This window comes from Kryptolebias marmoratus, linkage group LG1 (genome assembly GCF_001649575.2).
Source record: "Kryptolebias marmoratus isolate JLee-2015 linkage group LG1, ASM164957v2, whole genome shotgun sequence".
NCBI lineage: Eukaryota > Metazoa > Chordata > Actinopteri > Cyprinodontiformes > Rivulidae > Kryptolebias > Kryptolebias marmoratus.
In genome coordinates, this window is record NC_051430.1 from 19,235,772 (window position 1) to 19,373,550 (window position 137,779).

The 137,779-nt window shown below is 40.6% G+C and overlaps 14 protein-coding genes across 21 annotated transcripts in view; 6 read left to right on the plus strand and 8 right to left on the minus strand.

Annotated features, from left to right (window-relative positions):
• Window positions 1-10,468, minus strand: part of LOC108234533 (membrane-associated phosphatidylinositol transfer protein 2) — a 39,940-nt gene extending 29,472 nt beyond the window's left edge. For 2 of the 3 annotated variants that reach the window (XM_037974679.1, XM_037974678.1), the window contains exon 1: window positions 9,730-10,466. The gene's annotated coding sequence lies outside the window, so the exon portion shown is untranslated. Of the gene's footprint in view, window positions 1-9,729 lie in introns of all 3 variants that reach the window. The other variant, XM_017413755.3, reaches the window with a different exon arrangement.
• A 1,784-nt stretch (window positions 10,469-12,252) lies between these two features.
• Window positions 12,253-13,957, plus strand: lg1h12orf65 (linkage group 1 C12orf65 homolog). Its single transcript, XM_017413738.3, has 2 exons — window positions 12,253-12,676; window positions 13,515-13,957. The coding sequence occupies exons 1-2, from the start codon at window positions 12,398-12,400 to the stop codon at window positions 13,719-13,721; spliced, it is 486 nt and encodes a 161-aa protein (XP_017269227.1). The 5' UTR covers window positions 12,253-12,397; the 3' UTR covers window positions 13,722-13,957.
• A 612-nt stretch (window positions 13,958-14,569) lies between these two features.
• On the plus strand, window positions 14,570-19,202 carry kmt5ab (lysine methyltransferase 5Ab). The gene is made up of 8 exons (XM_017413700.3): window positions 14,570-14,724; window positions 14,938-15,041; window positions 16,901-17,048; window positions 17,305-17,515; window positions 17,608-17,695; window positions 17,794-17,853; window positions 17,997-18,187; window positions 18,665-19,202. The coding sequence occupies exons 1-8, from the start codon at window positions 14,715-14,717 to the stop codon at window positions 18,873-18,875; spliced, it is 1,023 nt and encodes a 340-aa protein (XP_017269189.1). The 5' UTR covers window positions 14,570-14,714; the 3' UTR covers window positions 18,876-19,202.
• Window positions 19,203-19,477: 275 nt separating this feature from the next.
• On the minus strand, window positions 19,478-22,779 carry rilpl2 (Rab interacting lysosomal protein-like 2). The gene is made up of 4 exons (XM_017413705.3): window positions 22,289-22,779; window positions 22,046-22,197; window positions 20,361-20,471; window positions 19,478-20,032 (listed from the first exon to the last, which is right to left on the minus strand). The coding sequence occupies exons 1-4, from the start codon at window positions 22,583-22,585 to the stop codon at window positions 20,011-20,013; spliced, it is 582 nt and encodes a 193-aa protein (XP_017269194.1). The 5' UTR covers window positions 22,586-22,779; the 3' UTR covers window positions 19,478-20,010.
• Window positions 22,780-23,189: 410 nt separating this feature from the next.
• Window positions 23,190-27,548, minus strand: LOC108234472 (RILP-like protein 1). The gene is made up of 8 exons (XM_017413683.3): window positions 27,062-27,548; window positions 26,398-26,551; window positions 25,361-25,482; window positions 24,960-25,235; window positions 24,700-24,885; window positions 24,146-24,309; window positions 23,975-24,067; window positions 23,190-23,807 (listed from the first exon to the last, which is right to left on the minus strand). The coding sequence occupies exons 1-8, from the start codon at window positions 27,338-27,340 to the stop codon at window positions 23,714-23,716; spliced, it is 1,368 nt and encodes a 455-aa protein (XP_017269172.1). The 5' UTR covers window positions 27,341-27,548; the 3' UTR covers window positions 23,190-23,713.
• Window positions 27,549-28,188: 640 nt separating this feature from the next.
• On the minus strand, window positions 28,189-50,795 carry hip1rb (huntingtin interacting protein 1 related b). The gene is made up of 32 exons (XM_017413965.3): window positions 50,539-50,795; window positions 42,567-42,630; window positions 41,624-41,766; window positions 40,763-40,819; window positions 40,595-40,675; window positions 40,432-40,508; window positions 40,207-40,268; window positions 39,466-39,606; window positions 39,301-39,358; window positions 38,838-38,913; window positions 38,493-38,660; window positions 38,355-38,410; window positions 38,199-38,271; window positions 37,245-37,428; window positions 37,078-37,166; window positions 36,878-36,994; window positions 36,696-36,797; window positions 36,337-36,531; window positions 34,243-34,390; window positions 33,982-34,068; window positions 33,777-33,884; window positions 33,462-33,598; window positions 32,685-32,795; window positions 32,512-32,570; window positions 32,321-32,351; window positions 32,123-32,185; window positions 31,924-32,024; window positions 31,639-31,744; window positions 30,889-31,012; window positions 30,735-30,796; window positions 29,664-29,903; window positions 28,189-29,335 (listed from the first exon to the last, which is right to left on the minus strand). The coding sequence occupies exons 1-32, from the start codon at window positions 50,620-50,622 to the stop codon at window positions 29,327-29,329; spliced, it is 3,213 nt and encodes a 1,070-aa protein (XP_017269454.1). The 5' UTR covers window positions 50,623-50,795; the 3' UTR covers window positions 28,189-29,326.
• Window positions 50,796-57,820: 7,025 nt separating this feature from the next.
• Window positions 57,821-59,592, plus strand: LOC108234525 (hydroxycarboxylic acid receptor 2-like). Its single transcript, XM_017413744.2, has one exon. The coding sequence runs from the start codon at window positions 57,891-57,893 to the stop codon at window positions 58,842-58,844; it is 954 nt and encodes a 317-aa protein (XP_017269233.1). The 5' UTR covers window positions 57,821-57,890; the 3' UTR covers window positions 58,845-59,592.
• An 813-nt stretch (window positions 59,593-60,405) lies between these two features.
• Window positions 60,406-79,503, minus strand: kntc1 (kinetochore associated 1). Its single transcript, XM_017413632.3, has 61 exons — window positions 79,079-79,503; window positions 78,815-78,935; window positions 77,931-78,046; window positions 77,634-77,712; window positions 77,409-77,486; window positions 77,280-77,314; window positions 77,075-77,185; window positions 76,850-76,943; window positions 76,633-76,685; window positions 76,420-76,532; window positions 76,285-76,339; window positions 76,094-76,192; window positions 75,933-75,976; window positions 75,785-75,847; window positions 75,614-75,689; window positions 75,280-75,405; window positions 74,995-75,161; window positions 74,775-74,886; window positions 74,467-74,610; window positions 74,333-74,389; window positions 74,065-74,139; window positions 73,848-73,967; window positions 73,458-73,601; window positions 73,174-73,269; window positions 72,918-73,021; window positions 72,730-72,832; window positions 72,512-72,646; window positions 72,293-72,412; window positions 72,075-72,147; window positions 71,280-71,347; window positions 70,897-71,198; window positions 70,622-70,794; window positions 70,139-70,239; window positions 69,820-69,964; window positions 69,673-69,729; window positions 69,431-69,594; window positions 69,222-69,326; window positions 69,013-69,141; window positions 68,579-68,695; window positions 68,306-68,415; window positions 68,003-68,219; window positions 67,356-67,445; window positions 67,102-67,267; window positions 66,875-66,933; window positions 66,577-66,790; window positions 66,420-66,493; window positions 66,101-66,311; window positions 64,954-65,066; window positions 64,802-64,857; window positions 64,512-64,590; window positions 64,293-64,417; window positions 64,066-64,201; window positions 63,871-63,966; window positions 63,660-63,716; window positions 63,306-63,360; window positions 63,042-63,105; window positions 62,589-62,718; window positions 62,412-62,501; window positions 61,262-61,416; window positions 60,690-60,789; window positions 60,406-60,577 (listed from the first exon to the last, which is right to left on the minus strand). The coding sequence occupies exons 1-61, from the start codon at window positions 79,214-79,216 to the stop codon at window positions 60,536-60,538; spliced, it is 6,651 nt and encodes a 2,216-aa protein (XP_017269121.1). The 5' UTR covers window positions 79,217-79,503; the 3' UTR covers window positions 60,406-60,535.
• Window positions 79,504-80,140: 637 nt separating this feature from the next.
• On the plus strand, window positions 80,141-85,274 carry rsrc2 (arginine/serine-rich coiled-coil 2). The gene is made up of 10 exons (XM_017414020.3): window positions 80,141-80,280; window positions 81,117-81,258; window positions 81,541-81,581; window positions 82,517-82,680; window positions 83,288-83,419; window positions 83,527-83,643; window positions 83,812-83,900; window positions 83,984-84,243; window positions 84,388-84,477; window positions 84,579-85,274. The coding sequence occupies exons 1-10, from the start codon at window positions 80,275-80,277 to the stop codon at window positions 84,765-84,767; spliced, it is 1,230 nt and encodes a 409-aa protein (XP_017269509.1). The 5' UTR covers window positions 80,141-80,274; the 3' UTR covers window positions 84,768-85,274.
• Window positions 85,035-88,559, minus strand: si:ch211-110p13.9 (uncharacterized protein LOC562347 homolog). The gene is made up of 4 exons (XM_017413741.3): window positions 88,304-88,559; window positions 87,460-87,589; window positions 87,239-87,372; window positions 85,035-87,154 (listed from the first exon to the last, which is right to left on the minus strand). Exons 1-4 carry the CDS (start codon window positions 88,418-88,420, stop codon window positions 86,417-86,419), a joined length of 1,119 nt encoding a protein of 372 aa, XP_017269230.1. The 5' UTR covers window positions 88,421-88,559; the 3' UTR covers window positions 85,035-86,416.
• Window positions 88,560-88,827: 268 nt separating this feature from the next.
• zcchc8 (zinc finger, CCHC domain containing 8) lies at window positions 88,828-93,620 on the plus strand. The gene is made up of 14 exons (XM_017413605.3): window positions 88,828-89,035; window positions 89,193-89,235; window positions 89,328-89,402; window positions 89,723-89,822; window positions 89,920-89,997; window positions 90,099-90,202; window positions 90,435-90,500; window positions 90,585-90,645; window positions 90,749-90,882; window positions 90,984-91,126; window positions 91,218-91,333; window positions 91,572-91,658; window positions 92,147-92,267; window positions 92,496-93,620. Exons 1-14 carry the CDS (start codon window positions 88,858-88,860, stop codon window positions 93,287-93,289), a joined length of 2,100 nt encoding a protein of 699 aa, XP_017269094.3. The 5' UTR covers window positions 88,828-88,857; the 3' UTR covers window positions 93,290-93,620.
• A 734-nt stretch (window positions 93,621-94,354) lies between these two features.
• clip1a (CAP-GLY domain containing linker protein 1a) lies at window positions 94,355-117,466 on the plus strand. 4 transcript variants are annotated; one of them, XM_017413801.3, is made up of 27 exons: window positions 94,355-94,491; window positions 98,074-98,367; window positions 98,860-99,407; window positions 99,980-100,104; window positions 100,200-100,416; window positions 100,520-100,717; window positions 100,809-100,900; window positions 101,130-101,190; window positions 103,414-103,518; window positions 105,454-106,347; window positions 106,493-106,609; window positions 106,723-106,780; window positions 106,871-106,954; window positions 107,068-107,224; window positions 107,420-107,585; window positions 107,995-108,210; window positions 109,080-111,530; window positions 112,233-112,370; window positions 112,536-112,642; window positions 112,793-112,913; window positions 113,007-113,059; window positions 113,552-113,669; window positions 114,833-114,983; window positions 115,097-115,149; window positions 115,676-115,681; window positions 116,185-116,312; window positions 116,405-117,466. In XM_017413801.3, exons 2-27 carry the CDS (start codon window positions 98,277-98,279, stop codon window positions 116,631-116,633), a joined length of 6,684 nt encoding a protein of 2,227 aa, XP_017269290.1. In that variant the 5' UTR covers window positions 94,355-94,491; window positions 98,074-98,276; the 3' UTR covers window positions 116,634-117,466. The 4 variants fall into 4 exon arrangements, with proteins under 4 accessions (XP_017269290.1, XP_037832871.1, XP_037832873.1 ...); XM_037976943.1 differs by lacking the exon at window positions 115,676-115,681; XM_037976945.1 differs by lacking the exon at window positions 103,414-103,518.
• A 3,612-nt stretch (window positions 117,467-121,078) lies between these two features.
• On the minus strand, window positions 121,079-124,847 carry LOC119617274 (leucine-rich repeat-containing protein 43-like). Its single transcript, XM_037976960.1, has 6 exons — window positions 124,697-124,847; window positions 124,360-124,575; window positions 123,069-123,179; window positions 122,635-122,774; window positions 121,408-121,646; window positions 121,079-121,278 (listed from the first exon to the last, which is right to left on the minus strand). Exons 1-6 carry the CDS (start codon window positions 124,781-124,783, stop codon window positions 121,106-121,108), a joined length of 966 nt encoding a protein of 321 aa, XP_037832888.1. The 5' UTR covers window positions 124,784-124,847; the 3' UTR covers window positions 121,079-121,105.
• Window positions 124,848-131,912: 7,065 nt separating this feature from the next.
• Window positions 131,913-137,779, minus strand: part of LOC108234572 (MLX interacting protein) — a 16,754-nt gene continuing 10,887 nt past the window's right edge. For all 3 annotated transcript variants that reach the window (XM_017413856.3, XM_017413857.3, XM_017413855.3), the window contains exons 16-17: window positions 136,214-136,343; window positions 131,913-134,148 (exon numbers count right to left, since the gene is read on the minus strand). In XM_017413856.3, coding sequence (XP_017269345.1) covers window positions 134,030-134,148; window positions 136,214-136,343 — 249 coding nt within the window. In that variant the 3' untranslated portion in view covers window positions 131,913-134,029. The remainder of the gene's footprint in view (window positions 134,149-136,213; window positions 136,344-137,779) is intronic.

Here is a 137,779-nt window from a genome sequence, read left to right on the forward strand (position 1 = left end):
AATGGAGTTAATGGAGATGTAGTCTTCGCTGTTTTGGTAAAACCTTCAATATAAAAATATGTGCAATCTCATGCAATATCACGAAATGTCACACTCAGAGTATGTTATCAGATTTATGATCATTCTCTGTAAAATTGACTTGGTTACTAGCCTGTGTGTGGGTTTTAGGGTGGAGGCCATTTTGATTGGGTTTGACTCCAACACACACACAGATACGGGCAGAAACATAATCGCCCGCCTTCGCCTTTTGGTGGCGGGAGATAAATATCCAGCAGCCACTTAGAGGTAAACACAGAAGAAAACTACATTCATTCAGTTAATTGAATTAAATTGAAACTTCACTCGGTCCTGAAAGTAAAAGTGAATCTGAAAACAAGGAGAACGCGCAGCAATCAGATAACGAGTACACGACAGGAACACCGACAAACAGGGGAGGCTTGAAGTTGGAATATCTCATCTGTGCATGTTAGATAAAACCAAATTTACCCGTCGCAAGTGAAGTGTACTAATATAAAATTAATCTCTTGTTCAACTGAGTGCAGAAGGCTTTGATCAAGTCAGACAAAGAAAAAAAAAATGCCTTTGAACTTAACACAAAAGCTGCAGCTGTCTCAGCTTTTGCTTTCCTATTGTGCTTCGTCACGCTTTACTTGTTTTTTTTTTTATTATTTAAAGAAACCTGAAGCACATATTCAGCAGTTCAATGAGCAGACCTGATGCTTTAGAGGACACCGTGAATCGAGGCTAATTGATGGTCAACGACAGGAAAGCTGTTCTTGAAAAGTGAGGCTGTCTGCTGCCCTTTGCTGAAATCCCTCCCAGGGACAGCTCCGATCTTTCCAATAGAGGTTCTGTGGGAAGGTTATGAAGAGGGAGCATCTTCCCTGTCGAGGATAGCTTTTTGAACAACCTCAGTTTGAAAACACACCAGTATCACAGTGGAGCGGTGTGTTCTTGCAGTAATCTCACTCAGCACCACTAAAACGTACAGGACGTGTCAAGATGAAGTGCAATGTATTATCACAAATCAACTTTAAAATACTAACTTAATATCTGGTACCTCTTAACCCCTGATACTTCATGACCTCAAAAATTAAACTTTCCTTACACATTTGCCTACACTTTTCTAAACATGAGATGAAGAGCTGTTAATAAGATCATAGAAGAGGAGCCCAGATGTCCAAGCGAGGATTAATTACACACATGTATTATTTTTTTTTAAAACGATAAAGCTTGAAAGTTGAACAGTATCTGGAAGTATCGCCAGATGTCTCTGCATCTGTTGACAGGCATCCTGGCGGCACTTCTGGCAGGAGTATCATAATATTCCTGGTTTGTAAAATAGTCTGAGCATAATCCACTATAAAACTGCTGAGTTTGAAGTTGGTTTTAAACAGCACCAATCCACTCTGGATTTGGTCCTGGTCGGATTAGCCTTTAACTCGTCAATCTGATCAGAATTAAACTGTATCTACAAACCGAGGCGGTTCAAAGAGCTGTAAGAGGTAAGGTATTACCTGTCCATAACCATTCCCAAAAAGACCCGACTTCATAAGAGCTGAACTATCCCTTGAATCCCTTACTGTAAGGCACAAATAACGCAGCCTTCCCCAAAAGTGAACTACCCAAAGAGTGAAGCCGTCTCTTGTGCTGACCATAAAAGGCCATTTTCAAATACGATCCTGGTCCTGTGACTTTAGCTAACATTTCAGTGGCTTCTGGGGTCAGGTTTCTCAGTCTTGTGGAAAAAAAATAAAAAAAATCATGCTTTGGGATTTTTTTTTTTTTCCTCGGTTCAACATTCTTTAGACACCAGAAACATTTAGAAATTAAGCTTCCTGACATTTCCCTGTGTCTCAAACACACACACGCACACACAGACCGAGCGGTCTGAATGGATACGTGGGGCTTTGTCTGGCACGGGGAGCAGAGAACTGGCAACGCAGATAAAAGACCTTTGGAGAGGGATAGAAAAATGGAAAGAAGTGAGGGGAAGCGAAGATGGAGGGGAGTGTTACGGTCTGTAGGACTCTATTTTTAGGTTTTGGAGAAATCAGGTATCTGTGGCCAGCAAAAACAGAAAGGACAGGAAGGCATAGGTAAAGTGACATGAACAGTGTTGTTGCTTTCATTTCCCATGATCTGTGTGACTCAGAGTGCGGCAGGAGCTGCTACAAAACACAAAGACAAGGAAAAAAATAACAACACAGCGTGTTCCACATCACTGTAAAGCTATGCAGATAAGAATGAAAAGACACAAAATAAAAGCATGAATCTGGTGGACAGGTGACTGGGCGGTGCAAACAGCATTACTCATGTGGGGGGGAAAAAAGCATCTCGCAGATTCAATTAGTTTCCAACACATCGACTTTGCTTCACAGAAACAGACCTGGTTTCTGCTTCGGAGCAAAGAAGTTTCCAAGTAGACTTCCTCCTTTCACTTCATCTATAGGTTCCGTAAATATCACAAATATAGTCAAATAAAAGCCCCCTTTTCCTTAAGAAGGTAAATCAACTTGACTGTTTTTTTTTAAGAAAAGGAAAAAAAAAATGCACCTCAATGAAAAAGGACAAAGTGAAGTGTGGACGACTGCTATAAAAAGACTCCGCTTCTTCTTGGAGTCTGCCCACGCTGCCAGAGAAGCCGGTGTCCAAAGAGACGAGGGCGTGGAGCAGCACCACACAAAGCGATTGTCTTATTTCCCAGACAACGCTGCTGTAGGAGCATTAGCGATGACGTGCCATTCATCAGCTGGCTCATCAGGGATGCGCGGGGACAGGTTGTACCCCTCTTGTCCCTGTCAACAGCTCAGTGCAGGCATTAGCATCACCTGTTCGAGGGGAGCCGAGGCGGGAGGGAGGAAGGCAGAGTCGGCGGAGCTAAAAAGCTGCAGCAGAAACACGATGTTCCACCGAGCGCTTGGCTGTCGCCCAGGTGCACGGCGGAGACTCGTCTCAGGTGCTGCTGCGATGCGCCGCTCTCCGCTCAGGATTAATTAAGTGAAAAAATCACAACTTCAGATAGCAAGCCATCTCATAACGTGCCCCAGCAGTGCAGAAAGATAACATCATAAACTGGGGGCCACATTTAAATGACTGAATGTCCCCAAAGAGCTGAGAAGACTTCAGAATGTAAGGCTATTAAACAACACGACGTTATGTTAGTCAGCTACATTTGAATGTCAGATCGATCTTAAAAAGGTTTTATTATTTTGCTAACAGACAAACAGGGGTTGACTCCAACAGGTAAAGCTAAAGTTTTTAAGCGAAAATCTCCCGTAATGAAGCTCCAACTACACCGAACGATAGCCCAACATCTGTAAAACTGACTGGATGAAGCACAATCTGCTGGTGCTCAGAAGATCAGGCTCAGCTACTACCACACCAAATCTTAGGTCAAGAGCCGTTGATTTGACTGAGCTATTTTAAGGCCAGTTGCCTGTGGCTGCCATCTCGAGTAATTGTGTTGATTCCAAAAGTTAATCAGCTGTAAATGATTACTTTCTGCAAGTTTTATTAAAAAAAAAAAAAAACAGTAGTCAATGAGACAATGAGATGTTTAAGTAACAGACAGAGTCCTGCGTGCAGACACACATACACACACAGCAGGTGATAACCACCACTAACACCGATATAGCAACTTCCTGCTTCAGTCATGCTTATTAAACAAGAAAACAGTGAAATCTCCTGACAGACAATAATAACAATAATGAGACATTTTGTGTGATGATGAATATAATGCATGTGCTTTTAAACTTCTCAACAGAATATTCTTTCAGGGAAATATGTGCCAAAAAAAAAAAAAAAACCTGTTTGTGCAAATAAAAACGACGGCGCCGTCTGTTCAAGAAAGACCCCTCGCTTGACGTGAGTGTTTTTATGCAGAGGTTATCAGCTGTGAAAAACATATTCAAGCCAGCGGCAGCCTAAGAGAGCATGAAGGGTTTGTTGTGAATCTCTCTGAATACCCTTAGCACCTTTTGTTAGAGCTTATTTTACAATTTCCCTCATGACAAGCCAAGCTGTAAAATGAAGGAACGTCTCTAAAATCCGAGCAAAGCAACCACAGAGGTGGTACGGAAAGCAAGTTTATCATATAATAGTTGGACCGACTCTTCTTCAGTGTAGGTATCTAAAAGGAAAAACTACTCCAGATATCTCTAATATAATTCTAAACATCTAAAATAATGATAAATACAAACTATTTTAACAAGCACAGATGTCGTTATTCACACAGTAATGGGAATGACTAGAATCAATGTCACGAGTATCTAAAAATATATATTTTTGAATGAAAATTATGACATTATTTTAGATATACATTAGATAATGTGGATTAGCTAAGGTGGCCATCTTGAGTTGGGTTGAATACAAAGGTTAATCAGTTGCAGGTGTACATCCAGTGAGTGTTTCCTGAAAGATTCATTCAAATCCATCCAGTTCCTGGTATGATTAGCTAACAAACAGAGTTGAATCCAAAGATGTTGCTCAATCTACTAGTGCTTAGAATATACACTGAGGATCAGGCTCAGCTACTACCACACCAAACGTTGGCTCAGTATCTGTAAAACTGGCTGAGTTATAGCCATTTTTGTGTTTTTTAAGGTCAGCTGGCTGTGGAGGCCATCTTGAATCGGATTGACCCGAAAAGTTAATCAGCTGTAGATGTACACCCAGTGGTAATTTCCTGAGGGTTTCATTAAAATGCGTCTGGTGGTTCACGAGATATTTTGCTAACAGACACACAAACATGAGGTAAAGGCAGACGATAAAAATCACAAAAAAACTAATAAAAGAGCGCTACACAGAAATGAAAGCTTTTTATTTGTTGACTAGACAAAACTAGGTAAGGAACGTGAAAGAAAACCTCTCCTGTTTCAGCTGCTTCATCTGTGTCTCCTCTTGTCTGTCAGATTTATGCCTTTGTCCTGGGTCGGGACGAACGCAACCGTGTTCCACGACGGGATGAAGCAGAACATCAGCATTTCACACGCTTACAAAAACAGTCCACAGCGTGGGCCACAGACGGACCCGGGACCTCCGTCGTGGAGAAACTACACACGGTTAGCAGCAACTCCATTACTCAGCGGCTACAAGAGTGGAGGGGGACCGAGCGCACCTGGTGCTCCGCCGCTCTTCCTGTGCAAGTGAGAAACAGCTCAGAAAGCACCCATATGGAACCAAAATATGTAGCTGCATACGTCATCCGGACTTCCACCAGCAGGAAGTGCGTCTCGCCTCGTTCCCTTTGCTGAAACGCCGTTACTCAGTGGCTCGTGCGCTCCCCTGTCATGTGTGTCAGTTGCAGCGTTACGTCTTCATGCCGGCTGAGGGAGAATGAGAAGTTAAACCTGGGGGGTGGGGAGGGGGGCTGTTCCTGCGGGAGAACAGATCCGTCACATGTGCGGCGCTATGAATACTCAAACGAGGGGCTGGGACGCGCGCGCGAACGCTGCAGGCTCCTCTGGCAGGAATTTTCCACTCCGCCGTCACTCCGTCACGCAGCGTGTATTTACAGTGTTCCCCTCCTGACCGTCACACGCCTGTCAGGGCCCCTCCTGCGACCGTGCAACATTTTGGGAGAGAGGTGGGTAACTTTAGCCCTCAGAAAGGAGACCTGTGTGACACTAATGAGCAAACATTAGCACAGGATGTGCACAGTTCGAAATTATTGCTCTCGTTCGTCAGAGGGCCGGTCGCGGCGTCTCTCCACTCGACTTTTTAAAACGCAGCATCACAACTGTGTAATTCAGCAGCAAAGAAACCAGACGGCACACAGAATGGACTGATTCATAATGAAGTGTAACCTTTCTCTTCCAGTGCAACACGTGCCGAATTCATATTTGATGCTTTCTCCAGGCAGGAATCACATCCTAATTAACTTCTAACGAATAAACAGCTTTTTATTATTATTATTATTATCATTTTTTATATTTAGTATACTCCAACTCGAAGACAGAAAATAAAACACGTTGCTGCAGGTATTGCTCCTAAAAGCATTTGAAGACCCAAACGTCCAAAAATAAATAAATAAATAAATAATATGACTCATCTTTTTGACTGAAAATTAAAAAAAGGAGCACAGGCGCACACACTTCCAATACACGTTTAGAAGTGTATCACTCTGACAGGAAGAACAATTCTGCAAAAAAAATGCAATTCAGGACTTTGTGCAGGTCTTTGCTTTATGAATTCAGATTGAAATTAAAGATCTAGCATCATTGAAGGAATGCATATCACCCGCCGCCTTTCCTCCCAGGCTTTTAAACTGAGATCGTATGTTTAGAAATAACAGTTCTAACCATTTTGGACAAACCTTGAATATAATATCACTTTGCACAATCTGTTAGAGCCTATAATACATGTTGCGAACGACTGTCAGCTACTACCACGCCGAAGCTCAGCTAAATATCTGTGAAACTCACCGAGGTAGGGCCATTGCTAAGCAGGCTGAGGTCGGTTCGCCATCTTGAACTGGGCTGAGTAAAAGTGAGTCAGCTGTCTGTGTCAACTCCATGATTACCTTCTGGGAGTTTAATTAAAATCCATTGAGTGATTTATGAGCAATTTGGCTAATGGTACAAACAAACACACGAACACACACACACAGACACAGACAGACAAAAATAGAACTGCGCTGGCTTTGCGGGCGAGAGATAATATTTTACTGAACAGCAAAAACAAAACAGAGATCTTCAGCTGAGCCATGTGATTGGACAAAAGGTTCGTCTTCTTGTATTATTGCACATTTTATTATTAAAGCATGAGCATGCAAACAGTAAAATATATTTCTTCATACTTATAATGTGGGCCTAGTCAAATAGCAAAAAAAAAAAAAAAAAAAGGATTTCCAAAGAGGCAAAGAGTATTTCCCTACAGTTTCGAAGCCGCCCACAGAAGTGTTGAAATTTGCATTGTCAATAAAGCCCATCCCGTGCAGCAGACACTGCGTGTTGTGTGATAACATCTGCTTGAGGCAGAGAAGGAGATCCAACCTAACAGAAAAAAAAACAGGTCCAACACACCGCTGCATGAAACAGGAGCTGTCATGCCCACGGCGGAGAAGCGTCAACATTATCTTAAAGGTCATAACGATACCGTGACTATTAGCCTTTTAATGGTATCAGAGGAGAACTCTGACGGCTCGGCAGCAGGCAGCATTATCAGCGCGCTCCTCAAACACAGGCCTGGCATGAAGAAATGTTTGTTTAGATTAAATTAAGGAGCTGAAACGACATGGTGAAGAATATGTTTTAAGAGAAGCAAACATCGCTGTTAATAAAAAAGGCTCAACAAACAAGTAATTAGTGTCTTCGTCAGGCACACCTGTGCTTCCAAACTGACTCATTCTTAGCGTGTTCTACAAATCCTACAAATATTATAGCTTCCAGCAGGGAGGCTTCAAGTTTCAACATGTCAAAAAAGAGAAAAAAAAAATGGAGTTCACATTTGTCCGGAACCTTTTTCCTTTCATTATACGCGCCCTGCGTTTGTGTCGGCAAAGCGTTTCAGGTTACATCATGTTCTAATGACGTGGAGCTCCGACTTTGGTTTAGACAGCCGAGCTTTATCTCTGAACTACAGCCGAACAGAACGGAGTGCGGCTCTAAGATGTGCAGCGATGCCGGACGGAGAAGAGGAGGGTCTCGGTGGAATCACCCGGACAACAGACGCCACAGCCCGCCAGTCAGCGCTGCCTCCATGACTCACCCGGGCCCCGCTGAGTCAGGCCAAGGGACTCGCTCGGCTGCAGGAACGCCACACTGAAACCCAACCTGCATTCAGATACGCGCGAAGGCGACGTCTGGAATGCAGGTTCTTCCAGGAAAGCCTCGGGGAAGTTTGTCACACTTTCTCCCCGCTTCCTTTTTCTAAGCAAACCGGCAGACGGGAATCAGGTTTTTGTTTTATTTTGTTGGCCGTCGTTCGCAGCAGGGTCTTACATAGAAGTCAAGTCCCACTTCTGTGCGTCTCTGGGAGCAGCGTGAGCCACGACAGGAAGACGGAGACGTGTAGCTTGAGAATTAGCTCGGTGCCTCGGGCTGTGACGTATCACTGCAATCTGTTTGAACAGATATATGAACAGGTTTGCTGAAGTCAGGCTCCAAAGTCCACGCAGTCAGGGATTACTGTGCCGTATATCCTCCAAAGAGAAAGCGGCACAGACGACCACAGAGGCAGGAAAACTCGAAACGGACAAAAATGATCCGAGTTAAAGGCCCAACATTCCCTGAAGGAATGCCTATCGCCCACCACCTCTCATGGCACCGTTTTAAACCGAGCTCATCTTACGTTTGAGACATCCCAAACTTACAGCCGTTCTGATCAAAGCTTGAAAATCACATTATGCACAATCTCATGCAACACTTCGATTGATCTGTTAGCGCTTGAAGCATGTGATCTGAATGACTCTCAGCTACTACCACACCAAATTTTAGCTCAACGTCTGTGAAGTTCCCTGAGCTATAAGCACTTCTGTGCAGGCTAAGAGCAACTGGATGTGGCGGCCATTTTGAATAAGAATGCCTCCGAAAGTGAACGAGTTGTGGACGTGCATCCAATGATTACCTCTTGGAGAGTTTTGTTGAACCCAGATCAGTGGCTTATGAGATATTTTGCTAACAGAGAAACAGGACTGACTCCAACAGTTTATGCTGTACTTTTTAGGGCAAAGATGTTGTTCTAAGTGCGTGTTGGAGAAAAACTTTAACTCAATATTTGCAAAATTAACTGAACTACAGCCGCTTTGTGCTTTCTGAGGCCTGTTGGCTGCGGCGGCCATCTTGAATGTGGCTAGCTCCAGAAGTTAATCACTCTTAGAGGGACATCCAATGATGGTTTCCTGGAAGATTCGTTCAAATCTGTCCAGTGGTGCCTGAGATATTTTGCTAACAGACAGGCAGAGTTGAATCCAAATAGTTAGTGGCAACATTTTAAATAAAGATCTTGCGCAATCTACTCAGAATAGATGTTGAAAATCAGGTCCGGCTACTCTACCACGCCCCATTTTGACTGTACATTTGTGAAATTAACTGCATTATGGCCATGTTTGTGTTTGTTAGGACCGCTTAGCTGTGGCGGCCATCTTGGATGGGGTTGGCTCCAAAAGTTAAGCAGTTGCAGGTGCGCATCTCGTGATCACTGACTGAAAGTTGCACGAAAATCGGTTCAGTGATTCTAGAGATAGATTTTTTAGAAAAAAAACAAACCACAAGTATGCACAGTTCGTGTCTTGTTCCTGTTTTGCGCGCGCGCGCGTGTGTGTATGTGTGTGTGTGTGTGTGTGTGGAGGGGGGCCTTGATGCTTCAACACATCTGGATGGTTTTGCTGTTTCACAATCCGACCGTGATCATATGTGTGATAAGGAAAACAGAGCCTGCAGTCAGCCGCGCCAGCCGGAACATTTCAGCAGCTATTACAGCCTGTAAGCAGCAACAGGGCCATCATCATCATCACCATCACCACAACCACCATCATCATCATCATCATCATCATTACGGATGGCATCAGTCAGAGCTGGAAAAATATGCAGCACAGCCTAAACGCAAAGTAAACACGGCTTGGCCGGGCGGGTATCGGACGCGGGGTTTGTTAAATAAGATCGATCTAACGTGGCGTTCCGTCTCCGGGAGAGATGAACTGGAGTAAACCCGCCGCCCGTTAGTTACCTAGCAACATGGCAGCACGGTAACGACAACCCGACGGCCGCCAAACGTTCAAGAACATACCTGAAGCCGATGCGCCTCCTTCCGCGCCGACGCCTCCCAGAGATCCAAAGTTCAGCCGGCAGCCTTCCTCTCCGCCCGATTTTTTAAAATTTTTATTTATTTTTTTATTTTATGTCGCTGCTCCTCCGGCTGACGCGGACTTCCTTCAGCGTGAGGCAGCCGCCGACTCGACGATGAGCAGGAGGATGTCTGGAGACGACATCGCCGGCAGCTGAACTGAGACGGAGCGCGTCGGAAGTCGGCGACCGGTCTGGTTTCCTTTACGTCGCCGTTTGCTCGTTTGGCCCCTCGGCAGAGGGAGGGGAGCGGCTGCGGCGTGTAAAGATGACACGCAGAACCACATTTCCAGCCCCGGGAGTGAGTTACGCGGAAATCAGCCCACCGTGTTTACAAAATCCGGCCACATCGCTGCGCCGGGGAGAGAGAGAGAGAGAGAGAGAGAGAGAGAGAGAGAGAGCGCAGCAACACGCTGGATTTCCTCAATCGTCAGAAAAGGCCAAAGTAGCTATGGAAACGTTAAAATGTCCTTGAATATCCAGGCTGCGCTCGTGCTGAGTTAGGCTCGTCTTGTGGCGGAAGCAGAATTCAACAACGGTGGGTTCAGTCCGGCCGCTGCTATCCGAATCCAGAGAAGCGGGAAGGACGATGAGAAGACAGATGAGGATCTCCGACCATCGTAACTTGTCAGTCCTCTCTCAAAGTCTGAAGCACTGCAAGACTTCAGTCCCCCCAAGCACGACAAAAACACACACCGCTGACAACCTATGAGCGCAAAACTTCCGGTACCAATTTCAAAATAAAAGCATAGCTCCTCTCTACGAAGTTCGCAAAGTGGTCGCCTCTTTCCCAAACTCTCATATTTTACTTTCACAACCAGACATGTTTAAGTCCTTGCTATAGTCACACGCAAACGTGTCGTATTGTGGTTAAAACAAAAAGAGTTCGCACCATTTTGTCTTTTTCTTTTGAAGGAATGCTCGCTCAATTTCCGGTGTTTCTTCTTCTGTGTGCAAACTTGACAACAAACATTCGTCCGGTCGTTTTTGTGCTTGACTGCCCCCTGCTGGCAAACCAGCAGAAACCGGTTGAACGAGTGGTTACGCATTTCTGCAGACACTAAGTTAAAAAAACAATTTACACAGGACTCAATGTCCTCACAGAGAAAGATAAAAAAAAACACTCATATTTAATATAACAAGATTTTAACAATTAACTGTTTTCATCTACCTGATAGATAGATTAAAAGAATTACAAGGTAAAATGAGAGTGGGTGTTAAAAAATTAGGTTCACATAATTAAAAATAAAAGTTACCCACAATATTGGGTTTGACACAGGACATCAGAGACAGATTATCTTCTCTCCGACTTACTAGTTATAGTTATTGTCGGTGTGGTGAATAGGAAGCATTACTCCACAGTTCTTATGCTTCATGAGTGGGAAAAGTGGTTAGAACCTTTGTTCTAATAACTGGGTTTGAAGTCTTGGACAGACATCAATGAGCTGAGTTTATTTAATCTTAAGTCTTTCAAAGACTACATTATGAATGTCTCATTAGGCATTTGGAGCTGCTTGACAATGTTAAAGAATGCTTTGCATACACCACAAATGACACAATGGAAACACAACCCAAATGAGTTAGTGACATTCATTTAACTTGAATTGTTGAGTCTTCAGCTACAAGGGGCCAATATTAGGCTAATATGTGTAAAATTGCATCATATATCTATATATCAAATCAACCAAAAAAAAAAAAAATTGGCATAAAAGCAATATTTCTCAACTTCAACTTAAACATGGCTGTGTAGTTGGGGTTAGTGGCGGGAGATGCGGTGATCAGCTTTGGTTTGTATTTAACTACAAGCAAACCAACCGCAAACTGTTTTATTCATGTTCAAATGCAAAAATCCATTTTTCCCATAGAAAAAACTGTATTAACTATCTTGAGTGTTTGTGCTTCACTGAATAAAATGTATTTTTTTAACACAAAATTTATCGAAGGGTTTTGAAAAAACCATAATTTGTCCACATGATTAAAGCTACCCAACAATTTATAAAACCACAGCTGCAACAATTACTTAAAGCTTAACCGAAATCAAATCTCAAAACAATAAAAAAAATCAATTAAATAAAGTAATAGGGTGGCAGAATATTTTTAGGAACTAATTTGCAAAATGTTTATTTATTTTTCTTTTTACATAATTGTTTTGTCATTGAGGTTCTTTAAACAGATTATTTGGCAAAATAAACATTTTTTATTAGGTAACTAACTTTTGAAGTGCATTCTTGCAGTGTATTTATAGATAATGTGATATTTGAGAAAGCATTTACAGCAATCATTAATACCCATAAATATATTAAATCTCTCAGAACAATATCACAATGTTATTTGCAACAAATACAAAACAAAAAAACGCTAGTTGTTTTTCTTTTACTTTGATGTATTGACAGATTTAAAACACGGGGTGACGCTGTAGAGTCTACATGGTTTCTATTGTAGCCACGAAGAAATAAATCAAGCCTGCTGATTGGACGACTGTTTCCGAAAGTCTGAGTACATAAATAAAAGCTATGTGACCGCGAGGCGGCGATACCGTGGAAGGAAATGTCAAACATCGAGTATTTTTTGTACACAAATGTACTTATTTGTTGGTATTAACTCGTAATGTAATGTCACCGCTCGTCCTGTTTGCCAGCCGTGTGCTGAGTGTGTCCAGGCGGCTCGTACGGACAGCTGCTTCCGGCCTCTCTCCGCTGCTAACACCGACCCCACCGGGACTCCCCTGGGTTCTGGCTGCTGGGAAAAAGAACCTGACGGATCTCCCGGTCCTGAACGAGGATGAGCTTGAAGAGCAGTTCGTGCGAGGATCTGGACCCGGAGGCCAGGCCACCAATAAAACCAGCAACTGTGTGGTCCTCAAACACATCCCCACAGGGATTGTAGTGAAGGTAAACAGACAGTTAATCAATCACCGGAAATTTATAGTATTTAGAAACAAACTCTCATAAAGTCACAATGTTTGTCTTGCTGTCCAAAATTTCATCTGAATAGTTTGAGGACTTTGTCTTGTCTTAAAAGTCGAGTCTCACAGTAAAAGCTGGACAACCTTGTGGTTAATTTTTCTCAGTTTCTTTTAATAAAAGTGACCTATTCAATTCTGTATAATTTTATCAAACGACTGATTAGTGGTTTTGAATAGATTTTTTATAATGGAGTTCTCTGTGCAGGAAAAATCTAATAATTTTAATTTTATTATTATATCAGTATTATAAAAGTAGCACCATACTGATGCAGGTATCAGACTGACGGCTGAAGGTTTTCATTATGCATTAATCTGCTGTTTGTTTTATTAATTATTAATTAGTTGTTATTGCTTTGTTAACACGACTAATCAAAGCGTTTTATCATGCCCCACACAAAAGTACAAAATGAGGAAAATTGTTACAATGAAAATCAACAAATTCACACTTTTTGATTATTGAAATTAGCACAGACTTAATCATGAAATCTTTTTGTTTTCTCCCCTAATTATGCCATACATCATTTCTTCTACTAAAGACAAAGTAATCTGTGACGAAGTATTAAACTATATGTAATAGTTCATTTTTGTTATAACACTATTTTGTGTAATTACTAGAAACTAGAAATAACTTCAATGTTTTTATATTTATATTTTACTGGTGTGACATTATTTTTGTTTCACCCCGTTTAAGTGTTCAGTTAATAGTACTGTGTGATTTATGACTCATGTTCCCACTTCTTTTTTTTCTCCTGTTTCCTCTCCAGTGCCATCAGACCAGATCTGTGGATATAAACCGGAAGCGAGCCCGAGAAATAATGCGGGAGAAGCTCGATGTTGAATATAAAGGAGAGCTCAGTGAAATTCTTGTAAGAAAGAAAGAATCCGTGTTAAGGAAGCAAGAAAAAAGAAGAAAGGTGAATGAACATCTGGAGAGAAAAAGACTGTTTAAAGAAACTCTGAGTGAAGAATAATGACCTGAAAATGATGCTATTGAAGGGTTTTGGGCAGTAAATAAAATGGGAAAGAAAGTACATGAAAGACCTTTTTATGCCCAGTAACCTAATAAAAACTTGTCAGTTCAATCACCCTTTTTATAGCATCATTCATACATAGTTGTGCAAACTGTGTATCTTTCTGTGCTTATGGAATATTTTCTGAAGTTGATTTATACAATTGCATATTTAAATAAAATTATTCTCAATCTCTTTTGTGCCTAATTTGTAAATATTTGTGTGTCTGTTTTCATTTTTTACCTGCATTTTAACCCAGAACATTGTGCCACATTTTGATTTGACCTGGGGTCGTTTTTTAGCAGAAGTTATACTCTTCGGTATCACTAGATGTCAGCAAAAGCCTTCAACATAGTCAGCTGTTCTTTACTCTCACTTATAGGATTAAAAATACTTTTGCTTCAGGCTATAGGTCTCAGAAGTGGCATAAAAGGGCAGTTTTACTCACCATATCTTGGTTAAAACTAATTAACTGCAATAATCTTATTATTTTTGGGTTCTAAAACAACCTCTTAAAATACTTACATTTTTTTCATTTGCTCTGTTTATCAGTTTAATTTCTGTGATAATGGCACCTTGTTGACTAAGAGTTATTTAATTATTTATTGGGTTTATGTAACTGAGAACTAGTTATCCTTTGCAGCATGAACTCAACTAGTATTCAAATGTTTTTGGTGAATCACGTGTCCCAAGGATTGCTGCGTGACAACCAGAGCCGCGGCCAATCAGAAAGCGGGTCTCACGCTCGCGCTCCGCCCCTGTAGAAAAACCAGCCAATGAGAAGCTTCGTACCGTTTTTAAATCCACCACGCTCTCGTAGTGGAAGTTGACGTCGTAGTAGTCTGATATTTATCGATGTAAAAATTAAATTAAACAGACTGAAAAACCCGTGAACTCTCCGGACAACATTTAAAGGACACAACTTCCTCTTCGAGCTGAATTCGACAAGCTGAAATGGCGAAAGGTTGACTTATTTTGAAGTTGTTGCTTTAGTTTTGTGTTAAACAGGCTGCAGAAAGTTTACTCACAGCTAATGCTACTTTGCTTAAATTTAATAAATTTTAGTCTTTTTTTTACCAGTAAAATAATAGTAATGATAAAAAGTCGACGATATATGCTTTAATGTATCATAACTTGTGGAGCAGAGCCTATATTTATTTATTTTCGTGTTTTAAAGGGAAGAAAACTGCGCTGAAAAACAACAAGAAGTCTGAGAACAGTGTTGGACAAATAGACCCCTCACAAACTGAGACAAAGGAAAACAAACCAGCAGCTAACAAGGTATGTCAGGTTTACACCTCTGTTTGCCAGCTTAGAAACAAAGATGGACATTTTAAACATTTATGTTTACATTATTGTTACTATCTTTTGGTTTAATGCACATTTTCATCTTAAATAAACTAAAAACTACATTTTATGCATACTAAAGACAGAAACCTAACCCCAGGTAATATTATCTCTTTGTGTCAGGGTTTTAAATAATAAATAAATGACAAATGAAATGAAAGTAAGGAGGTTTTGTTGTGTTTATGAGCAGGAAGTCAAGATTAGAAAATGTAATTTTACATTTATTTGGCTGTAGTCAAGGACATAAACATACTTTTTATTGATATATGGTACAGTGCACATCTTGAGAGTCACCTCATTTATTTTAAATACATAATAGCAATAATACCTTTTATTTAATCAGGTTAGTCAGTTGAGAACAAATTCTCTTTTTTAATAACCAAACAAAAAGTAAAAGATGAGACTGTTGACGTCTGATGAACGACCACAGGAAGTGCGTGCTTTGTGGTTACGTACAATGTAGCTGCTGGAAGAGGACAAACATTAAGTAATGAACAGAGGCAGGATGTTTTTTTTATAAATGAACATTAATCTGTGTGTTTGTCTGTGAGAGTGAAGAGAAGACCTCCAGGTAATACGGAGTGCTGAAGGGAACAACGGTGGCAAATCGAATGACGGCATGATGAAGGGAGTCCAGTTTGTGGAGGGGGGTTCTGGAAGCGGATCTGTAAATTACATCACTGTAGTTAACGATTGGGAGGACTGTCCTTTTAACCAAAAGATGTTTTAGCAGAGCGAGTTAGTGGAGATTTGTTTCGAAAGCGAAATCCTACTCTGGGTTCAACTTTAGAGTGCAAAGTGTTTATGAGTTTCAAAGCAAAGCGGTGAGTCGAGCCAAATCCCAAGATGTTTGCACCAGTTGACAAACGGAATCTCTGAACCATCCAAGGAGAGGATTTTCTGGGGGCGGTCAGTATGACGGAGATTTAAATTTCTCTTGAAATGATCCAGACCTCTTTGATTTCATCCGTCTGTCCATTATTCAGTCTGTCACTCACACATAGTGACAATTAAAATAACCTAACATGCATGTTCTTGGTCTGAGAGGGAGCCAGAGTACCTGGGGAGAACATACAAACTGCACACAGAAAAGGCCTCAGCCAGGTTTTGAACCTGCAACTTTCTTGCCACGATGTGACAATCTGTTTTTGTCCTGGGCCATAGTTCTTCAGGTTTTTTTTTTATCTCTTCCAATATTTTTCTTTGGACACTGGCTGCATTTTTAGTCAGTTTTAATTCAGTCATTTTCAGTCCAATACTTCACTATTTTCAGTTTACTGAAATCTAACCTTTTGAATCATTCAGACATAAGAAGCTCCTAAACTCAAGGGATGAACTTGTGTTCTGTCAGCTCATTGGCAAATTGGCAAAAAAAGAAGAATCTATTTTAAAACTTATCTTTAGGACTATGTTAGTAGCAGCTTGTCACAAAGTTTGACAGATAAATTATAACGTTTTGGCATCAACAATGTGATTCTTAAAGAGCTGAAAACCTGACACACAGTCAGTGATCAACTGAAGGACGAAGCATCTCTTAGGCTCTGTGTCAGGCCCTTGCTGCATTTTTTTAAAAAAAAGCATTTTGAAATACTTTAAGAAAGCCTTTGCTTGGAAAAAAAAAAGTATGAAGCAACTGGGAGTGCTTTAAAACTTTCACACGGTACTGTACTGTCCAATATTAGATTCCGTCTACCAGAGATGATGCAAACATTAACCAACAGTGTTTGCAGTCCTGTTAGGATTTTGTTTTCCTTTTTTTGTGACTATTTCTGTCACAATTCCCTTCCTTGCAGGACCGTGTAGGTAAAGTTCAGTCAACCCTCCAGAGTTTTCGGACTCCAAGAAAGTCTAGATCTCCATTAAGTGACAATTCAAGCATGCTGATCCAGGAGGGAAAGGATTTGGACGCATCCAATCCAGACTTGTCAAAGCTGAAGCCAGGTAAGCATTAAATATGCTGACTTGAACTGACTCAGGTTCAGCATTTCTGCTACATAGAATCTTGCCACTATTTTGTTGCTGACCTCTTTTTAACCATATAGTCAGCAGATCTACAGAAACATTCAAGCAGAATGGTAGCAGTGTTCACTGACCCATCTTATGACACAATTTAACAGCAATTTTGAAAGGGTCTCACTTTCCTAATTAGGGCTAAAGCTTCCAAACAGGCTAATTTTTTGCTTCTGTCTCATTTTAGACATGCCTGGCAAAATTAAATCTGACAGCTGTGAGTCGAAAGAACAGCCCACCGAAGTGTCCCGTCAGAGTAACGGGACGAGAAAGCAAGCCTCTGATCAGCCTAAGCAACAAGGATCCTCCACGCAGTCAAATGTGAAATCTGCTGCAAACGCTCAGCTTCCAGCGTCCAAACCTCAGAGTAAAACTGGTCAAAAGACCAGAGCAAAGAAGTGAGTTTACCGAGCCAGCATGTTAGAAATACTTGGCAATAAACTTGGATTTATCACAGCCAGTTGCACAATCACAATGTCTGCCTTTTCAGGAAGGAGAACAAAGCTCTTCAAAACAGAAAGGTCACCGACTATTTTCCCATCAGACGGAGCGGCAGAAAAACAAAAACTGAGCTAAAGGTTTGTATGAGTTTCTTAGGAGTCTAACGAACAGTTACAGTGTAAAAGCAGTCATATCCATCCTTATGTCTCTGAATAAAACCAATTACTGTCACCAGAGTGAAGAGGACAAACTCTTTGATGATCTGATAAAAAATGGGACTGAAAAGGGAATGCAGGTATCATTTCAAGGATTTCATTTGTTGTAACAATTAATGTGTGGAGGTCACTTAGAGGCGCTGCTGAGTTGTTTGTTGCAAAGTAGGTATTTATCCAGTGATCGTCTCTTTGCCAGATGAGTTAAACGTTTCAATGTCAACAGGTCAAACACATAGAGGGAAAAGGAAGAGGAGTGTTTGCTGTTACGGGTTTCAAAAAGGGAGATTTTGTCGTCGAGTACCACGGTGACCTGCTGGACCTGACAGAGGCTAAAAGAAGAGAGGCGGAGTATTCGAAGGATCCTGAAACGGGCTGTTACATGTACTACTTCCAGTATCAATCCAAAACTTACTGGTAAGTCCCTGAGTGTCATCAGTCTGCAGTACGGGGACAAGTGTATGAAAGTGTACTCAAACCGTACGATCCACACACAGACCAAGTTTTCTTAAATGTTCCTCAGAAGTGTTTAGCATCTAACAAAATGATATCAAAGACAGTCTCATACAGGTTTGAGATTATTAAAAAGAGCAAGAGGTTTTTATCTTTTTTCTTGTGGTTAACTCACAAGGTTTTGTCATTTTTCAATTAATATCTCTGGCTCTGTCAGTTTATTTTTTTATTTTTTTGGTTTATTTGTGTCAGCATTGATATAAAAACAGAGAAGCATCTTTAATGTTGCTACCATGACATCAATCAGTTTCTCTTATTTTTGCAAAGAAATAAAAGGCTTGGTGGCAAGGGAAACAAGTTTATAAATAACTGCTTAATAGCCCTGAATAAAAGTAGAACCTTTACCGTGAATAGTGACGGTGTTTTCTTTACGCCTCACAGCGTCGATGCTACGAAGGAAACGGGCCGACTCGGAAGGCTCCTAAACCACAGTAAAAGTGGAAACTGCCAGACGAGGCTCCATGCCATCGATGGGACGCCTCATCTCGTCCTGGTGGCCTCCAGAGACATCGATGCAGAGGAGGAGCTGCTGTACGACTACGGCGATCGGAGCAAAGACTCGATCTCTGCGCACCCGTGGCTCAAACACTGAAACCCCGATCACATTTAACATAGACGTCTGTGGGAGCGGTACATAAAACAAAGGAACCGCCTTAAAAAAAGCTGGTTATATGAAGCATGAACTCGTTTGTTTTAAGTGAAGGTTAAAACTTCATCTGGTTTAGAGTGTTTTAGCAAAACGTGTTTTTTATTGTGCTTTTATTTTTTTTCTAATTTAATTGTAGCAGATGTGTGAAAGCTTGATTAGGATTTTTTTTCTCTTCAGGTATTGCTTTACTTCTTGGTGTAATGAATTAATTCCTGGATGTTGTGAAACTACTTGAGCTGTATATTGAGGAATAAAACATGTTAATTTCTATCCCAGCTGTGATATGGTCAGCATGTAAGACCTAAACATTAGATGCTCTGGGAAAACACTTTACTTATTGATTAAGCTGGGATTGTTATGATGGCCAGTAAAAAAATATACGTACGTGGAGAAGTGGAGGGGTAAACGTCAAACATGCAACAGATATTAAAACTGATGTCATTTTGAATTATCTAACGGTGTGTGATCAATATCAAACCAATATTTGGTTTTATATTGTGACATAATAGAGCAATGTTAAATAAAATACAAAGTTTAAACAAAACAGCAGTTCATGGTATTTATTTTCATTTTACACATTACAGCATATGCAAACTTGATTGTAGGCATCTGTCGCTTGATTTTTCTTTTTTATGACACTTAAAAAAATAGTACCCTTGAAATATTTTTTCCTAGAAATAAGTAAAAACAAGTGTTATCCTGACATCCTGTGTAGATGGTGCTTTGTTTTTTTAAAATGTGACTGATAAAGGACCTCCTAATGTTGGTTTATGCCTTCATTTTGATTTCTAAAAAGAAAAGATATTTAAAAATAATCTCTTTTTGAGTGAGTGCCTTCATCATCACTGAGATAATACTTTTCCAGTTACCTTGAGCTAAATTATTTTCATACTGCAACTCCAATACTAAAAACAAACTTAGGTTAAAATTGCCCGTACAAAATATTGTTAGAATAGCCGAAAAAAAAAAAGGCATGTAAAAATAAAACATAATCAGTACAAAAGTGGTTAAATTGTGCGGACAAATCCAGTTTGCCTCCTGCGTGGTCCATTCTTGTGAAAAGTTTTTTTTTTCCTCCTCATTTTCGCCTGAACGAAAACCTGTGAACAGAAAAAGGTCCAGAGTTGAAGCCTGTTCGGAGAACTGAGTCACTGCATATTTAGAATCCCTGACAGCAGCAGTTTGGAGGATAAACACAGTTTTCAGCCTCTTTTTTTTTTTCCCCCTCCTTGACTCGCTCCTCACACAAACATCCTCGGCAGCAGCGTGACTTCATCGGGTCATCAGTCTGGCATTAGTGGACTGGAGCGGCGCTGTGAGAGCAGTCTGAACAGGCTTTCTACGTCACGTGGCAGCCGATTCAAAACGTAAAAGACATTAAACCTGCCTATTTTACCTGTGACGTTAACAACTGCAACTGTTACTTACAGTTTTCCTATGGTTGTCTTCTCGTTTATTGTGGCTGGACTGTCCTCTGTAGCTGCTGGTGGATTCAGATCCACTTCCACCAGGGCTGTCTCCGACTGAGGCAGAATCCCACTGCAGAATTAAAGTAGTCACTGAGAACATGTCATCGAACAGACTGGTTAGAGGAACATTCGAACATATTCAGTCTTCGGTTTTGACAATAACTGCTCAAACGGGTGCGTTGGATGTCAGAACTGCATTTGACGAAGCAGCGCCAGAACAAAAGTGGTAAAGTGGTAACTTATAACAAATTAAACAGATATAAGGAAAAACAACCTGTGCAGAACAGTGTGAGCACATAATACAGGTCTGTATATATTCTACAGTAGCAGTGGTTTTACACAATGACCTCTCAAATAGGTCTTATTTATAATTTCACTACAAGACAAGCTGTACAATTAATGATCAAGATTTTTAGATTCGTATTTCCATGAGTTTCTAGCTACTCATCACAATGCATTACCATACACCCATGTGCTAGTTTCATGGAAATCTTGTTCAAAACTAATATTTTTCACGTTTATTGACGGTGGTGTTTCAGGACAGTGTGTAAGTGTTTAAGCAGACCTAATGACCCCTACTCTTGCTGCTTAAAGGAAACATTGCTTATAAACCAATTAGTAGACTCAACAATTATTACTTTCACTTGTTTACAACTACAGTCTTCATATCAGATTAACAGTTAGGGTCAAAATATAATATCAGATTAATCATTTTTAATTTAAATTTTACATCTGGAGATCATCTGAAGAACCACCATCTTGGTGTTTGGGAGCCATTGCTATGAGTTACAGACAGGGGCTGTATTGCTTTTACTTCATAACAAGGCGCTCCTACTGTAAATAAGTAAGAGCTTATAAACACAATTGAACCAGCTTTGTTGAGGGTTTTCTTTGGGCTTCTTTACCTGCAGATTCAGGGGACTGCTGTCTTGGTGCTGTTAGACTTTAGTGCTGCTTTTAACACTTTAGATCAGCGTCATCTTATCTCTAGTGTTGGCTTCCTGTCCGTTACAGGACTGATTTAAAGATTTTACTGTTAGTTTTTAAAGCTCTCGTTGGTCTGGATCAATCTAATATCCAGGACCTTTTAAAACACCATTCGTCATCTACACACATTTACAATTACTTACCTTAAACATGTGGCGTGTTTTGGTGGGAAATCTGATATGTTCATTATGTTCCAGCGTGAATAAAATACGGGTTTATGAGATTTGCAAATCACTGCATTCTGTTTTGTATATATTTTACACGACGACCTATTTTGGAATCGAGGTTGTAGAACACTGAACTATTTTGGTGTGAGTGAGAGCGTGAATGAGTGTTTGTCTCTATGTGTCCCTGTGATGGACTTGCGACCTGTCCGGGGTGTCCCCCGCCTCCCACACAGTGACTGCTGGAGATAGGCACCAGCTCTCCATGAAATAGGAGGCGGGTACAGAAAATGGATGGATGTTTCAAGGTCTAAACCTACAAATAGAGGTGATTACGCTTTTGCAGTCGCTGCTCTTGATGCTCTCTCCATAAAAGATCTGCTCAGACTTTAGACAACTTTAAAGCGGTCTCAAACACTCACTGGACTCAAGCAGAGTTTGTTTAATTGGAGCAGCTTAGAGTGCAGATAATGCATTATTGCTGCCTGGTTACCTCTTATACAGCTGAAGCTCCTCCTGGGCCACCATGAGCTGGGCCTTCAGCTGGTTCCTCTCCTGCAGGACCTCCTTCAGCTCCTGCATGGTGAAGCGCGGTCTGTTGGGGTCCGTCAGGTCCACCACCAGCTGGTTGGGTCCTCCTGCTGGCTACAGGTGGCAGGCAAAGGTCTCAGACATGGCCACCTCCTCCTCCAACACACAGCTCCAACCTACAGGGAGGACGGGGCCAAAAACTCACCCTGCTCTGTCCCGAGGAGGACCCCTCCTTCACCACCCTGTCCAGCTCACTCTTCAGGTTGTCCCGCTCCATTTTCAGCTCCTCCAGGGACAAGTTGTATTTGTTGACCAGGGTTTCGAACATCTCCAGGACCCGGACTATCCTGAACTGCAAGTCCGACACTTCTTCCCCCGTGCTGCTGATCTTCAACAGATCCCGACCGATCACGTAGGAAATGTCATAAACATCTTCGACCGTGAGCTCGAAGGCGTCCTTCTCAAAAGCCAGAGCAGGCGACGAATCTTCACCAAACTCCATGGCGGAACCGTGTGGATCCTTAAAATAACTAAATAAAGTTGTTCCTTTTCCCTCCCGTGCTGATTTATTACGTTTTTAACAACGCTTTCTATCTTCTTTTGACTTCGGCTCTGGTATTTTTCTGGTCGAAGGTAACCAACTTCCAGCAGAGCGGCACTTCCTCCATCCCTCACCCTCCAATGGTGTGACTCGCAGGGCAGCAGAGGAGGGCAAAGTATCCTAGGCGACAGGTAAACGCAAAGATCGTCTGTGAGTGAAGATGCCTCATCGCACGGCTCAGACCGTTTTCACCATAGACATAAAGCAGTTTTTCCGAAAAAGGAAGCGAGCCATTTTAAACACGAGTGAAGCTCTTCTCATTCATCTGTTCCTCCCTCTGTCTATCTAGACGTCTCAAATAACTCTTGTCAAGGAGTCAGGTGAGGAAGCACGTGATTTCTTGTCTATGATTTTTATTGTAAATTTTTTTTATAATCAGAGTGAAATCATCTTAAAAACATTTTCAACACTAAATAACAGCCTTCTCACTGCTGTTAAAAAAGATAAAAACCTTAATTTTGTTCTGATAACTAAGACTTGTCATGTTAATATTATTGCAAGAAAACAATAGTAGTAAAAAACTTTATTTTATTCAGAACAAACATTTTACAGGTTCAAGAGCATATATATATATGACATATTTGTAACTGATTGAAAACGCACAGGTGACTTTGTCATAGTTTTGGCAAAATAATCCACCACCTCAACACTTTTTCAACTTTCAGAAGATAATTTCATTATCATCAGTCACCTGATTTGTCCGATTAACTTATCCTGAAGCACATTATGCCATTATCAATAGACTGCGAAGGAGCTTGAAAACGAAAAAAGGTGACTCAGATTATATTTTGAGAAGTTCTCAGTTGTCACATGTTTCACCTGTTAAAGTTTATTTAAAGCTCTTGCCAAGCTAGCCCCCCAAAAACCCTAAAATGCATCATAAAGTTGACATTGGTGATGATAACATGAGTCACTCGTTTTGGTTATTAACTGTATAAACAGCGGAAATAAGACTGCCCTTAAACCAGCTGCTGTAAACATGTGGTGGCAAAATGTCTCGAGATGACACCCTACAAAAACAATCTGAGATCATACAAACGACATAAGTCTTCTGATGGGCAATAATGTTGGATCGTCTGTGATCAAACCAGCTGCTACCATTGGCATTATGGCAGTGAAGATCCTGTCCAGAGGAAAATGGGCAAAATGAAAGGAAAGTGTATGTCATTGGAAATCATGACTGAATTTTATTTGTTACAAATAATCTTGTCAAATGATTTCTTGAATTTTACAAGTAAAAGAATGGAAGTGATCAAACAATTAAGTGTACGAGAGAAAGTCATTACTCACAATCGCCTTATTCCTGATTCTGGCTGATCAGAAGTCGGTTGTGATGAAGGAGGAGTGCAAACGGGGGGACTGATGTCATCCTCGAACTCCTCACTGAAGCAACAAGGTGAGATAAGCAGCGTTAAAGCCTTGTAAAACACTGACCCCTAGAGTTTGTGAGCCAAATTCTACCTTTTATAATATGCCAGCTCCTCCTGGAGTGTGAAAACCTGGGCTTTGAGTTCATTCCTCTCCTGCAGGACATCCCTCAGCTCCTGCAGGGTGAATCGAGGTTTATCGGACTCCTGCTCTGAGCTGTCCGACTCGTCCTCTTGGTCCGGATCAGCCGATTCCCTCTGCGGTGAAAACACACATTCAGCCTCCTTTTTTTCTGCACACCAAGGACAACCAAGAGCCAGCCAACTAAACAGAAGCAATAATCATCTGGTTGTGTTGATTAGGAGAAATGATGTGCTGTGACAACACTGCATAAAATCCTTTATGTATTGTAAACTGTGAGGCAGAGCACTGTTTTGAAAAGGTCTCCAACAACTGCAGAGCTGTGATGGTAAAGACAGGAATGGCAGTAAGAAAAAGATGCAAACGATGCATGAAAAGGTTCTGTGTACAAGGTGTTGTCATTCAGACACAGCAAATGACAAAGTGGTGATGTCTGATTACTGTAAATAGTCTTAGACAGTATTATATACAGTAATGCTAAATAGGAGACTATAAGCTGTTTTTACCTGCAAACGTGCCACCAAGTTCTCGTCACAGTTCCCCTCACTCTCTTTGTTTGCAGAGTTTGTCAGAAGAGAAAGACTTCTGTCGCACTCGAAGCACTTTGCCACGAAGCCAGGATCCCCTCTGCATTCCACCCACACCGACTTTGGTTTGACAGAGTCAGGAAGTGATGTTGCTGTGGACTGGGTCTGGAACAAAGAGAACCCAGTTAGGAACCGTAAAGACGTAGTTTTAACCTGAACGCAGCAGTCCAGTCTCTTACTGTGACCGGCGTGGATGTTGGCAATGACGTTCCAGATCTTGAAAGCGTAAAGTCCTCGATCACGGCAACTTTTCTTTCCAGTTCCTTCTCCCGGAGCTCCTTCCTTAGCCTCGTGGCCTCCATCTGCAGAGCTCCGTACTCCTGCTGCCGTGCTTGTGCTGCAGCCTCCAGCTCAGCTCTCTGCTGAATCAGTGTTTTACCTTGAGCCTCCATCACTCCGATCCTGTGAAGGAGGTCCTGGTTGATTCTCATGAGCCGATGCTGCTGCATCTGGAGCTGTTTTTTTTTTTTTTTTTTTAAAAGGATATGATTTACAATGAAACTAATTCGGGACAAAGGTGGCATTTTTGGAGACTGCACATCATCACAGGGGCTGTGACGCAGATGGGTTAAACTCTTACCGCTTCAACATCCTCGTTTCTTAGTGCCAACTCGTGGTCTTTAGCTCTGATTTCATCTCTCTGTTTATCCACTGTGTCTTTCAGCTTCTTTGTCACTTGGCAAATGTCTTTTTCCGACATTCCTGCAAATAATGAAACAATAAGCACGGGTAATATTTGCAATAATGGGATAAAGCACTATAAAAGAGATGCAAAATGAGAATAAATCTGTGCAAAAAGTTCTAGTATGCAAACTTGTTGCATTCCATGCTGCATCTATAACCAAATCATGCTGTGACCATTTATTGTGGCAAACAAGTGATTAAGTCAGGGAGCGTCTTTGCTGCAACCCTGACATTAAGTACAGCTGCAGTCACCAGGAGTTTCGCACAAGAGATGTATTTTGGTCCGCTTTAAAAATAGTCTCCCTTACACGCTCCCGACTCCGTCTCTTCTCGACCTACTTTCTGATCAGCTTACAAGCGTGCTTCTTTATTTGTACATACATTTACAGCACAGGTCCACCTACATGTGCTTGATATTTCTGCGTAACAAACAGCAGATGTGCCAAGTTAAAACAAACTTTGTGTCAAGCCAGAAACTGTACAACCTGACATGAAGGAGGATGAGTTTTCACAGATAACTAAACAATGAATTTTCAGTTCACCTGTTGATTTGGCTTTCATATTAGTCATGATAAAGGTTTTCTTCATTCGTCACAGGTGCATTTCAGTAACATCTCACCTAATACTCACGTTGAAACACTTATCTGTGTATCTGTACATACATGTGTTTTATTTGGCAAGATGAGATGATTACAAAGTTAAAACCCTCTATCCTAATACAAACTATTAAACTAAATTAGATTATTCCTAAAGAGGAGGCTGAGAGTGAGGAAAGGAAAGTGACTTTCTGTCTTTAAAACAACAAAATAGAGGATTTCTTCTTACAGCATAATTGGTTTCATTGTTTTTGATTTTTACAACGAACTGGTGAAAACAGGCAGCATCAAATCTGCTTTGACAGTCCGAGCAACGTCTCTGCAGCAGACTACCCACCCTCGTGTTTTTGCTGTGGGTCCTCCTCTGTGATGGGAGACTCTTTCAGCGAAAGACTCACTGACAGCCTCTTGTTCTCGGCCTGAAGCTGAGCGATTTGAGACAGCAGGTCCTGGACTTCTCCCCTCCAAACATCCTCCACCTGCTCCAACTCCTGAGCACAAACAGGGACAACGTCAACACAGGCAAGTGCTTTTTCAAAGATAATACAGCTTATTTGGATCAGATTGGGAAAAACCATGAGGGTGTGGTGTTTCTGTTGCCTTTGACAGATAAAATTAAACCGTCAAGCTAAGACTAGAACTGGACAACTTTGCATAATGATCCTATATTGTTGTTTTTATGGTTTAAATGAGCCAGAAACTAGAAATATAGTAACTGGTTAAAACAGAGGTTTCCCAGAAAATGCATCAGTGACAGTTAAGGTAAAAATGGGTGATTTTGAAGACAGTTTATCCCTGCAGTTTTCAAACCTTTGCTTGTTGCATTTAGTGAGAAAAGATACCATTATTTTTATTAATTACCTTGAAGTTGCAAAACACACTGAACAGCTGCACATACAAGCTTAAAGACAAGTTCACACTACAGATAAAGTGCCAGCAGGTGTTAAAGACACAGATAAAGCAAACAGGCTGTCGGGCCGATAAAGAGGTGATTTATTGACCTTCTCATGCTTCCTTTCCTGCTCGTATCTATCGCTCCTCTCCCGCCGCAGCCTGTCCACCTCCCGCCGCAGCTCCTCGGCCTCTTGCGCGGCGGGTGCACGGCTCACCAGCACCTCCAGCACCTCCAGCACCCGCACCACCCGGGGTACCACCCCGACCAGACACTCGCACCCAAACCGGTCGATGACCCGCTCAAACTCCTGCCCGAGCCCCGCCGCGACGTCGTACACGTCCATGACGGTGAGCTCCGCCGCGGGTCTGTCTAGAGCCGCCGACATAACGCAGATTTCTGTCCGTCCCGTGCTTTTTATTCACACGTTTAGCATCCAACATGTCTCCGCTGCCTCTCACTCCGGACAGGGTGACATTTGTCGAGGATTAAACGGTTTACGGAAGCTAACTCGGCTGTCTTTTTCGGGGGGTGAACAACTTGTTTAAGTTTGTTGACGGTTTAAACTTCACCAACGTTTGCGGTTGGACGTAACGTTACCTCAGATGCTGCGTTCACTACCACACATAAACTCGGAAATTTGAACTCAAAGTGTTATCGCATCTTATGATCAGCGGTCAGTAAAAAGTTCAATTAACTTTAATGCCTTGTTTTATTTTTAAAACCACTGCCAAACAATTTATTTTTTAAATAATCCTGTTACTTTTAATACATCCCTCTTCGAGCAAAGGTGCTTTGTGATTTGAAGTTTTCATTTTTACAAGCGCGCATGAAGGCAACATCCCTTCTTCCAGATTCGCTTAAAGTTCTACTGCGCATGTCAAAATGTTGGTGTATTTGATTACCATCTATGCTCATAAATTGCCTTTCAGTGCCACACCAAAACAAGTCAGTGAATGTAAAAGGCGTGCATTCATAAATATATATTTTACCATACTTCTAAAAAAATTACAACGTATTAAAGTTGTCCTATGTAGGCAAGAACACAAACTACTTATTAGAAATGTTGCTTTAATCACTACTGTACTGATTTATACATGCTGTAAATAGACAACTGTCTTATATTGTACTGCAGCTGGCTTATTATATATTACCTTTTCAAACCATAACTGATCATTTTTAATCAAAGTATACCTTAAAAACCGAAAAGGTTGTTAAAACAAAGGCGACACAGTGGCAAATTAAATCAGACATTTATTGTGTCTTACATTTACACTTCTTACAAGAAAAAACCACCAGTATTTTTACTAAAATATATTAACAGATCTGAGAGTATAAAGACATTTTGCACAGAGGGACAGAAAAAAAAAACAAGACAAAAAGATGCATTGTAAGACCCTGTAAGGAAGGCTACTGAAGGCAAAAAGAGACTTGAAAACTTTGATATTGTTTACCAACTTACCCTACATTTTTTTAATTTTCAGTCTAAAATAAGCATTTGGTAACTAAGGACACCTACATCCAATATCTTTTTGTGCAAGCATTAAATCTATCTATCTTTATGCTGTAAAATGATATCCTGGTTCTCATTTAAAGGGACATTCAAGAGATAAATGCAGTCAGTTGCACCTTCCTATACAGACTGTACATCTTTACAGGTGTTCTTTAATGCATTTGTAACATATATTTCAAGGCCTCCGAGACAATCTCAAGTTAAGAAAAGAAGTTATTTTGCACGCAAAGGCAAAGCTAGAGGTATGTCGAACTTCTGCAGCAACATGTGCACACATTAAGTGATTCCCCAGTTTCCTTCACCACCATTTACAATGAAAGAAGCAAAACAGCACGGCGTGCTTACACGAAGAAAATGAGTGATGTGCTCAGCAACAAAATGTTCAAAACGGTGTGCAAAAAGGCTGCCATAAACATGATCGAAACTAACTGTTGACCTCCAAGTACAACATATGCTGTATGCATTTCTGGTCAGAATTAAAGACTGTATTCTTAAAAAAAGGAGGAGAACTACTTAAATAAAAAAAAGATAGTAACTCAGAAAACAATAATTTAAAAACAACCTAAGAGAATATATATTTATTCTTGATGTTAGATATTAAAATTTAAAGAATTACACATTTAATGTGTGTTTATGTTACGAAAAAAAAAGAGGGACAAAAATATAACCCCTGTAGGCATAAAAGGTCAGAAAATGATAATAAAAACCTGGCTACTGGGCCATTTTGGTAAGAAACAACAAAACAAAACAAAACAACGAGAAGCAAGTTGACACACAAGATTGTCGACATGCAACTTAAAGGAACTGTTCACAAAATCCAGGCATCTTGTCGTGAAGCTTTCCCATCCTCTGCTCCAGCTTTTACTTGAACTGCAAAAAAAAAAAAAAATTACTCAAAAGCCACATTTCATTTTTTGTTTTCTTCATAAACCTTACTGTAGAAGCTTAGGCAGCTTTATGTTGAGCTTAGGTACTTATGTAAAAGGCAGTCACAACTTATTAAGAGTGTTTTTCATGAGAAATGTTAGTCAAATAAAAAATGTAAGCACTTAAAGTTTTATTTTATCCATTAACTTTCTGTTGATACAGTAGCATTAAAAAAGGACAACTATTCTGTATCTTCCTGTCGTATGTGAACTAAAATCAAGCGTGTTAAACCATTAATTTAAATCTTAATTCATTAAAAATCTGCACTCACTGGGTTTTTGGGTGGGATGTTGGGTTTCTGAGCCAATGCAGGTTTCTTCGAGAGAGCAGGCTTGCTGGGTTTTGGCGACATGTTGAGAAGACGGCCCGATTGGACCAGCGAGGACGTGTCCCCGTTCCCCTCAGAAATCTGCTCCGGGGGAACTCCAGCCATGTCGTAGTGTTTCTTCCTCAGTTCACCCAAACGCAGGCGCTCGTTCTCCAGCTGAGTTTCCAGTTCCAGCACCTTCACCTGAGAATTGGAGATAACGAGGTCACTGACTAGCACTGCAGCATTGAGATGTTTTGTTTTAATCCCCCCCATGAGTTTAACTTATGTCACATGACCAGAAGTGGCTCATGTGGACCATCTGGCCCTCAAGATCTCAAATGGAACAAAATAAAACTGCGTTTTATTTATAACTTTTGAGGCACGAGTTAGTTTCTCCCATTTCAAGCAGCGAACACCAAGTTTCAGACTGAAATAGAATTAAACTTTTCTTTAACATTTTTATTAGGTCTGCTGCAGCCATTTACTGTTTTATGCTTGATGCAGCCATATTGGATTTTGAGATTGGGAATTCTGAGATCTTTCCAAGTCCGAATTTTGACTTTCCAGGCATTCCAGTTGACTTTTTAAAATTTGGAAATCAGAAATGTTGACTTCTGAGCCCAAATGGACCTCACAATAAAGCATGATAGTTTGTAGCTTGCTAGCTGTGCTACAAAGTTATCAGAAAAGGAAGATTGAAGCTATGAAAGTGTTTTCCTACACATTTTTACTGTAGGCAACTACATAGGAAGGTCAGCAACAAAGTTTGGCTACATGCTGTCAAATATGAGAAATAAAGCAAGCATTTTTTTTATAGATGCTTGTTTATGTTGAATACTGTTGCCATTTTAAATTTAATATGTGGCTCTTTAATTCCTTCAACCCGGTCAAAATAATCCCCTGGAAAGACAAAGTCCATGTCAAACCAGTTAAAGACTAATTTCATTAGACGCCCAAGAAATGTGAAAGTTCAAGTAAGGTTCACACCCGCATGCATCGTTTGACATCATCCTTCACGATCACACAACTTACCTGAGACTCCATTTCTTCCTTTCTCAGCTTGATCAGAGACATCCCCGAGAAGTCCATGGTTTCTGCTCATTCAAAACACACAACACGAGAAACTTTGACACAGAAGTTTGTCAAAGATTGAGATTGTCTTTCACGCTAATAAAACTGCGCTCACCTTTTTCATCCAGGTTCTCCTGACCGGTCCTCGTGGAGCCTACCACATTGGCAGCCATCTCGTTGACGTGACGGGAGGCCTGCTGGAGAACCGTCAGCTTCTTACTGCTGCGATCAGCCTTAACCTGAAGGCAAAGGAGAGGGGTTCAGATTGGTTAAAGCAGGAGTAGTAAAAGCTTTAGGCTTACTAGTTCAGAAAGAAGAAAAAACCCCTCTGTTGCTCTTCTATTCAGCTGAGTTTCTTTACTCCTTTAAGATAAACAGCCATCAGACGTAAAGGGCCCTTGATGATGGATTTGATTTATTTTTATTACCTATTCTTCCACAATACTTAAACGCACACAGAGCTGACTAAAAAACTAAAAACCAACAGCTGTTAAAAATCCCTAAACATGTTTTTCGTTTTCTGTATTCAACAACTCAGAGTTCAGGATTCAGTAAAACCTGATTTCTGGAATAGACCAAGTTTAGACGCCAAACCAACTCCATTAATCTGATTAAAGTTTTAAAGCACGACAAAACTGAGTGACAAGAGGTAAACAAAAGAACATTATAATAATAAAAACAAACTGTTTCCGCACAAACAAATATTTGGTTAATTTACAGAGAATATTCCCACCCTAAAGAACTTAACTTTTCAATATCCACCATTTAATTTATCCCAACAGCGCAGTAATATACAGCAATATTAGTTATTTTAATGCACTTTAACAGTCGTAAACTCCATTTTTCTTACATATCAGACTGTTACCTTTGACGCAGCGACCAGCTGTGCCGTGCTTGCAGCGATTTCGTGAGAGCAGACAATCAACTCCTCATATTTGCCCGTGTGCAGCACCACCTTATCAGCAGACTCCCTGCAAGGAAGCAGGTAAAATAACACCACTTCAGTCCCTCTTCTGCGCAAAGACTGCTGACTGGGATGCTTGAAATGCTCGACAACGTTTGACCATCTACAGATTAGTGCTTGTTGCGTTTTGCTGCGCAGCTGTAACTGCGAAAAAGCAACTGAACGGGAAGATGAAGAGGAACTTACACCAACTCCGTGGCTCCCCATCCGACAGCCTTGGCAGCAGAGATGAGTCCCTCAGTCCAGCGAGAGTTTCGGGCATAAAACTCCTTAATGCTGGCTGCACCCTTCAAAAAAAACAAAAAAAAACAATATTGATAGATGAGATATTTTTATAATGGAAGAAAACATCAACTTTGGGTTTGAAATAAGAGCCGTGACTCACCCTCCCACCCTCGACAATCTCTTTCTGCAGGTCTGTGGATGCTATGATCAGCATGCGGATGGCCTGAGGGAGAGCGGAGGATAAAATAAGAAAAACTTTCCACATTCAGCAGCATCACGATCGAAGACAATTTACAGTGTTCAGGATCATTTATGATCCTTTGGAACAATATTTGAAAGGAGATAAAAATCCTTTTACCTTCATCAAATCTGTGCAACTGTTGAGGATTCTGGGAAAAAAGAAAGATTGATATTAAAATATTGTTTACATATTCAAAAAGATTTAACCAGGGCACTTTAAATAGATTTTTAAATCCTGCAGCTTGGGGTGTAACAAACAAACAGGTTTTTCATGGATCTAAATTTAAAAATGATTGAAAAAGAACAAACCTTTCATTGACCTCCAGTTTAACTCCTGTTGTGTCTTTTCGTGCCTGATTCATCATTTCCTAAATTCAAATGCATATGAAATAATTATCATTTATAAACAATACACTGTTCAATATGACGTAATCGAACCAACAATGCAGTATTTGTACAGATTAAAGTATATAAACACTTACATCAATTCTGCGTACGGCCTCTTCAATAGCTGCTGACGTTGCTGCCATTTCCTTGTCGACCATATCGCCCAGTTCTTCCTGACGGATGTCCATTCCTTTCGGCCTCAGTTCCTGGACAGAAAAAAAACCAGTTTGTGTTAAGATTTTAAAACTGATCCAGTTGAATATTTGTTTACTGTGTAAACATGTAGCTGATGAAACTGAAGCCTGAATGTTACAGGTTTAAACACATTCCTTAACATTTGAGCACAGAGAGTTTAAAAGCTTCAGGTGGTGTGCCTTAATTTAGCTGATGTGCACAAACCACAACTGTGGAAACAATTTTACTGCAATCTCATATTACTATATTACAGAGTGACATCCTGAAATCCTGTCAGAGATAAATACGGACATTAATGTGACAAAAGCCGATCACATCCTTCCCATATCATCAGTTTTAACCAAGGATTATTCAGAAACACTAGCAGACCTTATGGTGTCCGGTTCAATGCTCAAACCAGGCTGTATGTCAGATTTTAGATTTGTTCATTTAAATGTAGAAGCAGGACATCAGAGCTGATCCCAACTGAGCACTTGAAATGCTTTTTAATGCTGTAAGTGAACCGGTTTGTCACAGTCTGCCTACATGTGATCAGATCACCAAGAATTCGTGTTCATGCCAGGTATGAGTCCCGACATTCAGGAAGTGTTTTCTTTTTAGGCATTCCCTTTTTTTTAATAGGATGCTTTTGCAGATGCTTTTTCCCAAAAGCCTCCAGAGATAGTAGTTTCTCTCACCTGGCCCAGCTGCAGGATCTTCTGTACAATTATGCGAACAGAACCTGGATCTGCCCTCTGGAGGGAGGTCTTCGACTTCAGGTCCTTCAGGTAATTCAGACTCTGTGTGGCACAACCTCTGCAATTTTCTGTCAGTCCTGGAAGGACGCAAAAAAGGAGAAATCCACTTTCATCCACATCTCTACACGTTTTATTCAGTAACAATGAACTGTCCATTAAAAAAAAACTAAAATTTTATTTTGCATGTCAATAAAGTTTGTCCAGAACATGAAGTCATTTCAGAATTATATATTTTTTTAAGAAAGTGTTCCTTACGGTCTGCATGGTCAGTGGGCGCCATGTGTGCAGTAGCGCTGCCGTTAACAATTGTGTCCGCAGCCAAGTGGGAGAACTGGGTCAGAGCTCTCAGCAGCCCTCCAGCATCTGGTTACAAGAGCACGAAGGAAGAAAGCATCGACTCACATTAGAAAACCCGACAGCGTTTTGAGGTCGAGTCGACTCAGGAGCTGAAGAAGCTCACCCGCCATGTCGTGCAGATAATCTGCATGGCCCTTTTTCACTTTGTCGATGGAGCTCAGCGTGGCTTCTGCCCGATTTATGAGGTAATCTGTGTTTGAAAGAAAGCCAGAGGATTGATTAGATTCTTTTGTTTTGTAAGGTGTTGGTAAAATCTTCCTTTATAGAATGCACTGCCACGTCAAATACGACTAAATTTAGCTGTTTGCTTCTCAATTCTGACATCATTTTGGCTTTCTTTGTTTTTGAAACAGCATCAGCTGACCTGGAGAGCTGGTGCAGCGGACGTGGAGGGGATCATCCAGCTTGGCCACAGCATCTTGGATGATGTTCTCAGCTTCTGTTATGGTGCCTTGAAGCAGAGCAAACTGCTCATCCAGAAGCTTCTTCTTCATCAGCTCTTCCTGGCTAGACTATATGCCGGTCCACAAAAACACACACACACACAACAGAACATATAAACATGGATATTCATATATTTGTCCATGATAGGTGTATTATTGTAAAATGTGTGGCTCTGTGATGTTTTGCATTTTGCAGACATCACCATGATGAGTTCGACCTGCTGTGCATGTCGCTGCTCGTGATCGGCTTCCTGTTGGATGCCGGCCAAACGAGGCATTTGAACATTGTCAGCTGATGTTTAGGATAAGGCTGTTTAGAAAATATCACGGAACATCTACATTTCACACTGACGTTTCCTGTCTGCCTCAAGTTACAGCATTACAAAAAAAAAAAACCAGTTACGCTTGAAATTCATTAGGCTGTAAAGAAAGGCGTCATGGCTCGCCGATCTTACAGAGTCCAACTCCTGCTGTAGCTCCTGACATGCCTACAAATGTCCACAATGTTACTTTTTTACACTCCAAGTCAGAATATTTAGAATTAACTATAATGTATAGCATCATTTTATGTTCAAATATAAGAAAATGTTGACTTCAAGTGGATTTAAAACAATATTTCTTTTGAATCAGGGTTCTGTGGGAAGGTTATGAACAATTAATATTTAAGCTGTTGTGAATAGCTTTTTGAGCAACCTCAGTTTGGAGAAATAGTTCAACTCTGACTAAACAAACATAATGGCTAGTCTGTGTAAGGCCAAGATGGATTTATTTCCAGCCTGGAAATCTCTTTGTTGCAGCAACAGACAAAAATACAACAGACTGAGAAGGATGCAAATTTAACAAGCAATCATTAAGGCTGTGCAAATGATCCTTAAAACTGAAAAAAAAAAAGAATCAAACAAAAAAAAAGCTTTAAACTGAGACATTTTGTTGGAGTTTGATGGTTTGTTACAGGAAAGATTTATGGTAACCAAATTGGATTGCTGCCATTTCAAGACAACTCCAGACTCAAGAGTTTTATAGTGGTTCAAGCTATTTTATAAACTTTTACACTGAAGTCAAGCTCACATTACACTCTTATTCCATCAGAAATATTGTGGTGCAAAGTGTGTCAGGCTGAAAATGCTACAGCTAGCTGCTGCTGTTGCTACTTGGCCTTGAAAATAAATACATACTTTTTTGTAAAAACCCATGAAATGTGAAATTCATGGCAGTGTAAAGGTTTATAAAATAGCGTTTCCTTGAACTCAAAGCTGGTCAGAAACCAAACTGAGGCTGTACAAAAAGCTACCTACAACAGGTAAGATATTAACTGTTCATAACCTTCCGACTGAACCATACTTCAAAAGATCTGAACTATCTCTTTAGGATAGCTTCAAGTGGAAATATAATTGATCGAAAGTGATGTCATTTATCCTCAGAAGAATGGTACAATAAAAAAATTCAAGTTGTTTACAAGAAATTATTTATTATACACATATGCCATACCTGATATGGTATAAATTTATTGTGAAACTTTCCTTGCACGAGCGTTGTGACATGAGAAAAATGCTGTAAACCAGGATGAAATATGGTTCTTCTGCTTTACGGTTCTTGAAAAACAACAAGCATCTTTCTTTGAGTCAATTTAAAGGGTTGAAGCACGGATGCTTTATGTCGAGGACTCTTTATTTGGCCACTCTACAACGATTGACCCTTCTGTCAGAAAGGCTTTCTTCAGGCTGAGCTGTTTTCATGAGATGCTTGTGAAATACTCTTTACAGCTTTTATGACTGCAGAATCAGATGCTGCAAACTACATTAAATTCCTCAAGTGTCCATTTATTTGTCTAAAGTGAGGAAACTTTCCCATGCGAAGCATTTAATCTATGCAACTGAATTATTTCACATTTAGAGTTTCTTAATTCAACTTGCTCAAAACTTTTGTTTGTGATCCGGCAGGAGCTAGATCCAAACTAATACAGAGAGGAGACAAATGTTTGCAGTGCAGAGTTGGGCTCCTCTGTCCGGACTGACCTTCTCCTTCAGTTTGCTCTGCAGCTCCCCCAGCTCCCTGCTGCTCCGGTCTCGCTCCTGCTGAAGTGACGACTCCTGCAGCTGCGACGCCTGCCGCAGAGACGACAGCTCCGCCTCCTTCTCGCTCACGGATCGCAACAATCGCTCCTTCTCCGCCTGCAGAGCTGTCATCGAGCTGTTCATTTGCTCCGACGTCTGGCAAAAGAAAACAAAAAACACACACACAAAAAAAAAAGAGACACACAAGAGCGATGAGAGAAGCCAGAAGAGGCAGATGGAGGGAAAGTCCATTCAGAAATGGCTCAAACAGAGAGAACTGTGATTACTAAATGAAGCTGAATTAGCAGATGCATGCTCACCGTCTCGCTGCTCTGAAGAGTCGCCTTGATACGAGTCACCTCTGCCATCCTCTCCTGCGCTTCTCTTCTCAGCCTCTCCATCTCAAATTTCTGCTCCTCCAACTACAGAAACAGCAGCTTGGTTTGTTATAAATCTATAACTCACATCCACTCACACCGTGCTCCAGCGACTCAAAACCAACCTTCAATTCGGCCTCCTGCTTTATCCGTTCCACCTCGAAGGACAGCTGCTGTTTGGTCCTCTCCACCTCCTCCTGGGTCTGCTGGGTCACTGACAGCATCTTCACAGTGTCTGCACTCTGTTAGCACATTAACACATTTAAGGCCAGGTGCTGACAGAGAAGTGAAAGCAGACATCTCTGGGCCGGTCTGGAGTGTGTACCTTGCGGAGCAGTTCAGCGTGGCTGCCCACCAGCTCTGTGTGCTTCTCTTTCAGCTTGTTGTACCGCTGCTCCGTGGCCTGGGCCCGTTCTGAAACCACACGAGAGACGTGATGAGAGCCTCATTCTGCCGTTTCTGAACAAAATCTGAGACTGCAGCAGGTCTTACTCTCTGCCTCGATGAAGGTGGACTGTAAGCTCTCGTGTTCTGCGTTCCGGCGTCGAGTCATCTCCAGCTCCATACGCAGCTGCTCATTTTCCACGAGAGCACGCTGTTTCTGCACACGCTGCTCCTCTAATTCTGCCTCCAAACTGTTGATTTGGGACTTCAGCTGTGTGACGTAGCGCTGAGCCTTCAGGTGTGCAAAAGTCAGAGATAAGTGTACATGCAGATTGTTTATTTTACTATATAATATATTCTTAAAGTCTACTTCATTATCACTTGCTGCCAAAGGATAAGGCGAACGTGATAATGTTTTTTCCCATGTCTGCGTTCATTTGTCGAAACATCTCATGAATCACTGAAGAGATGTTAATGAAACTTTCAGAAACTAATCACTGGATGAACATCTAAAACGGAATAACTTTTGGAGCCAACCCAATTCAAGATGGCCACCACAGCAAAGCAATCTTACCAAACACAAAAATGGCTAAACCTCAGTCAATTTTATAGATACCAAGCTAAAATTTGGTGTGGTAGTAGCTGAGAATTTTCCACAACACATACTTCAAGTACTAACAGATCGCCCCGGATCTCGCATGAGATTAAAAATAACATTATGAGCGAGGTATAACCAAAATGGCTATAGCGCCATCTTTTCTCAACATAAAAAGGATTTTAGCCAAACTCTGGCCTGAAAGGCGGCGGGTGATATGCATTCCTTCAAAGAATGCTAGGCCTTTCATTTAGTTCATATCTAAATCTTGCTCGACTCCAGATCTTTTTACATCAAGTGGACTCTCATCACCTCCTATTCGGAAGCTACTTGGCACATTCTACATGTTCAGGAGCGGTGTGACCCAGATTCCTTCACACACAGATCAACATGCCTTTTGTTGCCACACAAACAGAAAAAAAAAAAAACCCTGACAGTTAAGCGTCAAGACACACAGAAGTCCTTACCTCTGCTTTGACTCTCTCCAGCTCTGCTCTCACCAGCTCAAGGTCCGACTTCAGGGTGTCAATCTGCAGATCCCTGCCGGACAGAAAGCCCACCATCACACTGTGCTCCCACTCAAAAACCAAACAACTCAACGTGTGGAAAAACATAACGCTTACCTGTCGTCAAAGCCTCCGTTTGGAGGTCCAAACGTCTGATCGAATATGTCCACTTGCTGAATAAAAATATACAACAAGACGTTTAGACAACAGAGATTGGGCCATTACTTCTGTGCATCTGTGTTCGGTGTGTCGAACCTGCGGCTGCGCCTGGATGTTGGATGCCGCGGCGTCGCTGACCTCGATGAGCGGCTCAGGCTCATCGTCATCGTCGTCTTGCTGCTCTGGTTCATAGTCGTCGGGGATGACCACCACTGGCTTCACGTGTTTGGCCAGTGCAGCGGCGTGGAGGAAGTTAGGTGGAGACTGAGGGAGTCGGACGAACGTTAGGCATTAAAACCAGCAACACCATACCATCAAAATCGGGTACAACGAAAACCAAAAAAAAATGGTGGCCAAAACAGTTAGATTAACATTGAGCGGATCACAAAGTAGTGGTATTGGGTAAATAATAAACCAGCAGCACTCTGGTTCTGTTCTTACATCAGGCAGCCTGGGGATCTGGATCAGTCTCTTGAAGTACACCATCTCTCTGGCCCTGCTGAAGAAGGTCTTAAGGCTGTTGCAAGAAAGGAAAACAAGTTAAACTTTGTCTAATATTCACCTCAGACCAATGCTCAAAATACTGCACTATAGTGACAGTAATGACTATTTAATTATAAATCATAAATGGGTTTTCTTTGTCATACTGCTGGTAGAAAATAAACTATGCCACAAAGTCACAAGGAATGTTAGACACTTCAAATGGCAGTCTGTGAAGATTAACCTGTGAAGGACTTTCTCTGAACCATGAAGGCCATGAGAATAATACAAAACACGCCGGTAACACACTGACAAAAGGTGTGGGGATGAGATGATGTGGTTAAGAGGGGAAGGATTCTGATGCAAACTTCCACTGGTTAAAAAAAGAAAACTGATGCATTCACGCTTTAAATCGACGACTCACCTGTTGAACTGCTCGCGGAAACGATCGCGGTGTCCTTGTAAGGTATCGGGAGGGAGACCTGAAAATGTTAGGCAATTTTAGATTCACATAAAAAAGGGGAAAATAGATACTTGAGTTTTTCAGTGACTAAAGAATGAAAATATTCTCCAAGGTTGTGGCTCTTACAGGCATGCAGCTTGAAAAGCAGCTTGACTTTGAAGTGGTAGAGCTGACTGCAGTCCTGGACCACCTGGATGAGCGGAGCCAGGCGACACTGGCCTGACGTGAGGCTGGTGACGGCGATGGACGAGTTCAGCTGACGTAACACTGCAGGAAGAATCCAAGCCAGGCATAACGGGCACGTTTAAGTATCTGTGATGTGAGTCATCTGCCATTTATCTAACATTCATGGATAAATTTTTTAGTTTCCGTGCAGGATTTGAAGTGCTGTTAAGAAGCTGAAACATGTCAAGTCCTTTTAAATGATGACAACCAACTGCACTGATAACAACACTACTTTCTGTTTTCATATTTATAAATTGAAAATCTTGAACTTAAGCTGAGAATGTCACTAAATATCATTCACAACAAGGTTGCAAATTTTGTTTCTGTAGCTGTGATCCTGAGCCTTCACCCTGCAGGCCTGGGAGGAACACGTCATTACAGCAAAATAGGAGGAAATCACTAATGACTTCCCACTGCAGGCATTTCCTCATCAGCAAAGCAACAAACAAAAGCAGTCAAGGTGGAGTTCAAACTAAACCCAGTCACCAAAACAGGCCCCTCACAGTAACGCCTTTTGGATCGGCTCTTGTTTGCGCACAAATAGATAATGTCTGCCGGCAGCAGTCCTCGCCTGTAGCTCAGGTTTCTCCTGCTTGGAACGGCAGGATGGGGGTAAAAGGTGGGAGGAGTTTTTGCTTTCACCTGTCTCGGCCAGCCGCAGCTCTAGGTCCATGTAATCAAACACCTCCACGGTGAGCTGGAACCTGCAGGACAAGGCGATACCTCCGTTAGACAGAAACAAAGGCCCCGCCGAGACACACCTGACCCTCTGAAACCTGAAAGAAACCAGGCTCGTTGTGCTAACAAGCACAGTTTATTGGGATTAATTAATTAACTGTTACTTTTCTGCAGTGTTCTGACACTTACACATTATTAACATCCGTTCCCGCAGTCCGCTCCAGGACTTCATCTTTGACCTCCAGGTTTGGTGGGATGTCTGTGTACTGCATTGATGCAAAGTTCGAGGTTTGAACTTAGAAAGGTTTCACTGCATTACTCACAGGCGACAAGCGACTTCAAACACATTTACCTTCGAATGAAACTCCAGTTTTTTGCAGAGCAGCTTGGTGTACAAACCCACCAGCTGTCCATACTTGTCATGAAGGTGGCCCTGAAAACCACAGGAGCAGAAACAACAATAAGCTTTTGTAATCAATTTAATTACAATTTTAAAAAAAAAGACAACGCAGGGACCTACCCACAGTTTTCCAACTTCAACTAGAGAGCTGTGATGTCTCATACAGTCCTGCAGAACCTGTGAAGGGTGGATAAAAAGCTCAAATCAAACTTCAGATGATACATAAATCATTACATTCAAAAGCAGCTCAAAAAGCCTTAATCGTGTGAATGCTCGGTCAGCTTTACTGACTCTGTTTTCCTGTTTATAGTTTCTTCCATACCATCAAACTACTGCAGTATACTTTGTGCTATTTTACCAGTCAAATGAGATATCATTCTTTTCAAAATAATACTTTATTTACAAAAATTCTCCCTGCAGAAATACATCAGGAGCTCTTCGATTTCTTCTAAACATTGTTCTCCTTAAAATCTGCTTCTGCATACGTGCTCTAGTTCTGTCTTCTTTTGCTTCTTTTAGCTTTTAGCTACAGTTTTGTTATCTTAGATTCTTGCTTTAGATTTTAGCTTTTGGCTACCATTTTACTTTTTAGCTACTGTTTTGCTTGTTTTAGTTTTTCACCATTCTGCTGAATTTTGTTTGTTTTCTGATTGAGCATCTGTTCTGATTCTTTCAAAAAAAAAAAGATTCTTTCAGCTTTCATTCTGCTTGTTTTAACAACTTAGTTTCAGCTTCCCATCAGTAATTATAATTCAACAAGATTTATCAGTCATTCAGTGCTCAGCATTCACGCTGTGTTTTCACAGAAAATGCAAATTTCCTAATCATGTTTGCATTTTCCTTTTATATAAAACCTCCTAGTACAGATTGATGTCCTACATGTTTGAGTTTTTCGGTTTGTGCTCATATTGTTCCCTCATGTTTGAGGCTGTTGCTTTTCGGAGGATAAGGAGAATGAGACGGCTGCTCTCGGTTCCTTACATTGCGGTGGCCGTCTCGCAGGACTTTGTGCAGCACGTGGCAGAACTTCCAGCACAGGATGGAGCTGCTGGCCAGAGGGAAACCCAGAGAATAAGACCAGAAGGTGTAGGCTCCCTTCTCCCGGTGCGTGCCCAGGATGATTCCTGTTCTCATCATTAAGGAGGAAAACCAAAACCTCCAACAGGACAGCAGCTTAACTGAGATGGGTTAAACGTTTGGTGTGGTTGTATGCTATGAAACAAACCAAAGCTACAGATCATTTTAACTAGCATTTGTATTTTGCCAGCCTGTCCAATAATTTATATCTGTTAATGGTTACAACTAAAATGCCTCTTTTAACTACTTTTAGGAAATGTTGCATTCATAAACATCTGATTAGTCCAGCTCAATAAGATAACGTGTTTATGGCTGTTTCTGAGTTTCATCTTTAATTTCTGCAGCACATATCGACCCACAGAGCAAGTTAAACCACATCAGTGGGTTTAAACCCCAGCTGGCTTCCTGTAATTTATCCTAACAGTGTTTTATTGCCACTTAGAGTTTACTCCGTAGGGACATTCAAAGGGATCACGACTGGAATAAGTGAAGAATCACAGCTTTAAACAACTAACAACCAGTTTCAACTCCTATAATAATAAATAAGCTTAAACAAGTCTTTAATCGCAACAAATCCCAGTTTACTATAGGAGGAAAAGTGCAGTCGTCCTAAACTCAACCAGAAGATCAAATTTAAACAGCTTCATTAGCCTCTGGTCAAAGGATGTAAAAGATTTGCTTATAAATGATTCTGAGCCTTTTTCTTTTACATCTGTCATAATTCTCTTTTATATTCTTGTCAAAAACATATTAAACAATATAAACCCACCTTTTTATGAAACTGTGTGCAACTGGATGATCGTTTCAAAAATCCTTGCAAAGTAAAAGAAATTTTAAAAAAGGATACGTCGGGCATGCTTCTCCTTCACAGGCGTCTCTGTGGAGGTGATGGCTTTGCTGATACTGCTGAGCTAAAAAAGAAAGATAGAAACAAACAAAAAAAAACGTTAAGGCCAGTTACTGAATATCTTCAGTCTTTATCGACACAACAATCAGCTGTAGGGCTGAGAAAACACGCCTCAAAAACCATGTTCTCATGACAACGCATGCCATTTCTGGGATATGTTCTGTGTCATTTAAACCCATTTTAAGAGTTTTTGTGAATGTTTTTTTTTCCTGTTAAAATGACACATCAGGTGGTCAGGGTAAAAATAGAGAGCAGGGTGTCCATTTTAAAATACACGTGCTGAAAACATCGAATATAGAGTAATGACAGTAGTGCCTTTTTCTGTCCAATTATTATTACCTATTGCTATAAAAAGCAAGCTACCATTTACTGTAATTGTGTGTGTGCATGTGTGTGTATCCATTTGGAAAATATCCCAAGAACCAATTTAAACATTTTATTAAAACTCTCACAAGAAGTTTGTTTTACAATGAAAGAAAAAATAATGATGCTGTCAGCTGTACATATAATTGTGCAAATGGACTCAGCTGACCACAAATCTGAATAACTGAAGGATAATTACAGTCTATTTTAATAATGTAAACATAGACTAACATTAGGACCCCAGCGACAAATGATTAGAGAGTCGACATGTTAGAGATACAGAAATACAGAGCCAGTAAAGTCATTTAAAACTGGTGACACCTCTAAGTGTTATGTAGATAATGAACTGGAGAGGAAGAGCGACTCTGCGTCATGTTAAGACAAAACAGGCTGCTCTGCAACCTGTTCAGCAGGTAAAACCAGCTCTGCTGAGAAAGACCAGGAAGAAAGAAATAGATACACATGTTCAGGATCTCTGTGTCCTCCTGGTTTTTATCTGCTTCAGGTACAGTAAACACCAATACAGGCTCAAATCTGCTCTTTGGGGCCATTCTAGTACCTCCATCTCTGGACCAATAGTGCTTTAGTCTTAAAGCAGAACTTCTCAGCTGAGGGTATTCTATTGAATTCAGTTTATTTACTTAGTTTCAATTTCACAACAAAAACCAAGCTCAAGCTCTACAGAAACACAATAAAGATCCAGATTTCATGTCTTATGTCCCATGTCCAATAAAAATATAAACAACATAAATAATACTACTGATAAAAACCCCATCAAATGTAGGTAACCCCTGCCATGAATTAAGAGGATTCTTATTTCAAAAATCAGGTTAAAAAGACAATCGTCTTGAGCAACCAAAGAAACTACCGGCCTGTAATTACTAAAACACTTACACAGTTTCTCACTTTTATATCAAAGTTTAAAAGTTCACTCATATGAAGACAAAAAAAAAGACAATCCAGACGTGTAGCTCCACAAAGTCCTCTAAAATACAAATAAAAACCTTTAGTTAAGCTACTGCAATCATTTAACACGGTTTGTTAATGAATCTCTTTTTCCTTCTACTTGTGTTTTACACCGAACCACCTATTAAGATTTATGATTCGAAATGACAACAAAAAATCAAACCCTGCTGTTGCCTTTTGGGTTCATACAAAACACATTTTAATGCTCCGTGATGAGAGACGGTATAAACTGAACTTCTGCAACGTCACCTTCAGTTAAATGCTGCCCTGCCTTCAGTCACAACTCAGGGCAAAGGCATTCATGTCAGTGTTACACAAGACAGTAATCCTAAATACAGTTCAGGCATTACTGCGGTTCAATCTTGGCTTCTTTTAATCTAGCTTTAAAAAAAATGCTCTTTAAATATAAGCATGTGACTCTGACAAGTAGACATCAGGATCATCCCTGCCTTGTCCTGCTTGAAACTACGCTGACATCACTGGGAGAGGCCTTAATTCAACAACAAACTATGAAACTCGCTTTAACACATTTGGAGGCCTGGGAGCTTAGATACATGAACACACAACCATCAACACATACATGGTCTCCTGGAAAGAACAGAGAGGTTACTGTGGCTGAAAACTGAGGTTCAGATTGAGACCGAGGTCCTCCGGTTAATAAGAGACTCCCCCCCGACACCCCCACCCCGCCTCCTTCTGATTCAAATGAACTCCGAGACCCTCGTTTACACAGGGCACGTGAAGGGGGCCGGCGTGGAAGGTTTGTGCCACAATGAGGGGTTTGTTGGGGGAGGAAGGCGGACAGCTGGGGTAGAAGATCGGGTTGGATGGGGGGGGGTGCACTCTGGCATACAGAGACTGGCACAGAAGCCCCAACAGATGGCTGCTGAGCAGCGAAGCTACAGGGAAACTCTCATTGTACATTCAGCATGGCCCGTGGTCAAAAAGCAGTGAGACGGGGAGGACATCCGATGCAAGAGGAAAAGTGGAAGGTGGTCCCAAACTAGCAGATTATCTTCAGAATAAGGGATTACTGAGGCTGCAGTTATTTTCTCTAATTTGGTCTACAAGACAACAGATACTAAAGCATACATTTTCACATTTAAGCAGCTAGAATAAGAGAATTTTAGTTTTTGATTAATTACTTTCCTCCCATCTAAATCAATTAATCATCAACTTTTCTGTAATCATTTCATTAAAACTGTAACATTCTTCGTTTTGCACATGATACTTTTTTTTTCCCCACAAAATCCTCCCCACACAGACACCTACAGTATCCCACAGTCAAATGCATGTTAGATCAAACCCGAACTTTCTAACAAAGCAGTTCTAAGAGTCAAAGATGTTGCTAAAACTGCGTGGCGCCCAACACCGTCAGCATCTGGTTTAAACGACAGCAAATCCTCCTCGACCAGCAGGCAAAGGGAGGCGAGCAGGGAAGGCCTGGACAAATCCTCCCGTACGGTCTAACAGCAGCTAGCATTAGTGCAGCAGCACACTCGCCCCACAGTCCACACACACCACAGCGCAGCCCTGTAAGCTGCTTTAATATACGAGGCTCCACGGCTGCTCACCGTGTCATCTGTGCGTTTCAGCAGGCAGTCCATCGGTTCGAGTCAAAACATCAGCGCCACTCCTCTGCTGCTCATCTCTGGACATAACGCCTCGAGGTGAGAGCACTTATTGCGGATCTTTATCTGCTTAATTCAGACGGTCTGCTGCAGGGGATCTGACTGACAAGGTCACACGGCTAACACCTATAAGCTCAGGTTAGCGAGAGTCACAATTCATCTGGATCATGCATCGACTGTAGAAAGCCAATCAACAAACTGAGAAGTGCACTGAAGGGTTAAATATCCTCCACTCCATTTGCAGTGATTGCAGATATTTATACAAGCAATCAAAAATAGATTCAGCTTAATATTTCGCAGGGACTGTGTGGATTCGCTCTCTTCAGAGCCAGATTTTGTGTCCCTTTCCCGACCAAACGACGCCAGCTCGTCCCACGTCAACGCAGGATGGCTCGTTTTCCTCTGCTCCACCGTCTAAACCGAAAGGACACTTAATTTATAAAATACAAGCCCTCTGTAAGACCATAAGCCACACATGCATAAAATATCTGTACTCCTATACAAACTGTCACTGCGTCCATCATTGACTTCAAACAAAGAAAAATGTTGCTTTGAAGGCAGCTATAGGGATGAGCAAAATGCTAAAAATGTATATTTCTCCTTAAAAAAAGTTCACCCTAAAAAGGAGAATGTTACTTTATCACCCCTGCAGTACTGAACAAACTAAAAACTCACAAGCATGAAGGTTATGATGTCTTATTGGGTTGAAAATGTGCTTTTATGGCCAATGAGGTTCTGTATATTACATTAAATCATGCAACAACAGATAAATTGTTCTTCAGCAGTCAGTGAGCTGATGAGGAGCGCATGATATTCATATTCAAAATCTCCACAGATGCACAACTAAGATTGCACACGTAAAACTATTATTGTGAGTAAAAACACAAGGATGTTATGCATATCGTGAGCACATGTTTGGTAAATAATCTATTTGGTATTCTATATGAAAGGTACTGTTTAACTTTGAAATAACTTTTCTTATGAGCACGTTTTTTTTGGATTTTTTTTTTTGCAGAGACACACTTAGCTATAGAAGTTAAAGCTAACCAAGTTAAATTTTATTTAATCTGTGGACGGGAGCGGACACAAAATCCCACAAGGAATAACCAAAAACCTGAGTGTTTCATTAACCACGGCATTTTTAGTCACTTTTTACTCCCACTCAGAAGCCGTGTTTATCACGGACTCCCTCATGGGCGCTCACTCAGGCAACCGAAGCGAAGGAAAGCAAACACGACAGTACAAACACACAGGACTCAGAGATATTTCACCTTGATGCCGAGGTCAAAATAAAAAGCAGATACGGCGGGGACGAGAGTGACGAGCAGCAGAGGAGTTTCAGTCAAGCCAGTGGATGAATCAGCAACCAGAATACTCTATAACAGGAAAAAAAACAGCACAAGTCCTCCCCCTCCTACACAACAAACCCTTCAGTTTAACAAGCTACAAATAAATCTGTCTATCAGCCGTACAGCACACCAGTGGAAATGTCAGACCTTATTGTGAGTCATTTGAATCCCAAGTCAGGATGTCAGATTCCTTCTAAGCTTCATTTGCATGTTATCCATTCAGGAGAGCAGTAGAGAGAGGGCTCTGCAGCATCGTTTTAACAAGAAAACAAGCCAAAAAAACCAGCTCCTGTCTCCATATTCTCAGTATTCTCAGCATGCTGTGAGTTGAAGCAACACGTACTTGTTAGACACAACACGCCTTGTGCAGCTTTCGTGTCACAGGACAGAAAATTATGGTTTTTAAGAAGGAAAACCACCTGCTCGTTGCCACTCGCTAATCAGCACCGAGTCGAACCGCGGCGGTGGAAAAAAAACTGTTTTGCATTTCTCTAAACAACTGTGATTACGCTGTTTGTAAACGCAGAGTGCAAAAAGCCAACAGTTTCATATTTTAAAGTTAAAGAATTTTTTCATGGACTTTATTCTCCTCCCGGTCATTTCTTTTGCTGCGTTTCAGTAATGAACTTGCTAAGACTTCGAGGCAGCTGACAAACCTTTTTAACCACATAAACAACAGGCCTAATATACCCCCCCTCCCTAAAAAATAATAATGGTGTCACGTCACCTTGGTGTCAAACCACCTCTGTCCCATGCAGGTAATCCAGTTTCAGCTCTGTAATGTTTCATGGATCTAAAAACAGATCAACTTCAATTCTCCTGTTTCACCTCAGTACAGGGGCGACACTAGGGAGGTAAAACAAGGGTTACCCCTAACAACCTGGCCCCCTATTTAATTAGGATTAGTAGAACTTCATAAACGTAAAAGAACAAACACTGTTCTTGAGCAGTTAGGAGTTAAACAATGAAACCTCATTTTATTTAAAATTAAAACTCAAATAAGGACAACCTGTTAAAAGCCAGTGTCCTCAGTATTAGGAGGCAGGGACTCAGGAGGTTAAATGCATAATATCTCATTTTTATAAATATAAATGTAGGAGAGGACAGGCTTTAATAAGCTGAGTAGTGTCTGCGCTGTTCTCAGTGAGTAATGACTGTAAATAATAATTAAAACAAACAGCTAAAGTACACCTGTGTCTATCAGAATGTGATTCCTCAGCTCCTGTACTGCTGTATTTTTTCAAATAACTCAAACCTCCTGAAATTCTGTTCGGTCGTTTAGTTTTGGTTGTGCCACCCCAACGTTAACACTGACCCCCTGCTTTGAAAACTGCGTCTGTGCTTGACAAATGGGGGGCGCAGAACTACGATCAGTCGAGCCGTCAGTCCTGCAGGGTCGAGCGGGGTGTGCGAAAAGCTCTGCAGACGTACACAGGAACCACAGAGTGAGAACTTCCTGTCACATCTGAATCTGAGCTTTTGATCCGCTCCAGGCCAGGAAACTGATGTTAGCTGTTCATCTGCTAAACCAACAGTGGGTTAAACCCAATTAAATCAGTCCCGTGGGAATACCACGATTTAAAATCACAACCCCTCTACAAAATGTGCCTCCTTATTCAAACAGTGGCGCATTTTCTCAGAAAACACAAAGACATTAAATCTCACCTTCAAGTCATTAAGTTGTCAGTTAATAAATCAACTCATTCTGAAACTGAGAGCCTCAAAACACAATTAAGTAGTTTAAGATCTTTTTTTTTTACGCCATTCAGATTTCATATTTATATCACCAACCTCCTGTCTATGTTTGATCCCAAGATGACAAGGCGGAAATCTTCGACTACAGGTGTTAAAATGTTAATAGTCACATACGGCGCTGCCACAAACAGATTATTTTAGCAGAAGAATAACTGGCAAATTACTAAGATTTCCTTTTATGGCTCCATCCTGTTTGTTTCCCCACCACATTAGGTTTCAGATCTGAGTCACCGGCAACTCTGATAGTCACCTTTTTTCTTTGTAAATTTAATAGATCTCTGCAGTTTTGTTTTGTATTTTTTGGTGTTCAACCAAACCACGCGCACAATACTTCTTCTGTGTTAAGTTTCGAGGCCGAGTACGAAAGCGGTTAGTTTGATAACAGCCCCGAGACACTTTTAGCCTGAAAACTAACATGAAAACGGTGATAAAAGGTGTCATTTTGTCGGCGTCATCCTGCTATTCTTATGCTACGGGAACCAGTTCATCCTGAGTTTATCTGACTGCAGTCAGATAAAGTGACAGGCGTGACTGCTAAACTTTCCTCCTCCAGCTGTGGAACAGGTTTTAATTAGCTGCACAAACGGCTGCTGCTATCTTAGGATTGCTCAACAGACGTGTCTTATTGCAGCGTAGAATAAACTTTGTTTTGACTAAAAACCTGTCAAAGAGTTGTACAAATAGCCTCCTCTCGTGTTTTACTGTCCTGTTTTACATTTATACTGTTGTGAACACCTTGTTATTTTAACTGCCCGCCATCATAAGTCAGAAGGAATAATATTTGTGTGTTTGTAGTGTTACCTACACGAGCCAGGGGAGAGATTTTAATGAAACAATCAGGAAGTAATCACTGGAAGGACCTGTACAACAGAACTACATTTGGGCTCAGTCTAATTCAAGATGGCCGCCACAGCTAAGCAACCACAAAAATTGGCAACAATTTTACAGACACTGAGCTGGGAGTTGGTGTGGTGGTAGCTGAGAGTCATCCGAGACGCACACGCCAAGCGCCAACCGATGACTGATGCGTCTTGTTGTTTTTTTTTTTTAAAGCAGAAATGCCTCAGCGGCGGTTTGAGCACCTCAGATCCACCTCTCCCTGCCTGTGATTCAAAGGCAAATAAACCATTTACAGAAAGGTACGCCCAGCAGAGCGAAAGGCTCGGCCCATTCCAGATAACAAATAACACCCGGCCAGGCAAGGCAGACTGCTCCACAGTTTGCTTTGTTACTCAACCTGGTGTGAATCTCATGTCTCTCAGTCACTCTGGGGAGAAGGCTTTACTGGCTCCCAGGATGACTTACTGCTCCAAAAATGTAAACAAACAAAAAAAAGAGTTTTAAGTTTCACAGCTTCTGGTTAAACTGGAGTGAAGCGACCTCACCAGATCACACAAGCACCTGTCCTGTGACAGAAAGAGAACTGATGACAAGACAAACCAAGTGTTCAGTCCAAGCAGGAGGCTTTGAAACAGAGATGCCTGTAATGGAGGAAAGGTGGTCAAACAGGAAGGACCAGAAAGTAAGGAATGAATGGCGACTTTCAGGCTTCATGTCAAAGATGTTTCATTAAAAAAATAAAAACATTTTAAACCGCAGTTTTACACTGAAAGGCGTCTGAACTAAATTTAAATAAAGTTGCAGGTTTGTTGAATAAGGAATTATGTCATTCTGCCTTCAGGTAAATTATTTTTTCAGGCCCTGATTAATCATTTAATATCTCTTAATGTTGGCCTATGCGTTAAAGCCCCCGCAGGTCCGGTTCTCCCCCTCTCCTCCTCTCCTCTTCCTCTCCTCTTCCTCTCCTCGGTCAGAACCGAGCCGGTCCAGTCTCCGGCTCATCTTTACCTGCTGCTTGTCGAAATGATCCCGCTCCGCTCCGAGGTGCGCCTCGGTCCTGCGGCTCTTCACCCGGGTGTGAATGCTGTTCATCCTCCCAGCTCAGCGCGGGATGGTCTCCCTCCTCTCAACAACAACAAGAACAAGAAGGAGGTCCGGATGAGGAGGGAGCGCCTCGGTTCGAGCTTCTATCTGCGGCTGACTGGGAGCGGGTCACGGACATCTCCGAGCCTCATTACTGCTGATGCGCCGCGGCTGAAGGAAGAGGAAAGGCAGCGGCTGCTGACGTCACGTGGAGGGATCCTCCCCCAGAAGGTGGGGTAAACACTCATCATCATCCTCCTCATCATCATCAGCGCGTCCTCTGCATCCACCTACAGGCAGGTCCAATTGGGCAGGTCGTTGTCTCCCCTCCTCCGCGCGCTTCTCTCGTGTCAGGTCCAGTGTCGCCATGTCAGTGAAAACCCTGAACGCGCCGGGATTATTTGTCCGATAATCCCGAGTCTGAACGTGGGTTTGAAATCTGTCAGGCAGCGAGGACATAAACCCGGAAATTCACCTGAAGTCAGGGGACAGATCTGATGTTAATTATCTGCCTAATAATTAACATCAGATCTTTGTTTTAATTCTGTTGATTAATAAACTGACAATCACGGATTTGTTCCTGTTTTTACATGATGTCAGTGAACACATCATTTACCTGCATTTCCTGTGTGAACACTGAAGACTAAGGACTTATTACTTTACTTCTACTTATATACTTATAGTATATAAGTCATTGGCTAAGGGACTTTACTGAAATCTGGTAAAAAAGCTGAAACTGAGATGCTAAAGCTAAAAGAAGCAGCACACTAGCTTAAAGCTAAACAGAGCAAAAGGCTAACTGAAAGTGGCAAAAGTATGGCTAAATGGAGCAGAATGGTAGCTAAAAGCTCAAAGAGGTAGAAAGAAAGTTAAAGGTAGATTAACAGTAGCTAATTAGAAACTAAAAGTAGTTCAAGGCCAAAATGTTGCAAAAGGCTGCCTAAAGGTAGCAAAACAGCTAAAAGCTAAAAGTGGCAAAAAGACAGCTTAAAGCTAAAAGTAATAAAAGGCTGTCTGAAAGTAGTAGGCTGATAGCTAGAAGTTAAAAGTAGCAAAAATACTAGGTAAAAGCTAAAAGTAGCAAACGACTAGGTAAAAGTATGATAGCCAAAATTAGCACAAAAGCTAAAAGTAGCAAAATGCTAGCTAATAGCAGAAGAACAGTATTTAAAAACTAAAAGTAACCCAAGAAAACAAAAGTAGAAGAAATACGCTGAAGCAGATTTCAACCAGAATAATGTTTTTTTGAGGAATGGAAGAGGTCTTGGTGTATTTTGATCAGCACCTATTTGTAAATAAAGTTAAATATATATAAAAAAAAAACTATAAAAGTTACAAAAACCAAAAGTAAAAGCAGCCATCTCCTTAATGAGCTGAATGTTTTGATATCTGAACGGCTAAAACAGCAAAAGTAGTTTGACTGCAAAGAAGGTTAAAAAAACAGAGAATTACTATTTATTATCTTACTTTTGAACAACTTTAGGCCTTGTCAGCACAAAAACACACTTTTTCCAAAACAATCTTTTTATTTGTTTCTAAAAATATCTTTATAAACGCAGTGGTTTCCTTAGAAACGTCTTCATCTACATGGACACACCGAAAGTGACCCAAAACACTACAGGGCATGAGAAAAGTAAACAAGAAGTGGATGACCTTGTGTAGTCGGAACCTTTGGAATCTATTCCTCTAAACTGGTCACATGAAGAGCCGTCTACAACAGGTAAGACATTCATTTTTCATAATGACGTTACATCACTTCCAAAGATATGAACTATCCCTTTAGCGTGTAAATTGGGAAACAAGAACCCAAAGGTTTGAAGGTAAACGTGTTCACTCAGCTTATTTAGCTGCAGCTGATTGTTTATGAGGTGCCAAACACAACAGAACTGACTAAAAACGTGCGACTCCACACCTCAGACTGGTGTGGGACTGCCTGACTCAGTTCTGTTTGTTGCTCAGTTTAATCCATCGGTTCCGACCCGGTACTGGTTGTCAGATCTGATCATGTTCTGGGTGTGTTATGTGGTCCATGTTTAGAGAAGAATGGCTATATTTAACCAGAACTGAACCTAAAAACAAACCCAGACCTTCTGATCTGAAAGTAAGAAAGGTATCCCTGTTCAGCTGCAGCGGCCGGTCGGATTAACTGGATAGTTTCTGGGTTTTTAGGGCTTCTATGGGGGTCTAATAAAACAAAATGTTTCATTTTGTTTGTTTATATCTGTCTTTTCTTGTTGTTCTGATTCACTTATTTCTCCTCGTTTAGAAACATTCCCATAAATTTCCCTTTTTCTTTTAATTGCTGAGTCACCTGCTTCAAAAGACCTTCTGATATCTGGAATAACCTGATCTTAAGCCAGAATCGTTGAACCCATTCAGGAGTTTCAGCTCCAGGAAGCAGAAAGTCAGGCTTCGCATCATCAGTGCCGTTTGTCCGCAACCGATCCCCAAGAACACCTGACTGAAGACTCTGTGAAGGAAATATATTTTATGCACGTTTTAAAGCTCTCCAAGGTTGGAAGGCAGGAATTTCTTGTATTTATTTTCCCATCGGGCGGGGCACCACCTGTCATGTTTTGTTTTAAAGTATGCAGGCAAAAGAAACACACGGTCTGAGGAGACAGCAGGGTGGAAACAGAGGGACGTGTGGTCTGTCCAGCAGGACGAACCGGCTCTTTCACATTTTTCTGCCTTGTCCACACTGACACACACACCACAGATCTGGAAAAGCACAGCAAGTCACATCCATAGATAAACAGACGTGTGTGTGTGTGTGTGAGTGTGTTGCATGAAAAGAATGTGGTTGATGTCCTGACGTTACGCCGAGTGAATGAAGTCACGCAAGAATAATATTCTGAACCTTTGGGTATGTCTGTAATGGACAGATGGAGAGATGGAGAGGTTCCTGTGTTCATTGTACACTTTAAATATCAAGACAAACACACTCTTTATGAACACTGAACTAAACTGTGGTAATCTCTCATTTTCTACATATTTATTTATTTATTTTTAGAAAAAGCTCCTCCTCACGCAACAATGACTTGAGCAGGCATCCATCAAATCACGTGGTCTAAAAGCAGCACTTTCAAATTTCATCCACTAGACAGCAGTAAAGATCAGCGCATTATCAGCATTTTGCAGAGTCTCGTTCTCAAATGAGTGGTTCTCAAACTTGACAATGAGTCATACCATTAAGACAACCTACTGATCTACTCAAACCTCTAACCTAAAAACCCAAACCAGGTTCTTTATCCTGAGCTCAGCCCTTTCGACCAACCCAGCTGGCTAAGCGGCACACAATGAGGCCTGGGCCAACATTGGGTGAAGACCCGAAGAACCCGAAGCTACACGACCAAGGACGTGTTTTAAAATTCTAACAACAAACCTAAAGACATCTGGATGGCCAAATAATTGTAATAATTTAACAATCTTTAAGTTTGCCTTGTCTTTATGATGGTTTCTTACCTTGTTGTTGTAAATAGTCAATAGTCAAAACCAAAGTTTGCGTTTGAGTACCACTACAGGGATCCTGAGCACCACCAGTGTTACTTGTACTCATAGGTGCCATAACAGGGGGGGTGGGGGGCAGCAGGGAACCATTGGTCCTCCCACTCTACAGTCCTGCACCCGACTGCTGTGACTGACATCTCCTTGAGACAGACAGAGGCACAAACAAAGCCTTCGACATGGAGACAAATAACTGTGCACGTTGTTTGTCTGGCATTAATTTTGAGCTTCCCAGTTTGCAACAGCACTGCACGCAGATGGCAGGTCACTATGTGAAGAAAAATGCAGACAGAGGAGCAGAAGAGAGTGAACATCTTTGAAATAACAGAAGGAAGGAAAAAAGAAATTGGTCAGAGAGTCCGACTGCAGGTTTCTAGAGTTTCTAAAAGTAGAATGGGAGGCAGAGCTTTCACTTTTCAGGGTCCTCTCTTTATGAATCAACTTCTAGTTTCTGTCTGAGGCTGACACCCTGTCTACTTCTAAGACTATACTTAAGTCTTTCCTGATAAATCCTATAGTTAGCTCGGGTTGGCTTGGGTTTCCTGAGCTCTCCTTTAGTTCTGCTGCTATAGGCTTAGACTGCTGGAGGACAAACTGATCGTGTCCTCACTTTGCTGCTGTCTTTTCCTGCTCTACTCTCCGTGTTTGTATTTGTAATTATTTCCATAATTAACTTGCGTTTTTCTTCAATTTTCTTTCTATAGAAACTCCACCTGAAACCGTCATTCTGTGTCTGTCTGCATCTCTTTCCTGTCCTTATAAACTCCAGCCGGTCAAAGCAGATGGCCGCTCGTCATTTAGCTAGATAACCTTTACTAAATCGGCTCTTTATAATGTATGTGAATGTTTTTGTACCATGCCCTGATATGACTTTTGTTGTGGCACAATATAAACAAAGTGAATTGAACTGAACTGAGAAGAGTTAGAGACTCATCTGGAGAGTCATTCCTTCATACTTTATCAGGGACGCCTTTTCACGACCAGCGTTGTCAACATTAATGAGCGGATCCTGGCCAGTCTGCATTTTAACGTTCTGCGTTATAAGCCGTCCTGTTATTACACAAACTGTTGTGTAAATTTTATTTATTATCTTTTATTTAACCAGGCAGATCCCACTGAGATCACACATCTCTTGTTCAAGAAAGGCGTGGGCTGGAACATGCATGTTTTTAGACATATGAGACAAATCAGGAACAGCAAATCGGTGTTGTACGTGTGTCGAAGACGCTCGGAAAAAGACACCTGATACTGAAAGCTGACCTACGCACAGAAAGTCAGTTCCTTTGTTGTTTTCTCTTTGACAAAAAAAGGTTGTAAAACATGTCAGTCACATGTTTATGCATCATGTCTAAAAGTTTCACACCTTGGGTTTTGCTCCTTTGCACTTTGGTTTTTGGACTTCTGTAGAAAGAGCAGACAGCATTAATGTCCTGTGAGAGTGGCCTCATTTAAACCTGTTTATGCTTTAATTTTTACTTACTTATTTTGCACCTTTTATTTCAGAAAACGCTCCTTTGAGCAGTATGATGCTGCCACCAGCAGGCTTTCCAGCAGGTGTGGCTTATAGGAGTTCTTGCATTTGGCATTCGGCTGTGAGGCAAGCTTTTGTTCAGTTACATCAGCTTTTTTTCCCCTAAAAAGTAAATAAAATTACAGTGACCTTTCTTTTAAAAGGCATGGATCTTTTAAAGCGGGGTTTTATGGGAAGGCTATGAACAACAGACATCTTACCTGTTGTAGTTGGGTCTTTGAACACATTCAGTTTGGAGAAATAGTTTATCTTTGACCAGACTAAAACATGGATGGCACGAGTGAGGCCAAGCCCAAAGAGGGGTGCCACCATCTTAAAACAACTTCAATCTCAAAGGTTTTATCGCAGTGCATGCAAACCTTACGTCAGTTTAGTATTACGCAATAAATCAGACATAAATGATAAGACCTTCCTGCAGAAGGGGCCCCAGGCTGCACCTAAAAGACCACTGCTAGCGGCACATAAAAATAACCAGAGTTTGATGTAAATAGCCACGTAATGCAAAACTGACGACAACGTAAAGGTTTATGGATTAATGCTGATTAGAAAAATTTCATAGCATGAACCACAAAGAAATGTTTGACACTGGAGTCATTTTAACATCAGTAACCCTCTTAGGTCTTGGTCCCACTCAGACTAGCCATTTGCCCGTCAGAATTAAACTCTTTTTCTCCAAACTGAAGTTGTTCAAAAAGCCATCTACAACATGTAAGATATCACAGCTCGTTCATTTAAGGAGTGATTTCCTATATATCGCTCCAACAATAGTCTCTTTTAAAGTTCAACCTAAAACACATTTGTATTTGTTGGTGTTTAATTCAGTACAAGAGTCGATTTATTTCTCTCTGTGACATTTGTTATCGCCCACCACAAAGGTGGACAATGAGATTTTTTTCATGTCAACCCCTTTCAAAGTGACCTTAGCTGGGTGGTTATAACTCACCCAGTTTCACAGATACTGGGTTTTAGATTTGGTGAGGTAGTGGCTGAGACTGAGCCCCAGCACTTACCCTGAGCTCCAACAGATCGCACAAGACCTCCGTTTACATTTTGGCATCGACTATTTGGAATCAACTCCGTCTGTCTGCAAAATGCCCCATGAGTCAGTGGTTGGATTTTAATGAAACTTTCAGGAAATGATCACTGGATGAACGTCATCAAAAGACGAACTTTTGAAGCAAACCCAATTAAAGATGTCCGCAACAGCTAAATGAGCTTAGAAAACACAAAAATGGTTCTAACATTGATTCATGACAGCCAAAGGCGGTGGGTGATATGCATTTCTTGAAGGAATGCTTCAATTTTTTTTTACTGTAATTTGGTTACTTCTTTACAATTTCTATGTACAGTATTAGTGTTTTTTTATGTATACATTATAAATAACCTTGACTTGAAGCTCTTACTAAATAGAATTTGCTGTATTTTTAGTACAAGGGCTCAGATTTTATTTTAACCTCCTGACTTCTACACATGTAGACGTCCCTTCTTTCTCAGCATCCCTTGATTCACATCAGGTCCCCAATCAGCCCAATATGCACGCCATGCAAGAGTTCGGGTCTTAGGGGGTTAAACACGTTTGCTTTTATGAGGCCGTCATCATATTTTGATTTAATTTTGGATCATCAAATGAGGCGGAAAAAAAAAACACATTAAAAAAACAAAACAAAACGAGAACTCACCACAAACACCAACGCAGAGTTGGTTCATATGTCATGTCTGTTCTTAGAAATGGGTCTCAGAAGAGGAATTAATAGTTACTTCTGAAACAGGAAATATAATCACTAAAAGATGTACGTTTATGGTTCTTAAAAAAAGAATTTGAAGGGTCTTTCCAGTCATTACCATTATTTGTTCAACTTTTAATGGCTATGCGTTAAAATAAATTGATCTGTTTGATTGCAGAATCTCAAAAAGAGGAATTCACACAAGCCTGAATGTGCATGATGCTACACTTCAAAAATGTAAACAGATGATTTTGTCTTAAACTTATTTTAGCAGTTTTAAATGCTTTCTAGAGAAATTTGGAATCTTTAATAAACGTGAATAATAATAATAATAAAAATCCCTTTATGCGTTCGCGTTTAAAAAGCAGAAGCCTCAGGTTTCCTGTACAACCCCAAAGTCTCACCTCACACTTTTTTTTTTTTCTTTCTGAGTTGGTGTTTCCTTTTTAAAAAGGCAGGCAGCCTTCATTCGGGTTATTTGATCTGCAGACAGCGAGGGAGCTGAAAAACTCAACATGTTTTGCAACTTCAGCAGCTCTCTGCTGACCAGGGCGCTCCCTCCTCTGCTGATGATGGAGTTCGTGTTTGGCCTGATCGGGAACGGCCTGGCTCTGTTCGTCTTCTGCTTCCACCTGAGGCCGTGGAAGAGCAGCACGGTGCTGCTCTTCAACCTGGCGGTGACAGACTTCATGCTCATCCTGGCTCTGCCCTTCCGGGCCACCTACTACATGTCCGAGCTCACGTGGAAGTTTGGCGGCGGCCCATGCAACGTCTGCCTCTTCATGCTGGCCATGAATCGCAGCGGGAGCACCTTCTTCCTGATGGCCATCGCCGTGGACAGGTTCATGCGCGTGGTGCATCCCCACCATCCCATCAACTCGCTGAGCGTGGGCAAGGCCATGCTGGGAGCACTCGGGCTGTGGCTGGTCACCATCACCATGACCGTTCACGTCTTCACTCTGCAACACATCAACACCACCTACTGCGAGAGCTTCATGGTTGACACCGAGTCCAAAAGTAACCTGTCCTGGCACAAGTTCACGTTCCTCTTCTCCTTTTATATGCCGCTGCTCGTGATTCTTTACTGCACGTTCCACATCATCGGCCACCTGAGGAGGCGACAGCTGGCCCACCAGGCGAAGTTCAAGAGGGCTCTGTACTTCATCGTGGTGGTGGTGGTGCTGTTCATGATCTGCTTCCTGCCGAGCAACATCACACTGCTGCTCATCTGGATCAAGCTCCAGGGGATGAAGGACTGCGCCTCCATGGAGCACATCACCGTCCTGTTCTACATCACCATCAGTTTGACGTACCTCAACAGCGTGCTGGACCCTCTGGTCTACTACTTCTCCAGCCCCACCTTTAAGAACATCTGCAGGAAAACTCTGAATCTGTCTCAAGCAGAGACGGGCGAGAGCACGGAGAAGAAAACTCGAGAAACGGCCTCCCAGTCCATCAGCCAGCTGTGATCCCAGGGAGACAAGTTCCACTGCCAAGAAAATCTGCTTATAAAAAAGGAGTTTAGTTGGGTGCCATGTTGGTTTTTTATTACTTCCTGTGTAGCAATCCTGTTTTTTAACTGCACTTTTCATTAGAAGTCTTGCTTCTGAACTCACTTTAGGTGCTAGCAGCACAGGCATGCTTAAACATGTTTTTTACATCCCACATTTCATTTAAATGCACTTTCAAAATGTTTGTTTCGCAAAACATGTTATAATTTATGTTAAGTTGAGCAGCTTTATTCATTTCATTTAATTTAAATGCCGTTTTCTGTTCTATTATTTTAGAAAATCAGTGGTTCTTTAAACTTTTCACCCACAAAATATCATTTACTTTCACTAGCATAGAAAACAAGAGCCTCATCAACCATTATGTCTTTAAATCAACTTATGATCACAATTTCTGTCTCTTTGTAGCAGTTCAGGCTAAATTTGCCATTTTGGAATAATTTTTAAAGTGTTTTCCAACGCCAACTTTAGAAACCACAGGTTTAAATGACACTTCCTCCCTTCTCGTGACTTCACACAAATAAACCTCTATCTGATAAATATTTCCCACATGATACAGAGATGATAAAATGACTTGTGATTTTAAATGTTGAATATTTTGAATATTTAAATCTTGCTTAAAGCTCTGTTTTGCTATTAGAATGATAGATAAGAATAGAGTATTAAAATGTTCCCTAGTGGTTTTATCGACTCGGTATTAGTTCATTTACAGGCAATGAAGTCAATAAAACTTATATTATTACTAACGCTGTTTTTTATTGCTTGATTTTTAACTCTTGAACTGTGCTGTGTCAATGTAACACCTAAGACCACAGACAACACACCTTTGGGTTTCAGATGGTTTCTTTGCACGGTTACTTTTAGAAACTGTGGCTTAACTCGGTAAATTTCAAGAAAAAAAAAAGAGACATATAGAAATATAAGTATTCAACTGTATAATAATAAAAAAAGCATTTAAAAACCTTATGGATGTGGTCTAAGGGTGGGGGATTAAAATTGTTTTGCCTGTTTCTCTGCCCCAACAGAATATTTTCATAAATTAAATGTAAATAAATCTGTCAGTGTGACACAACCAGGACAAATTAAATGCCACACTGTTGATACGACTGATTTCTGACATTAAACAAGATGAAAACTGTCCGATACCAATTTTAAACAACACTTAAATGTTGTCTTTTCCTTCACTATATTGGATTCTGTGATGTATTTGCTCCCTCTATATGCAAAACGACAGTATTTTCTCTCAGCCACAAATTAAAAAGGTTTTTCAGAGGCTGATGGAGCCCCACACGTCAGCACAAGACAGTGTTTTAAATAACTAGGAGATTTTTTTAGAGGCATTATTTAGACGATCAAAACTCTTCTAATTAGCCAATTAGTCAAAGTTCGGCTGATACTGTACATTCGCCCTTCTCTGGTTTTGGACCCTAAACATTTAGTTTAGTTTCAGGTTTGATGGGTAATAAGACAAATATAACATAAAATAGTAAAAAAAAAAAAAAAAAAAAATCAGTAGATGTAGCAAGTTTTTTTTCTTTAATATTAATTCCTGCTCAAAAGGTTTATCAATGTATAATAACAATAAAAATCAAATATTACAAGAAAAGTTAGGATAAATGTTGAGTGCAAATGTTACAGGCAGAGGGTTTAAATCAGATCCGTCCTGATTCTCCGTTTTCCATGTTAAGAGACTCCTGAAACAAACAAACAAAAACAAAAAAGGTCCACTCACGGGTTCGGTACGGTAAGCCTTCATAATCCAAAAATAAGCCCTGAATAATCCCCGTCTTCATGCACAGATTCTACCTTCAGGGCGCCGTGTGAAGCCGAGCCATTGGGCAGCGTTTTCCCTCGGTGCTCTCTGTGCTTCAGGTACTCGCGGGTGAGAGAATCGGCGTCCTCCCGGCTGCAAGGAAGAATAAAAGAAACCGATGTAGGGAAACCAAAACGCACCAGGAGAAAGTGCATATCTGGAAGCTTTGTTTTAGTTTTTAAACTCTGAGCTTTGTGAGGGGCAGCCGGGACTTAAAAGAGGAAAAACAGGTCAAATTTAAAACCATGTATGACAAAATAAATAAACGGCGTTCAGCTCCTTTTGCACTTTCAAATGTCTGCTCATTATTTACTGAATATTAATTCAGTCTTGTGTTTCCCATCTCTACTTTTATTATATCAGGGTCAGAGGTTTGCAAACGAATGTCTGAATGTGTAAAAACAAAAACATCTGCGTTTCATTCAGACAACGAAGGTGATATGATAAGTTAGGTTGTGTAATGGAGGAGAGTACAGGTTTTTTATAATTCTGGTGTGAAGAGAGTCGTAATAGTCGTTTATAGCACGGCCCGTGTTATATTCCAGTAAATAGATTTGAAACTCACCAGTTGTGGCTGATCAGGTAGTCCACTAAGTCCTTCACCTGGTTGGGTTGACCGCTCGACACAACAAGCTGCTTCAGACGGCTGAAGTGTTTCGTTTTGATCAGTTTTTGGAGCTGTCCTTTTCCACACATGAAGGTCAACACGGTGTCCCTGACCTGAGGGGACACAGAGGTGGCAATCATGTGCCGTAAAAAATAAAAAATGTAATAAAAGGTGAAAAATAGGGCCATAACGGATAAATATAAATGCAGCGAACATCTGCTTGTGTCAGTGTTTTATAAAGAAAAATAACAAATCAGTCCACATCATAGCTTTTAAATTTAAAGGTACCTGTTTCTAGTTATCATAGAAACAACTAGTCAACACCTGTGTTAACTTCACACCATCAGGCGCTTCCAGCATAATTTCCTTTTTAAAACATTCTGTTGTTACGAGAGCGAAAACAAGATAACATCAGTGTGCAAACAAGCGAAAGGGAAAAGACAAGGTCACAGCGTGTGCTTGGCAGAAAAAACAGAATTTCTGTAACAAACAGACTAAACAGACAGAAACAGACTAAAAAGTAAGCCTCAAACAAGCAGCTGCTGCCTAAAAACTGTAAGCTTCTTCAACAGCAGAAAACTCTGAGGGTCAGGTATGAATTTTTATGCTCCTACAGTGTTTTTTGTTGGAGATATGACCTCCGCTTTCAGCTTTAAAAGGAACATCTTGAGCTAAAATGAAACTGGAGTCTGTGGATGCTCGGCTGTGTGCTCTCTGCACCTTGAGCTGGGTTTTCTCACCAGTTTGCCAAAGTCCCATCGCTGTCTATGGGGAAATTTCTCTTAACTTTTTGTTCATTTTATCTCCATTTTATCATGTATCGCTACCATGTCAATGACATGTGACATTACCAATCAAGCTGCATTTTTTACAGCTGCAGAGCGTGGAAGGAACAGTAGTAAATGTGCTTTTTTTATCGACACCCTTAATTATTTCTTTCATAAGGATGTTCCTACAAGTTATTATCATTATCCTGTTTGATCGTTATGCCAGCTACATTAAAATGATGTTAAAACAAGAATGCTGTTTAAGACAAACATCAAACATAGGACAATGTTGTTGCACTAAAGCGGTCCGAGTTCAAACCAAGTCTGAAACGATGTCTGACCTGTGAGGGGACTCCAGCCAGCTCACCGGTGTTCATGAGCTCATCCACCTGCTCGAGGACGGCCACTGGGTTACAGATGGACAGGAAGCCCTGGGAACAGCAAAAACACAGAGCGTGGTTACCAACGGAGACGGAAAGTAACGCCTCGCGCCGTCGGACGGGCACAGATGCGCCTACCTGGACCTGCCGCTCCTTTTTACTGGCGGAGGGGATGAGAAGCAGCGTTCCCAGGGCAAAAGCGGGAAGATTAAACTGAGCAAAGCGGTTTGCTATTCCTATCAGGTCCAGATTTAACAGGAAGGGGCACCTTTGGGAAGAATGGCAAAACAATTACAATAAAGACAAAAAAAGCGACTGAAGTTTTCATCCCTTTCAGTAAATCAAAATTGTTATTTTGGATTATAGATCATACAGAACCTGTGTAAGGAAGTGAAACGATCTATTTTTTAAATGTCTTGCATGAATTGTCCTGTTTTTATTTTGTCCTGCTGAACCCTCGTGAGGATCGTTAAACTTTAACTTGAGTCTGTTTCAGTAAAAAGTTTCTGCTTGTATTTCTGGGCCTAAATGCGGTGTACGCTGAGACACTCCTCACGCCGTGGAAATTCTTCAGAGTCGACTTTAACGTACTTGAGTAGGAGAACGAAGGTCCTGTAGAGTGTCACTTGTTGATCCGGGCTCAGGGGCACTGAAGCTGTCATTATGGGGAAAAAAAAGACAAGAAATTTGGGAGTATTTTATAAAAATGTCAACCAGCTAAGAGGCTTTACAGGAAGCAGTAAGTAAAGGAAGTTTAGCCTGGGTGGATAAACAAAACCAGTAATGTACATCAGGCAACAGTTTGGTCACATTTTTTTGTGTGTTAATGGAATTTCACCGTCGTTGCTCTTTCACCTGAAACAAAAGGTGCCAGTATCAGACTCCTCCAGGTCCTGGAGAAACTCGAAATCTGAAAGGAAAAAAAAAAAAAAAGTGCGCCATCATTTGTCGTTAGTTTGTTTCTATGTCTTGTTGTGGTGATGCTCAGAGATGGGGTTTTTTTTCGTTTCTTATTTTTGTCTCAACACCAGCTCCAACAGGATATCCGTTGAATATGGTGGTAGTGATGAACAACATGCCATGTAACCGGTCTCTTTGGCATTTATTTGTTTTAGTGAAACACAATTTGTAGGCAAACATTTTTTTTTTTTGAATCTTAAAAGTTGTGAATAAGTAAAACCAAACAAAAGGAATCAGTTGTAACGTTACCTCCCACAAAGCTGGCACAGCCACTATTGCTTCCAGCACCTTCTGGAGGTGGCTGATCTGCAGAGGAGGAGGGGAAAAAAAAAAACCACATCTAACTGTGAGTTTTATTTTGGAACAAAAGCAGACTTTCTTTAAATTTAGTTGCGGATGTTTAACAGTCCGCCCCCTCGCACGTATCTGATGAAAGGAACTTCGGTGGATTAATCCTCACCAAGTTGAAGCCCAGCAGCTTCTGAAGCAAACTGTTCCACAGCTGAGGATCGTAGACCTGGTACTCCAGGCACAGGTCGGCCACCAGACGCACAGCCTGAGACAAAGGAGAGCTTTTCACTTTGGCTGCATGCGTACGTTTGATAAAATGGAGTCAGCCGGTGGGATCGTTGCAATGCGCTGGTTCAGCCTGTACCTGTGGCTCGTGACTGTGGTTCTTCCACAAGCCTTTAATCAAACCCTCCTTGGGACTGCTGAGGAAGGACTGAACTGTGTACGGGATGTTCAGCGCCTCCAGATGAGACACAAAGATGTAGCACTTCAGATAGAACCTGCGCGGGTCAACGGAACGCAGAACGTTTCAGATCACGCATCATCATTTCAAGCCCAACTTGATGGTTAAAAGGTTTCACGGCTTCTCACCCAAGTTTGGTGCTCGGGATCTGCAACTGGGCCTCCAGCGTGGCTGCGTCGGCGAGGCGGACGAGGCAAAGCAGAGCTCGAGTCCGATGGCAGAAAGTCAGACGAGGTCCAGATGTGGCCAGCGGCTGCAGAAGGGAATCCAAAAAAACAACAACGTCAGCCCGTATGTGGAGAGAGTTTCCTCTGTACTGATGCGTATGGAGAGTTTCTGAAACACACCCAGGTTTCAGCAGTCAGGAGAGGCTTCAGAAGACGGACTGCGTCCTCCTTAGGGCTGGACTGCAGCATGTAGACCACCCTGCAGGCATCAGAGACACACGGTAACCGGAGCCAGGACGTTCTGCTAAGGCTCTTAGTAACTTAAAGATTAGCAACCAAACAAAATCAAACATGAGCACGTTTTGTGCACAACAGGCAACAGAAAAAGAATCTGATATAAGTCCTACAGTTTTGTTTTTTAATACAGTTTGTGTTAAGAAAAAGGTTTTTCTAAGCAAAGTGATGATTACCTTATCAGGTCTGGATCCTCTTCTATGTCAGTGACACCGTCTTGATTTCCTATTTCCTTATTTAAAGAAAAAACAAAACATATTTTCAGTAACAAATGACCAACATGCAACATGCTGATATTAACTGAACGGATAAAAATGGACCAACTAACCTTGGCCGCAGCTGGACCCGTTTTGCAGATCCACTTCTCTAACAGCATGTTACGAATTTTCACAAGATCCACATTATTGACAGTGGCGATTTCCTTCACTGCGGCATGTATGTCTGAGACACGATTAAAAAAACAAAGAAAAGAAACAACAATGTAGTTTAAACAGAGAGAAAGCACACGGTCACAGTGTATCGCACAATGCCATCATAAATTATGAAACTGAATACTGCTGTAGTAGAAAGAAGAAAAGTTTCTGCTTCGGTGTGAAACTATTGAATATTATGAAAACTTAATGATCTAGAAAACACAGTAGAAGTGCAGAAGTCTTGAATTATGTCTCATTTTTTTATATTTTGCTTCCAAGGATCCAGATTTTCTTGTAATCTTTTAAAGTGATCCACAGTTTTACAGCCTTTTTGAAGATTTGGTTGCATTTGTATTAATTTTTCCACCCAGTTCATGACCATTTCTAAAGGGATGAGTTTTTGTTTTTGAGAAGTCACTTCTCTCTGACCTATGAATGATTGGGACATAAAAAAAAGCTCCGAAACCCATAGAAAAAAAAATCCAGTGCTGTCGACACGTAACAGAGAACTTAATGAACCAATTTTAAACTGGATCATTAGGCTGTTTTTGCTAAGAGCAGCCCATCACTAAGACACAATGTGTTACTATTACTTTAGTTTAATCTTTAAAAATACCAAAGATCACACAGTCTGACAGATATAAAACAGTATTTTGGCAACAACATGTGGATTCTCCAAGAGCTGAAAGCTTTACATGAAGGAGACGATCAACTGAACGATGAAGCGTCTCTCAGGTCCTCCTCTGGTTGTTTATTTCCTGTTTCTTAAAGACACGACTTTTAGAAACGGTTCATCTGCTGTAGATTGTTTTTTGAGACCCGACTTTTCTTCTTTTGCCAGTCAGGTCCGAGAACTGGACAGCAACAGTCAAAAAGCAGTCAAAGTCCGAAGAAAACCCTTTCAAGGGCCTTCAGAAAGGCTGGAGATCTACTGATCAAGACCCTTTTAAAAGATTACATGAAACTCCACATTATCTAACAACCACATCAAAGTAATCCTGAATACAAACAGGCTCTAATGGTGGATTATTACTCCGGACCGCGGTGTTAAAATGAGCTCACCAGGATAAGTTTGACCCCCTGTCTCTCTGTAACGCCGCTCCACACTGCTGTGCTCGTACAGGGCCAAGATGAGCCTGGCAGGCATCCCGGTCAGTTTCAGATGCTCGGGGCTGTTCAGCTGACCAACGATTAGCGCATTCTCTGTAGCCGAACGCTGGAACTGCAGCTTCAGTTTGGACAGGAAGGTCTCCCCTCGGGCCCGGGCAGCCTCCTGCTCCGGGGCAACAAGGCGTAAGAGTTAAAAACCTTTTTTTTTTTTATATTTTAAAAGTGGCAATAAAAGCACCCGCTGGTAAAAAACAAAAACAGAAACACAGACCTCTTGGTTTGAATCTTTCAGCCATGCCTCTCCAAGAGACAAACATAACGCCAGTGCAGTCGTCTTCTCAAAGCCTTTCGAGAACAGAAAACAATTAGGTGGATAAAACAAGCATCCACCCAGCAGAGAAGTGTAGTTTCTTCGGCGAGGCTCAAACCTGGAGGAATCTCCTGGGTTATCTTATGAGCTGTGGCTGCGGCCCACTCTGGACTCTGGATGCACTTAATGTATTTCATCATGGTCTTGGCCACTTTAAGAAGCTCACTGCCGCCATGATCCTGACCCCTTTTTCTTTGCTCCAAAATATGAGGCTTCATTTTCTTTTCGAACACGTGGTTTGCTGCCGACATGTACAGCTTGTCAAGGCTCACCTGGAAAAGGACAGAAGGGCTTAAAAAATAAAAATAAATCTGATTATTCAGAGCAAGATTAGGTTGTGGATTTTGGTGCATTACCTTCATAAGTTTGCTTATTAGCAGCAGCGTGGGGAACGTCTCATCACTCAGCTCAGGAGCTAGAAACAGGAGGGTTTATTTTATTTTTAAATTGACAAAATAAAGAAATGCATAATAAGATTTCTTCTGAAACGATAAGTGAAGGCAGTATGCTGAACTGGTGAAGCCAGAGTAAAGATTTTTGTCAATTCTCTTTCTTTTTAGTATCATTAAAGGCGTTAACTCACAGATAATCTTCCAGTAGTGTTTGGTCTGCATGAGGAGGTGGAAGGGCAGTCTGCTGGTTGACAGGGGGTCCGGCAGCAGCCCATTTTCAAGCAGGTACGTGTTCTCCATGTCAGAGGGAGGAGACACTCGCTTGTAGGACTTCAGGTGCTGAAGAAGGCCCATTGCCTGAGAATTTCAAATAGTGGGTGTTTAAAGTTTGAACTTGTTTCATGTAAAATGCACAAGTGCAAATTGTTTTATTTTTTTTTTTTACCTGACTAACAGAGAAGGCAGTCACATTTTCATCTGCAGTCTGTACGATCTTCAGCACCACTTCGATCCTCTCGTAGTTGTACGGGCTGAGCTGTAAGCGAGGGGAGTCTTAATGTTAGACAAGGAACCAAGCTTTTCTTTCCCTGATGGGAACAGGAGCACCGCAGTTAGTAATATAATTCTGGGCTGTGTCATATAAAGTTAGATTTACATTAAGCAGGTAGTTTAATCCAAAGTGACTTTTCTTACAAAAAAAAAAGACAAATCTTTGCATCATTAGGTTCCAACTTCATTCAGCCGCTTGTGGTTTGATTTATTGTCCTTTCAGAGTTAAAAGCGGCTCTGTTGGGCTTTTGGCCTCTAGCTCCAAAATTTGTAATCATAGCTAAGATGACTTATGCCTCAGAATAAAGCTCCCATTCAAGAACAACACGTCAGGAAACAAAAAACAGGAGACTCAGCAGAAGAGGCAGAACGACTTGGAATGGAACCAAATGCACGTCTCCAGATGTTCATAAAAATATACTCAGAGGATCTCTTTTAAGAAAGGATCTGGATATAGGTTTTTGGTTTTCCACCCTCAGACAAATAAGATCTTAAGTGAGCGATCAAAGGTCTCTCAGCGTCACAGCCATGTGCCTCTCGTACCTTGAATATGGCTGTACAGAGACTGCTGGTGAGCTCGCTGGTGCTGTGTAGCATCGGGATGATCTGCAGGACTCGTTCCAGCGTATCGGCGTTACACAGAGGCTGCGCCTCTTCCTGGGCTGAGCTCAGGACACCTTCGCTGTCTTCGTCCTCTTGGAGCAGCAGTAAGGTGGTTATGTACTGGTTGATGACACGGTCACGGTTTAAACCAAAGGTGCTGCAGAAGGGACAACAGCAGCAGCTTTTAGCAGCATTTATTTCCAGTTGTACAAAACATATTTCAGCAGGGAGTAAGCGTCTAACCTGCAATACTGAAGGATAATATCTGGAGTGATCTTCCTGTTCTTCACCATTTCGGGGATCAGACTGCTCTTCATCTCAGGATGTTGACGAAACACAGGCTGGATGGATATCTGAGACGGGGGTACATGTAGGACAATTGATGACACACATCCAAAATAAAACAACACAAAAAACCAAGGAAAGGACATAAAAATCATAACAGAGGAGCTCCCTAAGAACACGCTACCTCAGACCAGCGCTTTATTGCTCCCTTGAGTTTAAAAACTGCATTACCTCTAACTTGCCGAGCTTGACTCCCCACTCTGCGTCAGTGATGACAGAGAGAAACTTCATTTGTTCCTTCGGTTCATTGTACAGGCAGCAGAGATTGGCTCCAATCCTCGCCACCGCCTCAAACAAAAACCAACACAGACTGACTGGTTTCTTACAGAAACAATCATCAGAGATGTGAATGTGACAAATCCGAAGACGTATGATGTAAATGTGACTGTAAACTAAGTTTAATTAACTGTCTGATCACCAAAGTCTGGTTTCCTGCGGACTGATCGGCATCACACCGGCCTTGGCTGTAAATCAATTTGTTAAGCTTTACATCCCACAAAATCTTCCAACCATTTTTACGTTGACTAGTTGCTCTTTTGGGCAGCTCTTAGGCTTTATTTTCTTTCAAATCAAAGGCAATAAAGCTAATAACATATTATACCTACCAATATTTTGTCGTAGTTTTGCCAAGTGTTGTCGATAACTTTCCAAAGTAATTTGAAGACTTCTGCTTTAGAGAGGAGTGTACAAAGACCAATAGCCAAATCACAATCGACCACCCTCCAGTTGAACACCTGAAGCCCAGAGGAGGGATTTAAGACACGGAAATGTTGGACATCTTCTCACGTCATAAAAGTGAACTCAGCCAACTCACCTTGTTCAAAAGGCCGACAGCCACAGAATTTAAGGACAACGTTGTCATTTTTCGAATATCATTCAGGCACTTGTTGTAGTTCTTCAGATTTTGTTGGTCATAAAGCTGAGAAGAAATACAGTTTAGATCTTTTTTTTTCTTTAGCTGAAAACCTACACTAATAAAAAGGACAACAGGTCAAGAAACTCCCCTGTGGAGGTCAGTCATACCTGCATGCTTAGTTTCAGGTCCATAATATTAGAGGTGACATGCTGCAGGCTGCTGCTGTAAGAGTTGACCAGGACTCTGAGAGCCAACTCCAGCTGACTGCACTCCTGCAGAATCTGCAACATGTTGGTCAGCGGATCGAGGAGGGGCCGCAGGTAGTTTGCGCCTGCAAGTAGGCCAAATGAGACACAACAATAACTTCAGTGTTTTAAGAAGGGGAGGAAAAAGGGCTTAAAGTGCCTACCATCTTCACATGAGCAGTGTGGCAGACAGGAGCAGTCCAGCGGAAACAGTTTAGTGTCTGCAAGAAAAGGTAACACATGACAAACGTTAGCGGTGTCTCCCGGAACAAATGAACTGGATTAGGTGAGGAGTAGGAGGGTTTTCTTACCCTGAGAGATAGGCAGCAGGCAGTTGGTTATTTCGTACTGCACAGGGAGCACAGAGCCTGAATCCAGCACGATGCAGTCTTCATTAAAAACATCCTGGAAACTCCACTGTGAACAAGGATCTTTGTCTGCCTCCAAACTCGGATCCTGTAACATTACAGTTAAAACGTGAACGACTGCAAGGGCTTTTACTTGGATCGTCTTTGAAAGCAAAGATTTTCTAACATTGTGCAGCCCTAAAAGTAAGCATGAATTTGGTCAAATAAACTAAACGGAGCGTGACTCGTTGGAAAAAAAAAAAAAAAAAGACGAGATACTGACTTTGGACACGAAGCCATAGCTGTCTGATAACTGGCACTGATGATACACATCCATTGCTATCCGTGTGCACTTGCAAAGCTCCAGGCAGTCCAGCAGCAAATCTGTGAAATTTACATTAATCTTCAGAGACGGTGCGACTGACAGATGTTTAGAAAGTAAGAAAAAGCACCAAGACTGAGGTATTAATGGGAACCGTTTAGGAAAACAAACATCTTTACCAGATCAATTTAAAAGTATATCATCATTTATTACCTGCTCTGTTTAAATACTGTGTGTATATCAAGCAAAAAATAAATAAAATCAAGTATAGTATATATTAAAAATTACAACTCCACAGCACAGATTTAGAAAAATAAAAGATTTAGATAGTTTTTTCAGTAGCTGACCTATAAACTGAGAGCTTATTAGCACGATAACTTTAATCACCAACATAAATATCTGTAGAATATCAAGAGTGTGTTAGGTGTGAGGGGTTTTTTGTACCTGAGTCACACAAAGTAATGGCCTGACAGGCCAAACTATGGATGACTGCTGGTAAATCCACGTCATCAGGAAGCACCATCGGATCATCTGCCTCCAACATCTGGCATAAAGTCTTGGCAGCTGTGAACAAAACCTTCCCTGTGCTGCTGTTATCGTGGTGCTCATAAAGCTCACTGAAGATAAGAAGGAAGAAGAGAAAAAAATAAAAAAAACATTGCTGAATTTTGTAAACAACTCACTGTTAGCTTTACAGAACAGCATCCACACATCCAAACCTGAGTATCTTCAGAGCCTTGTCCACCTTCCCCACGCTCAGAGCTCGCAGGCCTAAATCCGACCAGAGTTCCTGCTCGGTGCGCTGCAGCTGCCGTCCGAGCCGCCGCAATCCAGCTTCTGTCGAGATCGTCTTGGTCTTGCCATCTGGGTCATTAGACACAACCGGAGTCGACGAAGCCTTCCCCTTAGACGAACGGCCGGCTCGGGTGTTTTCATAAGCGGTGATGTGATGCTCCTGGATTTGTTTTCGGATGTTTGGATCCTCGTAGTTGGAGGGGGTGAAGAAAACATCAAAATCCTCCTGAGGGAGCAAAGTTAGAGAGGCGGCGGGTTGAAAAAGTAATTGATAAATATTTGAACACTTTGTTTAGTTGAGTCTTACCTGTAGGTGGGCGATTGCCTGGAACATGATGAGGTTGTTCTCGCACTCCATGCTTTTCAGAGCATCATCTGCAAATAAAAACCCAGACAACACCTAGAATCACTCTTGGGAAATCAGGAGCACATTCCTGTTGTCCACCTCTAATTCAGACAATCAGTGTCAGAGTTGTAATCCTACAGATATTAACCACATCCTGGGACAAAATTCAGACAAAAGCTTGAAAATCAGGAAGCTTGACCATGACTGTGACCTACAGGATGGTACAGGCTGAGGGAGAAAAAAGTAAATAAATAAAATGAATTGTTTCAGATTGGAACAAAACAGAAAATCTGGTTCAGTAGGGTCAACAAAAGCCCTTTTAAAAGTGACTTTTTGTTGTTATTGTGACTCTAAACAGCAGCAGAGAAGAAAATGCAGTGTTAGTGTTTTATTATCATGAAAATATTTCAAACAATCCAACACATTTATTAAATCCATGCAGCACGTGGATTTTAACAATCTTAAATAATCACTGAAATCTCTGTCTTAAAGATCAGCAGCTGGGAACAAGTCAAAGCAAAGGAAATTCAGCATGATTCTTTAATGATAAAAAGCACAACACAACAAAGAGTGAACCAAGTATAGTTCAGGTAACTGCGGTTTAGCGTACAATGTAGGCATCCCCAGCCCAAAATGTCAGGGGTCAGTTGGGACAGCAAACTACCCCAGATGTTAATAACAGTATCAGTCAAGTATTTATAGAAAGAAGAGCTGTGTGAGTGTTTGTGTGAGTGACGACTTCCCATTAACACTTACTTTTTTGGATTATATGCAGGTATTTTAGAGCCTCCACCATCACCTGAGCCACAACCATCTTGTGCTTCTTGTGCTGATAAAGGACAAAGAAAAAAAGTTGAGATAAGCATATTAAAAAGTGTACTGAGGTCTTTCGATGAGCTATGTAGGTAATCAGGGTAATCAGTTTTATACATGATATAAAATTGATGCTTGTTTTTGCTCCTCCGTCCTCTGACCTCCTCAGATATGTGGTGCTTGTCCTCCAGCTGCAGCCACGCCCAACAAGTGAGACGCTCGATCACGCACTCGGCCTCTGCAGATGTCAGCCTCTTCAGGACAGTCAAGACCTCCTCCGTCTGAAAGCAGCACAGGACACTTCCTGGCGTCATCCCAGAAAAAGACACGCACACAAAAAAACATTTTTTGACCGAACCAACCTGAGTCATTTAACTTACCTTGCTTTGGCTCGTCAGCTGGATGAGATATAAATAATATATCTGAGATGTTGGCAGCTTGTACGCCTCCGCTAACGTCAGGGCGTCCTCTAAAGACATCGGCAGGTCTTGTTTCAGGATGTATCGAATCAGTATCTGTTTAAAGTAAAGGTAAATGGATGTTACTTTGTGGGCAGACACAATATTGGTCATCTCATGACAAATGAAGTCAAGCTTACCATGACTTCAGTGCTGTTAGAGAGAGTGAAGTTGCGGATGCCGTATCCCCGAAGAAGTTTCCTAATCTCCATCAGGTGATAACTCTCCTTCAAAAGCTCTTGTCTAGAAGACAAAAAAAAAAAAAAACTAAATCAGGATTCTGTTCTGAGCAGACGACTGTTTGTGGAGGAGATGAGTGCAGTCATACTTTGGTCCATCCATCTCTAGGTACTGCTGCACAAGCGTCTCCACCACGTTACTCCAGGGTACCACGGCTTTCTGCATGATCTCCAGCACGGCGTCCACCTTCAGCTGGCAGGAAACACAATCGGAAGATTTCCCAGCACAAACGTTACTTTATTTTTCGCTTTGTCTGACCTCATTGCTGCAAACAAGGCGGACTTTTCACCCAGATATTTGAACTCGTCTAACATTTTTTTTTAAAACCTTGTGGACAAACTTACATCCGTGTCAGTCATGCAGCCGAGCACAGCCACCGCTTTGGCTTCCCATTCTGTGAAAAGCGTTGTGATCCGAGAACTGCAGCGCTCCAGCAGATCCTGGTCGACAACAGATTTACAAATTAAACGCCGACATCGCCAGCTTTTTCCGAAAAGAGGCGAGCCTCGTTCAGATTTGTTTTCCTGTACTTGTTTGTTTCAAGAATTATGTCCTATCAGTATTTCATTGTCATATTTATAAACATTACCAAACCAAACCACATTCAGTGGCAGCAGCACAGTTGTACCTTGATGTACTGTAGCAGCAGTTCATCAAAAGGCATCTTGTGCTCTTTGGCATACGGCTTAATGCTGTTTTCCACTGTAGCAGCAATCAGCTCTGGAGCAGGAACTTTGTCCAGCATGAAGAACGCCACACTCCACTCACTTCTCTTTTAAACAAACAAAACAGACAACAACAACCAACACAAGTCACAGCAGAGCCAGGAAAAGCTTTGTTCACAAGCGTTACGGACAACTCTGTGTGTGGAGAAAAGGAAATATCACATCACGATTTATGCAGCACTTAAAGGTAGAGCCAGTCTGAACACCAAAACTAAATATAAGACTAAATAAATTACATCACACTTGTGACTGACGAGGGGGAGCTGGAGTACAGTCGCCAATAATAAACAAACCTTCTCAAATACTGAAAGTGAAAGCTTGCAGTTGTATTTCTGGTGGAGGTCGAGCAGCAGACGGAGGTTGGACACGAGGGACTTCAGGGTCTCCAACTCCTTTGCACCATCATTATCATCCTTCAAAAATACAATATTAACAGTTAAATAGAAATACTCCATATTTTCTCAGATAGGCCATTATTGTGAAGGAGGCCAAAACGGCAGTCGATCTTACTACAGATGTCATCCAGGTCCACAAAGAGGGAAGTCCAAGCATCGCCAAGTCCAGTCCGTTCTGAGGCCAAGAAGCCTGCAGAAAATATTTAATTAAGGAGCTTTTTTTCTATATAATCAATGTATAACTACTATTCAAAGCTCAAAAATAATCCTTCCTACAACTATAAGTTTATCTGTTATTTTGGGATTTTAGCAACTGCGACTACAAATCGGTTCACGCTCTGACAACACACTGGAGTACAGTTAATATTTGTTCTCCTCTTTACCTTTTCAGTCAGCTCCAAGTTTCTTGCTTTCTGCTCAATCCACTTCGCCAGAATTCTCTGTGGACACAAAATTTTTTCTTTAACCAAATATAGTACTAAACTGTGGCTAAAATGTAAAAATGAATACATCATACCTGTCCCTTTGGGAGGACTCTCCTCACAAAAGGGACAAACACTGTCCTGAACCATGGACAGAGGTCTTGGGAGGGCAGGTCCTCAGGAATGGCGCTGAGGATTGCTTCCAGACTGCTTTCATTAAACTCTTCAGAAATCTGCCCCTGCCAACAAAGCCCAACAAATCTGAACTTAACTTAATTTTCATAAAAATGTCTGGTTTAGTCACTTTTATTGACTTTAATCCTTAAATTATGGATAAATGAAAAGTTTCCGTTTACTTATTTGAATAAAAACAGAAATATTTATCTGATTTATTATTCGTTACCTCATATCTGAGCCAAAGAAGCTGGGCGCCCTTCACGTCTCCCTCTCTTAGATGAGTCAAAACATCTCCCAGATTGTCAGTGCTGTTCAGAAACTCAATCCAGGCAATTCCGCTATGGGGTCAAGATAAACAAAAGAAAAACAACCACAATATGTAGGATGTCCTGCTGAAACAAACAAGCCAAAGAATACAGCACTGGACAGTAAGACATTGACGTTACTTGAAATTCTCTAAGCCGTGGAGGTTGCAGAATGTTGCCAGCCTGGCCAAGGCCTCCTGGATCTGAAGGGAGGAGTATCGAGAGGCGACGTGATTCAGCATCTTCTCTGCGGTCTCAAAAGTCGGCCAGGGAGCCTTGAGGCAATACTCCACCACATACTGCTCATCCTACAGAGCAAACAAGCAATCAAAAACACAACCGTTAGCGTGATGCTTCGGACTTACAGTCGTAACTTCTGTTTGCTCTAAAATGAGGTTAGATAAAAGCAGCATTTGTTAGACTCACTATGATTTTTGTCAGGTTGGTTTTGGCCTCATCGACAAGTTCAGACCACACATCCTGTCCATATCCGCCCACCGAAGCAGAGGCCAGCTGCTCCAGCACGAAGCCAAGCTTCACTTTGTAGACGAGCTGCAACAGAAAACCACAATCACCTCAATAAGAGTGGTAGAATAAAAACAGTTTTATACTCTCTTTGGATTTAAACTCCACTGTGCCCTGAGCCAGCTGGAGTTGACCTCAGCCTTCTGCACAGAACAAAGCACTTACGTGAAATCAACTAAAAGATCTCCATTTAACACATACTGTATTAATTTTATTTCAAAACAGTCACATTTACCTCCAAGTCAAGGTCAAAAGCGATGGCAAACTTCTCAGCTTCTTCGAACATGTGTTTGTAAAGAAGTCTGCTAAGTCTATGAACAGAGAAATGTAAAAAGAAAACAAACACGGTGACGACAAGGAACAAAATATAGATCATGTAAAGATGTATCAAATGAAAATTAGGTACCTGTTCTCAGGTAAAGCCTCTGTGAAACATCTGACAACGACAGAAGCTACAGGCTCCCCTCGACTGCTCGAAAAGAGGGTAAAAAAATAAGCAGCGCTGAATATTCGAACGCACAAGCAGCGTCAGAAAATGATCTAAATGATCTCACCTTTCTGGGTTCTCACACATCCCTTCAACCAAATAAATTGTATCCTGAAATAAGCACAGGACACAACTGTCTTAGGTAAGAAAAAAATACTGACATCTAGAAATAGCACATGCAAAAATCTGTGTAATGTTTTTTATTTTTTGTATGTTTTGTTTGTTTACCATATTTGTTTTCATCTGAACAAGACAGGAGACTGAGGAGATATCCAGAGAGTAGCAAACACTCATGGAGGGCAAAAATCTGATCTGAAGGGAGCTGATCTGAAATATAAAAAGAAGTGGATCGACTTCAGAACAGAACCTTGGATTCTTCATCTGCATGAGTTTATGTTTTAAACAGACTGGGCCGTTACTTGACTGTTTTCTTGCTTTGTCAGCGTGATCATTCTCATGCTGCCCTTGTCTTGGCTGTAATAAAAATAAATAAATTCAATATTTTCAGCTTCTTGATAAAGGGCGCGCTTTGCTCACGACACGCTGACACTTACGCCACCACTGAGGCAGAGCCGCACTCGGTGGTGAGCTCAAAGTCATGAATGGCGAGGTCTGGCCAGCAGCGAATCATGACAAGGAAATGCAGGTCCCAAAGACTCAGAATGTCCTGACATGGAGGAAACAATTTGCACCACAAAGTTAACATTTAAAAAGCCTTGTATGCGTGCCAGATATTAAAGAGCTCACAGGGACACCGCCAAACTCACTTCAGAGTCCAAAATATACAACTGATTTTCCACCACAGCCATTTTCTTTACACCTGCAGAGAAAGAAGCACGATAAGCCTCATGAACATTTGATTTACGCTTTTGTGTCACGTTTTTTGTATGCCTAGGTGTCTGCGCGTTAAAATGAAACACTCCATTGCTTGTCTACAAACTGCTTCCCTTCTACCGTCATCGTTCTTAGAAACAGAAAGCTTACCAGGGATTAAGCTGCTGTCAATGGACTGAGCGAAGCACATCTTTGCCTGAAGACGATTCATCTTCCAGTGGGTCACAACGTTTTCTTTGTCTCCCTAACAAAATAAAAGTTGCAAAGAATTTTTCTAAATACAATGCATTAAGACCTTAATCCGATTTTGACTGCTTTTATTTGCATGCAAACGTGTTACAATTTGTGAATCAGTTATAAATTACAGAAACTAACCCCAATCATTAGGTGGGATTCAAGGCCAACATTGAACATGACTGCTGTGCTGCAACCCTCGCCATGGTAATTCTTAGTGGAGCAAAAGTCTATTTTGATGAGACTCTGAAGCTAAATGAAGAGAATGTAAGATTATTGTTTTGTTTAAAAAACAAAACAAAACAGAGTATTCATGAATAAACAGAAAGAAATTTGAATAACTCACTTCTTTCAATGCGCCCACATCTATTTTTTCAATAGCTGCGGTGGCAAAAAAGGGGGCAACATTTCATTCAGATTAAATAATTCTCCTCCTAATTGAAAAAGTAGATTTTGACACAAAAGACGTGGATACCTGTCTCAATCTTTGCCAAAATCAGGTTTGAAATGTGGAAAAAACCATCCTTTATGAGAAGGAACATGTGATACATCCCTGTTGTGACGCAACAAATCACACAAATTTTAGATTAAAAACAAAAACATTACAGCTTTACAGGAATAAAGAAATCTCACGTGTGATTTAACAAAATATATCCTTTAGGCATTTCACATTCTTCTCCTATAAGTATAAATATTTCACCAGGGGATGACTTGTCCTCGTCTATGATGAGATAGCGGTAGGTTTTCTTGTTTTCACTGGGTGGTTTATCGACCAAAGCCTGTAATTTCAAAAAACAACACAGCGTGGTAATTATATACACAGGTTAAACATAAACTGCAGCACAAAGTAAACACAGAAAACATAAAATTAAAAAAGATTATAGCTGTTTCTGTCAAGTATGTTGTAGAAACTGGAGGTAAGAATAATGGTATTGAATGAAATGCTAATAAAAATCTCCTTAATGATAATAATAATAATAATAATAAAAAGCCATACCCTAGTGAGGAGGATACTCTTGTGTGGAACATAAATCAAATGAAGGTTTCCATTTCTTTCACAAACCACCAAAAACTGCCCATTGAGGCAAACATCAATGGCATCCACGTCAGTTTCTGCAAAGATTAGAATAAAGAAAAGTTGATTTTGGTAAATAAAGTCAAATTGATTTGTTTAAAAACACAACAACAAACAATTAAATGCATTAGAGAAGCCGCATGAACAAGACAGCGTGGTCACTGCAGCGATGGACTTCAACCACACGGACCTGAAACTGGTCCTGCCCAAATTTCATAAAAGTGTGAACGTTCCAACAAAAGAAAACAAATCGTTGGATCAAGTCCACAAACGACATGCGGGGAGCTTTAAAAGCAGCACACCTTGGACAATCCAACCCCGGCTTGCAGGCCACGGATCTGCAGATCAAAACCTTTTGTTTAAACAGCACATGTGTAGCACAGGTATCATCAATCTGGAGCTCCCATCGCCATCCCATCCCGGAAAAAAGCCACTACCGCTTACACTGACCGCACACATCCCGGCCATCCATGTTTTCAAACCGTTACCATCTGACAAACAGTTCAGGACAATAAGATCACCCCACTCCCACAACATGACCATCAACTGTGAATACGGACACAGCACAATGACACATCTACCTATAACTTGTAAAACTGTCCTATTTACTCCATCTGTCTCACTGGATAACCAGTAGCTACACCTGTAAAGCTGCATATACAAATCTGCAAAAGTTACATCACATCCACCCACTGTATGTAACCAGCAACCACGCCTGTTCATAACTTCAGCTGCTGAAGGTTTTGACATCCCACTGCACAGGGCAAACAGTAAACAGTGTTGAAAATGAAAATGTGATGTTTCACCAAAGTGGAGAAGCAGCAGGATGGTCTGGTAGCTCTGATCAAACAGGATCACTGTCTTGTCAACAACAACAATCCTCCAGTTTGATCCACCAAAGGAGGAGAGCCGGGGATCTGCCTCCACCTGCACAAAACAACAACAAAACAAAAAAAATCAGGGTGTTCAGATTTATTAGCAACACCCCTGGGCATGAATGTAAACTCAATAAACTTAGCAACAAGACAGCATGTCCAGGCTAGCGTTGTGTAAACACTGTGGCTGATCACCTGACTGGCAGAGGAGATTTTGACCAGCGTGTCCAGCTGGTACAAGCCGCTGCCATTTTCCCCCTTCGATACGCTGTCAAAGCGGACAGTGTTTGTGTCCTCGTTGGCCAGGAGCTCCACGTCGCTCCACGTCCCCATTACGGTGAAGCCAAGTCGGACGAGTGAAGACGAATCTCGGTCTGTCGGCGATTGTTCGAGCTGCTAAGTTTGGACATTAGCTAAAAACCGACGGTGTCTCCGGCGCTAAAGATAGATTAAGCTACGACTGAACGAGTTCACCTATTCATATAAATCCGATGGTTTCCCGTCGGATAAAATATGTACACATCGGGTGGTAATGGCTCACCACTTTATGGAAAATACACAAAAAAGGAGGCCGACACTGAGCATCAACGTAACTCCTCAACATTAGCTTTAGAATTTGGCGGGTTGCTGGCGAGTCACTTTTTGGAGTGATGCCCTGCGTTTTGTCTTGCAGGAGCAGCTTCTTTCCCGAGTTACACGTAAGCTATGCGTCCTTCGTAAAAATGGACAGCTATGGCTCATATAACAGCAAAAATTTTAATATCACATGCTTTTACTCTAAGACCGATTATATAATCTGTGAAGCTTGCTTTGAATGTACAGACTACAACAATTACTCATGCCTGACAAAACAAACGTAGGGTAAAAAAGTTGTTCTTGAACCGTTGCGTGTTGCCAGGTTTGATTGTATACATGTCTTTTGCTACTTTTGCAACACAGTAAATACATATTTTGCTTTCACATCAAATATTTTTTGTATATTTACTATGACAAGTTTCTCAATAATTATTTCTGCTGACAATGACTGGTTAAAATAAAACCAAAAAACAGTATTTCCAAAAATTGTTTGATAGACTAGACTCTTTCTCTTGTTTATTAAACATTTAAAGCTCTATTTCACTTGCAATGTAAACAATATAAATTAACATTAAAATTGTTTTTGTATGAGGCCGTTTTAAATGTATTTCGACGCTTTTCTGATTTCCTGTATATTTTTTCTTTTATTCGTCCATTTGCGTAAATAAAGACAGCAAGGACACAAGCTGGCAACCCAGATGAAATTAGCTGAGGAAGATCAGCTTCGGCCTGGCAGCTACCAGAGACCTGTCCGGTTTTGTTAGCAGCTAATACAAAAATAAAACCGCTACGAGTATATATTGTGCTTCGAAAATATGTCGGTAAGTACAATTAGGTCACCTAACGTCGAAACATACACAAACGAAACATTTTACACGTACAGTTTGTACATATTTACTAAGTGGTGCAACAGATATTTTTCTCAAAGATGGCGGCGGTCGGGCAGCTCAGCGACAAAGCTAATCGGTGAAACTGTTAGCTAACAGCTTAAAATCTGTTTAATATAAACTGTGGCATCTGTGAAACTGGCCTAATCGAAGACATGTTTGGAAAAGCTAATGATTATTTAAGATTGTGGTTTTCAGTGACATGATTATGAATTAACTAAGCCAGACAGAGCTCCAACATGAGGTGCTTGAATGGAGATGCTAAAAATACAACTACATGATCATTATTTATGCCAGTACTGTAATGTAAGCGACTTTTAACACTGTACTGTTCTCCAGATCGAGGTCAGTTTGAGTAATGTGCTGCAGAAAATAACACATTTTAGTAATAAAGGATCAGATCACATAAAAACAGATTTTTGTTGTATTTGTTTCCAGTTGCCAGAACATGTATGTTTACACTTATGTGTAGAGTAATGATTTATTTATCCGTCTTTTGAAATGATAAGTAATTCATATTAGCATTTTTATTCATTTGTAGACTTTATTTTATGAACTGGTTGTGTTAGGTGTGCTTTTTGACCTTTGTGACTCTGACACTTTTCTTTTTGTGTTTGTTTGCTTTTTTTTAGATTGTCACATACAATCCTCATTCAAAACACCACAGCAAATGTTTGTATTACCTCATGTAATAATAGCTTGTTATTACTGCACTATGTGTAGCGGCTGCTGACTTGATGCTTTCCTGTTTATTTTTTTGTTTGTTTCAGGCAAGTGACGACTCTGCTGACTTGACCAGGTCGGGCTCTCTGGTTCATCGCAGAAAAAAGCACAGCGCTGAGTCCTCTAGATCTCCTAGAATGTCTAAACATCACCATTCACGATCAAGGTCGCGTTCCAGGGACAGAAAACGTCAGTATTCAGTAACCTTACTGTGTCACCGTAGTAAAGAACTCATTCCCTTTTTAATTGTGTATACTCAGTTAAATGTGCGGGAGCAACAGAGTTTCTCACACTGATAGAGCCACAAATATAGACCTGGTATTCACAAGGTGCCTGAGATTGTTTATTTTAACATAAGTAGTTGTAGCTATTGGTTCAGATGTGGTTTTCATAACACATTTTCTTCTGAGTAGTGCGAAAGAGCGTCTTTTTTTTATTATGTGTGAGCAGTTTGCTTTCTGCTTCTTCCAGGGGACAGAAAATACAGACGAAGTCGCAGCAGGAGCAAAGAGGTAATTGATACATTAATTTGTATGATTAGAAACACAGTTAATGTGATGTTTTTTGAAGCTAGAATAGGTACTAGCTTTAGCTTAAGGTGAGTATGGAGGTAAATATTTATATTAGTCAGAGTTCAGAACAAAAAAAAGTGCATTGAGCTCATGTGCAAAGGGTAGATTTTGCCCGTCTTATGTTCACATGTCTCAAAGGAAGCTTGTGTCCTTGGATATCTGTCATTACTGTAGCCATAAAAATGGTGAAGAGTAGATTTTTCCTTTTATTTTTTGTTAAAACCTGTGTGTAGATCACATGATAACATTTCTACAATAAATCATACTCAGCGTGCTAATGCACGAAGAGACTGACAGAAGACCCTGCTGACATAGCAAAATAATATGCCTACTACTGGGACAGGTAACTATCTGCCATTCAAACTCCTATTTGTCTCACATTATTAGTAGAAAAAGTGACATTAACTTTTTCATCTCTTGCAGCTAAGGATGGGCATTCAATGGATCTTAAATTGCATCAAACTATTTAAAAAAAAATGTGCAAGTTGGATGCCCATCCTTTTTTTTAACTTGCTATTGGGTGCAAAAAAGTGTTAAGCTTGCACCAAATTGCTAAATTTATAAACCTGAGAATCAGAACTTAACATTTGCATGCACATTATGAAATCCACCGAAAGGGCTTCAAATTGCTGTCTTTTAATTCTTAATACTATTTCTAACCATCCTTATGTTTGCAGCCAAATTTGTGCATATCTGCAATTGCCTACATTTGTAACCAATCTCTGAAAATGTTTTATTGTTATTAAGATGGGTTTCGAAATGACAAGGTTTTTTTCATCTTGTCAAATTTATTACATTCTTTCTGCTGTAAGCCGTGGTACTAACTCTTTTTGTTGCACTATTTTCCTGAAAGAGACAACTTCTTCTTAAAACAGGCTCGAAAGAGGGACTCTGAGAAGCCATCGAAAGCTTACAGAAAAGCAGATGATGCGCAAGAGCACGAGAGACACTCAACAGAGAACGGAGACGAGCGGTCCAGGCGCAAGGAAAGGAGGTCTTCGAGAGGCCGAAGCTTATCCAGGTCACACTCAAGAGAGAGGCAAGTCTGGTCAATAAACAGTCTGTTTACAAGTTTTCAAAGTTCTGTCATAAAACAGGAGAAGTAAATGCTGTCAAGATTCAGGTACAGATTTTGGATTATTGGACTCAGTTGGGCTTGATGGTATCTTGTTCAAATAATATAAGTTCCTCATGAAAACAGGAGCAATGCAAAAACTCAAATATAACATAAATATCACTTGGTTTAAAGCTGTTCTAGGTTAGATCTCACTTAGTGAGCAGTTCATATTGCACAAGATTGTGATCACACAAACCGAGCTCAGGGAACAATTATCCAGCTTCCCTATCTTTATCTTCAAGCATGGATTGGGCTTCATCTTTTAAAGATCTGACCCCAACAAGGCTCACTTCTCAGAATAAAGCAAAGTGAGCGGTGGCTGGCATATCCATGTTGTATTTTGGCCAATGCTTGTGAGAAACATTTTAGAATTTCAGGAAATTGTGACTTTCTAATAAAAATTGTTCTTTTTAAAGACAACAGCAACACTACAAATGCTATTATGTACTCTATCTTTTGCTCTTCATATTTCATATCGCATTTGTGTCCACTGGTTTTTTTAGATTTATCTTGATTTTTCCAATTTCAGGCGGCACCACAGCAGAAGTAAGGACCAGCGGCGGTCACGATCGCGCAGCAGAGACAGGAGGAGGAAGGCTAGATCTCGTTCAGCTTCAAGGACCAAACACCGTCATCACAGCAGAAGTCGTAGCAAGAGCAGGTGGGTGTGACGACAAATAAGAGCGTTTCTTGTAACTTTTAAAAATAAATTTCTTTTCCATCTTTCATGTCATTAATGGCAACGATTTGCTTTTATTGTCGTTCCAGAGAGCGAAAAAAGAAGACTGAGAAAGTGCACAGAAAAAGTCGAAGTAGGTCTCTTAGTCCATTGGTCTTCCGCGGCCGAAACACAGCTATGGACGCACAAGAGGCTCTTGCCCGAAGGTAACGTGGCAGCAGCGGCTGTATTAGTGGTTTTATTTTGGTCGTTTGTTTTAGAGCTTCTCAAACATTATGTGTAATTGCTTTATTTAAAACAACTCATGGTTGAGCACTGTATGGATCTTATTTCTTTTAACCAACTGAATAAAATAGACTTAATTCTTTTTCCAGGCTAGAGAGAGCCAAGAAACTGCAGGAGCAGAAAGAAAAAGAAATGCACGAGAAGCAGCAGCAGCAGCAGCAGCAGGAAATAGTTGCAGGTGAGAGCTGACTTGTGTTTACGTGTAAAACGTTGATGATGGAGCTCAGATTTGGTCGTTTATGCTGCTCTGTATGTCGTCAGCTGTGGCTGCCCCCATCGCAGCAGCTGCTGCAGCGGCTGCCTCCAACCCGGCGCTCAATGTGGCAGCCCTTTTGGCCTCCGGGACACAAGTCACACCTCAGATCGCCATGGCTGCACAGATGGCAGCCCTTCAAGCTAAGACTCTGGCCGAGACGGGTATTGCGGTGCCCAGCTATTATAACCCGTCTGCTGTAAATCCCTCCAAGTTTGCAGAGCAGGAGAAGAAGAGGAAAATGCTGTGGCAGGGAAAGAAGGAAGGGGTAAGTTGTTTTTACATTAAGGTCAACTTTTCCTTCTGAATTTGTTCTTTAACATGAAACCAAGAAAACTGATCTCTTGATAAGCTGTTTCTGCAAACGGTATTATTTGTGTGATGCTTAGCCTTTTGATTTGTTTTTTTAAAGGAGAAGTCCCAAACAGCAGAGTTGTGGGAGAAACTAAACTTTGGAAACAAGGACCAGAATGTTAAATTCCGGAAACTGATGGGCATTAAGGTAAACAGGTCGTTTCACTACCAATGAAACAGCCTATTTTAGTATTTATTTTTGTAGTTTTTAATTTGTTCGAGTCAAGTGCAACTTTCTCGTCTCGGCAGGGTGAGGATGAAGATACAGAAGTTTCCAAACCACTTAACGATGAAGGCCTGAAGACTCTGCAGAAGCAGGAGGAGATGTTCAGGAACCTCGACGTACAGTACGAGATGGCACGGTCTCAGACACACACCCAGAGGGGAATGGGCCTCGGCTTTTCCTCCTCGTTCTCTCGAGGAATGGATTCCGTTTAGTGCCAAACACCGACAGCCGCTTCCACTCATCGTTTAAAACCACCAAATCATCGCTCGCTGTCAAGCTTGCATGGATGTTGCTTTGAACCTGTAATTTATTTATAGACGAAGGTCTCACACGTTGTAACATTGTAATGTAAATAGAATGACGCTGAGTTTGTCTCAGTGTTTATTAATCTGTACATCTTTGTAAAAAAGCATCATGTTGACTGATGCAAGGTAGAATTTTTCTTTTTTTTTCAATAATGTAGCTTTTTTTAAACTCAAATATATAGAGATAAGTGATTGTCTGAATATGATGTGATTTAAGTGAATGCTGTTTACATCCATTTAGCAAAAGGAATCCTAGGTCAATGGTAGAATTATCAGAATCCCGTTTTCAGTTTTGATCGGCAAAAACAAACACTGGGTGATATACATACTGTCTTCTGAGTTTCAGTGGGGTTAAAGTCAGCTTGAAGGGATTAATCAAATGTCCTTGAATAAATTTTGTGTTGGAAAAAGGTTTTTCTTTTCATCGTACTTTTGTTGTATGTTTAAGAAAAGTAAAAAACAATGTGTTACATATAAAACGGAACAGGATTTTAATGCTTCATTTGAGGTTGGAGGTTAAAATCTTATATTTTTATGTTCACCTTTTTACCAACAGAGTCCAAATGTGATGAGACAGGAGTTATGATTATTAATGCTTTCCTAATCACATGAAATAATGGGATTTGAGCTGATCAACACTTCAAAGCCCAATTTTTGTATTTTTTTGTAACATTTCACTTATTTCTAGTGGTTAACATACCAGATCTGCACCAGTTCAGTTCAATACAGTCTTATAGAGACCCGCTGTTGTACTTTGTGTGCTGTATTCATTTATTTACCGACGGGTGATATGTTCTTTCTTAAACAAGCAAGGTTTTTATTAAAAAACAGGGATAGCACCATTTCCTACAACACCTCAGTAAATCAACCCGGTGTTGCATTCAGATGCATTTCTCTACCAGTTCTGCTCCGTTAATCTGGTTTTGGAAACATGCTAAAAGAAAATATTTTGTCCCTTTTTAGCAGGGGAAATCTCTTAAATGCTTAATATCTCCATTAAAGATTATATTACCTGCGTTCAGTAGGAAAATACGATCATACATTTGTAAAATACATACAGCTGTGTTGTTACCTCATGATGTTTGCATCCTGAGATGTTTCTCCTATGCTGATAACACACTAGTAGACTCCCTGTAGGTGGGGGAACAGATCTCAGCCCAACTCTGTTTACAAACTCATAACTATTTATGAAGGAATAATAAATAAAGAAACTGCAGCCTTTTCTTGTCAGAATACTTGAAGGGTGGCTCAACACTTACATAGACCTAAAAATTCAACATATAACTGCAAAAATTCAATTTTACTGTGCAAATGTTTTTGTAGTATCAAATTTTATAATAAATATAAGCAAAACCATGTAGAATAAAAATATTAAAACACTAAAAAGACTAGAATCTTTACACAAAAACTCTTTAATTCTGGCATTTAATCTAAAGTTGAGCAGCAGAAATTGATTGTCCTTTCAAAAACAAAAAAGTACATATAAATATACACTTATCACTAATTTGGAGATGAGCTGCTCCTTGTTTTGTTGCCAGCTGTGTGTAAATCTGACCTCACTTGCATATAAGACTTGAGTACAGCACATGAGCTACACCTGTGATGAGGTTATGGTTTGCGAACTCGAGAATAAGGAGCAGGATCGGGTATTCGCTGCGCCTCTTTTCCAGCGTCGACTCGTCACACAGACCCATCCAGTGAAGCAGCAGCGTCCACATGGCTTCAGGGAACAGTTCTGCGGTCAGCTCCTCGGCAGGCGGCAAGTCGCTGATCCTCTCAATGTGCTGAACTTTGAAGCCCTCCACTTTCTGGCTGATGCTGCCGTTGGCTGCGTGAAACTGCTGGCCGAGCCAGCTCCCGACGCAAGCGAGCAGGTGACTCGAATACACAGAGTCTTTGGCCCAGTCCTCAGCCTTCAGCAGGGCCAACACAGTTTCGGCCACGTCCTTTTCTTTTAGCTCGCCGCTCATGTGTTGATCGATACACTTCGAAAGCAGCAGGATCGTTTCCAGACGTCCCGTGCAGCTGGGAGGCTGAGACGAGAGCCGGTCAGCCAAACTGAGCAACTTTTCTCTGAGCGTGGCGACAACCAGCTGGCTATCCGATGAAAAAGTACAATAATTATGATCCGCTGATGTATCAGCCGTGTCCCTGTCGTCCTCACAGTAAGGCCGATCTGAGACTCCACTCTGCTCTGTTTCAAACACACTGGGAGATGCTGAAGCGTCCAGCTGCACACTGAGGCTGTAAGTCGTTTCCAGGGGGCTTTCATTCATCTGAGACTTCCAAACATCCTGTAAAGACAAATACAACAGCAGGAACGATTAGGAGCAGAAAGCAACGTCATCATCGGGATGCATAAATGATGCTGCGTGTACCTGGAAGTTCTCCAGCACCGCAAGCTGCTCCTGCTTATTATACATTTCAAAGGCAACTCGAAAAAGTCCCTGAATGTTGTAGAACCACAGGCTGTTGTTTGAAGCAGGAACCTTCAACCCCTGGAACCTGAATGCTGCAACAAACCAAAAACAACAACGCTGTCGCAGCCATAGGTGTTGGTTCTTCAGTGCGATGCATTCCGTTTTGTTTTACACCTTACCTGAGGAAAACTTTATTTTCGTGGCAAGTCCTTTCTTGGCAAACTTGGCATGGTACCTGGGATGGTTTTCTATCCTGATGTCAGTGTTAGAGAGGAGATCCGCTCCCAAATAGAGCGGTATCACTGGACCCTGATTTAAAAAAACAAACAAAAAAAAGATTAGAAAATGTTATTTTCTTCTAAACAGAGTTTAAATGTGTAAGATGACTGGAGTTTAATTTAAAAAATATGACATAAAATCTAATCAAAGCTAGAGGAACTGCATTAATCCAGCATGAATGCTGACTGCTGACATTTGCTGAAGAAGCTAAAGGTGAGATGGTAAAGCTGAAAGAAGCAGAGAACTAGCTAAAAGCTAAACTATGCAAAACACTAGATAAAACCCCAAAATATCTAAATGCTATGTAAATACTAAAAGTAGCACAATGTTTGCTGAAAGCAACAAAGGGTTAGGTAGACGTTAACAGTAGCTAAACAATAGCCAGAAGCTAAAAGTAGCAACATCTTAGCTATAAGGCAAAAGTAGTAAAAACTGCTAGAACTAGCAAAAGGCTATCTATAAGCTAAGTCATAGCACCTATTTCTTAAATGAGCTTAACGTTTTAGAGAATGATGTAAATAAAGGGGAAGCAGAAGTAGAGTTATACAACAAACAAAAACAACTTTTATACAGTTTTTGATTGGTTTAAATATGTTATTCAAGGATATATTATGATAAGTTACTTGTAGACAGAGAAGCCTCCGGAGTCACGAATAACCTTTTTTTAAAAACAATATTTTATCATCACTGAATTAAAAAAAAAATAGTAACAATAAAGGGGAAAATAAAGAGAAAGCGTCTTGCCTTGTTGGGACAATCAGTCAACCTAAACGATGTTACATTCACCAAGTAGATGGAACGAATTTTCCGACAGCCTCCGACCCACTGAGGTAAAGATAAGATTGTTGAGCAGTCTGACATTGCTGGAAACAAGCAGAGCTTCGCTCAGCTGTGATTTGAGCGATAAAAGACTTTTTATCGTACATGACACCACGTTAGCAAAGAAGCCAAACGACCGACACAAACAGAGCAAATTGAACGCAACACAACGGAAACACGTTTAACGGAAACGCGTCAACGAGTTAGATTTAGCCCTCAGCATTGTCTCGCAGAGCACTTAATTTCTGTATAATAATTTATAGATAGTCGTAGCTAAAACGACCCTATGTTTTTGGTCTAGCTGGCGCTTGTTTTTGGTTTTCTCCTAATGAATTTTGGATTAACAATTTTTAAAATGGCTTTTTAAAAACCTGTAAGACGAAAGTGTGGGGTTTAAAAACCCACGATGAATTCTATGACACGTGACACCAGAAGGACCAATGAATTCAAGGAGAAGTTCTTTTCGCCACAGAGTAAAAATGGCTGAGGTTGATTTCGGGGATAGTGAGCTCTTTCAGCAGCTTGAGGACTCTGTACCGTTTGTCCCGAGGCACATTCGCTTCACGAATGATGATGAGGAAAACCAAGAGGAATCGAACGAACTTCGGATGAAGCTTCAAGAGTGCGAAGCCAACATACAGAAACTTTCTGAGGAGAATATCCTTGCGTCGGTTGCTCTCGGTGCTAGCAGTGGTAGCATGTTTGCTAGCACAGCGAGCCTCCTGTTCACAACCGAAATTGAGTGCAAAACCCCTTAATGTATGTTTATTTTATTTTGCGGCCTATCTGTCTGTTTTCTTAACCTGTAGTCCACATAAAGCTTTACAGCGGAAATTGAACGTCTTGACACGACCGAGGTAATGCTCATTTTGGCTCTTCTGTTTTTATTCAAATAATAACAAATCGAAACTGATCCAACCTTCAGCAATAATACCTGTTTGTTTTACAGCGGCATCACAGTTGAAGATGTCGGCAAGGATGGACCACTCCTTCAGATCCTTTATGCAAATAACATTATTTCAAAGTAAGTTATTTTTACCATTAGAAGGACTGACTTATGGTGCAAGATACGAAACACAGGAAAACCAAACTAACAAAACATCCAAACTGTGTTGTATGATTTTTTTACTTTTATAGTCTTAAATGAACTAATGACTTTAGACAGTTTGACTTTATATTATAATCACAATATTGCTGGTGACTGAATACTGACAATAATGAATTTAGTTTTCATATTTATGACTGATTGGATAAAGGTCCAGCATATGAATGACATGGGGTTGGTGTGCAGCTGATATGATGATAAATACACAAGAAATGCTCTAAACTGTGTTTCTCTCCAAGGCAATGTCGTCAAGAAATTGAAGACTGTATCTGCAGTGTGATCTTGAAGCACCAGAAGCCAAACAGTGAAAAGCAGAAGACTTTTTATATGAAACCACAGGTATTTTCCAGAAAATGTAGTTCCCAACATGTATTTAGTTTGAATATATGAACTATTACGACCTCTCTGTTTACATAAAACTGCTCTGTCTCTGAAGAACTCCGCTTTTGCTTTGGATGAAGATCCACAGAAGTTGGCCACTAGTAGTGTGAGAACAACAACAGAGGCCTTTAAAGTGAGGATCTGCTATTGTTTTTTTTTCTCTCTCTCTGTTGCAATATTTGTTGCCATAAGTAAAATAAATTGATATTTTATTATGTCGTTTTTCTTTTTTAGGTGGTTGGGAGTGTTTTATATTTTGCTACCTTTAGTGTTGACAAACTTGGACAACCTCTGGTGAATGAAAACCCCCAGCTGACTGATGGATGGGATGTTCCAACGTATCTTTATAACGGATCAAACATTTACTGCCTTTGGCACTGTTTTTATAGGAAAATATTTCAAAATTTAAGATTTAGGTGCTGATGGACAACACTTGCTTTTCAAGAAAAAGTGATAGAACAGCTGAGATGGATTATTTTTCAAATCTCCTATGAGTCAGTTTTTGTTTGTTTGTTTTTTTACTATATTTGATGCAACAAATTTCAAACCACTTCCTGAATTGTAGCACAGCTACTTCCAGGTATTCAACCAAGTGGTTGGAGCTGAAGGACAGGACATAGAAATGAAAGACAAAAGTTATGACTTTAAATATTTACGAAAATAACTCTTGCTTTATTTTTTTGTACTGCATGAATAATTATACTAATCTTCCTACCACAGACCCAAGTCTATGTGTTTCAACTGCGGCTCGAGCAGCCATCAGCTCAGAGACTGTCCGAAGGTATTGTTTGTTACTGATGTGGCAGGAATCCAAATTCAACACAGAAGGAGTTGGAACTTGATTTATTGCATGTGCACGCTCTTACACGCTCTTACCTCTCTAGCCTAAAGACATGGCTGCAATTAATGAAAGAAGAAAGGAGTTTAATCAGAACAGCCAGGTCATGCAGGGTAACCAGCGATACCATGCAGATGAAGTGGAGGAGCGGTTTGCAAGATTTAAGCCCGGATTCATTAGGTGAGATTGCTAATTTGTGCAAATCTGATTTAAATCTGAAAATGTGTTTAATGTGAGTGAAGTTGAATATTATATGTCTGCTAAATTGTGCTTCTGAATAGTGAGGAGCTGTTGGCAGCTCTGGGAGTAGAAGGCAACACCCTCCCTCCTCTGATTTATCGAATGAGACAGCTGGGTTACCCTCCAGGTTGGCTCAAGGAGGCAGAGATGGAAAATTCTGGCTTATCACTGTATGATGGAAATGGTACGTTCTCATATTTTAAAAACAATATGGCCTGTAATTTTCATGCAGAAAACTTGGACTGACAGATTTTTTTTTTCTCTCTGTTTTGCAGCATCAAATAATGGCAATGAAACACAAGACAGCACTTCACAAAACATCTCTTATGATGTCTCTAAGCTGGTGGATTTCCCAGGCTTCAATGTGCCTTCGCCTCATAACATGAAAGATGTAAGCTGCACAGCACCATCTAACAAAATGTTTAGCTTAAATATACAGGTTCAATTTCATATTTTTCACTTTTTCTAAGATAATTTATTGCTGATACTGTAGTATAATGTAGTATTGTTTGTTTTTTCATTAATTTTCCATCGTAAAAGCAGCACACTTTTTAATCTGGACAATTCAGATAGTTCTGGTGGTACTTTCTTACATTTGTGCAAATAATCACACCTTTTCTGACTTGCAGGAGTTCATGCATTATGGTTCGATTCCCATGCAGAGCAGCCACATGAAGCAGAACTATGCATCGTACCTGTCCAACAACTTCCCTCTGGTAACTTTCTTAATGCATCAACAATGTTTGGGTTTCTTCTGTAAACCTGTTGGTCATGGCCTCTTAATCCTGTTAGAACTACTTTCTAGCTTTGACTTAACTCCTCATATCCCAGGTTAACAATGCTACTGTGTATCAGATCAGCTGTCATTTTCCATGATACCAGTCTGTTTTGTTATAAACTTATTACAAACCAAGGCCATTTGTAGCAGCATTTAAGCCACATATTTTCTCTCTTATCTCTCAGACTTGTCACATTTTTGCTCTAAGAGCCAGTTCATGCTGTTTACATGCTCCAGGTATTCAGTGGCTTTGGACTGCCAAAACATACTGAAATGAACATAGCGCTTTGTTCTTTAAGAATTTGAATTTATACAGGTTTACCTTTTTCTCTTTTTTTTTTTTTTTTGTTGTCAGTGGTAAAAAAAAAGAGGATGATTAATGACAGTGCTGTTTGATTAAAAAATATAATTTCTTTTCACTTGCAGCCTGGTGCTGCCAGCAATAAAAGACAACAAGAATTCGACTCCTCTCCACAGCTGAGGAAGAAGACGAGGTCTAGCCCTGATCGCAGCTCAGAAAGAAGTTCAGACATGGATATTGAATCGGGTAGATGTTCATCTTAATCACTTTCTTTAGCAGACATGTTGTGATAGAGCTTAGATGTCCTTCATTCTAAGAAAATGTTTATTGATGACATGTTAATGTAGTTTTTTTCTTCATCTTTATAGTCACCAACTTCAGGTTTTAACTTGCAGTTTAAAAATAAAATAATAATAGTAAAGGATCATCCATCCATTCTTTTGTTTAGTTGAAGTTTTTTTTTGCTTTCCACAGATCCAGGAACAGCTTATCGCGACTCTAGTGACTTCCAATTTCAACCACCCCTTCCACCCGGCTCTCCTTGCTTCAGTTCACCACCACCTTTACCAGATGGCACCCCCCCTTCTACACCCATTCCCCCACCTCTCCCTAAAGGCACACCTCCACCCACGCCCACCAACGGCTCCCCAGCACTGCAAGGGCGTACCTGGACAGTAGTTGATGAGAGTGCGGAGGGAGCAGAGGACGAACTGACCCTGGAGGAACTGGAGGAGCAGCAGAGGTTGATCTGGGCAGCTCTGCAAAATGCAGACTCAGCCACTAATAGTGACAGTGAGACGCCAGCATTAGGAACACCCATGCCCAGTTCACCGAGCGTTTCCACACCGGCACGCACAGACACAGAAATGGAGGATGCCGAAGAGTCAACGGACACGGTGACAGCTGCTGAACCTTGTTGTAGTGGTGAGATTAAACAGGAAAAGGAGGTGCAAGAGATTGTCACTCAAAACCCTGAACCAGTCAAAGTTAAGGAGGAGAGTCCTCAGAGTCCTGAGCCTATCAGATCCCAGGATGACAGCCCTCAGAGCCCTGACCCAGAGACGCCTAATCTGGGGGCTGGAGATTGTTCTTCTCATAAGCAAACAGAGAAGATTATCGCTGTTCCTCATCGAAGCAGGTTCGCAGCCGGCATTGTTCCATTTGAAGATACACCCGAATTCACAGAAGTGGCTGAAGCCACAGGAACATACCTGAAGATCAGAGACTTGCTTAAAAGTTCTCCTCGGAGTTTGGCAAAGAAAAAGTAAAACTTTCATCATCTCGGTTCAGAACACAAAGTGTGAATACATACTAAATCTAAAACTTCCAAGTTTATCTCCACTAAGCATAATTTTATTTCTAGCCCTTTTTTATGTAGGAAGACCAAAAGGAGAGAGCCTTTTAGGGCGGCTGCAACATAATTGTATTTATCAGTGTGGATTCAGGAGCAGCATTGCTACATTGTATGCTGATTTAATTGTAAAATTTGTATAGTTGTAATTTTATATGGCTTTGTGGCTTTTTTGTTTTTGTCACAGTTGAAATGCTCGAAAAGCATAAAATAAATGTGCCTCTTTTCTTTTTTTTTTTAAAAACCAATGTTAATTTGTCTGACACTTATGTGATTTTTACAGTATATAATTATGAACCATTTTTAGCATAATTATATTTTCTTTGAGAAAGTGTTTTTCATCCAAGGTGTTTGTGCAGAAACAAGATACTAACTACATTTAAAGTCTAAAGAGATGCTTTGAATGAATTTTAGAAAGGTGAAACATTGCATAAGGCCACTTTTAAAACATTACAAGAAAGTCTGGTTCATTGGAAGTTAAATATCAATTAGCTAAATCAGGACTTCTGCAAAGTACAGTATGTTAAATTAATGGGTTTTTTTTTTACAATAAGCCCCTTTCATACAATTTTATGAGCAGGATGGAAGAGGGGAGAAACAGACAAATAGGACATCTGTATTTTAAAACAGCTGACGTAGAGCAGGGTGTCAGATTGATCTGACCAATCTCAAAGCACGTTTTAGTTTAGGACTGATAAAGTCTTCTTTTATTTTTAGAATAGAAATAAAAAGATTGAAAGGTTCAGTTTTAGGTACATAGTAATCCACATTAATTGCGCTCTAGAATAACTTGAAAATGATGCAACAATCATGGAAATTCAAATATTTCTGAGCTGATCCCCCCTCAGAGTTTCCACATCCAAACCCAAACAACGCCTCTAGTGACAGGCTTTAAATGCTGCATTTGAGGGAGTGAGCCATCTTGCCTGAATATATCATCTTTGGTTAGCGCCCTGACGTTCCGGGCTGCAGTTGGAGAGGCGGCTCGTGCTCGTGCCAGATCCGAGCAGTCGTAGTTTGTAGTTAGCTCGTTAGCTCGACGGTTTTTTTTTTTTTTTTTTTTTTTCCTTCTTCTTCCCTTTTTCGTCGGAAGACGGAGCCTGTATCGGAACACATCAGGTCAGTGGCAGCTCACGCCCGGGCAGGTTGTTTTTTAGGGACTTTCTTTTTTTTTCGCACGGCCGGATAAAGAGGAGCGTGAACTCTGAGAGAAAGTTGTTCAGGTATCAGGGCAGACGGCACTTGAGGTGTCAGTTAAGCTACGTAGCAGCTCCTCTACGCTCGGGCCTCTCTGCTAACGTTACTTAGCAACTAATCCTGCCTGCTTTTTAGCCCCCCGATATCGAGGAGGGGATAACCGGAGAGAGCCGAGGAGGTGACAGCTAAATCACCAGCCAGCAAGGGAAGCTATCTATGCAAGTGATTCGATCTGGATATTAGTAATGAGGACTCTAGCTGTGTGGCAGCAGCAGTGTTCCCTGATGGAGCCTCTGTGACACTGCAGATACTTCTGGACTTGAGGAATTTGTTAGCTTTCACTAGCGCCTTGCCACATAGTGAGTTTGTCCATTCAGCTCAAGGTTAGCTAACATATTTGTGCCACCTCGTCGACAGCTACAAGCAGAAGTGAACAGGCAAGTTTGGTTAGGTGGGTTATTTGGACAGCTGTGCAGCGGTGAACTCTGGGTTTGACTGAGTTGCAGCTTTTTATGGTTTAGCTTTTCTGCATCTGTGTGTGTGTGTGCAGGCAGCTGCTCAAGCCCTTTTTCTAGATTGTGTTGCAAAGGAGATTTCACAAATTCTCTTCTGATGTTCATTTTTAATATTTGTGTGTCTGTAAATTGTTGGACATGTAAGCTGCCCATATCACACACACATAAAACATATCCTTTTCTATTCTTGTCTGTCTTTCAGTGTATTTTCCTCATATCTCATAGGTCTGAGCCCACAAGGGAACAGGGAGCTGTTTGCTGCAAGCTTAGGTTTTATTTTATGCCCACTCAATCTGTTTTAAGACATCCCCCCGTCCCTCATCATCTCATTTTTGGTCCATTTGCTTTTCCACACCTTCTGTGTCCGTGCCAGCAGGGGCCTACATAATTATCCCAGCAGATGTTTCCCCGGCGAGGACGGAGTAGAGAGCTTGGATTGTCCCTGTGATGACAAAACCAAGATGAAAGGAGTGTGAGTTACGTTGGATAATGCACACTTCTGAAGTTGTGAATGTGTTTTTGCAGGAAGCCTTTAGAGAGGGAGAGAGAGAGATACTCATTGTGTGAGGCAGGCATGTAAAGGGATACCTCTGCATTCAGGCCCGTAGAGTCAGAGTTTAACCTGGTTCCATATTTGTCAAGTCACAGGCTAATATTAACCCCCTGAAAAACGAGGGACGAATCTGCCTGGTTTGTGTAACAATTGCCATTCCCCAGTCACAAGCGATAAACACTTAAGAGACAAGGTTCTGTGTAAAATGTTTGGATTAGTTTTAAAAATTGGAATAGGTGGCGGAGAACAGTCTGTTCACGTTTCTTTCCGAGCATGCTGCAGGCTTTTTCCATCTTGAAAACAGAAGTTGATTTATGCTATTGCTGCCATTTAAGAGTTTCAGTTCTGTTTTACAGGCATCAGCCTTTTGTTTCTGAACCCACCATTAAAAAAAAAATGAAGGGAGGCTATGTGGAATTGAATTCAAATAAAGTTAACACTTTTATATTTTTGATGCTGTTTGAGTCCCTGCTGTTTGTGCAAAGCGTTGGTATTGGGCTTTGCCCGAAACTTCAGATTAGTCTGAAAGTCAGCGGCAAAAGATTAACATGACTGGGAACATTTTCACTGGAAGTAGATTGTGTCTAGTTGACTGCATCAGCTTACCAATCAGAGCTGAAACGGTCTTTGTTGGCGCTTACAGAGTGGTACAGCATTAGTGGTAAATAAAACCTAATGAAATTAATTTAAAGATTTTAGGTTTTTTATTTTTGTTAGGGAAAAATGTCAGATACAGAAGCTGGACATGTTGATTTTAGATTTGTATCATGGTATCCAAAGCTGCTGAAGTCTTTCTTTCGGACCTCCCTTTGACCCGATGTCACTAATAACGATCATTTAAAGGAGAACTGGATCGCTCTGTTCAAACTAAGTCATCCCTGCTGCTGGTCCCCTTTCATTCTGAGAAACTGTCCTGAAGAAGTGTGAGAGCTTCTCCTCATTTCTTCCATCCACTCATCCATCTATTTTCAGCTGCTTATTCAGGACTGGGTCCCAGAGCTGAGTGGAGATGCCCAGACCTCCTCCTCCACCTCTTTCAGATCCTGGGTGGACACACTAAGGGGTCCCCAAGCCAGCTTTTAGGTTTAATCTCATTTGTGAGTTCTGGGTCTGGCCCAGGGCCTCCTCCCAGTACCATCCACTTTGTGGTTTTGTCAAATGTACACACTTAACCTCTTTAAGCCTTTTACAGAATGAAAGGCATGCTTTTTGTGACTCTGCTAAACAAGTATGCTGTTACTCTTCTGCAGTGTTGGGCAAAGCAGCTCTAGCTAATTTAATTGGTTCACTTAGTAATTTACTTTATAATGGAGAAACTTTAAAAGCACGTTAGAATATCTGAAGTTTGATCAGAGCCTTTTGTTAGTTTACCAAATATCAGTGCATGTGTTCATGACCGCTTTGTGAATTTCTGTATTTATAAGTCAAAACTTGTCACTTATTTACATTATCTTCATAAAATAGACACCTGCTTTTACCCAGACGCCTTCTAGGTTTTATTTTTTCTTTCTAATCTGTCATATTAACTGTATATTTACAGTTGCCATCATATGCTGTGATATATTCAGTCAGCTTTGCCTGCTTCAGGTTATCTGTGCACTTTTAGCTTTCACTGATGACGGCTGCATCAGGAAAGTCGTATGTAGTGTTTCTCTTTCTCTGTGCCTGTTCTGTGAGGTTTGTGTAAGTGTGAACCAGCTCTTCACTGAAATAGATCTGGAAGCTACAGATCTCTTATAAGAGTGCTGCCAGGGCCCCGAGCTTGTCTGTAGATGTTCTTTTCTTTGATTCAGCCGGGTGAAGATGATGCAGGTATTAGACCATTGCACATGCACGCAGAGTCGAGCGGACGTGCAGAGGGAGCTTTAGTTGGACTGGAGCATGGTGGTAATCTGACAAACAGGATAATCTGCTGCAGCTCACGGTGGTCGTGTTTCTGTGGTAATCCTGTTTTAGAAAAGCTGCCAGTGAGCTGTACATGATTTCAGATGGCAGAATGACTGAGTGTCCTATGTGCTTTGTGATCAAGGTCAGCTGAAGTATTTAGAAGTGTATGATTGCTGCACCATAAGCTGAATATTGGCTGCTCCTTTTTTTTTTTTTTTTTTTAACAGATTATTTTTAGATCTGTGACGTTGTGTACACTGAGAAGCTTGTTGTCATAATAGAAACACCACCTCTCTGTTGACAGTATCCAAAATAAAATGACTAACCCTAAAAGACATTTATTATTTATTAGTTTACTGAAAGCATGTTATATCCTTCAACTGAAATATTGTACTTTCCACAGTGATGCTTTCAATAATGAAATTGATGTAATTTTTGATTCATTAAGCATCAGTAGTTCTGTTAGGGCTTTCATAAAGTCTGTATGAGTAAAAATAAAAAAAGTTAAGCATTGTTTTTTGTGTTTGTGTCTGCTGTCTTTTTCAACAGGGTTCCTTTCTGTAAGCTGCACATTTTCTCCCTTTTTCCCTTTTCCTATTTTTTTCTTTTATTTTTCTTTCTTTTGTTCTAAAATTTGTGTGGCGAGAACAACTTTGCCATCAGGGAGCTGGAGACACTCGTTTTGATGTTTTGGAGCCAGACCGTACCCACTGACGGACACAAGATTTGTGGGTCAGATCACCGCGGGAAATATGAGCACGGCCAAATCGACTGGGATCAAAGTCCCGAGCAAAATAGCTAGGCCACCTGGAACTGGAGCCCCCAAAACGAACCCAGTCCCAGGTATGGATCTCTGCATGTTCATCCTGCTCCTGAAATGTTATTTAATCGGACAAATCTGTTGGTTTTTGTATAATTGTAAAAATGTTTGTTAAGATTAAGTTGAATTTATTTCTGGTCTTGTTTCTGAAAGGTTTTACAAATTTGGCCTCATACAAAGCAAACATTAAAATTATTTGCCTTTCTTAATTTTGTTGTACAGTTTGCCAGTTTTTTGTGTTGACAAAGCTCATAAGGCTCCACATTCCTGTGGTTATAAATTAGATTCTTCTTTATGTTTGTTTAGTGCATTCTTAGGATATATTGAATTTAAGCAGAAGAATTTATAGATGTTTCCTTTTGTCAAGCTAAATATAAATCCGCTACAAGAAGACACTGGTAAAGTTCAGCAGAGTGCAGTAGGAACTGTAGTTAACTCAGCTGGATGTGTCGGTCTCTTGTTCTGTCTGACAACTCATTCACTTCATGGGGAAACTTTGTTCTTCCTAAACGCAGCTAAAGCTACTGGGGCTGACAAATCGGCTGCAAGTGCCAGTGGAGGAGATGAAAAGAATGCTGAGGAAAACTTCGAGATCGGGGAGCGAGTATGGGTGAATGGAAACAAGCCTGGCTACATACAGTTTTTAGGCGAGACACAGTTCGCCCCAGGACAGTGGGCAGGAATTGTCCTGGATGAGGCGATTGGGAAGAACGACGGCTCGGTTGCGGGCGTGCGCTACTTCAAGTGCGAAGCCCTTCGAGGGATATTTACCCGCCCGTCCAAGTTGTCTCGCACAGAAGGAGAGGCCAATGGAACTCAGACCGCCCCGCAGTCCCGCGCTGCATCACCCACGCCTTCGGTTGGAAGTGTTGCCTCACAAACACCGGCCGCAAAATCGGTGCTGTCCACAAGTGCTACAACAGCCAAGAAGGCCCCTGCTACTACAACAGCCACGCCGTCTTCGAACCTTGCACGCACCAACAGCGAATCTGTCTCCAACCTCTCTGAGAGTGGCTCAGTCAAGAAGGGGGAAAGGGAGCTTAAGATCGGCGACCGTGTGTTGGTAATGTTTTTCGCAGTAACTTTAATAAAACCCGTTTTCTTCCCTGAGAGTTTGAGCAAAGTGACAGAACTTTGTGTCTCGTATTAACATCAGATGCACAACTCATTGAATTCCTCGGGTTTTAAGTCTCAGAAAAATAAATGATTGGGGCGTTTTATTTATTTTTTCACTGTTGTGCCCAATCACCATCTGTTTAGATCCCTCTAATCCCACTTAAATGCTGATGAGACCCTTCCTTCCTCTGTACAAATTGTCTTATTTTTGACCTTTTCCTGATCCTGTGTAGCTCATTCTGTTGAGAGGAAGTGTTGCTCCTGCCAGCGGGGCTGTAGAGGAAATGTGCTCACCATGATCAAATGTAGTATTTGGTAATCTGTGCAGCTGTGCATTTTTAAATAACTGGAAGGAAAAAAAATTCTTTGATGTTAATTAGAGCTTTATCTTTTTAAAAGCCTTAACGTATTTGTCACTTTTGTAGAATTATCTCACTCAGGGTTTAGCAGGAAAAGGTGATTACTTTGTAGGGTTGTCCTGTCTGTTGAGAGGAAAACTTGTTTGTGTGACGCTTTCAGGTTGGTGGTACAAAAGCAGGAGTGGTACGTTTCCTTGGAGAAACTGATTTCGCTAAAGGCGAGTGGTGTGGCGTGGAACTAGATGAACCGCTTGGAAAGAATGATGGAGCTGTGGCTGGCACCAGGTACCAAAGCTACATGATCCATGAATGTGTAACAGAGAAAAATATTATTCTACACTTTCATTATCGTGATTATATTCATTTATCCGTCTCTGTAGATATTTTCAGTGCCAACCCAAGTATGGCTTATTTGCCCCCGTGCACAAAGTCACACGCATTGGCTTCCCGTCCACAACACCAGCCAAAGCAAAAACAACAGCTCGGAAAGTAGTGGCCACGCCGTCAGGGCTGAAGAGAAGCCCAAGTGCCTCATCTATCAGCACCATGAGCTCAGTGACATCTTCTGTTAGCACTAAGCCAAGCCGAACAGGCCTGGTGAGACAAGAACACACTCCAAAACGACAGAACTGAGAATTAAATTGGTTCATTTTATTTTGCTCTTACCCTTATGATAATGCTCCTTTTTCTGTTTGTACAGTTAACAGAGACGTCATCAAGATATAATCGGAAGATTTCAGGCACCACAGCCCTGCAGGAGGCGCTGAAGGAGAAGCAACAGCATATTGAGCAGCTAATGGCTGAGAGGGACATGGAACGAGCTGAGGTCGCTAAGGCCACCAGCCATGCTGGAGAGATGGAGCAGGAAATTAGCCTCCTCAGGGATGATCAGGAGCAGGTCGGCTCACTCACCAATATGAGACTGCAGAGAATTCAGGTTATCCCAACTCGCCTAATGAATGTTTAAATTGTCCTTTTGCTTTTTGAAGATGGAGGCAAAAATGGATCAGCTGCGTGCCTTAGTGGAAGCTGCAGACAAGGAGAAAGTGGAGCTGCTGAATCAACTGGAGGAGGAGCGCAGGTAAGGGTTCAGTTTGAGGTGGACACGTTCACTCGAGGTTTTTTTTTTAAGTTTATAATGTCAAGATAATCAGTTTGTTCAAAGATAAAAGTGACAGTTAAAATTATTATGTTATTGTGTTTTTAAGTTTTGAGGTCTACTTGATGTGGCTGTTCCTTTCTTAGTGCTCATATTTGGTTGTTGTTGTTATTGTTATGATTATTAGTTATATTATTTTTATGTTATTTAGGAAGGTGGAGGACCTTCAGTTTCGTGTTGAGGAAGCTTGCATTACCAAAGGAGACCTGGAGGTAAATGTACAACATGGCTCTTCAAGTTTCTGTGCATCATTGGTATTTTTATAAAATGAAAACATGGTAAAACTGTGTGATAAAGCGCACGTTTCACTGTTTAAAATAATAAATAAATAAAAATATTTTAATGTCCGCTGCAAGTTAAGCTTGCACAGAATCAGCTGGGCACTCTTGTTACCGAGCTACCGTCAAGTTGATTCAGGTCGTTTGCATTATCTGTCGTTATCAATAAAAAGTATCCGCTCTGCACTCTCTGTAACCGAGTTTGCATGGACAGTTTGATACTGGCTTCGTCTTGTATTAGGTGAAGCGCAGTGAAATGTACCCAGTGGCGAAGCTCTGACTTTATGGCGAGGGATTACCCAAACCAGAAATACACATCTAACCACCCAGGATTTACTAGGTCATACACTTGACTTCTCAAAATGGACTACCGGACTTACGTAAATTACACAAATGGCTTACTTGCCTCTGGGCAGTTTTTGTTTTGTTTTTTTAATCCATAAAAATCCATAAAATCCATAAAAAGTTGTTTTGTTATTTTATTACTTATTATAATATAGAGAATTCATTATTTGGCTCCATTTATCATTCTGGTAGTTTTACATGATTCTCTTCTTTACATCTTATCGCCATTTATTTTACAGTAACTTAAAACTTTTTATTTTTTTTTATCTCAAAGTCATTTTTCCTAAGTTATGATATTCAGCGTTAAGGAGCCAAGTGGTATGCGTTCATATCTGATTAAATAATTTATTTATTCCACAGTGCTGCACAGGGAATCGCCTTAATTACCCCGAAGACATCTAAGCTTGAAATAAATGCTGAAAATAAGAGCAACAGGGTTGGAAAACCCCTTTTATCTTCTCCTAAAACGTGTACACTAACAGTTTATCACCTTTTCACAGTTGTGAGTTTAATACAAACTGCATGCAGCTTCATATACATCAACTTAAAAACCGTACGATCAGGCTGAACTAAAAAACAAAAACAATGCTTTAGCTGCGACGTGTTGAAGTTGTACTAATGTTCAGCTGTAACTTTCAGTGCCTCCTTGTCCAGTGATGTGATCTTATTACTTGTTCTTCCCTCTTTTCCTTGTCGTGTCTGTTGGTCCAGTGCTCAGCATGAAACCACTGGATGTGCCCGTGTCATTCCACTCCCCAGTCACAGACCTGAATCCCTTTTGGCCTCTGCAGCCACAGGGGACTAACACTTCTTTCAGTTTAGATGTAATATTTATTCAAAAGTTAATCACTCCTCTAAATTGATGATTATTGGTACTATTCTAAAAGTGCAAATGTTAATTATAGTGAGTCAAGAGAAGAAAAAACATTAAATTGCATCATGGGCCTACTAAGTAAAATTGGTGCTATTTCCCCTTTTTAATATGAAACCTAAACATTAGACCAGAAGCATAACATTTTGGCAGAAAACACTATTAAATGATTGTTTATTGACTTCACACCACACAAAGATGTCAAATGAGGTTGTTTCTGTTTGATTCCAAAACATTTCTGTGATCTTTTAAGTCAGTCACATGTCTTGCCCTTTATGGTTTGATATTTGTGTTTCTTTTACGATACAGTTAAATTTCAGAAATGTCCTTGACTAAGAGAGAAAGCATTGTTGGTCTTGACCTAATTAGCTAGTATAAAACCAACACAACTGTAAAAGTATGTCTGTTAAACTATAATGCTGGATAACCTCTGTAATCATAAAGTACTGTGGTGGGGAGGAAAACCAGCACTGCTTTCTCCATGCTGTGGTGAAGTCATTTAAGTTGTTGTATGCACTGGTTTAATACAGAATACCTAATTTCCTGTGTATAATAACAGTCCATTTGCTTTGTTCACCAGGTATCAGTTTTGCATGTTTACAGCTAAACTGTCCCCATCTACAAACTCACCCTGCACACCCATAAAACATCTGCTTGTTTTGTATTTCCCGCCACCCATTTATAAAAGTCCCCATTTTGAGCTGTTACTGGTACAGCATGAAATTTCTGCATGGGGTTTGTTTACTCATTTCCACCCATCATCACACCCACCTTTTACCCCTTACCCAACCTTTCACATCATCACACACAGAGACACACACACACACACACTCTCTCTCTCTCTCTATCTGTGCTGTTTCCTCCCCTCTCTGTCTGCGTTGGGCTGGCATGTGATGGTGGCACTGGTGTGTTCTTTTCCTCTCCTCCTTGTTTACTAACAGACGCAGACCAGGCTGGAGCATGTCCACATTAAGGAGCTTGAACAGAGCCTGCTCTTTGAAAAGACCAAAGCTGAGAAACTCCAAAGAGAGTTAGAAGACACTAGGGTAATGAATTCTGCTCTGGGGTGTGCTGCGTTGGGAAAGAGGGCCTGAGCCAGGTATAGAGGGCAAAGAACTTACGCCTGCTTCACACGGCAAGATTTTAAAATTGTTGGCCGATTTTTCAAAACCTAAGAGACTGCACACGTGACGATAAAAACTCGTAGGTATAACAGGTTTGATCGGACAATGTGTGGTGTCCAGCCACACGGCAGGAGCAACACACCACACATGAACCGATTTCCCTCACAAACATTCAGATTCCAGACAGGAAGTCCCGTAAAACCCTGCAATACTATACGTGAATTTAGAGTAAACAAACATGGCCAAAAAGTTACCGGGTACATCAATTGCAGTAGCAGTTTCGGCCCAACTCCTCTCCTTGTCATTTCGGTTATGATATGCTTTTTAAACAAAATGTTGAACAAAAATTCACCACATATCAACAAGTCGGTCCTCCATCTCCGATGTCCACCGGACTTTCAGTTGCGCCATGTCAGCTGTTTTTTGGTTTGGAATCCCCTCCGTGCTTGCTCCACCGTGCTTTCTGATTGGCTGTCTGTCACATTCAACAGGCTGCATTCTCGTTCGTCCTCGGGAGAACACTACAAATGTGGCGATATCGGGCCGAGACAATCCAACATGTTGAATATCCCCGATTTTAGATCGGAGCGGTTCTGTCGTCCTTCCGAGCGGACCAGATCACTCTTAACACACCACACATGGCAGGAATATCGTTTGAGTCATCCCGATAATTGGGGCGTTCAAAGATTGTCGGAAGCGGAAAATTGAAACAAAATCGGCATTAAAAATCTTGCCGTGTGAACAAACCATTACAAGATTTTACAAAGAGGCAGCAAGACAGTAACTGGGCTTTTGCTGGTTATGGGCTTTTGGTGACTTTAACTTTTTAAAGCTGTAGTTGTCCAGTTTCATGTAGGAAAAACACATCTTCATACAAAACAAAGTGATCCAATTAATCAGATTGTACTGTATTTGTCTTTAATGGTTTTGAATACTTAAAGTATTCTGAACACAGTCAGATCAGACAAGTCAGTATTGATATATTTCTCCAAATTTACTTAATTTTTAATAAAGATTGCAATGTTCTGTTTTAAACCATCAAATAACAACTTGGGGTGACATCTATGTATTTTTAACAAGTTGCCCAATTTTAACAAATTTTTGCTTTACTTATAGTGCTGCTTAACCAGACAGACAATCTTCCCCCTTTTTCCAGCAAGTCATTTTCTTAGACGTCCTATGTTCCACGTCCCCAGTCCTCCCTGACATCCATTTGTCCTGCTTTTTTGTGTCCCTGCGTTTTGCTAGCCTAAAACCCGCCCCACTTCCCAGACTGTGCATCCTGGTGTTCCTCCATAGTATCAGAAGTTTCAAGATGTATCAGAAATGCTGTTTAGTTCATTTAATCTCTGTAAAAATAAGCCCAGATTATTCACCCATCATAACAAAACTGTAAATTAGTATGTTAAAGCATGAAAAGGTAGTGTTTGTTTTATGGATGTTTAGAGTATGCAATGTAGTTGGATTAAAATTGCACTCACAGTTCTTTAATATTAACCGTTTTTGTTCATGTCTCTATAACATCATGAAATCAATAATAGCATAGTGTTCATTAAATAAATTTTTAAAGTTAATGCTGTGAAATATCTTGCACACTGTTAGCTCCATAGTTTGCTTCATTTCCATTTTTTTAAACCATACCCTTCATAACCACAAGAGGTCAGTATAATGGCTTTTTTGGGGTTACAGATTATTTACTTTATTCATAAAGTAACTAAATGAATTTTTGTCACTTATCAGTTTTTAGTAACGCATTTAGTTACACATGGCTTTATTAATGAACCTTTTTATTGTACACAGTGCTTGTAATGACTGGGGGGAAAAAACGTTTTAAATTAAAAATCTCTGCTTTCAAAGGTCGCTACTGTATCCGAAAGATCCCGGATTATGGAACTCGAGAGAGACCTTTCACTGAAGACCAGAGAAGTAGCTGACATGCAGCTGCGTATCGGGATCCAACAGAGCTCTGACGACTCGAACTCTGCTCTCTCCCCCCTGCTGGAAGAGATAAACTCTCTTAAGGATCAGCTGGCATCTCAAGAAGCTAAATGGCAAGAAGAGGTGGGAAAGTACAAGGAAAAGCTAGAAGCTGAAGAAAAAACCCACAGTGAAGCAGTTGCACAGATTCAGGCTTCATCTGTAAAGCTTACTAGTGAGAAGGAACAGCTACAGATACGGTTAAGCCAAGCTGAGAAGGAGAATGGCGACACTGTAGAGCTATGGCGTTCCAAGTTGGAGTCTGCCTTTACCTCTCACCAACAAGCCATTGAAGAGCTGAAAGCATCCTCCAGTAAAGGTGCAGAGGCTCGGGTAGAGGAGCTCATAGAGGTCAAAAGTGCTCTAGAAAAGCACAAGTTGGCTTTAGATGAGGCTGCAGCCAAATATGAAGCTGGTGTCTCAGCTTGGACTCAGGAGAAGGAGTCACTGACAGCACGGCAGATGTCTTCGGACAAGGACCTGCAGCTGCTGGAAAGCTCGCTGCGGAAGAGTTTTGAAGAAACAGAAAAAGAACACCAGGTGAAGATGAAGGATGTTCTTGGAAAGCTTCATGCAGCTGAAATTAGAGTGAAGGAGCTCGAGGAGAAAACGATGACAGCACAGCAGGTTCAAGACAAAGACAGAGAAACCAAAGAGCAGAAGGCAGAAATGGAGGCTCTTAGAAGCCAATTAGCACAAAAAAGCCAAGAGTCCGAAGCTCTGAAGAGTCAGCTAGAAGATGTACAAAATCAAGGAAACAGTCACTTGGCAAAGGTGGGTTCTTTAACACCTCTTCTTTATTTGAAGACTTTTTGTGCTAGGGTTTAGCGAAGTGTTATATCTTTTCCATTTGGATCACTTTAAGAAAAATAAACATTTTGTTATTTTATTGTACGCTTTTACTCTGTATATGCTGCAGGTTGGTGAACTAAGCTCTCAGTTGGAGACTAAAGGGCAAGAAGTCGTCTCTTTACAGCAGAGCCTAACTACTATAAAGCAGCAGAAGGACACCCTGGAACAAGACCTTGAAAACCTGGTGAGGTCGTTGAGAGAGGGAGAGGTCATCGTTCAGTGTTTCATAACTGCGTTGCCTTTTACATTCCACTTTGTTGTATCATAACACCACAAACAAAAATTGTTTCCTTGCAGAAAAAGAAGTTGGATGAAAGCACAGAGGAGCTGACAAAATCAGCTAAAACTATGCAAGGTAAAGGATGGAGTCACTAGAAGTCAAATATTTCACTTCAACTTTTTTCACCTAGCACAATTACAGTTTTTTCTTTATTTTTTTCTGCAGAAACACTTGAGAAGCTCAGTAAGAGAGAAGAGCAGTGTACATCCTTATCCACAGAATCTGAGTCTCTGAGAAGTCAGCTTGCCGGTGAGCATGTTAGAACTGCATTGTTCTGTTTTAAAAGTTTTGTTTTCATTTCGTCTGCTGTGTTGAATTTTAGTATACTTTCCCATTCCTAAAATGTTAACCGTTTTCTTCAGGAATGGAAAGGAAACTGAAGACTGCAGATGAAAAGCTTGAGCAGTTTTCAAAGGATAAAAGCAAGCTGGAAAAGGATATTTCTGACATGATGAAGACATCTGGTGATAGTTCAGTTCAGCTGACTAAAATGAACGAAGACCTCACACAGAAGGAAAGGTACTAAACTTAACTATTTCCTTCTTGTATACTTGATTATACTACTTTACGTGACCAATTTAAGTAGCGTAATCAAGAAATTTATTTCTTTTTACAATCATAAATTGGATTTGATTTGTAGATTAGTTTATTTTGTGTTATTCTTTGCCAGAGCAGATTATCCTTTCAGTTTTGTCATCTTTCGTCATTACGCAGGAGACTGGAGGAGTTGCAGAATCAACTAGCAGAAGAGACGGAGAAGGTGGTGCGTATGAATGAACAACTCCAGCAGGAGCAGTCAAAGAAAGAGCAGGAGCTGAAAGAGATCAGAGAAATGCATCAGACTCAAACAAGTAGCCTTCAGGAGAAAATTACTAACTTGGTCAGTATTTTTGGAGCGGTCGCAAGAAATGTTTTGGTTTTTTTTTAAACGTTTTTTGGAAGGAAAATGTGTGGGGAAATCCGGTCCAGACTTATTTCTCAAACACTATTCACACATGCACATTACAGGTGTGGAAAACTTGTTTTGTTTACAGCATGTCCAGGTTGATACGCCTTCTAATGACAATTTTTATGTTTAAATTATTGCAACTTATATTTGAATATTTCCACAAAATGTTGCAAAGAAGCTGGCTGAAGAATCTTTTAAGCCTCAAACTATCGCTGCTTTCTCACTTTTCTTGAAAGTTTTAGAACTGCAGTTCATGTGTGAAAATGGCTTTAATCATGGGCAGAAAAGGCAAATAAAATCTGTTGTGATTGTTTGTTTGCTCTTTTGTTTCCTTTTTTAGGAGGCTACGCTGAAACAGAATGAGACTCTTGTTGAGGACCTAAAGGCATCAAATAAGAAATCCCTGTCCGAGGCCTCAGAGCTCCACGTGAAGGAGCTCGAGAAGCTGCAAACGCAGATCGACAGGTTCAAGGAGGAGCTCTCCTCCTCCAGAGACAAAACTCAAGAGTTGGAGAAGATGGTGTCTGAGCTGCAGCCGTACAAGGAGCAGGTTCAGGTAAGCACAAACTCACGGGAAGGAAACAGAACAATAGCAATAATATTGTAGCGTGTTTACTGATGTTGGATGAACTAAACAACAGACTCTAAGTACTGTTCCAGATTAGCTGGGTTTTTTCTGTTAGTACTGTTTTTCACATAAAGGCTCATAATCAGATAGCATTGGAAGCTGCCTTAGGGACAAAGGTAAATCTAATAAAATGTATTTAATGGATTGAAACAGGTTGAGGAGTCTCAAGTAACATAAAACCAAGTTTCCACTAATAATTTATTGGCAATAAACCAAGCTACTTATCTTATCAACTCTGGGATTTTAAAGTGTGCCAAAAAAAAAAAAAAAAAGTGTTTGGGTTGAGATAGGTTGGTGTGTGTCCATTCCAGATCCATTTTTCTGGGGTTGATTACTTCGCTTTTCAACAGGAAAATTTTCACTTTCTGCCCAAGATCTTTTTTGTTTGTTTGTTGTTATTGTTCTGTAGCATTCACTTGTAATACTGTCATTTACATTCTACAGTTTATATTTATTATTATTCATTTATTCAAACATTAATATTTGTGCAGCTAATATAACAAAGACATTTCTACTGATGCTGACAATATTAAAGTGCTCATACACTCAGTCTCTATTAGTCTCGACTAAATGTGGTTGATTTATTATCAGTAATTCAGTGACTTAAAGCTGTTGGGCTGAAGTGAAAATTTGTCCATCTACCTTTTTTTTTCTTTTAAGGTTTACAAGTTGTGGTGTGATCCTTTGCCATATTTTTATGCTTGGTTTATTTGATATTCATACGTTTCCATGCGTGTGTGTGTGTGCGCACACATATATATTCCCTTCTTTTTTTTCTTTCACCTTTATTTTCCCAGCGCCTTTCTGCTGAGCTTGACTCCTACAAACGCGATGCTGATCATTTGTCCAAAAAACTGGAAAAGCAGAATCTAGATCTGGAAAACCTGTGTAAGGGAAGCGAGGACATTAAAGCTGAGAGAGACAAATTGGAGCAACAGGTTTCTGAAACTCTGAATAAGCTTTCTGCGCTCGAGATTAGCTGCAAGGAGCTTTCAGTGCAGAATGAAGAGCTGATAATGGCTAAAGATAAACTTCTGAAACATCAAGAGGAATTACGAGCTGATAACAAACATTCAGATGAGGAGAGAATTTCACTGAATAAGGAAATTGAAACTCTCAAACGCCTCCTGCAGGAAGCACAGACTGAAAACAAACAGCTGCAGCACAGTAAAGGTGAATATCTGGCTCAAATTGATGAGCTTCAAAGACAAAATTCAGAGAAGAACGACACAGTCCTGAAGCACCAAATGGACATCCAGCAAATTGAGTCTAAAAAGAAGCAGCTGCTTGAGGATTATGAAAATGTCTGCAAAGAGAGGAACCGGCTTGAAGAGGACCTCAGTGAAACCAAGTCGAGACTCACATGTGAGAGGGACGATCTCCTCTTAGAGCGAGATGCAGCTAGGAATGCCAGAAACTCTCTTGATGCGAAGACCGCAGAGCTTCAGGGGAAACTCAAGTCCCTGAATTTAGAAAAAGAGGATCTCACAATGAAGAACACCCAGCTTCAGACGCTGACGGAAACGCTGACAAAAGAGAAGTTAGAGATGTCGTCTAAAATCAGTGCTGCTGCGTTGGACAAAAACAGCCTTGAGGTGGAGAAAGAGGAGCTCAAAAATACACTCGGCCTTACCAAAGCGGAACTGGAGAGCTTTGTCCGCGAATGTGAGGAGCTCAAAGCCTCTAAAACGAGCCTGGCTCAGATGCTGGAAGAATTCAAGACGAGCAGTCAAGTGACTGATTCTGAGAGGCTTCACCTTCTGCAGGAGAAGGAGGACCTGCTTGCAAACCAAAGAAAAATCTCCAATGAGAAAGAGGAGCTGCTCAGGCAGGTGGAAGAAATGAAAAAGAAGCTGCGCGTCTCGACGGAGCAGCTGTCTCTTTCTAATGAGAAACTTAAAGAAGTGTCGTCGTCCTTCGAGCAAGAGCAGCAAACGTTGCGCCTTCAGATTTCTGGCGCTGAGATGGCTCTGCATGATCTGCGGAAAGAAAAGATGAGCCTGGACTCAGCTGTAGAGCAGCAGAAAATGGATTATGAGCGACTGGCAGAGGAGAAGGGAGAGTTACAAGAGAAGTACACAAAGTCCACATCAGAGAAAGAGGCTCTTTCTCTTGAGCGTGATAAGCTTGCTGGTGATATCCGAACAGCTAGGGACCAATTAGACAATCAAACCAGAGCTAACGCGGATCTTCTTCAAGACAAGAACCGTTTAACGGCAATGCTCGAGGAAGCCAAAAATCAGAAAAATGAGCTGGAAGTCGACGTGACCACCTTGAAACGAGAGAAGACGGACCTACAAAATGAACTGCAGAAACTTCACTCTGATGCAGAAATTCTTGAAAAGGCCAAAGCTGGACTTGTTGATGAGCACAAGAAAATAAAAATGGAGTTTGAGAAATCAAACTCGGAGCTGCTTCGACAGGTGGATGACCTTAAAAAAGATTATCATCACATTCAGTCGCTGCAGGCTGAGGCTGAGAACAAAGTGCAGTCTTTAGAGGAGGAGAAGCGGGATTTGCTCCGGGAGATCCAAGAGTTTAAAAGTCAAATTGAATCCATTTCAGAGGCCAAAAATGTTGTTGAGACAAAGCTACTTGCTGAAAACAGTGAGCGAAGTAAAGTCGTGTCTGACAGAGACAATCTTTTCAAACAACTCGAGGACCTTCAGAGAAATTTGTCTTCAGTCACACGGGAAAATGAAGATGTTTCCTCCAGCCTTAAGAGCGCTGAGGAACAAAAGAGGTCTTTTATGGAGGAAATGGAGGCTTTGAAAACAAAACTGATGCAGAAAGAGCAAGAAAACATTGAACTGATAGAACGTGAGGAACAACTGTCATCTAAGCTTGAAGAGGTGGACAAACAGATACTTTCAGTGACCACAGAGAAAGATCTTTTAGCCAAGCAGTCTAAAATGGAGGCAGAAATCTCTTCTCTTTGCGCAAACATGGAAAGCTTGTTGACTGAACGCTGCTCACTTCTTGAAGAGGTGGCATGCTCGCAGGCTACCAAGAAACGGCTCGAGGTTGAAGTCGAGGCCCAGCAAACCCAGAGGGAGAGGTTGGAGAAGCAGTACGAGGATGCTCTCGCAGCTCTTGCAGCCTCTGCTGTCGTGAAAGAAGAATTTTCCTGCAGCGTGTCGGGTCTCACAGCTCAGAAGGATGCCCTGCAGGTGGAGAGGGATGAAGCCGCCCAGCGAGTCAGGGAGCTCGAGTCACAACTAAACAATGCCCTTTCTAAGCAGCTTGAGGTACTTCTCCTCCTAACTACTAGTACTAATCACTGACCCGCTCACTGTTAGTGTCGCTGGGGCTACGCCACCCTCTCACTGCATGCCTGCTGGTTTGTCTCCCTTTTCTTTTCGTGTCTAACTTTCATCTTTCATTTACCAACCACTGTTCGTTACGCTTAGTTCCCAGCTTTTCCCTGTGGGTTTATAACGTGAGCTAAAGTCAGGCAAAATCCATCAAGGTTCCACCATTACGGCAGTGAAGTTTTCTTAATCTCACACAATCATTTTGGGTTATTTTGGAAACTGGCAAAAGTCCAACACCTTGGCTTTTTAAAAAATTTTGACCTGATATCTAAATTTTCACACAGCTTGGTTGTTTTTCTGTCTCCGTTCTGAGGCCACAGGTTGGAAAACCAGTATTTTAAAGTTTACACTAATTGTTTTTCCTCTTATTGCAATATTTACATTAACTGTCAACAAGAGCATATATAAATACCAATATTTGGATAATTTTGTATCTTCCTTAATCAGTAATCTATTAAAAAAAAAAGCAGAGCATGTACTTAGGTAATTATTTCAATAATATCAAAATAAGATCATTGGTTGCTAAAAATTATGCATTGAAATGGCAAAAATTCTCCCAGATTGAAACCACTGATTGTTTATCAGAGCACTGTGTTTGATTTGAACTAGTTGATCTTAGCAAATGTGCTATTTTAGGCTACAGAGGCCGCAGGCAAGACTTCGGAAGCTCTCGAACAACTGACTAAAGAGAAAGCAGTTTTGTTGAAGGAGAAGAACGAAGCTCAGTCCCTGCTGGAGGAGCTCCAGAGCTCAAAGGAGGAAATGCAGACTCAGGTGAGATGAGTTATAGCTGAGGAAACCAAAACAGTAACACAGTATTTCAGAGAATAACTGAGGTCTGACACCAACAGTGTTTATATTTGCTTAATGCATGTTTTTTTTTTGTTTTGTTTTGACATTTCCTGTTGCTAAAACCATTTTATATAAATGTTGTTTTAGATGGAAGCTCTGAGGAAAGAGAACTCTAAATATCAAGAGGACCTGAATGTGTCCAAAGAGCAGCTTTGCACAGAAACACAGAGGGGAAAGAGTTTATGCCAAGAAATGTGAGTACATTTGTACATCCTGGTCTGAAAAAAAGAAAAAAAAAGTCATGTTGGGCTTTTGGAAGTATGCTACAATCAGCAGAATATAGTGCATCACCAGATAATATGAAGAGTTATTAATGTTTTACCCAAACACTTCTGTTTGTTCAGCGAGGAACTTAAAGAAGCGGTTTCTGTGAAGACTCAGTCCCTGCAGACGCTGCAAGACGAGAACAACAGGCTGTCCCAGCAGCTGGACGGCAGTCACAAAGACCAGAGTCAACTTGTGAAGGTGAGCCATGAAAATGGTTGCCGTTGCCAATATTGTTATTGTTAGGATTTGTCTTTTGTTGACAATGTTTGAATTTGACGTGTTTCTTTAAAGCTACAGGACGAGCACTCAAAACTCAAAAAAGAGCTGGCAGAGTTGAAACGAAGGTAAATGATTTCTCTTTTTTGTGTTTGTATTATTCAGGTTTTTTGTACGAAAATAGCAATTTATCTTTTTGCAGGCCAGCTTTTAAAAGCATGTTTGTTTCATCTGCTTGGCACTGGCTAATATGTCACACTATTTTATTTATTTTCTTCTCCTTCAAAGCCTGCCAAAAAATGCCTTCAGGTACTTGATGCCTCTTTAATATATCTAATCATCACCTCATGAAACGTGTTAACCATGAAGCCGACAGAGCATTATAATTCACCTGCTTGGCAATCATAGCTTCCGTTTCTCACCTTTTTATATTTCCCATTGTATCTCTTCCTTTATCATTGATCAGCTTCTTCCTACATATCTGTTGTGGTCCAAAGACTCCAGTGAACTGTTTGCACTTCAAAACTGGAAAGCTGCTATAAACATATTTGTGAAATTAGTTAATTTATCTTTTTTCATCTTCTTTGCATGATTGTACCTCGTGTCTTTGTGTCAAACAGTGAAAGCACTTTGAAGGAGCAGCTGAACAAGGAGAAGGCTGCCCTCCAACAGTCCATCCATAAAAACAGTGCCTTAATCTCAGAAAAGGACCAGCAGGTGGAAAACCTGAAGAGTGAGGTAAGAAACGAACCTCTGATTTTACTCTAAAGCATTTTTTTTTTTTTTTTTAATTTCTCCAGGCACACCTGGTATTAACATCAGCTCTTCTTGTTAGAATCATTGTCCCCGATAAGGTGCTGGTAAATGGGTTCTGGACAGTAGGTCCCTAGGATTCTGGGCTACAACTGGTTAGAACCATATTTTAGATGTTATATAAGTATTCCTTTACTATGGAGATCAAAAGACGACAAAATGATAACAAAGGTATTTAAAACATTTAAAAGGACATGTTAAGTGAAATTAAAGTACACAGAGGAAGAGAGGAGGAAAAGTGTAAGCTTAGAGACTGACCGGACCGACACGTGACAGAAGGTTGGAGTATAATAAATGAGTTGAACCGCACACATTCAGGGTGGATTAGTGTGTTTGAGTTTGAGTTGTTCAATCATTCACAGGTTGAGACTCTTGAAAGGGAAACTTTATCCAGCTAAAATAAAGTGGAAAATATCGTCCATAAAATAAAAATCCATTGCCTGATGGAGTCTGATGGTCGATTAAGTCACCCAGTCGCCCAACCCGAATGGACGTCTGTCTAGAAAATCTGGAATATAGTAAAAAATATTCATAGGGTGGCAAAAAGGGGGGCAAGAGATGCCCAGTCATGATGCTGCTTCAGTGGAGAAGCATCATGACTGGGCCTTCTCTACCTGACCAAACTTCACACACACACACACACACAGATAAAACTGGTAGCAGTTGCAAACATCATCTCTTTGATTTTTTTTTTTTTAATCCAGTTCTTAAATAATTCAGACCAAAGAAAGGCGTTCCCCAACAGCACGTTATTTCTCGGTCGAGTAATGACCTGCTTTCATTCTTGTGCGCCTTCAAATAATTTCCTCCAAGTCTGAAAGTTCAGCTTTGAAGATTGTCAGTCGGAAACTTTTGTTTTTTGGTACAAACCAAGTGGCACATTTCTCAGCAGAATCAGAGCGGCTCTTCTAAAGCCTGGTCTACATTTTCTCATGTAAAAGCCTGAACTCATTAAATGACTACTCACATTGAATTAATGCTTGTATTAGTGTCTAATTTACCTTATTTTTTTCCTGTTTGTTTACATACTTAAAGAGACACATATATAATTTATCCTATATTTAATAAATGTTGGGTGTTTTTCTTAGGTGGCTGCAGTGCGTGAAGAAAGTGCCTCAGTTAAGAAGCTGCAGAGTACGGTTCAGGCCTTGGAGGAGGACAGAGCTTTTCTCCAGGAGCGTGTTCAGAGACTGGAGAAGGACCTCGCTGCTGGACCTGACGGCATCAACAAGCCCTCAGGTAACACTGGAAGTAACTAAGAACCACAGTTCCCCCCGTAGCTCTTAAATCGATCCTTATGTGAGCTGAAAGAAAACAAAAAGACAATCGTCTGGTTGTTTCCTGTTTTCCAGGTGATGCCGTTTTGGACCACTTGAGAGAAGAAAAGGAGACCGCAGAGAGTCAGGTGTGTACTGTTCCACTTGTCTTAAATCAGAGGAATTTTAGGTCCAGATTTTATTTTAATGTTTATAGATTTCTGTCATGATGCTTTCCTGCCATGCATAAGAGATTTTTGGATAAATGACCCTCATTGCATTTACATCAGATTTTATTTTGAGGTCTGACTGTATGTTGTCACTAACTTGTGTCATTGTGTACTTGCTACTTTCTATAATCTAGATTTTATAGGTTATGGACTCCTGTTGCAGTGTAATATTAAAAACATGTTGCTTCAGGTTACAGAGTCTACCCGTTAATTAGTTTTAGTTTAGAGGCATTTCAGCAGCATACAGCAGGTTCTAATGTTCCATCAGCACATCTTTTTTCACCTATGACTTGTTTATTCAGAAATGTTGTGTGTTCCTGTGTGTTGTCTGGCCGAACAGGGATCCTAATTCAAATTTCATAAATATATTTTTTTTCTTTCCTTTTTCTCTAAATTCAACTCTCCTCCTCTGCCCTGTTTCTGATGTTGGCTACACCACCATCAGGCAGCGGTTCGTTGATGCTTTTCATCAGCTTCATTTGTGCATGTCGTTCACTTTGTGTCTCACTCAGTAGAATCTCACTGTGGTTGGTGGGGAAAGTATTAAACCGTCATCTGAAGACGAATCAAGCTTGTTGTGTTGATGTCTGAAGAGTTAACTCAGCTCTCTGATTAAATTCTTTAAAAAACAACAAGATCTTATCAAAGAGGCATAATGGACATCTGTGAAGTTACTCAGACTCATTTAGGTAGTTTTCTGGCTCTCTCTGTGAGTCACTTCAAGCTTTGATTAGTCTTTGATGACAGCTCAAAGCAGACAGAGATCATTTTTAGGGGAGGGGGATGCAGCAACACAACTATTTTACTTTTCTCACAACTACTATTAATTTGTCCAAAAAACCCCTAGGTGCTTTAAAAAAAATCCCTGAATTAGGAATTAGAAAAAAAGCATATTTAAACACGTTTGCTGTGTCACAGGTCAATTTATGGTCCAGTTTTATGTCTTCTCCACAGATTGAGTTCCTGAATTCGGTTATTGTTGACCTCCAGAGGAAAAACGAGGAGCTCAAAGACAAATTGGAGAAAATGGCGGCTGCTGCTCTCAATGGGAATAATCCAAGTGAACTGGATAACAGTGAGGGGTACGTCTCTTCCACAGCAGAAGTTTATTTAATGTCTCACTGGACTCATTTTCACACTTGGCTGCTTTTTTTTCCCCTCTCCCTATGTGCAGCTTTGAGGATCAGCCCGTGAAGAAGAAGCCTCCCCCACGACTGTTCTGCGACATCTGCGACTGCTTCGACCTCCACGACACGGAGGACTGTCCCACCCAGACGCAGATGCCAGACTCGCCTCCACACACCACCTACCACGGCAGTAAGGGCGAAGAGCGGCCGTACTGCGACATCTGCGAGGTCTTCGGCCACTGGACCGACTCCTGCACCGACGACCAGACCTTTTAAAAGCCTTTTTAAAACTCGTTCGCACAATCAGTAAATTTGCACATCATGTTGGGTTACGCGCCGCATTTTCAGCTCCTAGATTCTACCGTTTTCCGTGTGCTCGTTTCTGCCAAGCGTCTTTGTTGCCCACGCCAGCCTTTAAGCTCTCCTGATGGGGAGCGATCTTCACAATCGTTCCGAAAGCCGAGACATCCAGAAACGCGTTGGCATCGATGTTTTTGTTTGTAACTGTAAATGACTGTGGAGGGAGAACGTTCAGTATCCTGGGTTTGTGTGAGTGGGATGTACCTTATGGAGAGAAGCGGCGGTCTTCCTCAGATCCGTTAATTTATCTTTATCTTTATCCTGATGATATTTGCACAGATTATCCGGGGCTACAAGAATAATATAGTATCATAAAAGGTGTTTATTTGAAGCTGTAAAATACTTGATTGAAAAAAACAAATGTCAGTTTGTGCAAAAAAGAACCGGTGAGCTATAGTTTATTTTTCTATGTCCGGAAATGCTATGTACTCTAAAATGGTTTGATAATGTGTGTGATTTTATGATGGAGGATGATTTGCTCACTGTTGTTTGGAGTGAAGCAGTAAAACTCACTTTTTTGGGGCTTTAATGAGAGTTTTTTAATGGTTACCTTTAATCGGTGCACTGGAAGGTGGGTAAGAAACTTCACATCTGCTGTAAGACCTCAGTTCCAGTTAACATCACCCTTTTCAGAAAGTTTCTTATTGATTGAAAAACATGATTCGTTTGCATCAGTAAAATACTTTGGCATCTCTTTCAGTCTGTTTTAAAGATCTGTATAAAAAAAATAAAGTTTATGGATGAATTAAGTGTTCTGTCCCTCTGCAGTGATTTTACTCAGTAATGTGTAGTTAAAAAGGGCTAAATGACAGAAACACGGCACAAAATGGTGAGCTGTTTAGGTTTTTGGTAAACCTCTGGGTGGGGAACACAAAATGTGGTTTGATGGTGTTTTTTGGGCACAAAAGGAGTAATGGAAGTCTTGTTTTAGACCTTTAGTGTGTGAAGTGCTGCTGACAGGAAGCACTTTTAGACTCTCTTGTTGCAGATTTATGAACAGGTTTGTCATCAGCTGACCTCAGATCAGGTCTACATAATGTACAGTGGACTTTAGGGGTTAAGTGTGTTTTCAAAACAAAAGACTTAAAGGAGTCCAAGTTGGTGTTTGTGGGTTAAAACAAAGACAGACACCCAGAGTGTCTCTGAGGTAAATGATGACAGTAGGTCATCAGAGCTGCAGGAGCCCAAATTTCTCTCATCGTTCTACGTTCAGGAACATTTAAACTATCTTTTTGTGCACAGAGCTACATTATTAAAAGCCCTGAGAGGTAAATCAGTCGACAGGTCTGTCAGTTTTCCTTCTTAACACTTACTGAGTAACAACTTCTGTGTAAGTTGTAGTGGAAACTTGCATTTTCTTTGAATCGTGTCACATTCAGTAAATATTTCTTTTAGGTTTTCAGCAACCTTGAGGAGTGAAATGTATTTTTCAGTCCATATAGATGCAGCTCTTTTGGACACTATAACACTGATCCAATCCTACATCTTGGTGATAATCTAACAGATGTTTTAGAGTATATTAAAGTCTGCTGAACTGATCGTTGTGTATTAAAAACCCTGCTCTGAGTTAACTCTGTTGTGAAACTTTATGGGTTTCGTTGTGGTGCTTTGAGACGGTGGGCTTCAGGTGCAGACTGCCATTTCTCCAGCTCCACACGCAGCTCCACGGTTACTGGTTCCAGTTGGACGCCTGCAGATCCGTCTCTGAGGACGTCCACGTCTCGTCTCCTGGTTTCTTTCCCTTTGCCTGCAGTGGACAACGTCAAGCAGGACTCGTGAAAATAAGCACGCAGAGAAAGGAAAAGTTTTTTCCCCCACCTTCATCTTGTTTTTGTTTTTTTGTTTTTTTTATTATTATGCCCTGAAATTTAGAATTCAGGTGTGGAACGTAATGAAACTTCTAAAAACAATCTTTACAGACTGCATTTATAATAGACTTTTTATTTTAATTAACAGCAGAAGTTGTGGTGTTTGACCTTTTGAAGGGACTGTGTCCTTCGTCGATTTACTGCTGTCTCCTCTCTGCTTTGGTTCCTTGTCTTCCTTCTTTTCTTCTTTAGTTTTCTTTCCAAGATCCTTAAAATGTGAATTAAAAACAGAAAACGTGTCAATGTAACCGTTACGTTCAGGTGGGTGGACTACGTATTGACCATTACATCTACACAGCCTCTAATCGTACCTTTTGACTTGTTCGTTCAGCTTCCTCCACATATTCTGCGTTCAAAGGACCGAAGTCGCAGAGGACGTTGACCTTCTGACCTCCTTGGACCAGGCTTTGCAGTGGGACGTGTGCAGAGCTGAGGGTTCTTCTGATGGGGGCGTCCTGGACCAGATCTGGGACAGATTTTCTCTTTTTGTCTTTAGGTTTGTCTCGAGTGGAAGCTGGTTTAGCTGCAGACTGAAGAAGAAGAAGAAGACTGGACTTATTAAACTGGATGAAGCTTATCTGCCAGAGCAGGGAGCTTAAAGAATAATCTTCATTATTGTTTCTATTCAGCTGCTGTCTTTAATTTAAGAACTTCACCACCAATCCCTGACATAATATGATGTCTAAAGCAGAAATTAGTTTTCAGTGAGTAATGGACAAATGCTTTTACGACACTTTGGAAAGAAAAAGTTCAAAGTTTCCTGCTAATCAGCAGGGTCATGAACTCAGTGTTGCGTGTCTTCATTTTGTAATTTTGTGGGAAATAAATGATAAACTCACTTCTTCCTTCTTCCCTTTCTTCCTTTTTTCAGGGCGGCTCGGTTTCACCACCGGAACGTCTTCAGACGCTGCAGGCCACCACAGGATCTAAAATATCAAATGCCGAAGCGGAAGGTTCACCTCGCTTTTTTTCCTCCTTCGCGTCAGAAATCCCCCACCTACCACACCTTTAATTTCCTGTACCTTTTCCTCCACCAGCCTGAGATAAAGTCCTTGATTCAGAAACTTCTTCAAGTCCCCCAGAGAACTAACAGCGAAGGCCTGCGCGTCGCTGAAGTCCATGAACTCTGACCACGACAGTTTTGATGTGCTGTGTTGTGACACTATGGAGAAATGGAAAAGTGGAGGGAAAAAGAAATGAACACAAAGTATAAGGATGGTGTTTAACACCTGATAACATCTGACAGAGGATCAGCCTCGTCATCCCTCCTCGACTGCTTTTCCGAGAAAGCATGCTGACACAGCACTGATAAGAAAAAACTCCTCCCCAGTTCTGCAGAATATATTACTCTTTAAAGATTCACTATTTTAAGGTTACGTCACATTATCACAGTTTCCCACTTCCTGCTTGCTCACTGAAATCCTGTTGTGTAATAATTTGGGCCTGGAGTTGGTTGCATCTTAGATGATTCAGTTATTCCTACAGCGTTCAGTTCTGGCGTAGGTTTCATCAGAAGTGATGGTGGAAACTCCAGTTTCTGGTCTGGACGCCTCTCCTTCACCATTCGCTTGTTGGTCGGCTTCGCTCGAGCCGTCCTCTGTCCCACGAGTCGTGGACTCTGTGTCAGGCTGGGACTCACCGTCCAGTTTCTGTGAGCAGCACAACAACAACAACAACAACATAAAAAATAGGATTTTAAAAATATGAAGTGGATTTCTCTGCAGATGTGCTTCATCATTTATCTGTGTAGTGATTCTATTTGTGGTTTGGCTGTGAAATTCACACATAAAAAAGCTTTTTTTATGGTCCAGTTTCTAATTTGAACTTACTCTTTACATGAAAACTAAATCCACTGGTTATTATTGTCTGTGTTTGTTTGTGATTTGACCCTTTGGCCAATAATTTGGTAATTAGTTTAGACAAATTTCAGTGACCGTTTTTACTTGGAAACATAAAATAATCGTTGTGGTTAAAAAAGTTGTTTTCATACCAGCTAATTAAAAAAACAAAAGTTTATAATAAGGTAATATTACCGAGTTTTAAGATTCAGATGGCTTTTGACATCCTTGTTGGGGTTAGGATCACATTAAAAGACATACTGTACAAAGATTTCATTGGAAATACATGCAATTTATTTTCTATTTTTGCAGAGCTGTGACAAAGAAATAACCTTGATTTGAAACAATTACTTCCCAGCTCATCTAAACAACAGAATACATTATAGTAATTAATATTTTTTATTAAGCACATGATTATTGAGCATTATTTAAGACAGACTTAAAATGTCAACACAAAATTCACTTATTTTTTTTGTTTTTAAAATTAGAAAGACATATTGAGGGGAACAAACAAGTAAAAATGGGCAAACTCTTTTTCTAATTAAATAAACAACATATGATGATGTTAATTTAGTAAGCACAATGAGACATAATGCCAATCAAACACATTTACGGTTGAGTCATACTCGGAACTGGCACTTTGATGATGCACATATGTATGAGAATTGAAAGTGTAAGAAGACTACATCACCGGGTTATCAGGTGTAGAATGACTAAGGAACTGGTACGTGATGAAATAGCTGTAGGTAATGAGTGGAAAGTCAGGAGCTTTTTTATTCACACCCATCGAATGGTCTGGGATTCCCCTCAAACGGCTCAGATTCACTGTGACTGAAGCTACATCCACAATCAGATCTGTACAAACAAACAAAAAATAACCCTAATATTAAAAAAAAGCCCACTTTATATGCAAACAATGCACACGTGGCGAAAGGAGCCCACGTTTGCAGATATTCTACTGGACAGGTCAGTGTACATTCTCACCGCTCATCGAGGCCAAGCCTCTGAAACAATGCCTTTCCTCAGCAGAGATCCACGAGGTGTCTAAACAGGCGAGCTGTGGGAGGCTGTCCACAGTGAAGCCTGGATACGACGGTGCCAGGGTGAACGGGTTGCCCTCCAGCAACAGTGTCTTAAGGCACGACAGAGTGCTCAAAGCGCCCAGCAGGGCCCGCTGGTCCAGAAACTCACAGTCGCTGAGGTCCAAACACACCAGCTGAGGCCTGAGGTCAGAAGAAGACAAAGATTATGCAAAACAGCTTCATCATAGGCATCAACAAAAAGCATAAAAACTTAGTTCATATGTGTAATCTGTTATTATTGTAATGGTCACTTATTACTCTGAAAAACACAACTAACAAAGCAGTAAAAAAAAAAGTACAAAGCAGTTTTAACAATCATATGATATGATATGATATGATATGATATGATATGATATGATATGATATGATATGATATGATATGATATGATATGATATGATATGATACTGTATATCACTCAATACAATCCTACACAATACAATATGATACAACATCATATAATACAATATAATATGATGCAATCCAATGTGATAGAACACAATATGGTATGATATTGTATATTATACGACATGTAAAAGTATATCACACAACACAATATGGTATGACACAACACGACACAATGAGTTTCAATACGATATGAAACAATACAATACAATATAATATAAATGACTTTATTTGCCCCATCTGATGAATTTTGTTATCTTATGCTGGACAATTTGAGCTCGATCAGTACAAATGTGTCCATCACCTTCAGTAGAAACCACTTGCGCTTCTTTTGTAATATCAGTAAACAGTATGCTGAGATTTTGTGTCAGCCTGAACTCTGTACTGGCATCTAAACCACACAAATGTGTCTGTGAGTGCTTTATGTGGGATCAAAAGTTTTTCACTTGGCATTAGCTTCTGCGCTCACCACTGACTGAGCACTTTGTGTGTCAGTGGGTGTCACCACTGAAAACTGCTGTCAAATCAGAAAAAACCTACAGAGAAGCATCCTGGCGTGGTTGGGTATCACCGTCTGGCCTTACATCCAACTACAAAGCCTGTGACTGTCACTGAGCCCTTATTTGACCTGATTTTGGGTTACCTCTTTAAAAACCCAACAGCTTCCTGTGTGTGTGCGCGTTTGTGCGCGTTTGTGTGTGTTTGTGTGTGTTTGTGCGAACTAACCAGTGTCTTCCTGTAAGATGAAGTATGTCTTTATGGGAACCCAGACTGTTTGAGCTGAGGCCGAGATACTGCAGATGGGGAGGCGGACGCTTTGTGAGTCCATTTAGAGAAGATAACCGGTTTGCACGTAAATCCAAAACCTTCAAAAGACACAATTTCATACTTAGTTAGTCCTCAACATGTTGCAACATTAGCTTTAATGCTTCCACCTAAAAGCTAACAGCTTCAGATATTAATTTGCGTCTCATTAGACCATGCCACAGGCAGGTAGTTCACCCTAATATGAATCGCTAACAAGAAATTTGATAGTTTCCTGCTCTGCATGATGAGCTGTAAATGAGTCTTTAGTAACATGTTGAAACAGCTGAAACTTCTCCTGATCTGATAAAGTGCAGAAAGCTGTTGCATCACTCTGATGCAGCCGAATGACTCACCTTTAGAGTACTGGGGAGATTCTCTGCAGGGATTTCTGAGATTACATTAGCACTCAGCACCAGTTCCTCCAGTCTGGAGAACCTCAGCAGGCCTTCGTCAATCACAGATACCTGAAAGCAACCCAAATATATCATCAAAGGTACATCACTGCAGATTTATGTAATTTGTTGTTTCACGGAAAGGCAGTTTGGCCAGTAGGGCCCCTCAGACTAAGAGAGGCATCCAGAAAACCTTAAATTTATTGTATACTTTGGACGTCATAATTTGTGTACACAGTTCAGGGTTTAGGGTGTGCCATGACCAAATAAAGACTGCTCCTAGGGGCTATAAAAATAATTTAGGCTGGGTTGTTTTACTGCAATGCAACAGGAAGCATGAATCACACCAACAAGTACATGGACAATTACAGTGTATACTTTATTTAAGTTTTTTATTAATGTTAAAGTTCCCAATTAGGTCAGTAATTATTTCAGCTAACACTAGGAGCAGAAACTGTGACTATACTGATAATAAAAAGCTTATTAAACAATCCTCACTTCAGTTGTGTTGTAGGAATCCTAAATGCACTAAAGTTCAAATTCATGAGGATCATTTTTACCACATTACTGTTTCACGGAGCTTTAATTCTATTTACTACAAAAGTAGAAGATGTGCAGGTTAGGAGCCCCTGTGTCTGCCGCTTATTGCATCAAGATAAGGATTTTGATTAAGGGTTTCAAAATGTACCAACTACATATCAGTGCAACAGCTTCAAAAGTAAATAAGAACTAAAAAAAACATCATTTCACAAGAACATTTGATTACTATCAAAGTTTACTATTATAACCTCATTCTAAAACAAAATTCAGGGACCTGAAAAAATCGTGACTGGAGATTTGAAACAAGGAAACATCAGATGAAGATCAAATCTGAGTCCTAATCTGTTGGTAAGAAATACAACCAAATCAATCAATATCTGTCTGTCTGAAAATGAGATAAACACACAAATATAACAAACAAATCAAATGTTAAAGTAGAATTTTTTTTCTGATTAGTTAAATAATTGCACTTGATTTTAAATTAAACTTAAGAAGAAAAACATTAATTTTGAGGTGGCGCACCTGTTAATTTTCAGGTAAATTATTTTAGGAACTGATTGGAAATATATTAAGAGTGTGAACAAGTGTAATGAAAACTATTCACGCAGGTTTTTTCTTTTTAAACCAAATCCTCCAGAACAGTTTGAGTTGAGAACAAGCGAGCGGCTGGAGTCAAACTTCAAGCTTTTGGATGTTAGTCGTGTTCACTCACATCTTTTCCAAGGATACGAAGAGTAGTGAAGTAATTATAAATGAAGTTTGCGTTCAGCTGCTGCGGTTCGAGCACACCCAGCCGTCTCAGAGCTGAAGCGTCAGGACTCCACTGTTCATCACGGCGTCTCCATGGAGACCGAGGACAGCTCAGCAGGTCCAGGAGGACATCTCTCGACTCTGTTCCTGCTCCCTCTGCACTGTCTTCTGTACTTCTCTGAGAGCAGAACAAATGTGTTTGTCATATTTTATTATTTTTAAAAGTACTTCGTGCAGCAGCGTGAGCCATTTCAACTAAAATTCTGTTTCATTTGAAGCAAATGTAGCTGAAAACTCACCCAGGTGCCGTTTCCGCAGGGAAAATCAGTCAGACAAAGGTGTCGGATCTGCTTCTCCAACACAGCAGAAAGTGTTTTTGAGCTCATAGCTGTTAAGATAATATACTGTATGACGATATATCACATAAAGTAAAGAGACGAAGCTACAGCAGCTGATCATCTGATATTTGTTTACACTTTTACCTGTTGCCAGGCAACACCTGGGGATTCCTTCAGGACTGCAGTGAAACAGTTTGTGCTCAAAAACAGTGAAATAGTGTCCAACCTGCTTTGAAATGATGAAAAATCACTGAAGTTATGGAAATTTGATGTTAGAGGAAACAGAAGAAAATTAATAGGATAAAATTTGGGCCTGGAGCATCGGTGTAGAGGAGTGGTGTCCAGTCCTGGTCCTTGAGGGCCACCATCCTGCATGTTTTACGTATTTCTCTGCTCCAATACACCTGATTTGAATGAATGGGTGATTTACAGGCTTCTGCAGAACATGAAGAGGTGATTTAACCACTGAATCAGGTGTGTTGGAGCAGAGAAACAAGGAAAACATGCAGGATAGTGGCCCTCGAGGACCAGGATTGGAGACCCCTGGTGTAGAGCTTCATGTTGACAGCAGATTGAAACAGAAATATCATACATTTAACGTACATGTAAAACCAGAATGCAAGGATCTGCGAAACATTTCCACAAAAAAAGATAAAGTGACTGCTTTCCCATCAAACGATTACTTGAGTTAAAAGTCGACAAAACATTAAGAAATAGGGAAACAAAGGAGCAGAAAAGTTTTAAAACCGTTTTAAAACAAAGTTGGTGGTTTTGTGTTTCATATGTTCTTGCTTCAAACAGCCTACGCACCTCATTGTGTTTTTTGTTTCACAATGCATAAAATCTTGCTCTACCTGAATGGTGCCTTCATAAATGTTTCCTGTGCCGCCAGCGGTATTTTAGAGCCGCACTCTCAGAAATGTTGGCTTTTAAACTGGCGTCTGACAACAAACTGGATAGTTTTTGGCAGAAGTAAGGTTCACAACATCTATAAGGGTTTCAAATTTTTTGTTATTCGACCACAAGGCAGATTTTTCGCAGTACATCCTGTCTGGCCTGGGAACAGGGAGGAGCTGGAGAATATCACCGGGGAGAGGGACGTCTGGGACCTTTAACATGACCATGGGTAAGCAGAAGGATGGATGGATGGATGGATACAAACAGATTTCCACAGGACTGAGTCATTCCGAAATGAGCTTCAGCTCAAAGAAAACAGCTTTTTCTGATCTTTTGTAATCATAGTTGTCATCTTTGCACAGTAATGTCTGAATTTGAATTTGTGGCTGCAGGAGTGAACTGTGTTCATGAACAATTAAAGAATTGTTTTAATTTTTTTTATAGCCTGAAACCTGAAGATCACAGATATTTAACACTGATGTTTTTTAGCCATGCTGTCATTATTTAATTATGAACTGCAGGTTTTTTGTTTCACTTGTTTTGCCAACCAGAAATTCTAAACACGTTGCCTGTTCCCCATATTGTTATTTCCCACATCATGTTCATTATCAGCACACCTAGATCCTCTATTCCTTTATCCTCTGATCACCACCTGCAGTATTTATACTCTAGTATTACATGTGACATAAATGTAAAACTAAACAGAACACAATGAGCTGCAAATCTCATAAACCATGTTTTATTCACAATGGAATATAGTAAACATATTAAATGTTGGAACTAGGAAATTGTACCATTTTCTGGAAAATAAAGGTGAAAAAGTAAACTTAGGTGGTTTTGTGTGAGCAGGGGCAACAAAAGGCTGCAAAAGTAAGTTGTACAAATGAAAAAACAGTCGGAGAATTGACCTGTTGCCAATAAATTAATTAGGTGAATTGGCAACAGGTCAGTAAGGGGACAGGGTATAAAAACAGCATTTTAGAGAAGTAAAGATGGGCAGAGGGTATCCAGTCTGGTCAGAGCTCAAAGGACGAGGCTGCTCGTGATCTTTTGGCTCTCAGGTGGAACTTCCACCAATCACTGTCTGTAAACACAGTCCACTGTTCACATTTTTGACAATGTTTAGCTGTAATTAGTTATTTCAAGGCCATGTGACACCATTAATGTGTGCAGGCTTTGGTCCTAAAAATAAAACAAGGCAGCTTCGTAAACCTGGTCCTTCAGTTCCCAGCAACAAAAGGAGCAGCGACACTTGGTCTAGAATGTATAGAATTTATAGTTTAGTGTTTTGCTTTTAATGTCATTTTTTTCAATATACTGTGTATATAGCATTCCAGCATTTTAAAAGAAGGGGTTTTATAAACTAATTTTCTTCAGTGTTTGGATTCTGATGGTTTAAATGCACAAAACTAATGAAAATGACAGACATACACACAGTTTTGGGTAATTTTTTGTTTCTTTTGAAATTGAAAAACTGAGTCAAGTATACTAACTAGTATTATGACTCTTCAAGATAAATCAAAGGCAGATATCTTGTGCTGTGTTATCCAAATAAAGCAGAAAAGCTAAAGATAGATAAACAGTAACTGACGTTAATTGCTCTTGTATTACTAGGAAATTTATGATTGTATAATGTAGATAGAGTATACACAGTACATTTATACCCTGAAAACCCCAAATTGGGCATTTTTAATGTATATATTAGGCTTTATGGAAACAAGAATCACGGTGACTAAACACAAAAGGGTCTGACTTGTATATAAATCAAAAAAGGGAGTAATGCTAAACCAACTACGGTGCATTATGTAACAACTTCTCAAAACTTTAGAAGCATTACAACAATAAGTGAACAATCTCTCAACATGTCTGAGTTCCACACTGTGTTTCAAGCATTTTACCAAACAGTTTCAGTCTTGAGATGCCATCGATACCTCTGTGGCAGTTTGCACAGCCTCCACACAACCAACCACTGTGGTAAATGCTGCCCTACAACTGCAAAAAAGAAACATTTACAAAGAGATTGTTTGGACGATAATGCCACAGTGGCGTCATCAACCAGCTGATGGCATGCAGAAAAAAAAATCCCACGTACTGATAGCCTATATAAGCAGTTAGTGCCAGTACATGAGCATTGAGTCAGCAAAACCCAGGAAACAAATCACACCATGTGTCTGCGAAAAGGTAAGGTTCTGCTCAGGAGGAGCACTTAACGCTGAGGACTGTTTTAAAATTTAACAAAAAGGTTTAATTTTGTTGTTTTTCTTTTCAAAATTATTGTCCTTTCTCCTCAGTATTATCTTATTGAATCTACTTAGACGTCTATGAGGCTTCAGTTCACTTGTTACGCAGATAACAGCCTCATATTTTTGTATTTTTGTTTGCAGAGTTTCTGCTTTTCTTTACCGCTGTGATCTACATGGGCCTCCTGGTCGATATAGTCCAACCAATACCGCCGAGGGATCTGAGGATCCTTAACATGTCTTTGAATAATCTAAAAATGGCGGAAAACCAATGTGTAAGTAAGCTCACAAAAAGTATATATAAAGTGTACAGAACTTTGTGACAGTTTTAGGTTTTAGTTTAGCCCAATCTTTTATTATATTAAATACTTCTCCAGGCTTTTTGAAGGTCTTTCATTGGACTTTAGCAGGTGTTTTCACTCATTTTCAGTCCATCTCTTGTATCTACACTATGACAGCATGAGATCAGCCTGAGCTTAAAAACTGAGGAAAGTGAACAAATGAGGATGAAGGACAAAAAGTCAAGCCTAAAAAAACCATCTACAGTAGACAGGGCAGCTGTGGATCAGTGGTTAGAGCAGTTGTCCTCCAATGAGATAGCTGGAGGTTTGATTCCACCAGTATGCCATGTGTTGAAGTGTCCTTGGGCAAAACACTGAACCCCTCAATACCTCCAAGGTGCTACACTGATCTATGAATGTAATCTAAAGCACTTGCTTGACTCTATTGAAGGATTTATTCAGATTAGCTGTGTAAAGTTCTTTGTAGATGGGTGAATGAGGACAATGAAGCTCTGAGTAACCTGGTTGGATAGAACAGCACTATATAGGTACAGTTTATTTAGATGAAGAGTATCTGAAAATCATGTCTTCATGAAAAAATCCAGCAGATATCTGAGAGATTCATCATCGCTCAGTTGATCATTGACTGTATGCCAAATCCTCTTTGAGAATCGCCTTTTTGTGCTAGTTTCCTCACAGTTTTGTGTCCCAGCATTTGCTTTTATGATAATTGCTCCTGTTTCCTCCACAGGTCCATCAGCTCTTTGGGGAAGAACCGAACGCCTACAGTGCTGATACTTTAGAGCCCCTTGTTGGAATAACTTTTCCTGTGGGAAACACTACTGATCCTAAAACCCAGGAAACCATGTTTGCCATCAACGACTACCTCGAATGCCATCTGCCAAAAATAATCAAGACCGTCGTTCTGAATGCCTCTGAGATCCTCAGCAACACTAAGGCTTTTCAGATTCAGTTCAAAGCTTTTGCAGAAAAGACATTTTCAACAGAGACAAAATGCAACGACGAAAAGTTGGAAAAGTTGGGGGATTATGCTAAGAAGATATTTGTCCTCAGGATCATTTACTTCTCCAGGAAATGGACGGAAGCGTTCATCAGCTGAATCATACGTCACTGAAGAATATTTATTTATTTATCTACCTATTTATTTATTCATCTATTTATTTATTTATCTATTTATGTATTTGCTGAGTAGTAACAGTCTCTATTTAATGTTGTTTTTATACTAAGTGATGGTTTAGATGTAACAATGTTTTCTGTTACTCATTTCTGACTGGTGGTGGTTGCCTTCAGCTCGACTGTTGTTAATCTACCATCGCAGCAATAAAAACAGTCAATTCAACCTAAACATGGTTTGGTTTCAAAGCTGCTCTGTGCAATGTTTGATTGTCCAGCAGAAAAAAAAAAAGTAAGGTGTCTTTATGGACACTTGAATATTTTAACCATAATGATTCAGACTTGATGTTAACTTCAAACAAACTTAAGCTTTTAGACTGCGATTAGAAGTTTTGAAATCTGTTTAAATTAAAGATAAAGGAAAAAATAGATTCATCTATGACATCTCTTCAGGAATTTCCCATCAAATCCAGCCGTACTGTAGATGTAGCTCATAATAATGGCCGCCCTTTCTCCGACCGCTCGGTAAAAAGGGTCTGTAGCCGGTGAGCCGGGTCGTACAGTTTGGACATTCAGGTCTTTACGCTGCTGTTCAGGTTTTTTGTTGGCGTTTCTCAGACTTTCACATTAACAGGATAATTAGCACTACTTTTCCTGTTGGTGGTTTTGATGTTTTCACTGACTGATGTGGGTTCTTTCCAGGTACTCAAGGTTTCCTCCTACAGTCCAAAAACACCTGTTAGATTAACTGGAGACTCTAAATTACCCTTAGGTGTAAATGCTTTGACCCTGCAGCGAACTGACGACCTGTCCTGGATGTACCCCCACCTGTCGCTCACCAACCACTGGAGAGAGGCACAAGCCCCACTTGACCCTGAACAAGATTGACAGGTACAGAAAAGAGTCAAGTCTATGTAACATGAAACATAGGCAACAAACTCAAATACAAGGATCACAGAAAACAAACAACCACATCCTGACAGTAGGCCCCATTACATTCCTTTTTTCAGAAAAAGACCCAATTTAATCATCTTCATATCTTTATACTGATGGTCTTTAGACTGATATTAGACAGAAAGATAGAAAACACCCTTTATTAACCACAACATTTTGAACAATTGAAGTTAATTTGCATTTAATCTGATTGAACGGGGGTGCAGTTTATCTGAAACTCCAAAGAGTAAAACTGAGTCAAGGGCAGTTTTTCCTGTGACAGTCATACGCAGAGGAAAGTGTAATTGATTTTTATCTCAAGAGGTTTAAAAGGGATCTTTAAAAGATGAATGACAGAAAAGCATCACATCAGAACTCTGCTGTGGACTGAAGACTCCTGCTGTCATGGATTTCCGTGCTGGTAAGGATCTTGTTTGGGCTGTGAAACACTGAGGCTCTTCCATGCTGGTTACAGATCATGAGCAGTCTCTCAGTGCATGTGTCCCTTCAGTTCTAATTATTATCTTGTGTGTGTTTGCTCTTGTCACCGCTGTAGGTCTTATCTTGGTGTGCACACTTTTTGCACGAGCATCCTGCAAGCCTGTCAGTGATGAAGCAAAAGACGAGGCCTTGACCTCCACCATCGAATCCTTGATGAAGGCGATACGGAGCGCGCTGCACCACCTCGTAAGTCTTTTTATGCTTAGTTTGAGTATCAAACTTTAATGTGTATGTATTTTTTTAATTAAGAAAACTTAGCATTAACTGTTGACCTTAAATACAATGTATATTTAACAACCGTTAGAAGATCTTGTAAACTTTAAAAACAGATGATAAATGAGCGTTCTCACCTTTTGTTTTTGTTAATTTTATGATAACAAAACGTGATAAAGAGCATGTCTAGAGGTCGACCAATAAGTTTTTTTATGGCCGATGCAGTTTTTCAGAAATCCAGTCAGCCGCAGGCTGATAAACACCTCTAATTTTATTTTACGCTTTGGACTATATGTATAGCAATAATTGTTGACCTTGAATAACATGTATATTTAACAACCTTTAGAAGATCTTGTACACTTTAAAAACAGATGATAAAAGAGCGTTCTCACTTAAAAACAACAAACTGAGGAAGCTGGTTTTCTTTTCGTTTTCCTAATTATGTTTGCACACGTTTATCTCTAAGCATTGCACATCATATGAATTTATTATGATCTCAAATAAGCAGTTGACAATATTTTTGTGTTTCCCCTCAGTCTGCCCCGGAGCTGCTTCCCAACACCTCCTGCAGCTCCCTGAACATGACGGAGCAGCTCGGACCCGAGCAGCAGCCTCTCGCCGCTCACATCTCCACCTTCCGCTGCTACATGCAGGAGTTGTCTGAGCTCATCCCCGAGCTGTCAAAGGGGCTCAAGACAAATGTGCAGTTACTGCAGAACATGGAGAACCTACAGGGCAACCAGACGGTCCCCACCACCTGCAGCCTGCCCAGCTTCGAGCAGCAACTGGATTTTTATGTTTACGCCAAATGCTTTCTGCAACTTGTGCAGAAGAGACTGACCAAGTCAAAGTAAAGATGTTGTGTTGTTGCTGACTATTTATTTTTAACAACCATAAATTATATTTATATTTAAGTTATTTTTTCTACTAAATATTCATTCAGAAACTGATATTTAATAAAAATTAAATGATAAAACGTTGAGTTTGTTCTTGTGTGTTTATTGTGATTCAAAGTCATTTAAGGCATTTTAAACCATGTTGCATGTAGACATCAGAGAACTCGGAGAACACTCATACATACAGCATAAGAAAATGTTTTTTTTGCCCTTTAAAACACACAAAACAGAAATATAAGAAACAACATGCAGATCCCATCTGCAGAGATATACTGTACAACATCAGTAAAGGCAAACAAAAAGGGGAAATTCAACCTGTTTTAATCATTCAAAAATGACTGAATGAGAGAAGAAAAAGCAAACAACATCCTCACACAAACTTCCAATCAAAGGGGATAAAATTGGAGCTTTTTCATGCAATTATTCAATAAAAAAAATCACTGCAAAGAGAAAAAACATAATCATTTGTAGGCAACAATAAAAGCATTCAAAAGGTGCGTTTTCTTTTCCAAAAATGCCAATAAATTATTTTAGAGTCTACAGGATATTTTAAAGTCCCCATGAAATCAAATGTGTGGTTTGAAAGTTTGAATATAGATGTATAATTTTCCAATATTTCAGGTCTTATATGAAATACAAAAACCTTGTAAGTATTTCTAACATTATTTTGGGTGTGATCATTTCCTAGAATAATAAATTCTTGAAGCAGAGTAAAGATTGATGCCTGATCAGACTTTTGGAAGGAGAAACTAATGAAAAGACTTCAGGTGATTTCATCAGGACTTCAATATTTAACCAGCAACATTGTGAAACACTGCTGTATACCTTTCTGGTGCCAAATCTTGATCAGTCCTTTCTGCAGGTAAATCCCCTCATAGAAACACCAAAACTCCCATTCAAAGACCCTTTAAACCACATAATAATAATAATAATAAATAAAAAACTACTCTGAAAAAGGCACAAAAATCAAATGAAAATCGTGCCTTTTGCTTCTGTAAACTCCCAGCTGTTCTTCAGAAAGAGAAAAGAAAATACCCCTCCCCCCTAAAAAAATAAACCAAAAACAACTAAACCAATCACATCTGCCTGAGGAGTGACGAGCAACAAATCAAAAACAAGAAACACATCAGCCTCCACTGACTACAGGTAAAAGGACACTTGACTATAAGGCTGATGGATGACGGCTAAATCTGCATCTTTTTCCCTGAATTTGTCCACAGAGTGCTTCATCAAACGTCTGTAATGCTCTTCAGTGATGAATCAGCTCCTCTTCAATATGGCTTTTTGTTGAGCTACGGTATAAATTAGTGTAAGAAGAGCAGAAAAAGCACGTGTAAACCAGTCCGTGTGATGGAGCGCCTCTTTCTGCTGAGGAGGATCTTAATTTGTTCAGTTCAATGCACAATAATCTTACACACCAAAGTAGCCCTGAGTCATCATCAAAGAAAAGAGCCGGTTGAGTGATACTGTAGGTAAAGGTATATTATTGTCGGGAATAATTTGGCTCCATCGGGCTGTTCAAAAAAATAAAGATCGACTGCATTGTGTTGTAGTTTAAAAAAGGCAACAAAAACAAACAGGCAGAATGTGCAAAAGGCAGAAGTTGAAAGTGGATGGAGAAACTACAAGATAAGTTCTAGTGTTAAACAGATAATCTAGCATTTTCCTGAGTAAATGAGGGATGTGAAGAGAAATGGAGCAGAACTCTCTCGCGACATGACCTTTCTCAGGTTATCTACATGCTAATATTGAGTCTTTAAAAAAAAACAAAAAATAAACAGGCCTCCATTAAAACTACAGTTCGAGTCTCCACATGTTTAAAACCAAACAATCCCACATTTATCTCCTGGTAAAAAACATTTTCATTCTGAACAAACATTCACTCATTCCCTTTTTAAACACTTTTTTTTCTTCTTTTAAAACCTCAAGAAACACCTTTTCCATGTTGTTGTTTAAAACTAAAGTACCAGCTTGTTGAAAGTAGTCACTGCATCGTTTCCGTCAGCCGACACGCAACAAAACAAAAGAGCGACCGTCACGTCCTGAGTGAAAGAAACCCCAGTCCCACGTAGCGTTTTTCTTTTCTTTCTTTATTCCTCTGGGAATTTTTGCGGATTGGCGGAAGACAAGGCGACCTTCTTGAATGTCTTTCAGGAACGACAAAAGTTTTCCTGAACTGCTGATATATAAAAAAAGTGTTCAGATGACCTTCGGGTCACCGGTGTGCGTGACGGCCTCGACGGCTTCTTTAGGCAGCAGGAAGGGATCGGTCAGAATGGACGTGGTGGTGGACAGCTGACGGAGCGTACTCAAAACCACTGAGAAAACAAATGAAAATAGAATAAACATGAATGAATTTAGCTCACACAGCAGATAATCTCTATTCAGCAATCGAAGAAATAAAAGGTTACGATGTAGACGGATATTTACTGCAACAAAAACACTTCAAAGTGCTGCTAAGTGGCAGACAAATTCCTTATAAATATATTTTTTATTCACTAAACCTGCATCGAAAGTTTTTTATCCACATTCACAGCAGAGCAGAAAGTCTGTTCCACAACATGAGGAATAATGAGCGTATTTTTTTTTTTCTTGTAGTTTCCTAAAACAGCTTCCTCCTTCATCTGAAAGTCAGACACATAGAAGGGCTAATCTGTGGGCTGAAAAACAGACGTAAATGCAAAACATAAATTACTAAAAGGTTTCCACGGAGAGGACGGAGAGTTTGGGAAACCCCTTTCACATCATACAGAAACTAACTTCTCTCATATTGCATTAATAAACACAACAACACAACCGTAAAGTCAGAAAAAATGTTTTGTTAGAAAAAGCAAACTCACTTAGGGGACAAATTATTTTAAATTACTTCTCTATGGTTACGTTTATCTCCAGTATTGCTATTTTGTAACTTATGTTTAGCTGACACTATAAGTTTCCCACCCATTATCGATAAAGGCTGCCCTGACCTAGATTTGAACCAATGACATTAAAAACGCTTTTAGCTTTTCTAAAATACACAAAAACTCTGAATGTTAAGATGTATACCAGTGGGGTCCAAACTTTGTCATATGTGGGCCAAAATCCTCAAGTTGAAAGTACCAGTTAGTATAAATTACTAAAAGGTATAACTTTTATTTTATTTGTGACTTTTGTTTTCTTTTTAAACTCTCATAAACAATGAAAAGACACAAACAAAAGTGTACTGACTTAGGTGGAAAAAATCCAAATAATCTAAATTGTTGTAGATCCAAACGGAGAAAAACCGTTGCAAACATTTATCTTTAAAAAGAAAAACAAACAAACATTAAATTCTTTACATTTGTTGGGTTTAATGCTTTTGTTTTCTTGTGTTTGGAAAGTACGGTGGCCCTGAAGTGCAAAGCACATTAACAAATCACTAAGCACAAGTAGAAATTTAAAAACACAACATATTTAAAAACACAACGACCATAATCTACAGGAAGAGGTAGGTATCAGTGGGAAACACGAGACATCTCTGATTGGACAACGGCACCGTTTGGCTTTTGGATCAGAAGTTATTCTGTTTGTAGCACGTTTTTGAAATGTTCCCGGTGACCCAAACGTAAGACTTTTTAAATCCATTTTTAAACCTAAAAATTATACAAAAACTATACTTAAAACAAGCCAAAAGGTGTCCATTTGCATCAGCCTCTCTAAATTATACCACTTTTAATTTGTAGTTTTGGGCCGCACAAAATCCCTCTGAGGGCCGCAAATAGCCCACGGGTTGAACTTTGGAGACCCCAGATGTGTAAAATGACTAATGGACATTTAAGGGCAGATTTACAATTAATAATTTACTAGCTGGACAAATTGAATAAATGAATTTAAGAAGATAATGTCAATAATTTAAAACAAATGTGTCATTTTCCTTTGATCTAATGACACAAACTCAAAGCTGAATAATTTCCTTTTTGCAAAAATGAAAAGCCCTTCCCCCCCATAAGCTGCAAGTCTACAACCGGATGATGTCAATCTTGTCATCATCAACTTTTATCTGCCACCAAGCGTAATGCTAATGGTCAGGAACAAAAATATATTACTTTGACGAGTGAGAAGGGTGGAAAAGCTTTCAGTAAAGCCTTATTAACATGACTGGAGCGACCCGATCTGCTTAAAAACCCCTGTTGTGTCATGGTAACTGAGTAAAATCCAGGAAAACACAAACAGAGATAGCCGAAGAGTCAACGGTGAAAATCCCTGCAACTGGAACAAAGTCTTGTCGCGATGACTGCAAACGAGCACTCACACACACGGCGTGGGCAGATTTTAACTGCACAGACATTTTAATGTAAAACAGCCACACTGAGTGAATTAATCACACCGCATTGAGTTGAAAACAAGTGATATTATTTTACTTACTGGGTCTGAGGACAGGGAGGGAGCAATGATTCTCGAGCCACTGCAGCGTGGTCTGATACAGCTCTGCTTTGCTCGTAGTTGACACCATCCCATTGAACGACTCAAAGAGGGGCCTGATAATGATGCTGAACTAAAACAAAGCAATAAGGTCAAGGAAGATTTAACATCAGAGAGAGACGGACATGCAGCCCTGCAATACAAATAACTAAGCAGCAAGTTCTGCACGCATTAATGCCCAGAAAAAGAAGAAAAAGAGCTGAGATTCAACAGCTTTGTCCTCTACAGAAACACTGGAGTTGCATCTTTTTAAGTCCAGTGATTGAACCTTTTTAGTGCAAGAAAGGTGCTGAATAATGCAGAAAGTCCATCATTCAGTCTATGCAGCATATTAAGGGTAGGGATCGAGACAAGCTCAAAAACAGCAGGAACACCGTTTGTAATAATGCCCCGTGATGCAAACAGGATGCTTAAAAAGCAGCTGCTAACACTGAAACGATGAAGGGGCGTTATAAACAAACATCACTTCTGATAAATGGCTTTAGTCCAGTCAAGAACTGATGCTAAGGATTCAGTGATCCTCATCAAGATTTGAGATCAGAGACTCGCTACAAACCAGGATTAAAACTCCCTCAGTAGAAAACGTGTCCATCTTCAGTGCTTCATTAAAACAGGAGAGAGAGAGTGATTAAAAGATGACTTGAAAACAGGGCAAACTCAACAGACAGAGAGGAGAACAGCAGCAGTGTTGGCACTGTGGTCATCAGAACGCCAATCACTCTCACATATTTCGGACATGTCGTAAAAACTCATTTTTACTCTTTGGCATTTAATTGATGTATTGTTTTGTGCTTAGTTTTATTATTTGTGTTATCGTTCTTGTACAGCACTTTGGTGCAGTTTTATACCTGTTTTTAAAGTGCTATATAAATAAATTTGACATTGACAGGTCCAAAGTTAGCACCATTCTGGGACAGCGTCTGTCAAACTATTAGGAGGATATTGGGTTATGTCATTCCTAGGGATCCCAAAATGGACTCATTTTTTTCACGACGGTGGTCACAGGCACAAATTACTCACTGCCACAAATGTAGTGACACCCCTCTGTCACAAGATCTGGCAGGAGAGTTTCTCTGCTGCAAAGGGGGAAAAAAACCAACAAAAAAACCCCAGCAAAAACACAGAAACAGTTTGCGGATTTCCTTGGCAACAATACATGATGCAACAAATGTTCAGCGCCTGCGGGCAGCGCCGCTGATTATCTGACCCCGCGATCTAAACTTCAAAAAGGTATCTCATCAGAGCTGTGAGAACAGAAGCACATCAAGAGATCTACTGTGGCTACAAGGATTACTGGTGATGGACGAACTGAGTCACTCCTGAAGTGACTCACTAAGTGAAGAGTAGACGGTGCTTTGCACAAGAGGCACCTTTCCGCAGAGCGAGGTAGGGGACTCCTTCCTGAAAAGCTTGATAAACATCAAAATACTTTTTTTAAAGATAAAACGTAGCTAATAACAATGTAACAGCAAAGCTTTCTGTTTGTGAGTGAATGTGTATAATCTTGAC

Excerpts from the sequence above, each read along its gene's own strand:
- lg1h12orf65 (XM_017413738.3), top strand. The coding sequence starts at position 12,398 with ATGTCACCGCTCGTCCTGTTTGCCAGCCGTGTGCTGAGTGTGTCCAGG. Across the intron at positions 12,677-13,514 it reads CCACAGGGATTGTAGTGAAG|TGCCATCAGACCAGATCTGT; the intron begins GTAAACAGACAG and ends TTTCCTCTCCAG.
- kmt5ab (XM_017413700.3), top strand. Across the intron at positions 17,516-17,607 it reads CAAAAGACCAGAGCAAAGAA|GAAGGAGAACAAAGCTCTTC; the intron begins GTGAGTTTACCG and ends CTGCCTTTTCAG. Across the intron at positions 18,188-18,664 it reads TATCAATCCAAAACTTACTG|CGTCGATGCTACGAAGGAAA; the intron begins GTAAGTCCCTGA and ends TACGCCTCACAG.
- rilpl2 (XM_017413705.3), bottom strand. The coding sequence starts at position 22,585 with ATGGAGTTTGGTGAAGATTCGTCGCCTGCTCTGGCTTTTGAGAAGGAC. Across the intron at positions 22,198-22,288 it reads CCTCCTCGGGACAGAGCAGG|CCAGCAGGAGGACCCAACCA; the intron begins GTGAGTTTTTGG and ends TGCCACCTGTAG. Across the intron at positions 20,472-22,045 it reads GAGCTTCAGCTGTATAAGAG|TGGGATTCTGCCTCAGTCGG; the intron begins GTAACCAGGCAG and ends TTAATTCTGCAG.
- LOC108234472 (XM_017413683.3), bottom strand. The coding sequence starts at position 27,340 with ATGTCGGCGGCTCTAGACAGACCCGCGGCGGAGCTCACCGTCATGGAC. Across the intron at positions 24,310-24,699 it reads ACTTGGTGGCACGTTTGCAG|AGGGAATCGGCTGATCCGGA; the intron begins GTAAAAACAGCT and ends TTTTCACCGCAG. Across the intron at positions 24,068-24,145 it reads GAGCTGGCATATTATAAAAG|TGAGGAGTTCGAGGATGACA; the intron begins GTAGAATTTGGC and ends TTGTTGCTTCAG.
- hip1rb (XM_017413965.3), bottom strand. The coding sequence starts at position 50,622 with ATGAACAGCATTCACACCCGGGTGAAGAGCCGCAGGACCGAGGCGCAC. Across the intron at positions 40,820-41,623 it reads TGCGAGACGGCCACCGCAAT|GTTCTGCAGGACTGTATGAG; the intron begins GTAAGGAACCGA and ends CACCCTTCACAG. Across the intron at positions 32,796-33,461 it reads AGATCCTGCAGCTGGGCCAG|GAACTGAGGCCGAAAGGAAT; the intron begins GTGAGAGAAACT and ends TTTTCTGTCCAG.
- LOC108234525 (XM_017413744.2), top strand. The coding sequence starts at position 57,891 with ATGTTTTGCAACTTCAGCAGCTCTCTGCTGACCAGGGCGCTCCCTCCT.
- kntc1 (XM_017413632.3), bottom strand. The coding sequence starts at position 79,216 with ATGGGGACGTGGAGCGACGTGGAGCTCCTGGCCAACGAGGACACAAAC. Across the intron at positions 76,340-76,419 it reads GGCTCTGCCTCAGTGGTGGC|CCAAGACAAGGGCAGCATGA; the intron begins GTAAGTGTCAGC and ends TTTTTATTACAG. Across the intron at positions 75,848-75,932 it reads ATGTGTGAGAACCCAGAAAG|TCGAGGGGAGCCTGTAGCTT; the intron begins GTGAGATCATTT and ends CTTTTCGAGCAG.
- rsrc2 (XM_017414020.3), top strand. Across the intron at positions 83,901-83,983 it reads GCAGCAGGAAATAGTTGCAG|CTGTGGCTGCCCCCATCGCA; the intron begins GTGAGAGCTGAC and ends GTATGTCGTCAG. Across the intron at positions 84,244-84,387 it reads GGCAGGGAAAGAAGGAAGGG|GAGAAGTCCCAAACAGCAGA; the intron begins GTAAGTTGTTTT and ends GTTTTTTTAAAG.
- si:ch211-110p13.9 (XM_017413741.3), bottom strand. The coding sequence starts at position 88,420 with ATGTCAGACTGCTCAACAATCTTATCTTTACCTCAGTGGGTCGGAGGC. Across the intron at positions 87,590-88,303 it reads TGACTGATTGTCCCAACAAG|GGTCCAGTGATACCGCTCTA; the intron begins GCAAGACGCTTT and ends TTTTTAAATCAG. Across the intron at positions 87,373-87,459 it reads GAAAATAAAGTTTTCCTCAG|CATTCAGGTTCCAGGGGTTG; the intron begins GTAAGGTGTAAA and ends GGTTTGTTGCAG.
- zcchc8 (XM_017413605.3), top strand. The coding sequence starts at position 88,858 with ATGGCTGAGGTTGATTTCGGGGATAGTGAGCTCTTTCAGCAGCTTGAG. Across the intron at positions 89,036-89,192 it reads ACAGAAACTTTCTGAGGAGA|ATAAAGCTTTACAGCGGAAA; the intron begins ATATCCTTGCGT and ends CCTGTAGTCCAC. Across the intron at positions 89,236-89,327 it reads AACGTCTTGACACGACCGAG|CGGCATCACAGTTGAAGATG; the intron begins GTAATGCTCATT and ends TTTGTTTTACAG.
- clip1a (XM_017413801.3), top strand. The coding sequence starts at position 98,277 with ATGAGCACGGCCAAATCGACTGGGATCAAAGTCCCGAGCAAAATAGCT. Across the intron at positions 107,225-107,419 it reads GACCTCACACAGAAGGAAAG|GAGACTGGAGGAGTTGCAGA; the intron begins GTACTAAACTTA and ends GTCATTACGCAG. Across the intron at positions 112,643-112,792 it reads AAGAGTTTATGCCAAGAAAT|CGAGGAACTTAAAGAAGCGG; the intron begins GTGAGTACATTT and ends CTGTTTGTTCAG.
- LOC119617274 (XM_037976960.1), bottom strand. The coding sequence starts at position 124,783 with ATGAGCTCAAAAACACTTTCTGCTGTGTTGGAGAAGCAGATCCGACAC. Across the intron at positions 122,775-123,068 it reads ATCTCCCCAGTACTCTAAAG|GTTTTGGATTTACGTGCAAA; the intron begins GTGAGTCATTCG and ends TGTCTTTTGAAG. Across the intron at positions 121,647-122,634 it reads CATCTTACAGGAAGACACTG|GCCTCAGCTGGTGTGTTTGG; the intron begins GTTAGTTCGCAC and ends TTCTGACCTCAG.